Source organism: Salminus brasiliensis, chromosome 8 (genome assembly GCF_030463535.1).
Source record: "Salminus brasiliensis chromosome 8, fSalBra1.hap2, whole genome shotgun sequence".
In the NCBI taxonomy this organism is placed as follows: domain Eukaryota; kingdom Metazoa; phylum Chordata; class Actinopteri; order Characiformes; family Bryconidae; genus Salminus; species Salminus brasiliensis.
In genome coordinates this window covers 8484540-8628718 of record NC_132885.1, presented here as the reverse complement: position 1 = coordinate 8628718, position 144179 = coordinate 8484540, and the positions used below count along the sequence as shown (strand labels likewise).

The following is a 144179-nucleotide window of genomic DNA, read 5'->3' as shown; positions in this document are numbered from 1 at the left end:
AAAAACAAACATGCAAAAAACATGCAAGGTAGCTGCCCAGTTTTCAGGGCCTAAAACTTTTCTAAGAAAAATACAAACAAACAGACAGGAGGTTTAGGATTTTTATAAGTATGGAAATTGGTTTATCATAAGCCACAAAATAATGCCTTACGTGTTTCTATTTTCTAAAACTAATTCGCCAGGAAGCACAGAAAGCTTAACCCACTAAGATATTCAAACAAGTTGAACAGATTGAGACAAACTCTTGATGGAAAGTTCAGTTTCCTCTATTTTGGTTGTTTTATTCTGCTCTATACTGCCGAAGTCTGCCACTGCTGGGATCTGAGAGGACTCCTTAGTCCTTAAACTAGCTCCTTGAAGACACTATGGGTTGGTTTTCAAGACGTAGAATAGCGTCTTGGACTAAATCACTAGATATTGGAGGAAAAACCATTAGAAAATCTTTCTAGTCTAGGCAGGTGCTTAATCTAGGTCTGGGAAACTGGCCCTTTGAGTTTAGAGATGAAACTGAAAGCTCCCAGTGGCTGTTAACAATTAGTTTTATAAGAATATGCATTAAAATCTGCTGCCAGTTTTTACATTTGAAATGTTTTTAGTGACAAAAAAATGAGAAAAGTGTAAAGAAAAGGGATTGTAAAAACGTAAGGGTTTTCTCCACATGTGGTTTTATAGATTTGTAAGCAGAAAAGTTTTATTTCTCGGCAAAGGGAAGAATACTCAAAATCAGCAGACAACATATGAAATTCACACCTTCTTATTTATTTACATGGAGTGGATATACATGTTCTGGTTTGTAGCAGTTTAAGCTTAAAAATCTTGGAATGGGTCTTCCATGTCATCAATAACAACTCTTATTATTATCTTATTGTTATTCAAATGTAGTTTTGTTTGAAGTATCTTTCTGTTAAAAGACACAAGCATGACGTCTCTATCATGGCGCACCGTTTTTTCTATGGTTGGCAGTCCATTCTAAATTATGGCAGTCTGTGTATTAGATTAAAGAAGTTTTCTAATGAATAAAAAGTGCAGAAAACGTTTTAGAAAATGATTCTCTGTTTTTGTGCAAAGGGACGAAATGCAGCAGAATCCATCTGCAGCAATAACTATTCATTCTTTCTCACAGATTTGTGGATTAATGGAAAATAGCAGTAATTACTTTCATTCTAAATGGTGACATCTTTAGGATTGCGTTAATGCAGCGATTGTGGGCCGGTGCTGATATCCAGTGGTTTTGGCCCAAATGCTAGAGTGAGCATATTTTTATATCCACCTTAGCAAGGATGTCGTAGCTGAGGGGTTTCAAGTAGGTCTAAGTTGTAGAACCGTGTGTGTGTGTGTGTGTGTGTGTGTGTGTGTGTGTGTGAGCGAGAGAGGGTGCGAATACCTTTCAAACCATGCAGCTACAGCATGTTAATACTGTGTTCTTACACATTTACTCATTTAGCAAATGACCAACAAGTAGCCTTAATAGCCTATATGACCAAATCAATTCCTTAGGCCTGCTTGAAACTCCCCATCCGTGGCATCCTAACATTTTTTTTTGTTTTTTTTTAACAAAAATATGGTCACATTTAGATTTAGCATTTGGATCAAATGTTTGTAAGATGATGATCAGCACCTGGATCAGCAAAACAGAGAAATATAACACTGCTATTTTAGAGGATTACAGATGCAGTCAAATGAATACAATGCAGATATATATTTGTGTGTAGTGCATATTTTAAGTCTAGCATCAAACTAAACCTTCTCCCCTAGAGTTCAATAAATACATCATCAAATATTAGTTAAATATCAGAATTCCAAATATCTGCCTGATATTAGGCCTCATTCACCAAAATCAATTTTATTTTTAATTAGTTATTAAGAAAAGTCCTAACAGTAGGTCAGATTAATGCTGAGTTTCTGTTGGTACATACCTGAACTGCAGCAGGGGTGGTGGCTCAGTGGTTAGAGCTCCAGGCTAAGAGCTCTGAAGCTGTGTATGGTCTTCCAATGTTATTCTTTGACTAAACCAGTGTATAATGCATGGTTGGATGCCTGATTTGAGTCCATGACCCTGCAGGGCCCATTTACATTGAATCACTTCTAAGGCCTTAATGATGAGACAGGTGCTGTAAGTCGCTGGGAGATCCATGATGGAACTGGGTGGAACTGGGTGGAACTGGGTGGGCAGTTTGAAGAAAGCATTTGTTAGATCTGCCTGAAGAAAAGGGCTAACTGGTGTTCGCACCATTATCTCTCGTCCTTTCCAGAACGTCCACTGCTGTGTTGTTCCCTGGCCAGATAGGGCTGATGCTTTTTCTCTCTGAGCCGGGATACCTGTCAATGACTTGACAGCAGACTCTCCTACTGAGTGGGGTCCATGCAGAATGAAAGAAATCCAGTGCACTGAGGGAAACAGTGCTTGAATGGCAAATCAATAGCCTCCTAATTCTCTTGCACATGTAAGGTCATTAAGTCTTGCCTGCTGTCTAAGTTGTCTGAGCTGACAGGAGAGGGGTTCAGAGTTTCTTCTCTCTAAGGAGGAAATAAAGATGTGTTAAATGTGTAAATAATACTGAATATATTCTTCACTTTATGGCAGATAATGAAACGTATATTTCTATATTCTGGAAAGTATTAATAATCTGGTCTTTCTTCATAAAATATTACAGAATTATTTGCATATCTTTGATGTGGAGTATTAAGCCGTAATGAAAATAATTTTGTCATAGCCCTTTCCAACTGCCTGTTCCACAGGGGTGTGTTTTTATCCCCTCTTCTATTCTCTATATACACAAATAAGGTCAAATATAACAGCAAAGACATTTTGCTTAGAAAATATGCTGATACATTAACCATCTAGCCACCTGGTTTGAGGACAGCTTCCTTGATCTTAACCCCTTAAACAGGCTATGGCCTGCCAGTGGCCGAAGGTGTTATTACAAACTCCTATTACCAGAGAATAGCCCCACCAGTTTATACAGAAGTCCCTGAAGTTACTGAGTAATGCAGCTTAATGTGTAATAAGCCTAATGTAGCTAAGTAAGACCAAGGAGCTTTGTGTTGGAGGGAGGATGCTAGCCGGCAGCATAGGGTCTGTCTTTGAACCAATTCTGATTAAAGAGCAAGAAGTGGAACAAGCTGATCGATTTACATACTTGGGAACATTCATTGACAGTAGACTCACTTTTCAGAGTGAGTGGATCGCCTCTATAAAAAGGCAAGGCAGGAGTTTTAATACCAGCGACATCATGGTGTTCAGGTCACGTATTAAGAGTGTTGTCAGGTTTGACAGGGCAGGTCTTGCTAGGGGAAGCTCTCAGTTAAGTATAGGAACAAGCTGGTTAACCAGGCCAGTAAGATCATTGGAGACAAAAACAACGGTCACTAACTTATATATATCTAATCTATAACATATAGCAATTCAGGTCTATAATGACCCTGCACACCTCCTTCACCCACCATTTCAGTGGCTGCCAATGGGCAGGAGACTTAAGGTCCCACCAGCTAGGAAGAATGGGTACAAAAAAATCATTTGTGCCCTATGCTGTGAAGCCACCGCCCTACATAGCCTGAGTGTATGGTTGCTGTAAGCAGTGTTGGTGTTATAGTATTTGTGTATGTATGTATGAATTTAATTGTGTATTTGTGTGCCAGACTGCCAAAGACAAGTTTCCATTTTATGAACAATAAAAAATGGACAATAACATTTTCCTGACGGCAGTAACTGCACTGCTTTAGAAAAAACACAAACCTTTGACAATCTAAAATCTACAAAACATCCTAATAACATTTTGAACCACCAGAGGGCAGCGCCTGTTCTCAGCTACTGCATTCTAAAACCTCCCAGCCATGTGTGCCCCCTCGTCCCCCATCTACTGTACTACTACTGTACATCTACTTTTCTCACTGAAGGCAGTAGAACCTCTGCAAAGCCCTCTTGGCCTTGATATGTAACTGTCCACTCCTAAAAATAAATGTGCCTCAAATGGTTCCTTAAGGCATATCCTACAGTAAAATGACCACTGTTGCTTTTCCACACTGAAGAACCTTTACTTGATGTAAAGGCTCTTCTCCATTTTAAGGTTCTTCACACTCATACATCTCTTATACACACGTTATTTTGTAGAACCAAAAGCGGTTCGTCTATGGCATCTCTCACAGAACCACCTAAAGAGTGTAGCTCCAGCACCCCCTCATTTCTACTCCCATGCTATTGCATTGTTCTCACCTCCATTTGCTGGTGGATCCAGGTGAGGGCCTGTGTGATGCGTGTGTAAACCCCAGGTTTGTTTTTCTCAGCGCAGCCTTGACCCCAGCTTGTGGCCCCCACCAGCTTCCACACCGAAGAGTCCTCACAGGCCAGTGGACCACCGCTGTCCCCCTGTGACACATTTACTGCTTGGTAAATAAACATTTTTGGACTTTTGTATCAGTAGTGGTCAGAAATATGAACTATGAACATTTGAGGTGATCTTTTTTTAGATGTTAGCAGTCAGCTTGGATATTAGCATGACCCACAACAACCCTGTTCTCCTCATCAGAAGATTCGCTTCTGGATTTTTACTAGATACTAGAACATTGTGGTGTGGGTTTGATTGCTTTCAGCCACAACAGCATCAGTGAGATCAGGTACTGAGATTGATGATTTGTTCTGGGTCACAAACACCACTCCAGCTTGTCCCAAAGGTATTGGATGGAGCTTTATCACCCCAGATAACAAAGTAACTGCTCCACTGCCAAATGCTGGGGGGCTTTATACCCCTCTGGCCGATGCTTGGCTTTGGTCATGGTGACCTCCAGAGCATTCCATTCTATTGGTAATTCTTATCTATGGAGAATATACAAGCTGCATGTATGCACCTAAACACCAGTCTGAAAAATGGGAGCATCCTAAAGCAGCTTATTTTACTAATGAAATGGGGCATCTGAATACTTTTGGACACATAGGCATGTGCATATTAAAATATAAAAATGCTCTTAATGTTACAGTGTTTAAACCAATTGGAAGTGTTAACGTTACCTGGCAGGAGTCGGTTCCTCCCTCCAGGTATCCGGCGCAGATCATGCCTGGGGAAATGTAGCCCTGGTAGACTTCAGGCTGGCTGCAGGCTTTGGTGGAGATAAGGGGCACCTTTGCAGAGTGCAGTGACACACTGGCTTCACCTGGGGCGTCAAAAGAAGATCAGATCCGATCCTTCTGCTTTACAAGCTCACTTATTTACAAGCTCACTATATAAAATAATTTTCTCAGACTCACCCCCATCCTCAGTGGCCCCCCAGCCTGAAATCCAGCACATTTTGCCATCCTCAAATTCTTCTCCAAAGTTAGGCAGACAGATGGGCTCAACATAGCCTGAAGAAGGGAGGCAAAAAAGGGGTTGAGATGATTAACCAATCCAAAAGCCAAAAGCCCACATTTAAACCCCAAATCAGCCCAGACACCTCTGGTGTGCTGGAGCCCTGAGGCTGATTTTCTAATGAAAATCAATTAGCATAATGCAACTGCTCATGCTTTTTCATTAATGCATGCCTAATAGCAATCCAATAGAGATAAACTATTACCATTGAAGGTAAGAGGCTCCACCAGCTTCAGCAAAGCAATATCGTGGTCCAGGCCTTTAGGCCTGTAGCGGGCATGATAAATAATCTTCTCCACAGAAAGATACTTTGCCCCACTGACCGGCTGCTCTGTCAGTCCAACAAGCACTGTCCACAGCCGAGGGAATGCAAATCTGAAGAAAAAGGACAAAATAATTGCAGTAATTATTACAGTCCTTATTTATACAGCACATACACTAGCTGTCCAAATGTTTGTGGACACCCCTTCCAATACATGCATTTAGCCATTGCTGACACAGATGCAAACATGAACCTATTGGCACCATGCTGCCTAATGCCAGACATAGGCTAGAAGGGTATAAAGCCCCCCAGCATTGAGCTGTGAAGCAGTGGAACTATGTTCTCTGGAATGATGGATGGTGCTCCATCCAATACTTTGGGGTGGGGTTGGGTTGGGTAGTTGGGGGGGGGGGGGGATCCTGATACTCTCATCATTGAATGCCATCAAATCCTCACAGCAATGTTCTAAAATGTTGTAGAAAGCCTCAGTAAAACAGTAAAAACAGTTACTCTGACAAAAGCTGAATAAAGTATTTTAATATAATTGATTTCAGAAGAAACAATGAATAAGCAGGTGTCCCAATACTTTTGTCCATATATAAATCCAATTTTAGTCCATCCTGCTTAGTCAAAGAAGCTCAATTTTAAAGCGGACACCTATTTAAACAGCAGATTTCTATTTATTTTTAAAATCAATTCATCCATGACTGACAGGATTGAGTGTGTCAGTTGGAGTGCTGGAGTATACTCACCCATACACACAGTGGGCAGCCGTTAGTATCCAGCGTGTTGCCACAACAGAGCCTCCACACAGGTGCTCATTCTGGAACTGCAAGCTCACCTGCCAGGGAAACTGGCCCTCTCGAGACAGGTTACCCCCAACAATACGTGTGCTGAACTGAGGCCTGGAACCACACTCTACACACACACACACACACAAACAGAATTACATTATATGTTCAAATGTTTGTGGATACTCCTTCTAATGATTCATTTAATGCATTCAGCTACTTTAAGCTGCCTAATGCCTGGCTTGGACGAGAGGGGTATGAAGCCCCCTCAGCATTGAGCAGTTGAGCAGTGGAACTGTGTTCTCTGGAATGATGGTGGTGCTCCATCCACTACTTTTGGAATGAGCTGGGGAGTTTAGGACGAGTTGGGGTGGTGATCCGCTACTTTAAGGTGCACCTGTTTCTGACACAGGTGTACAGCTTGCATTTCCAGCAGAATAGTGGAACACTCTGGAGCAGCTGTCCATGACCCTAAGGTCAACATGCCATGTGTGTCAGCTAAAGGGGTGTAAAGCCCTTTATACAGTATATTGTGGAAGGAAGAACGGTGGTGCCATCATGTTTCTCCGCCACCTGGTGCTGGGAGTTCTCACCTGATCACATTCAAAAGTGCAACGAATTCCCAGCCCCTCTGAATGCCCCAGCTTACACCCGAAGAGAGAACTGGGAAAGCTCTGACAGAGAGCTGAGAGAGCTGGAGAGGTGAGAGAACCAGAGGGACTCAGCTAAAGTCTGTGTGAGCTATAGGCACTGTTTAAACCAGTAGGCTGTATGGTTTGTTATGGGTCAGGGGTTTGGGTGGCTTCACATTTACATTTACAGCATTTAGCTGACGCTCTTATCCAGAGGGACTTACAAGGTTACTCGTATTACAAAGGTGGGCCAATGCAGTGTTGGGAGTCTTGCCCAAGGACTCTTATTGGTATAGCGCAGCACAGTCACCCAGACTGGGAATCGAACCCCAGTCTCCCACATGGTGTGGTAGCTCCATGACAGACAGGTAGTGGTGTTATCTGCTGCGCCACACCAACCACATCATGGGTTATGTGTGTGTAAGGTGACGTGAGTTTTTCCAGTCATGTGAAATCACAAGTGGTGGAGAATGCAGGCATTTGAAGGGGCTGGGAGCTCCTCCCTAATCCCTTGCACATGAATGTGATCAGATAAGAGCTCCCTGCACACAATATAATATAATATACTGTCAACTTTCCTTTCATTTGCTCATCTTGAATTTTTTATTCAGTGCAAAAAGTAGATGACATTCTTGGCATCAGCAACAATATACTGCAAATGATTAAATTATATAATATTTAAATAATTATTTAATGTTTCAATTAGATCTGTGCTCACTTTTTGGAAAGGTGGTGCCTGGAAATGAAAGTCAAGAATGTCAAAAATAGAGTATGTGGAGAGATTATAGCCCCATGCTTACCCAAACACTTCAGCGTTATCACTTTGCCTGAACTGCACTCGGTTTTACTGTAGAGAGGAGGTTAGAGGTTTCTTTAATTAGACATTATTATAATGATAAAAAAACTTATATAAGAACTAATGCAGAAAGAAGTCAGTCAGTAAAAAGTCCTCCTCTTTTTGAGGTCAGGCAGGAGCTCTGAGGCTGTGAAATAACAAATTCCAAAGGAGAACAGAGGAGGCCACTTTAAAGGCCTAAAGCTGCTGGCTATAGAACAAAGCGTACACATAATCCTCCCTTATGCATGCTTCTGTATGTGTGTGTGTGTGTGTGTGTGTGTGTGTGTGTGTGTTTGGCTGCATAGCATTTGTGTGTATGTGCAGCTGGATAGCTGTCAAGATTAGTTTACATAGAGGGAAAGTGCTGCAGGATTAATTACATGGTGAAGCAATGATGCAAGTCTAGAGATAGGAAAGAGCCCTCAAGAGGGTCTTCAAGCCTAAAGATGGTCGTTATTTATATTATATGATCTAGTAAATGTTTTAAAATATACTATATGTGTATGAAATACATGCTGGAAATACAGGGCATATAAGACATTGTCAACCCCTTTGGATGTTTTCCCCTTTTATTGCTTTTATAAATGGAATCATGGTGAATGTAAAACATGGCTTTTTAATGTCAATGTAAAAAACAGATTTCCACAGTAATTCAATTGAATAAAAATATATAATGTAAAATAAGTAATTGCATAAATCGCATGGATGTCTTCGGGCCTCCCTCACTGGTCTCCTTTATGCACAAGCATTTACTATGTGAGGATGGCCTGCTCTAGGTAGAGTTACACATGTGCCAAATTCCCTCCATTTCTTAATGATGTTCAGTGTTAATTGACTTCATTTAGTTTTGTATCCATATCCTGGCTCTAACCTTTTCTCCACCAACCGTTCTTCACTAACCGTTTGTTCACTAGTGTGTATGTTTGCTCACTACTGTGTATGTTTGTTCACTATTGTGTATGTTTGTTCACTATTGTGTATGTGTGTGTGTGTTCACTGCCAGGATGGGTTAAAGGCGGAGGCCAAATTCCAACATCTGTGTCATGAGTTGTGTAGAGTGTTCATTTGTCTTCATGGTGTATTTGTAGCCAGGAAGAGTCAGACACATCAGGTGATCTCCATTCCACTATCTGTGAGACTACTAGCACCTTTTGCCTCTTTTGAATGAGGTCAGTCACTTTGAAGGGGTGAATATTTATGCGATCATTTATTTTACATCAGATATATATATTTTTGTTTTATTGGGCATCACTGTAGAAATCTGTTGATTAATTATATTGACCATGATTTCATTTTATGAATGCAATAAACATGAGAATATCCAAGGGTGTGAATATTTTTATATGCACTGTATATATCTTTCTTTATTTATTGTTTTAATAATTACATGACTTTGCATTTTGGTGCAACACTCTACCAGTTCCAGGATCACATTTAGCCTCTAACATCTCTGAAGTGTGCTGTCAGTACACTCCAGCTATAATATGAATACTATACTCTACAGCTATACTCACTCACACTTGTGTTTTACCATTCTGTGAATACACTTAAGTGGGCTTATAGTTAACCTGTACAAAGTGGTAACAGTTACGCTGAAGGTTGTAAATGAATTATTAATTGTGTTGTTAATGCTTCACTGATTTTCTATCAGTAAACTGTTCATTAAAGCAACATTGTGTTTCAACTGTGCCTTCCTGTGGCTTCTATATCATTACCACTTCAGGCCGAAATGCTGCTATTGCACTAAGGAACTTTGGAGGAGCTGCATGAGAACGTTTTCTTTACGTCTGTAGAAGTTAGTGATATAACTAGCAGCTTTGCTTCATCACATACTTAGCTACCTCATTGTACACAAAGTCTATTACTATACTAGTCTACACTTAAGGACACCACTGGAATAGATAGACTTGGGAAACTGCCACACTTTATATATACACACAGACACATATTTTTTTGGCCCTCAACCCTTGGAGGGTAAAAACTAGCATGTCTCCTTTAACACACTAGAAGCCAGCCACCAGTTCTTGTCAAGCTACCGCTGATGCAGCTTGGAAGAAAGCGCGGCTCCCCGGGTCTGATACAACAGCTAACAGATGCCTGTGGTACATGTAGTGTTGTAGGAGGAAGGGCCTTCAGCCCACCCCTGAGAAAGCAAGGCCAATTGTGCTTTCTCAGACTCTGGCTACGGACGGCATGCAGCAAGAACCGAACCGGCGATCCTCAGATCACAGTAGCAGGGCCTTAGTCCACTGAACCACTCAGAGCACTGACCTACACTGTGTCAATTTTGTAATGATTAATAAATCAATGGAAATGCTCCAAACATTAAACTGACTTCCATTAAAAATTAGATTTTTTCTTCTCCTATAAAGGTGCCAAACTTTCACCCTCATCATTGACAGTATCATCATCATTGGCATTTTAACCAGTAATACTATTTCACACCTGAGATTGGTTGTGTTGTGTATCTTGATGGCCTGCAGTGGACCTGGCTGGCTCAGATTGATTGACACCAGGTTATTCTGAAGTTCTTGTTCAATGTTGGAGAGAAGGAGAGATCCAGACTGCACATAGCTAAGAGGGGGATATAGGTGAAGAAAAACAGTTGGTTAGAGAACACAGCATGTCAGTTTACTTGTGGGAATATTGTTTTTATGAAGAAAGGCTAAAGAAAAGCAAACAAGATATCACCTCACTGATAAAGCAGAGTCATGTTTCTTATCTGGAATCTACATGGTGGGAAAGTAAGGTGGGACTCATGGTGTATCCTTCCCCAGTGGTCCAGGGGAGTTCACAGCAGTTCAACATCCACTCACTATCTACTTTATTACAAATACTTACCTTATGCCTCCACTTACTGACCCGTCATAAACTCTACCTTATACCTCCATCCTCTGTTGTCATATACTGTTGACCACGTAATGTGACGGTGGCACTGGCACCAATGTACACTGTAAAAAGTCAGGCCAACTTTAAATGACAGTTACTGATGATGACAGGGGTTTCTTTGAGATTTGAGTTTATTGAAATCTTGCCTTAACTCACATTTTTCAGTTCTGCGAAGAATACTGTTTGAGTTAAGCCTAAACTCCCCACCCTCAATTAGTCTACTGTTTATTCCCACCAGCATGTAAGGACTCCTTCTATCACATGGCGTCCCCAGACCTGGAGGCTTCTGACAATGGAGCACTGAGCCCTTGCTGAAAGTTTATGTTATAATGAACGTATAATCTCCACAGGCTTGATAAACAGCAGTTAGATTGGTGTGCCACTTCAGAGCTGTGAAGTTACACTGCATAAGAACACAGTTCTAAGTAAATCTACCTTTCCATCCTGTCTTGGACACAGAAATGTACATTGCTCCACAGCTCTAGAGTGGTGCAACTGGCTGCAACTGCATGAATGTCAAAAACAGAAGATCTTAAGTCCATGTCCTATCAGCACCACAGCCCTCCATGGTCAGTAGTCTGAGTAAAGGAAGGCCTCCCCCACCCCATGTGATTGGGGGAGTCCTAACCTGCATGGGAATAAACAGTAAGCAAAATATTTCAGCAGTATCCTGAGGCTCATTAAACTGTATAGTTGCCCAAACTGAGATGCAGAACTGAAAATGTAGTCTGTAGTTCTGACTAAACTAAAATCAGCTCCTGTAATCAGAAACTTTTTATTTTAAAGTGGCCTGAATTGAAACTCTCTATACTGCACAGTCTGAAATGCTGCAGTCTCATACGTTTACAACAGCAAGTGGTGTCCCGATCCTGGTACTATACACTTGGTCTGCTTATTCCTTGGTAAAAGTAGGTTTGGGTGTGTTAGAGAAGGATAAAGAACACTAAAAAAATGCAAGGCTGGGTTGAAAAATGTGCAAGCCAATGGCGTAATACAAAATACTACAGGAACTTCATCTAAATTCCTCCAACTTCAAAGGAATCTCCTCCTCAAAGCACACAGCCCTACAGAACCTGACCTGGAGTATCCAAGCTGCTTGCAGGCAGAGAATCCCAGCTCAGGATCCCAGTCCTCAGAACACACCGTGCTCCACACTCCCTCACTCAACACCTGCAGCACCGAGTTCTTGCCGCTCACACGCACTGCAGGGAGAGTGCACATTCACCAGCTTTACTCTCAACATACCAGAGCAGCACATTTGACAAAAACACACATTCAGAGATGTAATTTCCTTCAGTAGATTGCTGTGATATGATACATGACATGATGCATGATGAACAGATGAAGACAGTTGTACACACCACAGCTAAGCTCATCCTCGCCATGCTCACAGTCCACATGTCCATCACACTGCGCAGTGCTGCTGATACAGTGAGATGAGCCACAGCGGAACTTCCCCATACAGCTCAGGCCCACTGCAACGGGAGAAAAACACAGGTGTGTGAGCATGTGTTCATGTGTGTCTCTGTGTGCCAGCTATCTATTTGTACGTATATCTATCTGTCTGCCTGCCTATCTGCCTATCTGTCTATGTCTTTTTCTCTATCCTCTGCTAGTGCCACTCATACATCACTACTCAGACGGTATAGAAATCTGACACTGCAGAATTTAATCAGACTCTGCAACCGGAGTTCCAGACATCTCCCAGGTTTGGACCGGTGGGCCCCACTTTCTGCAATACAATCATGGTTGTTAATTATTCACGCCGGTTGGGGCCTCTACGTGCCATCATGAGTCTCCTCTAGCTCGTTGCACTTTACGGGCAGTGTGTCACCCACTCACCTCCCAACCCGATACCCAGCACGAGGATGACCATGAGTAAAGCACATGCGCCAATTAACAGCTCCATCCTTCTCGCAAACAAGCGGCCTCGGAGCGTCTTCTCCTCCACTAGATCATCTTGGGTGGAGGAGAGAGTTAATTAATAAAACATATGCACATTGTAAACACAGCAAAACACACCTATGGAGTAACCTAAACAAGTATGAATAATGAATTGAGCAAAAGTAGATTGTTTGTTTTGTTAAACAACTATGTCATATAAGGTGGAAGTGCCAGGGAATATGGGTTTGGTCTCGTTTATAATTAGACACTGAGACTAATACTTCATTTCTGACATTTTCTGAGATGTTTTATACAAACTTCATTAAGTAACATGTTTACAATGATGTTACAATGTTAACCTGATAGAAATGACCCTGATCTCCTAGTGAGGCCTGATCGCTGATGAAATATATAACATAATAATATATAACTATATAACTATAACATAGCACCAGTATCTTAGGTTCACATGCTACATTGTCTCAGATCTTTAAACCAGCTGCACAGCAAAATGGTGCTAAGCCAGTGCTAAGCTCTACCACAGATCATCATTTCTCTACAGAGTTTAAGAAGGAAACCAGTTCTTTCCAGTGTTTTCTAATCCCTAATCTTCCTTTTCTCCTACCTGATAGGAAAGGCTGGACTTTAGTGACAGGCATTGCTGGAGAGGGTTGTGCCTGGATATTACTGGGGGCTTCAGGTTGGCAATCTGTGCTTTCTGTGGTCTCAGAGGCTGGTTTACTGCCGCTGTTTTCTGCTGCCAGGACACCATTGTGGCTGTCAAGGGGGCTGACATTGAGGGTGGACGGTGTGTCAGGGGCTGGAAGGTCTTCTTCTCCAACAGAGACCACCTCTATTCTAGAAGGGCATGTCTGCTCCGTCCCTGCCGCCTGTGGAGGTGAAAGGATTGAGAATGAGCATGGCCTTAAACAGCTGATTACACCAGGTTGCAAGTTCATACCATGCACCTACACTCACTGGCCAGTTTGTTCTTTGAGTTGGTTCCATAGACAATCTTCACTTTCACACATCTCTATTACAAATAATGTTCTTTATGGAACCAAAAGTGTTTTTTTATGCCATCGCTCACAAATTCAATTGAAACCCTTTGATTTTGTCAGAGGAGGGGCACTTTGTAAAGTTACAGTTACTGGCTGTAGGCTTTCTGCTGCTGCACAGTTTATCAGCCACCTCATTTCCCATCTATCAATGGAAAGAGACCACCACTGATGACCACTGATGACCTGATATCACTGGGTGGTGGACCATTCTTAGCAAAGCAGTGGCACTTAAGACATGGTAATATGCACAGCAGTGACTGTGGAACTGAGAACAGCCCAACAGCCCAACAACCCACCAACAGTGGCTTTGTGGTCAGAAACCGAGCACTTTCTCCACCCTCAAAATGTGCCAACCAGGCAGGTGTGTGTAACACTGTAGCCACATATTTTCTTTATAGATAGATGAAGCTATAAAACACAGATTCACCACTTACTAACCTGTGTGTGTGTGGCTACGCTCTCTTCTCCTCCTGCTGTAGCCTCCACACCTCCATTCTTAAGCTCAGCTTCAGCAGGTACACCCACTGCAGTCTCCTGTCCATCAGGAATAGCCATAACCACCATCACACAGACATTATGGCTACATGTGATCAGGCAGAGAACAGGATGAGAGTCAAGTCAATGAGACATTTCAGTGCATGGAGGTTTACATCAGGGTTTTTCAAATCCAGTCCTGGAGGGCTCGTGTCCAGCACAGTTTGCTGATAATAACCCCACTACAGTAATTAACTGGTAATTAACAGACTGTAGAATGTACAGAATGTAACAGACCATTTGATCCAGGTGTGTTTAAGTGGGAAATTGGCAAGCCATGCTGGATACTGGACCTCCAGGACTGGATTTGAAGAACCCTGGTCTACATGTTAAATTAACTGTATTAATTACTACTTTTTAAATGTAATGGAACAGCCTGTGGATCCAGACTTGTACTCCTCACTTCTGTAACCTGAGACTTACGCAGCAGGTCTGCTTTGTTTTTCCATGTAATTACTGAGTAATAATCCTTAAGCTGTAACTAACATCTCAGAATTACCTCATAAGTTCTCAGAAATACACTTAGATCACTCTCACAGAAGCTATAGGAGACAGTTACATATACCTCCTATTGGCTTTTAGTATGTATTGCACTAATAATGCACTAATATATCATACAACAAATTAAACCTAGGGTTGAATGGGTTAATATAGTCTATGTTGTGTCCCTTACTTACCCAGAAGTGTTATAGTATCCTCATGCTTTGTTTATCCACAAGTGTGCAAGCGCTGTGGGCTCTGTGTCTTTTGCAATAACTGGACATCTCTCTCTCTCTATCTCTCTCTCTCTCTCTCCCTCTCTCTCTCTCTCTCTCTCTCTCTCTCAGGCACGATGGGATACCTGAGCTGGGGTTTACTGAGAAGTTGTGTCACTCTAAGAGAAGATCAGGTGACCACAGCGTCTCCCTGGATACTCGATCAGGTTACAGATGGACCTGCGTACCTTTTCGGCACTAGGCACTAAGGCATTGGGCATATTAAGACAGCTAGAAAATGCAGATGTACATCTTTAAACCACTTAGTTGAGTGATGTAGGAGAAAAGAGTATAGAGGGATAGGAGAGGATAGAGAGGTGATGGAGAGTAAAGATATAAGGGGTATAACAGGCCGTCTGTAATGATGTTAACTCATAGGGACGATACTGAATTGCTCCATGAAAAGCCTTTGAGTTGATGTACAGTTATGCTGACATTAGTTTCCTATTTTTTAAAGGAGCGTTTATCTGGACGAGACTCTCTATGAGACACAACGCCATTACTCCACCATATCTCTCCTCAAAACCCCATTACTCCACTCCATCTCTCCTCAAAACCCCAGTACTCCACTCCATCTCTCCTCAAAACCCCATTACTCCACCCCATCTCTCCTCAAAACCCCATTACTCCACTCCATCTCTCCTCAAAACCCCATTACTCCACTCCATCTCTCCTTAAAACCCCATTACTCCACCCCAGTCTCCTCAAAACCCCATTACTCCACTCCATCTCTCCTCAAAACTCCATTACTCCACCCCATCTCTCTCCTCAAAACCCCATTACTCCAGCACATCTCTCCTCAAAACCCCAGTACTCCACCCCTTCTCTCCTCAAAACCCCATTACTCCACCCCATCTCTCCTCAAAACTCCATTACTCCACCCCATCTCTCCTCAAAACCCCATTACTCCACCACATCTCTCCTCAAAACCCCATTACTCCACCCTATCTCTCCTCAAAACTCCATTACTCCACCCCATCTCTCCTCAAAACCCCAATGTCCCATTACTCCACCCCATCTCCTCAGTGCCCCAGCTTTCTTCATTCTTCATGTTTATTTGTGTGCTGCTAAATCACATTTTAATTAAGAGTGTTCAATCCCAGAAAGTGACATACACCATTGCAAATAAAATTAGATTTATATTACAGAATATATACAGAATTATATATAAATTAAATATATAAATATTCATATTATACAACATTAATATTACACAGTGTAAATAAGAGAACAACATTTACATTCAGTGTGCATATGCTTGTTTTTTCATGCCAGACTAAGCAGTCTTGGATCTGCAGGGCTTTTTTAGAAGAAGTCACATTATATGTCCAAAAGTTTTAGACATCTGATCATCTTCAATATTAATTAATAATAACTAGTGCTGGAACATTGCGAATTTGACTGCATTCAGCCACAAAGGCATTAGTGAGGTGTAGTGATGTATGATGATTAGTTCTGGAACACAAACACCACTCCAGCTCATACAATGCTCATACAAACAGCACTCCACTGCCCAGTGCTGGTGAGCTGTATACCCCTCTAGCCAACGCTTGGTATTGGTTCTGGTGTTCTTAGTGAACAACTGAAAGCTGGAGTGAGGAACTTTTGGACATACAGCCATTGTGCAGATGTGCTTTTATCTTCAGGCAACACTATACACTCTCAAATCTGCAGGGCACCAGCCTTATGTCCATCAGAGAAAGATATACGCCAGCTTCTTTTATGTTCATTGCTTTTCAAAATCAAAGCTTCAGTGGACATGCACTTCCATTATTGCTACATAAAGTGCTTTTGGTCTCAGTTTTCTGGGGCCTTGCGTGGCAGGAAGTGGGTACAGGCCTGCTGTGGGCCCACTGTATTTCCCTTCCTAAGCTGCCCTCGGTGGGACAGGGCCAGATACAGGCCTGGGTGTGCTGCAGATGAGTAGGTTGTGTAGTGGTTCTCCTCTAGGTGCTCTTTGAACAGGCAGTCAGGTGAGAACTGCTTCTGTGGATGAGAAATGTTCACTTTTCATTAAACAACAACAGCAGGAGTTAGAGCAGTGCACAATCTAAAGCAGACATCCTACCTCTACCAGGAAACACAGGACTCTCCTGCATATCCCCACTCTGTTTATAGTATTACTGTATTAGAGGCCACTGGTTTAAACGTGATTGTGAGTTCTAGTAATGCTGAACATGATCCATGTTTACAGACAAACTTCTGCCTTTTAAAATAAAGAACCAATCAGCTTGCTGGTTATGCTGGTGGGCGGAGGAGGGTCAAAATGCTAGTGGGTCAAAATGCTTCCTCGATGTGAAGATCTGTACATGCCCAGTATCCAGAACAAGCCACAAAAATCACATTTTTGTGCATTATTATTACTACTCATGGTTACTCATGAGGTTTTTGTCAGATTTTATAAGTGGTTTCAAATATGTTTTTAAACAGTAATTTGAGTATTCATAGAATATGGAAGCCTGTACTATTAAATTTACTAGGTAGCAGAGGAAACACAGATGAATTCAGACACTTCCTCATCATCAACGTCCGCCAGCACCAGTCACATAAACATAAAGTGTGTGATTGGTCGAGTCGTCTTTGAAGCTCTGTACACACACAAACTGAATTCTGAATGAAAGTAATTAATATTATTGTGCTGTTCATGGCATAATCTTTAACCTTTATGTTGTATAACAGCCTAAGCCTACTGTTATATATATATATTTCTACACATATCGTCACTGGGCAAGGTGGTGCCACTTCCCTGATTTTTTTTTTTTTGCAGGGTGAGATGTCTGCTAAAGGAAAGCACTGCCACCACTGCACAGGTAGAGTTAAGGGCAATGGAAGCGTGCATATGGCTCAAAGCGTTACTCACCATTCCTTGTGCAACTCCTTCTTCATTCATGCATAAATACAGTTCACTCTTGACACCACGTATGCCCACTACTCCACGTTTCATGGCAAACACCTTCAACCAACCTGAGAGTAAATGAGAGAGAGATAGAGAGAGAGAGAGAGAGAGAGAGAGAGAGAGAGAGAGAGAGAGAAGGATGGTTAGATATTAAATGTTGAAGGAAAACAAGACAACACAAAATCTGATCTACAAACAACTAGAATCAACTAGAATCTGTACTGTTGACAACCTGTAATTGACTAGATATTTGAACATTGCTTTGAGATTTGATTGCATTCAGCCACATGAGAATTAGCAAGACCAGGTCCTGATGTTAAATGATTGGTATTGAATGGAGCTCCACAGAACTTACTGCAGAGAACTCCACTGTTTCACAGCCCAGTACTGGGGGTGGGGGGGGGGGGTCTTTAAACCCTCTAGGCAATGCTTGAGATTGAGCATGATGACCTCAGACTCATGTTTGACCTACCAAAAAGTATCTAAATGAACTAATTAGAAGGTGTGTCTATATACTTTTGGACACATAGTGTATCACAGATCAATTTGTCTACCCAATTTTCTTAAAACAGACGTGAGGACTGTATGACTTACTGTGCTCAGTTGGCTCATGAACACCCCCTACACTCCCACTGGTCAGGATCTGTAGGTGGTAACCAATCCCAACACGGCAGTACAGGAGCTGGTGCATGCTGGTTGTTCTGTCTGGATGAGGTTGTGATAGAGCTGTTGAGAGACATTAAAGACACTCTTTTAATGTTATATAAAAAAGGGTTTCTCAAGGGTTCTCTAGTAAAGGCCATGGTTATAAATAGAAATGTTTGACAATGGTGAAGTTTACGGTATATTAGTATGAGTGGAGCTTCTACCCAGTACTTATCCCAAAAGTACTGGATGGAGCACTACCCATTATTCCAGAGAACACAGTTCTTCCACTGCTCCACAGCTCAATGCTGGGGGGCTTTATAGCCCTCTAGCCCATGCCTGGCATTAGGCAACATGGTGCCAATACGTTCATGCTCCAGAGAGTCCTATTCTATTGGCAGTACTTCTCTACAGAGACTAGACAAGCTGTGTGAGTGTGTACATTAGCAACATTAGCATGCTTCAGTTCAGTATTGCTTTTAATGTTTATTTTATACCATGACTCATTCTTTATCACTTTAGCCAAATACAAAGCTTAACAATCACGCAAGTCGGCTTTGACACTCTTCTGCTATCAGTGTTTGGTTTAAAGCAAACATCACGGGACTGTCCTTGCGTTTCTGATTATTAAGAGCAGAACTAGAGCAAATGCATTTGTCATAGTGAAGCTGTGTAGTGCTGCGATATTACAAAGACTACATGTCAGCCTGCTGGTTCTTCTATTGACCCAGAGCTGGTCACACAGGTCTGAGTGCAAGATTCAGAGTCTTTCAGCATCTTACCATATCATGCCATGTCGTGTACTTGCACACAAACAACATATGTTGTTAGACAGGAGTTACACTAGTTGTCTAGACCACTGTCAGTAGAATATAATGCAATAAATTATTGGTGAACTGAAAGTATTTGGATGTCTTTTTAAATTGCAGACAGAATTGCAGTAAGTTACACTAGGTTAACAGTATTAACAGGAGTAGTGGAAAAATGGAAAAGGCCATATTTTGGGTAATGATTTTTATAGCTATGGTACAATTAATAAATGAAATTATGCTTTTTACACCAATTTATCATTTACAAAAACCATGCAAAGCCTTATTGTATCTCCAAAATGTCCAAATTTAAAAGGAGACTCTTAACTTTTAATGGAGGTCAAAGTAAAAGGACTTTTCATTTTGAAGCATTTCTATTGGTCCCTTCTTCATGAACTTTTGACAATGTAAAGAACAACTGCCAGATTTGCATAAAAAATGCAAAAAGGACACAAGGTTTTTATGGGACAGCAACAATATGCTAGCTGCATGCCTTACAGTTTTACAGTTTATACATTGTATGCACCATAAGTTTACATTTCATATTACAGGTTCCTTGACTCACTCTAGAGCATCATTAAACTTGATGTTTTTTGTATACTGATGTAACGAGGACGTAAGCAAGGGGTTCAGATATGCAAAAGTTCTCACAGTAGTGGGTGTCTGACAAAAATTTACATTAACACAGAGGGGCTACAGCCCATAATCATACACTTTCATAATGCATCTGGTGGAAAGAGGAAAGCATACCTTGCTCTTTCAGCTTTGATTCCTTGATTGACAGCAGCCACTTGTGTCTCAGTCGGGTTGCCTGATCCAGAGTGAGGCCTGCATCTTTGTCCGCCCTGTTACAGCTCACAGACATACAGAGCAGCAGTGGCAAACACACAATTGTCCAGAGTAGATTCCTTGACAGCAGCATCAGTTCCATGTAAACTTCCAGGTGAGCCACCATGGCATGATTCCGACCAAACGTCTGGAAGGTCGCAAGTTAACAGGCCATGTGGCTTTCCTCTGTCAGAGAAGCAAAGCCACAGGGACCGTGGAGGGCCATGGAGAGCATCCCTGGTCCAAAGTAAAAACTAAGTGAACAATCTGTCCTTTGCTGATTATAAATAGGGTCAATATGCCATATCTCCCTCTCTCTCTCTCCCTCACTCTCTGTCTGAATGTCTCATTCTACCCTTCATCTGCTTTTATATCTTCTGTCACTCATCTCTGTTGAGTACATCCAGATCATGCACTGCACAAGCTTGCCCACACAGATAGACGTTTACGTCCGAGCGTACATCTCAGACTGTCCCATCGCCTTTTTTAGTTGCTATCTCTGCTGCAGTATCTCTGTAACAGCAGCACTCACACAAACAAACCATGACATGCTATCAGAATTATTACAGAAAGCACTGGGCCCTATTAGTAAAGTAAGTCACAGGTGGAAGGCCTGGCTGTAAATGACAGTGAGTAGAAGCATGGGGCACTTTTCCAGCAATTAGAGCTTGCATGCAGCTTGTTTTTATTAGTATCATATAGTATTATAGTATTACTAGTGCCCATTTGAAGTAGAGTTTATCTGAATTGAAATCACTGAACAAAATTAAATTGAACTGAATGGAACTGAAGAAAACATAACTAGACAGGACTTAACTGAACTGAATAGAAATGAACTCAATTCCATTTATAGAAATATAACTGAATTGAACTGAATAGAACTAAATAAAATTTAACTAAACATAACTGAATTGAAATGAATAGAACTAAACTGAATTAAATTAAGCTTAACATAACTAAACTAAACTGAATTGAACTAAACCGAATAAAATTTAACCAAACTGAACTGAACAGAACTGGATTAAATGTAACTAAACTGAGCAGAACTGAACTGAATTGAATTGCATTAGATTTAATTTAACAGAACTGCACTGATATGAAATATAACTGAATTAAATGTAACTGAATAAAACTAAATTGAACTGAATTGTCCAAAACTGTATATATATATATTTTTTTATCAGAATCTAAAGTTATTATTATTTTCAGGATGCTCACATGGACAATGTCTCGTTTCACTAAACTGTAAATAGTTCATAGCAGCTGGAAGAATGACGGACGCATCACTGACAGTACTGACGACCTACCGTCTGCCACAGCGTGAGATTACAGCTCACATGGATAAGTACAGTAAGGACAATTTCTTTATGAACTTGTGATCTCTGACAACAGAGAACCGCCATCTGTGTTTATTGTTCCTATAAAAGCACATAGTGTTTGGAATTTGATGAAAGAGAAATTGATATGATTCATGCAGTGGTGCAAAGGTAGGTGTATGATACCATGGAGAGACTCTCCACAGGATTAGATAAAAAGGTTTCAGCACACTGCTGGTAGAAGGCCTGCTCTAGGATTCTTTACATCAAGCCTGCAGTGCAAGACTCCTACGACACATTCAGTGTCTGTTAATTTTGCTTCTTTTACACAAGTTGGAGATTTTTGCACACATTCACGGTGTAAAAAATAATCTGTCAGCCTATGATAAAAACAAAACCTATATATATATATATATATATATATATATATATATATATATATATATATATATATATATATACATACAATGCAAATAAAATAAATATAGAACTGTGATAATGTGTTTTATGAATAATGAAACTTTGAATTTGCCCAGACTGCTGTTAGTCATGTGAGTTTGGACTTTAGACACTACAGAAGTAACACATTTAAATCTTGAGCGAAACTGTCATACATTCATGTCCTCCTTAATCACCATATTGCGTAAATTATTATTATTAACAATCATTTCTAACAATAATCAAACATTTCTGTGTAAGACCACCCTTTTGGGCTTGGGTGTGCATGGTGACTGCAGTGTCACATTCACATAGAAACCAAATTTTTAGTGTTTTTAACAACTCAGTTAACTTTAATATTTCACATATTTTTAAAAGTGGAAGTCGGCTTATAAGGCAAGTGGAGCTATGTGGGACTTTACCAGTTTTTAGTTGATTGAGATATGTTGATAGTTGATTTAGTTGATTTAGTCTAATTTTGACATATGCTTTGTTTTAAAGTCACGAAAGTCTTTTATTTCTTATTTGCATAACATGTCAGAAAATTAATGCATTGGAATTGGGTAATTACTGTACATCAGGATAACATTAAATGTACATAGATGGTGTATATAGGTCGATTTCATGCATTATAATATATGGGATTCCCTTATGCCCAACATGTTTGTTGTTTGTAAACATTTGTTGAACACACATGTTTAAGAATAGGTATAGACAAACGTGGATCTCATGCAAAAACCTTTACAGGTGAAGGAAAATCAACTTTCAATGGAAGTAAATGTAACGTCAAAAAGTGAAAATCAGAAGATTTCAAATATTACACATATTTATAATCATTTCTATTCACTTATGTTTACTACATATGACCAAGGCCTATGTATTTACATACATGTATAATCCATATATGCATAAATGCATATTCAAAAAATTATATTTATATGTACAAAATATAAACTTACATATATTTTGAAATGTATGCCCAATTCTTTATTATACATGTGCATATGTGGCCATATATCAGATTATGCATGTGTCCTGATGGGTGACCAGTTTTTTCCAAAATTAAAATCAAAAATCAAATCAAATCAAATTTTATTTGTCACATACATAGTAATACATAGTATAACTTGCAGTGAAATGCTTTTTTTTGACAGTCTGCCCACATCATTCAATAAAGATCTACATTTAAACTTAAACTAAACCTTAACTTAATGAAATAGTGCAAAAGTGCAAAAAAATTAAAATTAAATAAAATAAGTTACATTTAAGTTAAATTTAAGTTAGAAAATAAAATATAAAAATATGAAAATATGAAAATATAGAAATATAGAAATATAAGAAGCAAAAAATAAAATAAAATTAGAAAGTATTATAATAGAAATGTTGAGGGAGTGAGTGAAGAAGTGAATAAAAAAAGTAAGTTAGGTTTATGAGGGGCAGTAAATACATTTCTAAGTATGTAAGAAATCTGCCATGTCCCAAAACTGTAAGATAAGGGTAAGGTAAGGGTCCTACAGCACATAGACTGCAGTAGTAAACACGTGTCTTCGGTGCTAAACTGCTCGAAATTGATCATAAATGACCTAAATGTGGATAAATTCACCTAAAGGACATCTCCACGTTAGGCAGAGTGGTTAGATGTTGAATATTTGGGTGGACTTTCCCCCTGAGGACTTCTGGCCGGTGTTGTAACACAGTTGGTAAAGCATTATCCACATGCACTACATAGGTGTCCTCCCCAAGTGCCTGAGCAATAATCCGTCCCACACGCTGTTCCAGCAGAAGTTGGCGGCGGAGCCTCGCTGCCGAGTTTGTTTTTAGTCCAGTTTTGCTTCTTGCTCGGGTTTCTTGTCTCCTGCGTTTGTATGAGGTCCAGTCTGAGTCGGTTTGTGCAGTAAACTGGCGAAAGCCAAACGACCGGAGAGTTTTCGAGGCTGATCGTCAGCGCTAATCCCTCCAGCGGTATGGACTGCAGAGTGCTGTCCATTCAAAGCCATGTTGTGAGAGGATATGTGGGAAACAAGTCGGCCACGTTTCCTTTACAGGTAGGAAAAGTGTCCTTTAAGGAAGCCTAGGTCAGGAGTATAAGTGGTTAGCCCGCTGAAGTGCACTCGGGTCACGAGCACTTGCTGCCTTGCTGCCTTGCTGCCTTGCTGTGCCCTCACGTGCAGGAGGTGCTGCTCGGTGCTGCAGTCTCAGGTCATCTAGCGATGCATGGTTAACGTGATCTGTCCAAAAGTCTCTGGACACCCTTTCACCCAGTGATTTTCACTCTGCTCTTCTGTGCAGACTGGGAATACACACTAGATGGTTGAACATTGCAGTGAGGATTTTACTGCATTCAGCCAGGAGAGCGTTAGTGAGGTCAGGTACTGATGCTGAGGATTAGTTCTGCACATCTTCTGATCTTCCTAGAGTTATTTAAGGGAGCTCCATCACTCCTCTGCTCCACAGTCCAATGCTGGGGGGCTCTGTACACCTCGAGCCCACTCTTTGCATGGGGCATGGTGACCTGAGGGGTATCCTGTTATAGTGGCGATGGATGCTCTGCAGCCCAGTGCTGGGGTCTGGATACACCTCTGCTGCTGTGAGTGTGTAGAACCTTTAAACCTTAAACCAAGTCTTCAAAAGGTTCTCCAAACTCACAGAACCAAAAATGGTTCTTCTATGGTGTTCCTCAGAGCCTTTAGTAGCACCTTGGCATTGGGCATGGTGACCCTAGAGGCTCATGTGTGGCTCTAGTGCTTTTCTAAATGCCTGTGACAAGTGGAAGGAGTGTCCGGATACTTTTGGACAGTGTATATGACCGGATGACTCTGAGAGGTTGAACAGAACAGACGTTTGAGAGGTTAAAGCGGTAAATAGTTTTTGTATGTTAACAGGTGCTGGGATTTGAAGTGGACTCTATAAACTCAGTGCAGTTCTCCAATCACACAGGTATGTATAGTTAAACAGTGTGTTCTTTAAACACATGCGTCATTTTATTCCTAGATAAGATACCGTGTGACAGAAGTGAGCGCAATGCAAATAAGACACACACACACATGGTTTGTACGCCTGGTGTTTGTACACCAACCACCCTTTCCAAATTCTGCAGTCTGTATGGAATGTCAGTAAATGTGTATATACAGGCTTATACAGTCAAATTTAATGTTTTATTATTTTTTAATATGTTATTGTTAAAATACACAGTAAGTGAACCTTAAATATTCTCTGCAGAGGTGTGATCTTAGACTTTACCCTTATAAAATCAACAGAACTTGTAATTTTACTATTTTGTATACATGATAATGGTGCACTGTATAGATTTTCATAAATATGAACTTGGCAGATTAAGGTTCTGATGGCGATTGCTAACATTTGAATAAACTGTGACATACACTGATAAGGGTATATACACTGTAAGGACAAAAGTATTTAAATTGGGCTGCACAATATATACATTTACATTTATGGCATTTAGCAGATGCTCTTATCCAGATCGACTTACAGGGTTACTCGTATTACAGAGGAGGGCCAATGTAGTGTTAGGAGTCTGGCCCAAGGACTCTTATTGGTGTAGTGCAGCATATATAGTTTCAGCATTGCCATCACAATGTGTGCATGTACAATATCCCCATGCCAGGACGTGCAATGTGCAATTTCTTCCCTCCAAGATCTTCCAACATCAGCTGTGAGTGTCATTATTGAACAGTGGAAGTGTTTAGGCCACCAAGTGTCCGACCACGTAAAGGTACACACCGGGGTCGCTGAGTGCTGAGCTCAGAGCATAGTGCAGAAAAATCTCCAACGCTCTGCTGACTCAAAAATTGCAGAGCTCCAGACCTGCTGCTGTTAGAGCTGCAAAGGAGGACCAGCTCCATATTAATGCCTAAGGGTTTAGAATGGGATGTCATAAAAGCTTGTGTAGGTGTCCCAATACTTGTGTCCACATATTGTATAAAGGATTTTATTGTAGAAAATTAGATGCAAAAAGAGAAAGGACAGTAAAGTGGTTGTATTTGTAGTATCCGTGAACTCTGTGAGATGAAACAGCAGGTCATCACTCCTGAACCTGAATAATGTGACCTGACTGTGGGAAAAGGTGGTGCTTATCTGAAGTCCATTTCACATTCATGGGTCAAAGCTCAATCTTGTCTGTGTCACTAGCCTTTAGGCTTGAGCATGGAAAAACTGCATGTAATCCTGTAGTTCTGTTTGTAGGACAAGACAGGTTTATTTGTACAGCACATTTCACACACGGAGGCCAATCAGAGTGCTTTACAGAAGAGGGGGTAGTTTGGTTTTGGGTTGAGCAAAGAAGCATCTCTGACCTAACGATTCTAATTATAATTCAGAGGGTCATGAAATTTCAAATCTCGTATCTGTCAATACCAATATATCAATATTTATAAAAAATAGAATTTGCAACTGGATTCCCCTGGATTAGCATTATGGGAAATTCTAAACATGATAGAGTGACCAATGCAGTACACCAGTGACTGTAGAAAACATGGGCAGGGCAACAGCAGTCTCTTAAAAGTGAAGCCCACCACTGGTCAAGCGCCTCTGCTGGTTGGTTGCAGTATAATGTTACTCAGCTATATCGAAGGAAGGTGGGGTTACACCTAGGAATTGAGTGATTGACAGCCTTGGCTGGAAGAGACCTTTCCTCTGCAGGACCTACATACCTTTTCTGTTCATTAGCTGAGTTGTAGTGGCACTTACATGAGCTGCACTTTTACTATTGAAACTTGGAATCCAGGGGAAAATCCACTCTGCTTCCGCACTGTAAGCTCAATGAATGTGCAGGATGCAAATTTGACAATATGGCAGACAGGTTTGGCTTTCATTTCTACAGAATGGAAGGGAATGGAACTACAGTGTGCATACAGTGTTAAACAGCAACAAGTTTAATAAGAAATATGCAATAAATAAGTTGAATATTACTTCTAACTAATCTGTTTGATATTAATATCTGTATAAATAGTTACAGTTAAATGCAAAAGTTTGGGCACCCTTGGCCAAATGACACATTTGACGCCTTTATAATTAATCTTCTGACACATAAGAACCTGTGCTAACAGGTTTTGCACAGACCATATTGATGTATGTATGTATATATATATATATATATATGCCTAAACATTTACACAGCAAAGATCTGCTGTGTATCTTTAAAATGTCAATATGCTTTAGTTAATATTTGATCATATTTCAGATCAGTTGTAATACATTTGACTGTAAAATTCATTCAATTAAATTGTCTAATTCTTATCAATACAGTTTAAACCCCTACTCCTGATATGGCGAGACTCACTCATGTCTGTAGTGAAGTCCTCTAAACTTGTTCAGGGGCTTAAAGAGGGTGCGCAGTCTTCTGTTAGCGGTGCAGTGACCTGTGCCAGCACTGTGGCTGCACTGTGGGCCCCTAACACACAGCATGGGACTGTTTTCCTGTCCTCTGTGCATCTCATATTAACTACACAGAGTGTCCTCCTTTGACCTCACTAATCCTCCACTCCCTCTTTCTCTTCCTCTGTTTCCATCCCCATTTCTCAAGCTGTGTTCTGGGCCGTGTGCCAGGTGGGGTTCGAGCACTCTGAATCTTTTTCACTCTTCATACTGTCTCTGTTCTCCCTCACTCAGCCTTCCTCACTCATACCCCCTCCTGCTCTGTCAGCTCCTTCTGATGCTAATAAGAGCTGATTGAGTCCCATTGAGTCCCCTCATTTCCAAACTCACACACACATACTCACGTATGCATAATCAGCACGGATGAAGAACGGCCCATATTGAAAAGCCACACAGTTGGGTGCTCGGTTCATAATATGTGATGGCACAGGCATTAAAGCATTTACCTAGAATACATTGACATAAGTCAGTGTAGTCTTAGATGGGATAACCGTTAAATGTGTGTTTCGGTTCTAACACACATCAAATAAGTCAATATCCATTTATCTGCTAATAATCCCACTAAAAGCTCACTCCGTATAGACTAGTCTGTTTGAGGCCTGGCCGAATACAGTTTCTGTACAATTGAACAAGAGGTAAACCTGTAAATAATCCATTGAAAAGAAAAATAACAGTCATGTAAACGTCTGCATCCAATTAGCCACATGCATTACTATTGGATTAGAAGCTCTTCCGGTTGGTTGTGCAAGATAATCTCCCATCAGGACACATACAGTCATGAACGACTGCCGTGTCATACATGTCATCCACTCAGAATCTGTGAATTCCTTCAGTCTGACTCTCTCCCACTAGTCTTTGCTGCAGACTTGACTTTCGTCCAGAATTATCATGTCGTCAATGGTGGAACAGGAATAGACATAAACATACATATTTATATTTAGCTCCACTCTCTCTCAGACTATACCTGTCTCATAAATGTACATATCAAAGAATTTCTACAGATCCCTCTTGTCTTTGTATATTCTGTATTTAGTGTATATTTTGTGTATTTTGTATTTATTTAATATTTTTTTTTATTTATTATTTTTTGTATATTTTTTAATATGTTTAGTATGTATATAGTTTTGTCCTCCTGTAGAGTATCAACCTGAGCCTCACCACAAGCATTTCAATGCATAAATGTCCTGACATGTTATGCAAATGACAAATAAACCTGAAACTTGAAACTTGAACCATATCCAGCTCATGTGCCTCATAATGTTGCAGGGCGTGACCTCTTCCTCTCACCCCTTCTTTAATAAGTGAATGTCTGACTGTGTCTGACTGTGAATTCAGTCGGGTTGGATAAATTCTTTGCATGTAAACAGCCAGTTCTAATGTAACATTTAATCTGCGTGGAACCGAAATTCCCTTTTCCAGGGAACAGCAGTTTAATCTTCTATCCAAAGGGACAATTGTTTGTCTAATCTAGACATCTACTAGTGAACTGTTTCTTTGTCACTCATCAGGAGGAATGTCTTGCCTAAAGCATCTTTTTGTGCTGACTTGTTCACATCACAAGAGGTGTAACAGCTTTTTGGAAAAAATTCACTGTCTGGTTCACGTGTCCTCTTGCATCCGCAGGTCTTAACCTTCAACAGCTGCATCACAGTTGCCATCTGTGAATGATTTGCTGGTTCTTTCCGTTCCTCTTGAGATTGCAAAGTTTGTGTGTCTGACACACACAAAATCTCATTCCTCAGATTCTTTCCTCAAAGTCCTTAGAAACCAACTGCAACTTCACTCCAGGTTGTTCATTAAAACAAGTTTAATGTGAGCCGTTTAGCACATTACTCTAAATTCTCATGCCTGTAGGAATGGGCTGATCTCTCTTTGGAGTGCATGAGAGGATTAATTTATATGCTGCAATCACTGAACTTGTTTCTTCACATTTCCTTTTTGAGTCAGCGAGTGGATTGAGCAACAGCAATGCAATGTAGGAGAGCAGCAGAGCATCACAATCCCTTTAGTTGTTTACACATACAGGACGTTTTAGAGTGCACATGGTTATAACATGTAACATACCGGCTGCGTTCCAAAGCTTAGGCTGCAACCGAGGTAGGACAGGTCTTCGATATGACTGTCCTATGAAGGCTGTTTTATTAGTAGCCTATTGGTCAAACGAATGGAACAGTCTAAACAGGCCGGGTGATGTTACCGGAAAGGTCTGCTGCTGATTTCTTCATGGAAATGAATTATAATGATAAAAAGTAACATTTTTAAACTCTGCTCTACTTTTAGTTTATTATTATTATTATTATTATTATTATTATTTATTTAAGCTTTACAAGGTACTGTGTAAAGTGCATGGAGTCCACTGTGGGTAACGAGTGCCGCAGTTCTGAGGGAAAAGCTGTTGACGTGTCTAGTTGTGCTTGCTGTCATGGCCTTCAGTCTTCTACCAGAGAGAAGAGAGTAAAGGAGATGATGTCCTGAGAGGTTGGCTGTAATTTTGCTATGGCTCTGCTGTTGTATAGGTCCTGAAATATTGGCAGATCAGAGCCAGTGATCAAATTGTGTACAATACAATACATTTTTCACAGTATTTTGCTTAAAATCACAAATCACATGTCAGATTGGTTAAAATGGCTACTTCACATTTGTTTGAAGAGGATTCTGGTTAAAACTGCATAGCTGAGGCACTTTTCCTCTCCACCAGTAACCTAATTTCTCATACAGGATGAAATAATGAGATGCATGTGAACTAGGTTGGGAACCCCTCATATGTTGTAAATTTGAGAGAATATTTTAACTTAATGAATTAATTTAATCCAGTGGTTCAGCCCAGGCCTACTAACAATACCTGCCTTGAAATAAGTGCTGACCTCCAGCTGCCTGTTTACATGTCTGTCTGTCTGTCTGCTTGTTTGCTAGGTTATGAGCACTGGAAAGGCCAGGTGCTGACTGCTGATGAGCTACATGTCCTTTATGAGGGAATCAAGCTCAACAAAGTCAACCATTATGACTATGTGCTTACAGGTAAGCCTATAAGAACTAACAGACCGCCCAAGCTTAAACTTCAACCACTCAGTACAATCATATGGCCATTTACCTTAACGCATTATGATGCGGTTTCACACTATATGGCCAGATGTATCCAGACACCCCTTATAATTGGTGAATTCATCTACTTTAAGCTGCACCCATTGCCGACACGGTATTCAGCTGCTTACTCACAGCTTGTGGCGTCTCTAATGAAAAGCATGGGGCGTCCTGGTCTAGTGCAGCTGCACAAGGCTATGGTCATTATTTACAATGCCAAATAACAACTGCAGGGGTATAAAGACCCCAGCTTTGAGCAGTGGAACTGCATTTCTGGAGTGATTGGACTCTATTCAGTGCCTTTGGGATGAGCTGTAGTGGAGCTTGTGTTCCAGAACTAATCATGAGTACCTGAATTGCCTCGCCAATGCTCTTGTGGCTGAATGCAGTCACATACCTACTATACCAACCCTGCAGTTTGGGTGGTCCTCATCTCTTTAGTCTTTCCTTTTTTCATTAGGGTACACTAGGGATGTGTCTTTTTTGGAAATGGTGGTGGACATTGTGGAGGAGCTGAAGGGAGCCAATCCCAATCTGGTGTATGGTAGGTGTCTTGGTGTCAGTATTTTAGCCAAGTGTATCAGAAATATACATTTTACACAAAATAATCAAATGTACCTTTTATGTTTTTAAATAAACCTTTTTTAAAAACCTTTTAAATTACCTTTTATGTTTCTCTAATTGCAAATCTACAATCTTAGGACAAAATTTCTTGTCAGAATAGTAATTAACATAGGTTTTGTTGGTTGGAACCCCTTCTGCCTACACTGACTCACTAGGTTGGTAGGGAAAATCAGATAAGGTCTACAATTATTATGTTTTTTGTACTGCTTTTCCCTTTATCTAATCTAGTGTCCAAGCACAAGAGTAGCCTCTAAAAAATGTTTGACCATTGTGAAGGGAGGGGTAGAGGATGTTAATATTTGCATGTTTCTGTTGTTTGTTTCTAGTGTGTGATCCAGTAATGGGAGATAATGGGGCGATGGTGAGTAATTTAAAGGAGCCAGTTCCTGTTGAGTTGGATCTGTCTATAATCTATAATTCTGCCTAAACAGGTCGAAACTGTGAGTTTTTGGATGAAGAGCTTGTTTTACATACAACAATTTCATTACTTATATTAAACCTATTTAGCTGATGAGACGGATTCATGGCCAGTCTCCCCTCAATTCTGCAGTTCCTGATTTAGTTAAAGTCACAGGTAGATTAATAAAGACAACTGTTTTCATGTTTAACTTGACTTAAAATCACATGAAGAAGAACAGACAGGTATTGGACAGGCAAGACCCTCCACGTTGGGTTTACTGTCTCTTATGCCAGATTGTCTGTTCCCTGTGCACTGTTTGTAGTATGTTCCAGAAGCCTTGCTGCCTGTCTATAGGGATAAAGTGGTGCCAGTCGCAGACATCATTACACCCAACCAGTTTGAGGCAGAGTGAGTGCACTTACCTGATTTCCTGATTTAGAAACTTTCTCAGTCCAGTCCTGGAGCTTCCCAGGCCATTGAAAGTTCAGGTGTGTTGTTAGCTTGACTAAAACACAGTACTGACCTCCACTGTAGTTCAGCTAACATCTGGGTGTGAATAGTTATTATAGTTATAATGTAAATTTAAGAAGTTCAGTCTGAATACATCTGACATAGTCCTAAGAGTGTGTAAGTTGGAGTTACAGGTTGTAATATTAACACTTTCATATGGTTTAATTGTCTTAAAAAGATGCACTTCATTAACAAGTACTTTATTGTCTGGCGTCTAAAAGGCTGCTGACGGGTAGAAAGATCACTACAGCGAATGATGCAATTGAGGTGAGTCTCTGCATTGTTTTAGAGAGCTTTCTAAATGTAAATCCAACGCAGACAGTGGACACTAGTCCAGTTTTGATTCAGCATCCAGTTCATATTAAAATAGGCCTGAGGGAAAGGCATTTTTGTGGTTGATACAGATACTGATTTTAGGGGGCTAAAAATTTTGGACAACAAAAAATATTGGCTGAAATATAATATATTTATATATATTTCTTATTATTATTGTTATTATTATTCAAAGTGTTGTATTTATGTTAATAGGTCTTTGCTGACTGATATTATCAGTTCTCTGTTGTCACACAAACAGCAGAAAATTGCAAATGTAAAATATTGTAGCACTGGGAGAGTCATCTGTAATTCTTTGGGTTTGTGGTTTCTGTCCAATCTTGTCCTATCTGTTTTTCATTACTTCTCTTAAAGAAAAGAATTCTTATATCGATTACTTTTGACAAATAATTGCGATGTCAGCATTATTCCACTGTTGTAGAAATTTGTGGTCTTGTTCTGTTACAAGCATGTTGTTTTCTGCTCAGGCGATGGACCAGCTGCATGGGATGGGTCCTGACACAGTGGTCATCACCAGTTCTGACCTGCTCTCTCCTCTGGGGGATCAGTACCTAGTAGCCCTGGGGAGCCATGTCACTGGTAAAGACCACATATATTTATATTCAAGGCTGATTAAAAAACAAATTGCAGTGCTGGTGTGGCAGTGTGGCATCTTGCCCTGCTCCCATCTGCACAGTCTATTGAGGCTAATTTACATAAAAATCGATAAACAATTGCATTCATGATCATCAACTTAATTTAATTTCATCATCAATCATCATAGACATTTTATTTCCAGTGAACATGAACAAAAATTAAACCACAGAACATTTTTGCTAGGATTCACACAGCAGTTTATATTTGCCTGTTTTTAAGTGATTATCTTTTTATTCAGAAATAAAAGGGCTTTACTTTATTCAGTTTTTTTTCAGTTATTCACTCACTGATCTGTAGTCTGATTTGTCAGTAACTCAGTGTTTGCTTGTGTGTGTGCGTGTGCGTGTGCGCGTGTGTGTGTGTGCTGTTGTGTTTTAGTAAAAGCGGATGGCACTAAAGAAAAGCAGCTTATTCGGATGGACATTCCCAAGGTGGATGCTGTGTTTGTGGGCACAGGTGACCTGTTTGCTGCTATGCTGCTCGCCTGGACACACCACCACCCAAACGACCTTAAGGTATGGTAGGAAAGGAACACACCAGTGGAGTTAGATATGAGGTACTGCTGTTATTTATGGGATTAGGAAAGGATGAGTTGGAGATATTTATTATACTATATGTGGGGGTAAGCATCATCTGTTTACTTCTGGAGAGTTAGGGTCCAGAACAGCTGTTTGGACAGAAGAATTACAAATCTGACCTGGACAGCTGTCCTTCAAGACCTAACCTGATGATTATTGATTTGTTGGTTCTGTAAAAAACAATTGTATTTTTTAGGCTTTCTACCTGGGCTTGCAATGCCCCCTGGTGGCCATGAGTGGGCACTTCTTAGCAAGAGCATGTCCATCAGAATGGCAATTTAGTCTGGTTGGCAATTTAGGGACTGTAGACTGATAAGTCACAGTCTCTGTCTGCTTAGACCCACTTCACGTTTGCCTTTACTCGTAACTCACATTATGTGTATATTTGTGTGTGTGTATTATAACAGAAAGCCTGTGAGAAGACTGTTTCTGTGATGCAACATGTCATTAAGAGAACCATCAACTATGCCAAGGGTAAGAGGCAGTTTAAAAAGGGGCAGTGGGTAGAAACTGGGCTGCAGAAACTGTGTGAGTTTCATCAGCTCCTGCTTATTTAATAAATTAATAGATTAGAGGCTTTTTTGGTGATCTTTAAGTCTGTGTTCTTCACATTTATCACATTAGTTAAAAATCCAAGCAAATAAACAACCTCCACCCCACCCTCCCATTCCCTTCATCTGTATATTACACCACTGACAAGTGCATGAAAGAGATGCTGTCTTCTACAAAATGTATCATATCATTCATTCATTATCATTCATACAGATACAGTATATTGTATATTATTAAAATGTGATGTATAACATGATTTATATTTTAATAACCAGTTTAAACAAATAAAATTATGATAAATATGTCCTGTCTAGATCTATATATTCTCCCAAAGTGAGAGATTATGACGATTAGGATTATGACCGGCAATAATGTTGTGTTACTTATCGCTTGTCATCACTGATGCCCAATTTCATCGCCCAGCCCTGGTCTCAGATGCTGACAGAAGCTTCTCTGTTTGTTTCAGAGGCAGCTGGACCCGATCGCAGGCCGAGTCCAGCTCTCCTGGAGCTTCGAATGGTTCAGAGCAAGGGAGACATTGAGGACCCTGCCATAACTGTGGAGGCTATCCTGCTGTAGAAGCTCACCTCCGTCCTCCTGTGATCTGCCTGGATACTGGCCTCATACTGAACAGTAAAGCCTCTCCAGAGGACTAAATGGGCAGTCAGGTTCCACATGGTACCATCTAACCTTTTTAGTGCACTATTTTTACTGAGAAACTCATTTACATGTAGAACAGGTCTGACTGAACGGACCATGAGAATGGTCTTTAGAGTGCTGGTGCTCTGGGGCCATCAAAATATTAACCCAATGAGTTACTAAACCCACAGCTAGTGTTTGAATTAGGCTCACATTCCAGATGTACTGCGTTCACAAGTATCCGGCCATACTGTCTGTTTGTTTTTAATGTTTTAGGAGATGGATGTTTGTCTCTGTTGGTCCCAGTAAGAGTCACTGAAATTGGCTGATCAGTTGTGGGCACTGAATCAAAGATTTTGAATTTAGAACTACAGTCATACACATCTGATAAAGATGGTGGTTGTGGCAATATTTCCACCAATCCTGATTGGTGTTTTTAAAACATACATTTTTTTTTTGTTAAAACACAATAAAAATATATATATTCTGAATAGTCATACAAGTTCAGGTTTGTTCACCAGGTGTCGTATTGCGCACCGCCTCCACCTGCCTGAGGTAGTTGGTACATCTTGTGCTGTGTGTATAAACGTCTGATGTGAGCATGTTTCTGCACACACACACTCACACACCCTACAACTGTCTAACAGCACTGACACACCGTCCTCATCCAATCCGCCATGATTTAATGAGTTGAAATAAAATGGAAAACTGTCAGATTGGTGATGAAATACTTGTTTTTTTTTTTGTTTGTTTTTTTTTTTCGTTTCACTGCAAACAGAACAGCGAGAGATAAAGAAGGAAAAGAAATGTATGGGAGGCCGGAGTGTAGCGAGAGAGGGGGGGGGGGGGGGAGAAGGTGGGATATAGGCAATAGAACTACAGTTATTATAGCAGTTCTCCTAAATCCACTGCAATTCCCACAATACCACACAGATCCAAACGGCTGCCATCTAAAGGTTTTCAGGTGTACCATGATGGCTCGGTACGACTACATGTACCATTGCACCCCTTAATTTACTTAAGCAGACGCTGAAATGCACATAATGCATTTATGATGGTCTGCTTTTACATGGACTTTCTGTTTTTACATTCCATATCAGTGTTGAATTCTCACATTCAGTTCAATCAATCAGTGTCTCATCTCTCCTACAGTACTGTTTTAATTCCGAGATCCATTTCGGATCAATCTGCTGAATTTGCAAAATTTTGCAAGAATGACAACAGGAAACCTCAAGCTCTAAAGATCTGTTTTGGTGAGTTTAAAACGTCCCACCCTGACACATTTATCAGAAATCTCCCTTTTCAAATGCTGTTTAAAAAAATTTAATGATTTATATTTTGTCAAATTGGCCAAGAGCCTCTAAAGTAGTGCAGCAGTGCTGATCATTGCCACACATGCTGAGGTAAAACCACCAGAACTTTAGAGGCGCTTTCTAAGATAGTTAGAAAGCCTTACCAGAGTCATTCTTACTCTAACACAAACAACATGAATATTAATGACTTGTTTTCCTGCTACGAGCTGCTGATGCAGTAATGGCGTTTAATGCATTTATAATTTTACATGTTCTTGTGATGTCGTCTCCTAAAAAAACCCTTTACATTCCCAGACTGACAGAATGATTGTGTTTGAAGGTTTGAGAAAAAAAGATTGTCTTAATGCAAAGTGCCAATCCTGAAAATGCTGCTCTGTATTTAAATAAGCAATCAAATGAGGGCATTTAACCTTGTGTGATTAGCAATAATAACTTGTTGACATCATGTTGCATATAGTGTAGTAATAATTACATAAATAAAGCTGTATTATTAAACATATTTCCAGTTTCTTTGTGTTCAGTACTAGCGCCAGTATAGGCGGTATTGAACAGTAAAGGAGACAAACCTTTACTGTACTGTACCTTTCTGTTTATGGGCTGAGAAAAGACATGTAATCACCTTAAAGTCGACTAACTGTTGAATGATAGACACTTACAGGCTGTGTGAATATGAAATTGCCACTTTAATTAATCATACATTTCACTCAACGGTTTAGTTTACAAGAAAGAGTGAATAAAAGGGATCAATTAAATGAGACACATCCAGGCTTCATTCACCCAGGCTTGATGAAGGTCTCAGCATGTGTAAACTACCTCCATTTGGTAGAAGAATTGCAAACCTGGCATCCATATAGGGGCACAAACCAGTGTGTAAAACCGATATTCCTGCAGGCAAGCCTGTTCACTCTGTGGCCATCTCTGCAGTTATTTCCAGTCATGCGAGACCAGGCTCCCATCTCTATGAATGAGGAGAGACTGAAACATTGGAAATGAAAGGTCTGAAACCATTCTTTAAATCCACAATAAAGTCTGACAAAGACCTCATGGATAGGTTGTAGAGTTTGCCTCAAAAAGTTTTTTCTAACTTGTTCTGGATACTGTGCCTCCGCAGATTTCTGAGAAGTGTGACTTTATCCATAAACGGAGGCCATGTTGAGCATTACAACAACTCTCATTTATAACGTCTCTGGTAAAGCACATCACTGTTAGAGCAGCAGTGTTTGTTGATGCTGTAGCTACAGTGACGCTTAAACGCTCTGTTTTCTCACTGACGCTACCCGATTTTTAAGGGCAGTAGAGCAATTTGTATGGGGAAAGCGTACATGTAATTTTTATTGTATTAATCTGGATTTGGACTGTGCATGTTTTAGCATGAGTCATTCCACCCCACACTGAGAAGGGCAAGTGTTGTCATTTCCTTATACTCCATATATTGCTTGTTTAGAAGTATCCTGTTACTGCACTGAAAATTATATACACGTGAATTGACACTGAATGACCTGGTGACAGTCCATGCATTTCTAAGGGTAAGTGTGAGTAATGCACATTGTAATACAGTTGTAGCAGCTGGATCGTCCATAGAATTGACCATATTTCTAGATTTCGGTGTAATTTGACCTAGTAATATACAGCTGGAAGTCTACAGCTGGAACTATATAAGCATTTTAGTTGCTTTTGAGGCACCACTGTAAGCTGAATTTGTTCAAAAGTTCTCACTTTTTGTAAATATTTACTCATAACTATTGAGTTAACCACATGGAATTAATATGCATACAGAGCATACGCAAGCTATAACACAACAGAGGCTGCCACCACAAATACACAGAGTTTGCATGTGCACTGTCCACATTCAAGCCGGTTGCACAACTTAGGTAGCAACAAACAAAAACTACAGTTTCACTATTGCTGCAGTTTTCAGACTGTTCTAGCAGTTTCACCGCCTCAGTTTTAGTCCTGCTTGGCAATAGAACTACCCCCCCCCCCTAGTTTACATCGACGGCTCTTTTGCAGTCACGTCTAATAGGAAAGCTCTCTGGAAAAGTACTGCAAAGTGGGAGAGGAACAAAGCGTTAGTCCAATATGCTGCTGCCACTGCATATATCCTCACACTACTCCAGCTAATGAAGATGGCCCAAAGTGGGATACTTCAGAACTATGCCTACTACACATTATGGCCTGACAGTATCTAGAGCTTTTCAGTAAGCCTCAGGCTGCTCCTCTGTATGGTTTTGAAGAACCTCACAAACCTTCCTGTGGGTACTAGTCCAGTGTCTCTCACATGGAGCTGGGTGAGAGACCTCAGGCATCCTGTTCTTGTCATATGAAAAGGGGAGTGAGCTGATTTTAATACTAAATGATGCTTTACTACACCAACCATTTCCATCACTTTTCTTAAAGTTTTTATAGCACTTTAATATAGTGTTTAATTTTCAACAATAGTGTCAAATAATCACAATGTCAGCATTATTCTACTGATGTAGAGATGTTTGTTGTACTGTTAGAAGCCTGCTGCCAGTGGCCAGCAAATAAAGGAATCAAATGAGGGCACTAAACCTTGTAGACACCTTGTCTGCACTTGTATTGTGTTGTCTGTCTGCACTGAACTTGTATTGTGTTGCACTTGTGTTCTGTATGCACTGTGTCTATGTTGCACGATGGTCCTGGAGGAAAGTTGTTTCGTTTCACTGTGTACTCTGTATGTAGTTGAAATGACAATAAAACCCACTTCACTTGACTTGCATGATCAGCAGCACTAGCTCTTGTTGACCTGCCAACTTAGCGAGTCTCACAGTCAGAGGAGACCCCTGATTACAGAGCGGGATGTCAATATAAAAGTGTGACACCCAAATAAATCACTGCATTTAACTTCCACAGTTTCAGTCACTCACTCACCTCAACACAAAAAAAACTAAGAAAGAAAAGAAAAAAAAACTAAACAAAATAAGTAAGTCTTTTGATTAAATTTGATATCCTTCCTCTAGTGTTAGGGTCGTGAGGGACCCGTTTGTAAGTTTAAATGCATAAAAATACTAAATAAATGTGTTTATTGCATCAGTTTTTTGTTACTTTGTCTAGAACCTTTATTTAAACAAATAAATAAATAAAAATATATTTTACTAAATTACAAAATGCTCTTGATAAAATTATGACCTTTCTGTTGTTAGGGTCGATTTTGACTCTAGGTATAATTTAAGGTTAGAAAACAATAATAAATTCCAAAACTGAAATCATAAACACACTGTAAACCAACAACCCACAGCCAGCTCTACCTCCAAACACTTGAGGTTGAGTTAGGGGCTTCTGGATATGGATCGATAGGACTTCTGGACTGCAGGGTCACAACATTACTTGTGACAATTTTTTTTACCAGCTACGACCTTGGACAAAAACTTCTCAAAAGGAAACTCACCATGGTGGGCACTGTAAAAAAGAATAAACCTGAGCTGCCCCTGAAATGTTGCAGGTGAAGGACAGGGCTCCACTTTCCTCAAAGTTTGTTTTTACAGACACCACCACTGCAGTTTCATACTGTCCAAAAAACGACGGAATGTGATTCTGTTCACAAAGATGCAGCTGTGTCATCAGGAAGTGACAGAAAGCCCATAATTATCCTGGACTACCACAAAAACAAAGGAGGAGTGGACAACCTGGACAAGCTGACTGCCACCTACACTTGCCAGCAAATGACCAGGAGATGGCTAATGGTTGTATTTTACAACATCCTCGATGTGTCTGCATACAATGCATTTGTGTTGTGGAACCAAATTCACCAAGGGTGGAACTCAAACAAAAAAAACAAGCGAAGGATGTTTCTTGAGGAGCTAGGAAGATCCCTTGTCAAGGCACACATTGAGCAAAGGGAACGGGTGCCCCAAAACCCAGCCGCTGCAGCCTTGGTCAGACAGCTGCAGAGCTCACCAAGCACTCCATCCACACCCACAGCAACACGAAGAGCATCAGCACCAGCATCCTCCTCAACCATCCCTGCCTCAACATCAACCACAACAGCCACAACCCCAGTGAGACCATCTGATTCTAAAAGAATCAGATGGTGTCAGGTCTGCCCTAGCAATAAGGACAGAAAGACAAACACATTGTGCTTCACCTGCAAAAAATATCTCTGCAAAGAACACAAAAAGTGTCACTTTTTGCCACACATGCATCTAATATTGCACAAGTACACATGCATGTTCTTGCACAAAGATTATTTATAAAACTAGTACTTGGTTTTAGAGGGTTTGATTTGCTTGATTGGCTGTTTGTTTGTTTTGAAATCTACTTATTATTATTATTTTTATTATTTGTTATTATTTAATACTAATTATTTATTGTTTATTACTGGTGCTTTTCACTTTGTATTTGTATTAAAGTTATATTTAAATAAAATATCTCATGTTTTTTGCCTTATTCTTGAAGTAATTATATATGGGTCAAAATTGACCCGTAACACAATAGATGTTACTATAGTTAATAATAATAAAAAAAAAAATAAATAAAAAAAAAAATAAATATATATATATATATATATATATATTTTTTTTTTGTTTGTTTGTTTGTTTGTTTGTTTGTTTTTTGTTTTTTTGTTTTTACATTTAGGAAATGTGTTCCAATGCCCTTCAGTAATAGTCAGGTACTATAACAACCCTATTTTATTTATATTATTCTCTTGAGGTTCATTTGACTATATTTTTATATTGAAGCTGTGGGGTATTCTCTCAAAAGAAGGGCCCAGAGGGCCACAACAAAAAATATTTAAAACAATCATTTCATGGATGAGGAAGCCTAACAAGGTAACTAAGAGGTAAGAAACAAATTGAAGGATAAATAATTGTTTTTAGGCTATCTGAAGGGTGATTTAAGACACGGGTCAAAACCGACCCGTTAACATAAGAAAGAGTAACAGAAAGTTAACACAAGAGGAAGGTTAAGCTAACATTTAACAACACAGCACAAAACTGATTTATGTAATATATGTAAAGATTATTTTTGTAATTTGGGTCTAGACAAAGCATTAAAGTCATGACGTTATTTTGAGAAGAAGGCCAAAAAAGAATAAACAGAATAAGTTAATTTATTAACTCTATGAGTTCATAAGTAGTTCTAACATATTTAGGGTATTTGTACTCACTTTATCTTCAACAACAGCATTCCTTTATTCTACTTCTTATTTTTGAGAGTTTATAAGGTCTCTAAGGTGGTTTAAACCTAGTTTTTCTTCCTCCCTTACGCCATTGTCCTACACCTTAGGCCTACTTTTAGCCCCCCTGCCAGAGCCTAACCACATCAGATGCTAGCGTGTCCCTATTTAGTATTTAGAAGATGCTCTTTTTTTAGAGCAACTTACAAAAGTGCTCCACGGTTTCCTTGGTAAATATGCTTGGCTAGTCTGAACAGGCTAGGAGTCAGTATGGATGCCTAGATACACAATCTGTAATATCCTATTTCAACAGAACATCATATCAGGTAAAAAAAGGTGCACGTATTTGTCACTGTACAGTGTACAGCGAAATGTGTCCTCCGCATTTAACCCATCTGGTAGTGAACACACACTCACACACACACACACACGTGTTAGGGGCAGTGAGTACAGACACACACCCAGAGCGGTGGGCAGCCAACTCCAGCGCCCGGGGAGCAGAGAGGGTAAAGGGCCTTGCTCAAGGGCCCAACAGTGGCAGCTTGCCGAGCCCGGGAATCGAACCCACAACCCTGTTATCAATATCCCGGCGCTCTAACCGCTGAGCCATAAGACATGAGTACAATCATAAGCTAGTCTCAACCACATCGTTCTTTTAAAGAGAGTGGTGTGTAGGGCCCTAGTGGTAGAACCTGTTGAGACTGCTATAAGCAGTCTAGTGTACATTTATAGGTACAGTAGCTTAAATAACACTAGGTTTAAGGTCTTAAAGGCCTGTAGTCAGTGTACCATCCACACACTCTGCATCCTGCAGTTACGACTGGAAACCCTATGCACAGTCACACTGCACCCACAAATTTCCCCACTTCTTCCCCACCCACACTACAGGTGGTTTGTGACCAAAGTGCCACACACTACAGTGCAGGCTCTTTGGCTGAGGCTGAGGCCTGCAGTAACATTACATAACATTACAAAGTAAAGTCTGAATGACCATTTTGTTTCCCCCCAATCAAAACAGAGGTTAAATTCTCCCCACCACGACAAGGTATGGTCCAACTGGAAAGGGAAAAAAGTCCAAAATCACCCACTGATCTCATTTAGATGTACCTAGTAACACTGATCACCTGACCTGAGATAAAGAATAACATTAATGCTGACTTTAAACAGACTCTGCTCTCTTGTGTGTCCTACTGTTGCTTCTCTGGTCCTTAGCTCTCTTGCTCCTCTAGTCCCTTAAGCGAAGTCTCAGTGTTCGTGGTCATGTGCCTTGTCATCACATTATTTTCAGTTCTTCTGCTGATACGGTTCCTGTCCCAGGAAGGTGACTGGACTGGTATAGTTAGAGAATTTAGACGACCAGCTCACACAGCTTTATAAGTTCACGCTGCCACTGCTGTCCCTGTGGTTCCCTGTGGTATCAGGCACAGGAACATGTCCAGAAGGCCTAGAGAGGATGGGTTTAAATTAGCATTATATTCATTGTTGGTTGGGTCTTGCATCAGGAATAATTTTGGAGAATATTTTATTAACAATGACAAAACATTTTAGATGATGTTTGGGGTTATCAGGACTCAAAACATGAACTTACAACAACTTATGTCAACTTAAATGACTATAAATCATTTTAGACTTTTACAGATCTGTACATTAAATTAAAATGAATAAACTTACCTTTCTCTCAGTTGTGAAATACATTTGGAAAATCTCCAAGTAAAGACACATTTCAAAATAAAAAATATAGCAAGTCCAATGACAAGGGTGGAGAACAAACTCCAACAGGCAGTACAGGATCCTTAGAGGAAAGAGGAAAAAAAGGTTCTTTTTAACACCATGTGAAAGAACGACACTATAGCTCAAACAGGCTTCACTTGGCTTATCTGGATCAGATATTCAGATAATTCCAGGTTTCCCCACAAATGAGAGAGAGAGAGAAAGAGACAGAGATAGAGAGAGATACACTATATTGCTCACTCATCCATCCAAATCACTGAATTCAGGTGTTCCAAATCAATCCCATTGTCACAAGTGTATAAAACCAAGCACATATGTATGCAGACTGCTTCTACAAACATTTGTGAAGGAGTTCAGTGAATTCCAGTGTGGTATCGTGATAGGATCCCACCTGTGCAACAAGTCATGAAATTTTCTCACTACTAAATATTCCGCAGTCAACTGTCTTCCATCACCAAGCCCAATGCAAAGCGGCGGATGCAGTGGTGTAAAGCATGCCGCCACTGGACTATAGAGCAGTGGAGACGAATCACCCTTCTCTGCCTGGCAATCCAATGGACGATGGTACTTGTCTGACTGTGTGGTGCCAAGTGTAAAGTTTGGTGGAGGGGGATTATGGTGTGGGGTTGTTTTTCAGGAGTTGGGTTCGGCCCCTTAGTTCCCCTTAGTACCTTCCTATTCCAGCATGACATGGGGATGGGGAATGTGAATTCTCTGACCAACGAGATGGACAAACTGGCGGCGCTGGTTTGTAAACAGCGGCTGCATCGTGAATATAGTCTTTTATCCTTCACAAAAACGTGGCTGAACAGCAACATTTCCAATGCTAACATGGACATTTCCGGCTTCACTACCGTTAGAGCGGACAGGGACACCAAACGGACGGGCAAAACTAAAGGTGGGGGGGGCTCACACTCTTTGTAAACATCAGATGATGCAACCCAGGACATGTAACTGTGAAGGAGATCATCTGCTGTCGGGATACTGAACTGCTCTCTGACCCCATTACATGCCCAGAGAGCTCTCCCACGCCATTGTTGTGTGTATGTTCATGTTCCTCCTCGTGCAGATGCTGAGGCTGTGTGTGATTTCATTCATGCAACCACTGCGAGACTCCAAATCCAGCATCCTAAAGCTTTTATAGCCATCTCTGGAGATTTGAACAATATTACACTGGAATCAGTGCTAACTGCTTTTCATCAGTATGTGGACTGGCCCACCAGGAAGAACAGGACAATTGATCTAGCGAAGCACTTTTGTAGGTCACTCTGGATAAGAGCGTCTGCTAAATGCCGTAAAATGTGAATGTAAATCTCTGCCCCGCCCTCTTTGGGAAAATCTGACCACAACCTGGTCTACCTGCAGCCACAGTACAAGCCCCAGGTCCACAGGCAACCTGTAACTACACGCTCCTTCAGGAAATAGTCTTCTCATGCCGAAGCAGCTCAGGGACTGTTTTGAGTCAACTGAATGGAGCATACTGCAGGAGCCATACGGTGAGGACACTAAGGGGATTACACACTGCATGACGGACTACAGGAAGAAAGTAGAACAGACATTGAGGGACAATAACATGAGGGAGGTATGGAATGGAATGAAGAACATCACTGGCTGTACACAGAGGATGGACAGTGACACAGACAGTGATGTACGGAGAGACATTGAGTTCAACAGCTTCTACAACCGGTTTGACTGCCCTGTTCAAGTCTCTACAGCTCCAACAGACTGATACTTCCATTGTGGCTTGTGGGAGGGGAGGGCAGGAGGCGGGGTACAGATACCTTGTGGATGACTTTGTGGCATGGTGCCGTAGGAACAACCTGCTTCTGCCAAAACCACACTCCTGTCTCTATTTAGGGGGTTGATGTGGAGATGGTTAAGACCTACAGCTATCTTGGACTGCACCTGGATGATGGGTTGGACTGGTCAGCCAACACAGACAACCTGTATAGAAAGGGCCAGAGCCAGCTCTACTTTCTGAAGAGGCTGGGATCCTCCAACATCTGTAAGAAGCTCCTGCAGATGTTCAATCAGACTGTGGTGTCCAGCTGCATTTTTATGTTGTGATGTGCTGGGGAGAAAGAATAAAAAAAAAAAAAAAGACTAGATGCAACTTGACAGGCTGGTCAGACGTTCTAGGTCAGTGGTTGGTGTGGAACTGGACTCTGTGGTTTAGGTGGCAGAGAGGAGGACACAGCACAAACTGCTCTCCATCATGGAGGTCACCCACTCCACACTGTCATTATGGACTAAAGGAGCAAGTTCTGTGGCAGGTTGTCACAGAGCTGTTCTACAGACTCAGGAGAGCCTTTGTTCCGAGAGTCATCAGGCTCTTCAACTCTTCCCAGTGGGGCCAGAGGAGGGAGGAGGACAGATGAGGACTGAGTCTCTTATGTTTAATCATAGGTTTTATTTATTTGCACTATTAACACTACTGTACATATGCACTGCTGTACACTTTACTTAAATACCAATATATGCACATATTTACATATTTACGGTCATATTTGCTGACACTCATATTGCACATTATTTTTTCATTGTTATTTATCTGTATTTTTTATCTTTAATATTATTGTATTGTATTTACTATGCTGTTATTATTAAGATATATAAAAATCTTTAGGATCAGTAAAGTATCTCTCTATCAACCCGATAGAACACCTGTGGGATCAATTAGAGCGGAGACTGCGAGCCAGGCCTTCTTGTCCAACATTAGTGTCAGACCTCACAAATGTGCTTCTGGAAGAATGGTCAAAAGTTTCCATAAACACACTTCTAAACCTTGTGGAAAGCCCCCCCAGAAGAGTTGAAAATGTTATAAGGGTGGGCTGACATCATATTAAACCGTATGGATTAAGAATGGGGTGTCACTCAAGTTCATATGTGTGCTGATGGCATATAAAAAGGTGTCTCATTATCATAAGGATTTACCTTATGAGGTGGCCTCATAAGGATTTAAGACATTTATGTTTTATTATTTGTTTTATGTATTGTTATTTAAAAACTACAATACAATACAAACATATTGAGACACCTGATCATTCCTTGTTTTTTCCAAAATCAAGGATATTTAAAAAAAAAAAAGTTATCCTGCTTTTGTTGGATTAACTGTCATTGCTGTGAGAAAGAGTGTTCGTGAAATCAGGATGTTGGATGATCACCACCTCTCCTCATCCCAAACTAATCCAACATGTACTGAATGGCGCACAATAATTCCAAAGAACACAGTTCCACTGCTCCACAGCTCAATGCTGAGGTGGCTTTGTAGCATTCTAGCCCACGATTGGCATTAGGCATGATGCCAGTATCTGCTCTAGAGAGCACTATTCTATTGGCTTCTCTACAGGGATTTGATAAGTGCATTTACACAGCACTCAGCAATGGGTGCAACTTAAAGTTGCTGAATGCATTCATTAGATGCGTCCATAAACATGTGGACATAGAAGATCCTATTTTATCAATGTTTAGGTGTGCACCATGCAGCTTGATTTTGGGCACATCAGTGTGTCTTTGCTATCGTAATGACCAAAAAAAGCATCTCTCGATTCGCTTGAAGCACCTCTTAATTAATTAATCATGGGTGTGTTTTGGGCATAACATGCAATAAACCAATCAGTGTGTAACTTGCCATTCCCTTTTAGAGCCAGGTGCGGTCTGACTTTGGCAGACTGCTATTTCAATGGGGCATCGCGCACGCTTGTCTGCCTAGGTTGTTTTCAGTCAGTGGCGCACTTGTGTTTTCCATTGCCAAGATAGCAATACACCAGAAATTTCCCTGAACCCACCTCATTTCAAGCACCATTGCTATAGACTGTTGGCGGGGTGTAAGATAGCCATAAGCTAATTAGCTGGTAGAAGAACCTTTTGCTGTTAAAGAAGAACCTTTTGCTGTCTGTAGTAAGTTTCTATCAGCGGTGGGCCATTTTTTCAGATTTTTCAGATGTTTCTACACCAAACTCACTCATCCATGTCTTTATGGACCAGGAAGGGGCCATCCCCAAACTGTTCCTGCAAAGTTGGGAGCATAAAATCTCTTGGTATGCTGAAGCATTACGAGTTCCTTTCACTGGAACTAAGGGGCCAAACCCAACTCCAGAAAAACAACCCCACACCATAAGAATTTGCCGTTCTCCTGGCAACCGGCAAACCCAGACTTGTCCATCGGATTGCCAGCCTGAAGAAAGTGTGATTCATCACGCCAGAGAACACGTCTGCACCGCTCTAGAGTCTAGTTTTGGCATGCTTTTCACAACTGCATCCAATGCTTGGATAAAGCTGCTCAGCCATGGAAACCCATTCCATGAAGCTCTCTACACTCTGTTCTTAAGCTAATCTGAAGGCCACAGGAAGTTTGGAGGTCTGTAGCGACTGACTCTGCAAAAAAGGTTGGCGACCTCTGCGCACAATGAATCTCAGCATCCCCATCCCCAACACTTGTTAGAATACCACTGACAGTTGACTGAAATATTTAGTAGTGAGAAAATTTCACGACTGGACTGCACTGGTGGCATCCCATCACTGTACCACGCTGAAATTCACTGAACTCCTGAGAACTCCTGAGAGTTCTTTCACAAATGAGAAGCAGTCTGCATGCCTAGGTGGTTGTTTTTATACACCCGTAGCCATTGAATTGACTGGAACACCAGAATTCAATGATTAAGATGGGTGAATGGAAATTGGGCTTTCAGCGATTTCTTTGAACTGATCTTTTTCTGGGGCAGACTGAGAGACAACATATTAAATGTAAATGTGTCTTTCTCCCAAACATTATAGAGGACGCTGTATGCATAATATAGACTCACCTGGGTATGTATGAACGTACAGTAAACCTGTGGCACTTCCATATAGGTTTGAAGCCTTGCATAGATAGATGCCATCAGGATCAGGGGTCACTGGAATTACCAGCTTATCCATCCTGGATGAAACAGTCTTGTTCCCCCTGTTAATACAATAAATCATTACTTTATATTAACACATGGTAAAGTATTTTGTAAGAATTGACTCTTTGGAAATGTTTTTATCTTGGGATATGCTGTGGCAGCTGTTAAAAGAACAAGAAGAAATATGCAAAAACCTTAAGATTTCTACTGTTTGGGTGACAGCACAAGCACAAAATAAAGTGGGAACTGTGGCACTGCCTGAGGGTGTGGAAGATATGTCATTTGTATGTATGTGACCAAATCAGAGCCAATCAGAGAACTACCTTTATTCAGTTTAACAGTAGTAAGCACAAATGAAGCACCCAGTCAGATTTTGGAAATGGCAGATGAGTTTTAAAGTTACAAATGACTCATTCATTTAAGAAATAGCAAAATTATAATAAAACACTACTATTACTACTACCACTACTTCTGCTACTACTACTACTGCTGCTACTACTGCTACTACTGCTACTACTACTGCTACTACTGCTACTGCTATTACTACTACTGCTATTACTACTACTGCTATTACTACTACTGCTACTACTACTGCTACTGCTATTACTACTACTGCTACTACTACTGCTGCTACTACTACTGCTATTGCTACTGCTATTACTACTGCTACTACTACTGCTACTACTACTACTGCTACTACTACTGCTGCTACTACTACTGCTACTACTACTACTGCTACTACTACTACTACTACTGCTGCTATTACTACTACTGCTGCTATTACTACTACTGCTTCTACTACTACTACTACTACTACTGCTACTGCGTCATGCCACGTCAGGCGTTGCAGTTAAACAAGAAACACTTGCAGGGAATAGACTTTGCATGAACTTTAATAAAACAGCAGGGTAAACACAAAACAGGGTAATAAAAATACAGACGAACACAGGAGTGCAGCAAACTAAGGAACAGAACTACTAAACACAACTAACCTTGGACTAGGCAAAATAAACCAGGGAGCTGGGAGGAAAACGCTCAGGTAGCGCTCAGGAAAAATACAGGGAAAAATACAAACTGAAAACCGCAAACTGAGCTTGGGAGAAACAACTAGACCGGGCAGGTAGGGACAGTAATCAGAAAAGAAACGAAACGTGAAGCAGAGCTTCGGATCAGTAAGGGAGCAATAAACTAGACAAGGTACAGGAAGCGTAAATAAAACCTGAAGCCAAGCTTCGGACTAGTCAGGGGGTATAAACCAGACAGACTGGTACTACTACTACTACTACTACTTATTATAACCTGATATTGACATATAAAGCCTTTAGTGGCAATTACTTTTCTGACTTATATGCAAGACTTAAAAGATTAAGAACCATATCCATAATAAAACTGAACAAACCTTAGCCAAGGCTGGATAATTCCTTCTGCTGGAAAAAGTAACATGAACAAGTAACATTCAAGTCACTTGAATTTGGCTAGCCATACACACATAGTTTAGTTATTATATAATTTATTATATTTAAGTTATTACATTATTGGCAACATTATACATTATTATATTATTATACATTATATTTTTATGTTAGGTGTAGGTAATGTGCCAACTCTCACATTCATATCACAGCCAAAACAGAGCCATTTTCCTTATTTGTTGTGAAAAATAAAATCAGTTTTATTCAGTTAATAACTGACAAAAGGAATTGATTTAATTTATTTTTAGATTCAACAGATTTAAATAAGGTTGAATATAAGGTTGAATTCAACCTTATTTAAATCTATTGAATCTAAAACCAAATTAAATAATTTTTTTTTGTCAGTTATTACCTGAATAAAACTGATTTTATTTTTCACAACAAATAAGGAAAATGGCTCTGTTTTGGCTGTGATATGAATGTGAGAGTTGGCACATTACCTACACCTAACTTTTAAGTTGTGCTTAAAGTAAAGAAAGTAGAGCTTTGTATAATAGCAAGTCTGAGGAGTTGGTGGCGGCGTTTTTGGGGCAAAATAAGTTATTAAATATTCACACCACCAATATCGCATCCTGTTGCCAAACTCCTCCCAAGCAGTTACTCAGTCTTTTTTTTGACCACAAAAAGTGCAAAAGGATGTGAAAGGACTCCAAACACACAGAAAAGAACACCCTTATGCAACAAACACAAACACGCCTTTCACACCAAACGCGACTGGTCAGAAGGTGAATGAGCAACCAAGTTGTATTTACCCTCTGTTCTAAGATAGCATCGTTTGAGACATAAGCTCTTTTTCTGACATTGGCATGGTAACAGCCAGCCATGACTACTGATCACCAGAACGTTTAATTGAATTCCTCCTGTGGAAGGAGATGCGTCTCCAAGAACTGTCTGTGTGTGTACAGAGGAGCTTTGATACAGTCATTTTTTGGGACCAAGCTCTTGCCCTTCTTGATAAACTATTCTTCTTTTATAACAAAATGATAATTGTGAATGGTAACTGTGCTAGCTGCCATTTTAACGGTGTAAAAAAAAAAAAAAAAAGAGAGCTGAATTTACCTGCTCCACGTGAAGTTGGTTGGTTGTGGATTGGCATCGGCTATACACTGGAACTCTTTAGCTGTGGTTGAGACACCAACTGGTTTAATATCCACAACCTGAGGAGGATCTGACAAAAACAGCAAATATAAATACCTAATAACTCTTTCAGAAATATCAGCTGTACACAAATATTTGAGTACCCTGAAAAAAATCATATATATTTTTGAAGTGAAGAGACAAAGTTGACACAACCTCTGCAGTAAAGCTGAAATGTAGGGGGGAAAACAGGTTTTAGATTCCCAATCAGTGAATGTGACTGAATGTGATTTAAATGTAGAAAGTGGTTGCAAGTGAATAATAAGTGTGATATAAATACAGTTTTTGACTAGTGGGCATGAAGAAAGAAACTGTTAACTGATAACACATTTCATTAATTTTTAACCACTTGTTACAATTTAAGACTTTTCATTTTATAAATTAAAAGTTACATTTTTGTCAGTGTTCTCCCACCTTTAGGAAAATATTTCAGAGCTGCTGTTAAAGTGAATAAGAGGACCTGACCTGATCTTCTTTCAAAATTTAAATTAAATTATTTGTAAATAAAATTATTAAATCTTTTGAATTAAAGTTGACACATTGAAAGTTATCTGAAATAGTTCACTGCAGAGGCTCTAAATATCTTCACTTCAAAACTTTGTACAACACATGCTTAATATCTGGTTTCTAATAGTCAGCCTGCTGACAGCAACTTACAGTGGATGACTAGTGCATAGTCCAGTATGAGCTCCTCCTTCAGGGTAGGGTGATTCACCAAACACTGAACCTTCTGCTGGTTCAGCTCTCGGGATGCTACACCAATCAGGTGGCTTTTGACAGTGTAGAATCCATCAGGTTCTGCAGACACATTAGTTTCTACCTTCACAAGGTCACTCAGAGCACCGAGATTCCAGGAAATATTTGCCTTGGGTTGAGCTTTAGCGGTGCAGGTTACCAAGATCACTTCAGAATCACCAGCAACAGGAATCACATCAGCGTTCACACTGACGACAGGACGAACTGTAATAGAAGACAACCTTTTTAGTAGAGGATTGACTATTCATATTGTAATAAACATTTATGAGCATATTGTGGATTACATGAGTGCTTAAAGAACACTGATCAACAGCATGTATTCGACAGTACTACTGCTACATTTTGTCTGCATGACAAAAAATAGTAATAAAATATTTTGTATTATGAAAATGTCTGTGTACAAAATGTCTATATATTAAAAACAATGGATAAGTATTAAAAATGAGAATAGAGATGGGCAATCAATCAAAATGAATTGAACCTCAGATCAACATAATCTTGCCAGTTTCAGTTATTCTGTTGTTACTTTTCCCACTGTGTGTTCTTGTACTGTCATTTTCTTCTCTGCCATGACGCTCATAACTTAGAAAGAACCCACACACTCTGATTGGTCGCAGTAACTGTTGAACAGGAATTGTGGGTAATGGGGTGCTGCCGAGTCTGCTTTATAGCAGCCCTAACTGAAATCAAATAAAATAAATTTTTATAGCACTTTGTACAGCTGGTGTCACAAAGCAGCTTTACAGAATCAGTAAGAGTACAACAGATCAACAGAACTTAAAACATTGAAAGAAACCTTGGGAGAAACCAAGACTCACAAGGGGGACCCTCCTCTGGTCAGAACTATTTATTCAAGTTATTGATAAAAGTCACTGTTACCACGACAAAACTGTTCTACTGCCCAGATGTTCTGATACACACCACATTTAAACTCACACGTCACACAGCGTTTCACACACTTTATACAGTTCTCCCTTTTTGTCATCAGGTTTGGCTAATATACAGAGCTGAATCATCAGATTGTAATTTCCCACACATGTGATTCTCACAAAAGCAGAATTGGTATGCCACAGCTTTTCTAAGATCTTAGATATAAATGTCAAGTGTATGGGTCTGTATCTGTTATCTAATATTTTCTATTTTATTATTGAAAGAAAAAAGTATTTAGTCAGTCACCAATTGTGCAAGTTCTCCCACTTAAAAAGATGAGAGAGGCCTGTAATTGACATCATAGCTAGACCTCAACTATGAGAGACAAAATGAGAAAAGACATTGTCTGATTTTTAAAGAATTTATTTGCAAATAATGGTGGAAAATAAGTATTTGGTCACCTACAAACAAGCAAGATGTCTGGCTGTCACAGACCTGTAACTTCTTCTTTAAGAGGCTTCTCTGTCCTCCACTCATTACCTGTATTAATGGAACCTGTTTGAACTCGTTAACAGTATAAAAGACACCTGCCCACAACCTCAAACAGTCACACTCCAAACTCCACTATGGTGAAGACCAAAGAGCTGTCGAAGGACACCAGAAACAAAATTGTAGACCTGCACCAGGCTGGGAAGACTGAATCTGCAATAGGCAAGCAGCTTGGTGTGAAGAAATCTACTGTGGGAGCAATAATCAGAAAATGGGAGACCCACAAGACCACTGCTAATCTCCCTCCATCAGGGGCTCCACGCAAGATCTCAGCCCGTGGGGTCAAAACGATCACAAGAACGATGAGCAAAAATCCCAGAAACACACGGACGGACCTAGTGAATGACCTGCAGAAAGCTGGGACCAACGTTACAAAGACTACCCTCAGTAACACACTACGCCGCCAGGGACTCAGATCTTGCAGTGCCAGACGTGTTCCCCTGCTTAAGCCAGTACATATCCGGCCGCGTCTGAAGTTTACTAAAGAGCATTTGGATGTTCTGGAAGAGTTTTGGGAGAATGTTTTATGGTCAGATGAAACCAAAGTAGAACTGTTTGGTTTGGTGGAGGAGAGTAAATGCTGAGTTGCATCCAAAGAACATCATACCAACTGTGAAGCATGGGGGTGGCAACATCATGCTTTGGGGCTGTTTCTCTGCAAAGGGACTAGGACGACTGGTCTGTGTACATGAAAGAATGAATGGGGCCATGTATTGTGAGATTTTGAGTGCAAACCTCCTTCCATCAGCAAGGGCATTGAAGATGAAACGTGGCTGGGTCTTTCAGCATGACAATGATCCCAAGCACACTGCCAGGGCAACAAAGGAGTGGTTTCGTAAGAAGCATTTCAAGGTCCTGGAGTGGCCTAGCCAGTCTCCAGATCTCAACCTCATAGAAAACCTTTGGAGGGAGTTGAAAGTGCGTGTTGGCCACCGACAGCCCCAAAACATCACTGCTCTAGAGGAGATCTGCATGGAGGAATGGGCCAACATACCAGCAACGGTGTGTGCCAACCTTGTGAAGACTTACAGAAAACGTTTGACCTCTGTCATTGCCAACAAAGGATATATAACAAAGTATTGAGATGAACTTTTGTTATTGACCAAATACTTATTTTCCACCATTATTTGCAAATCAATTCTTTAAAAATCAGACAATTACAGGCCTCTCATCTTTATAAGTGGGAGAACTTGCACAATTGGTGACTGACTAAATACTTCTTTCCCCCCACTGTACAGACCCATCTCCAACTTAACATTTATATCCAAGATATTAGAAAAAGCTGTGGCCCAACAACTCTGCTTATATCTGAGTAAAAATGACACGTATGAGAAATTCCAATCTGGATTTAGACCCAATCACAGCACAGAGACAGCCCTAGTGAAGATTACGAATGATCTCCTTCTTGCCTCTGATCAAGGCTACGTATCTTTATTAGCCCTACTAGACCTTAGTGCAGCCTTTGATACAATAGATCATACTATATTACTAGAAAGATTAGAGAACATGGTTGGAATCACAGGGACAGCCCTATCGTGGTTCAAATCATATCTAAAGGGACGCTATCAGTTCGTAAAGATAAAAGATCTTCAAATGACACAGATGTAAGATATGGAGTTCCACAAGGCTCAATTTTAGGGCAGCTATTATTTACATTACACATGTTACCACTGGGCTCAGTTATAAGCAGATATGACGTTAATTTCCATTGTTATGCAGATGACACACAGCTCTATATATCAGCCAAACCTGACGATAAATTTAGACTACAGACAATGGAGGACTGTATAAAGGATATAAAACTCTGGATGTCATAATTTCCTTCTTCTTAACAGTGACAAAACCGAGGTTCTCCTTTTAGGTCCAAAAGACTCTAGAAATAAACTGTCCGACTTAATGTTAGACTTGGCTGATGCTTCCATTATTCAACAACATATACCCAATATTAGTAGGACAGCCTTTATGCAGCTTAGGAACATTGCCAAACTAAGAAACTCCTTATCACTACAAGACGCAGAAAAGCTAGCACACGCTTTTATTACCTCAAGGCCAGATTACTGTAACACACTACTGTCCAGCAGTCTCAATAAACTTCAACTAGTTCAAAATGCTGCAGCCAGGGTCCTTACTAAAACTAGAAAATTTGACCATATCAGTCCAGTTCTATCAGCACTTCATTGGCTCCCAGTTAAATCCTGTACTGATTACAAAATTCTTCTATTAACATATAAGGCCCTACATGGCCTCGCTCCAGAGTACCTGCAGGATCTTATTACATATTACAAACCATCAAGACTACTTAGATCTCTGCTGACCTCTTAATCGTTCCCAAAATTCTAAAAAACTTAAGCAAGGGGAAAGTGAAACTCTGGAATAACCGTCCAGATAATGTTCGGTAATGTTTTGGTAAGTAATGTTTCCCCTTAGATAAAGGCTACAGGTCCTTCTCCAAGTAAAATGGCCACCCAGCCTGACCTGCTGGAAGTTTGCCCGCTGAGGTCCCCTCTACCTGCGCCAGACCAGCTGCCACCTATCAATCTGACTATCAGACTCCCCACCCACAGCAGACCAATAGTTCTGACCAAAGGAGGACAGGTCGTGTCCCCCTTGTGAGTCTTGGTTCCTCCCAAGGTTTCTTCCTCCAGCTCTGAGGGAGTTTTTCCTTTCCACTGTCGCCGTTGGCTGCTCACTGGGGGTCTTTGATCCTTCATGTCTTACGTTATTTATTCTTTCTTCTCTGTCTTTGTCTTTTACTAATTACTAATTATGTAAAGCTGCTTTGTGACGACAAAAGTTGTAAAAAGCTACACAAATAAATCTGACCTGACTAATCCACTCTAGTCTGTGTATTAGTCTGTCCATATGTCTTCCAGGCCGCAGAGCTTGTGAAGCTTGTAAAATTAAATGCAGCGTTTAATTTTGCAGACAAAGATAAACTCCAGTTTCTGACAGTTTGCAAATGTAAATTAGTTTAGGACCACAAACTAAATTTTAAATAAAATTACCACATCACAAAGGAACAGGGAACAAACCAGACCATGTCACAGAAGTGACTTACACACCAGATTTTACAATTATATATTTTATATATATACACCAGAACTGCAAAACAGTTGTTTTTAGTTCCTGCTTGATGTGCTGTTCCTCTTTACTAAAAACGAGCCTAATGGACACTATCTGCCTTTTAATCCTTTAGTTTAATTATCGGAATGAGGGTTTTGTCCTGCCGTGTTTTGTGCTGCAAGTAAACCATTAAAACCTTTTTAAATTCCACATTCTTGAAAGTCATTAAAGGGTCCCTAGAATGGAAAGCTTTCTCTCTTGGTATAACTGAATAATAAAAGTTACATAAATCCAACAAACTGAACCTCAAACACTGTTCCCTTTGTTAAAAAGAAAATCCTGCTCTGCTAGCTCTAGTCAAACTCGATGAAGCCGTAAAATCTGACATCCACTTATATGATATATACATGTTTTCTGAGACCAAATTAGCAACAATTGTGCTTCAGTAGAACAAGCTGGAGAACAACACCTCACAAACCAACACCTCACAAACCAACACCTCACAAACCAGGTCTCTACCACAGCTTTGCCTGAAACTGGATGTATGGAAGGGGGATGGCTGGATGCAAAAGCTGGGGAAGTGGCATCTCGGGTATCTGTGCTAGACTAAAAGCTAATCCCAGTGTTTTCTCCATTTTTTTGGAGAAAACTCACTCACATGCATATGGTGCAAGAACAATTACCTTGCAATTTACCCTTCATTTCTACAGATGAGTTGTGAAACATGTTGAGAACAGACTCTTGTATCATGTTGTCTGCTTGCATGGCTCTGCATTGCTCAGTCCAAGTGTGAAACCTGTCTGCATTAAAAGTGAACTGGTCACAGAGTACCGTTGCCGTCTAGAATTACTCACAGCCTTAAGCAGCCTAATCGTCATAAAAAAAATTCAGTGAAATATTATAAAATGATTAAATAATATATTAATTGGACTCCCCATTATCCCTTTAAAACCACTGAAACCGCCTATAAGGGGCATATGAGCATCAGAATCAGACCATGGTGCAATGGTTCATAACCATGGTGCAATGGCCATCTGAGGAATCACATTTTCCTTTTGCATTATGGGAAGTACCACCTGGGAAGGTACTGTGGTATCTGGAATCAAGACGTAAGCAGCAGGCCCTTTAAGTCCTGCAAGTGGTAAGGCGTGTCCTCCATGGATCAACTGGTTGCTGAATAATGGCAGGGTGTATTATCCTAAATAGGGAATACTGTTGCCATGAAGGGATGTACTTGGTCTGCAACAGTGTTTAGGAAGGTGGTATGTCAAATAAATATACACATGAACAGCAGGACCTAAAGTTTCCAGAAGAACATTTGCAAGAGCACCACACTGCCCCAGTTTGTTTGCCTTCTTCCTGTAGTGCATCCTGCTCCCATATCTTCCTCAGGTACGTGACTCACACAGAAAACAAGAAAACAAGATTCCTCAGTTCTGGTGTTCAAATTTAGGCACATTCAGTGGTGGGCATCAGTATTTTGCCCGGTCTTCGACAATGCAGACCCTCAACCAACAAAACCTCTGCAGGATTAGACAAGACAGTCTAGTCTTAACACCCCACGCCTATAAATGAGCATACAATAGAGTTGAAGAAAAAAACCCAAAATCCTAAATGTATTGCTTACATTAACATGAAGGACATATCTTACCATGTACAGTAAGCGGTATCTCTCTCTCAAAGGGTCCACTTGGAAAGATGTTGAAAATGCACGTGTAGATTCCTTCATCTGCTAAGTTCACATTCTTCAGGCGAACTGAACCAATGTATTCTTGAATGTTTCCAATAAATTCAATTCTGTCTCCTAATCCATTGATGTTTTCTGTTTTGCCGTCTGGAGTGATGACAAAAATATTCTCATTCTTAGGGCTGTTCGGTGTCCTTTTTTGCCATATAATCCGTGTAAGTTGCTCACTTGTGTCGACCAGCTGACAGAACAAGGTGCCTTCCTCTCCTGCTGTGAAGGTGACCCTTTGACCAATGACCTTTATGGCTGTTCAAAAAGAAACAAACAAAAATGAAGTAAGGTTAAAAGAATGCCTAATAATGTTGCCATCAATAAATAATAAAAATAACTAAATAACTAACTAACTAAATAAATAGGAAAAAAGAAAGGAAGCAGTCACCAGGCTTCTCCCAGCTTCCCAGCCCCTGGTCTACAAGCCCACCTGCTAGGCCCTGCTACCCTCGGTCACCCCTCTCACATGCGCTGCTGCCTTAAGACCTCCCCTTCCCTAGAACATACCACCCTAAAGGGTTACAAACTACAGAAGCATTAAAACCAGTATATAATATACATTAGTTAACTCAATTTAGATTTCAATACACACACAGCACAAATCTACAGCATAACCCAATAATTCATTTCTCTATTCACACTCTACATGAGATATTGACAGAGAAGATCCTCCACCTTGAGGAGATTAACCAGGTAAGTACCATTATGCCTAACAATATAATTTCAATATAATTATTATATATTTATAATTTCAGGTATAAAAAGATGCTAAGAAAATTAGCTGGATCGGGTATCAGATAATTAGTCTAATCCAAGGGAATCCATTTTTATAGAACCGCCAGTATTCAAGGCTTCATAACTCAGAATCAGAGCAACCTACAGGCATCATACACATACAGTGGGGCAAAAAAAAGTATTTAGTCAATCACCAATTGTGCAAGTTCTCCCACTTAAAAAGATGAGAGAGGCCTGTAATTGACATCATAGGTAGACTCAACTATGAGAGACAAAATGAGAAAAAAAATTCTGAAATTTCTGATTTTTAAAGAATTTATTTGCAAATAATGGTGGAAAATAACTATTTGGACAAAAGTTCATCTCAATACTTTGTTATATATCCTTTGTTGGCAATGACAGAGGTCAAATGTTTTCTGTAAGTCTTCACAAGGTTGGCACACATCATTGCTGGTATGTTGGCCCATTCCTCCATGCAGATCTCCTCTAGGGCAGTGATGTTTTGGGGCTGTCGGCGGGCAACACAGACTTTCAACTCCCTCCAAAGGTTTTCTATGGGGTTGAGATCTGGAGACTGGCTAGGCCACTCCAGGACCTTGAAATGCTTCTTACGAAGCCACTCCTTTGTTGCCCTGGCAGTGTGCTTGGGATCATTGTCATGCTGAAAGACCCAGCCACGTTTCATCTTCAATGCCCTTGCTGATGGAAGGAGGTGTCGAGTTGTGTTTACACCAAACAGTTCTACTTTGGTTTCATCTGACCATAAAACATTCTCCCAAAACTCTTCCAGAACATCCAAATGCTCTTTAGTAAACTTCAGACGCGCCCGGATATGTACTGGCTTAAGCAGGGGAACACGTCTGGCACTGCAAGATCTGAGTCCCTGGCGGCGTAGTGTGTTACTGACGGTAGCCTTTGTAACGTTGGTCCCAGCTTTCTGCAGGTCATTCACTAGGTCCCCTCGTGTGGTTCTGGGATTTTTGCTCACCGTTCTTGTGATCATTTTGACCCCACGGGCTGAGATCTTGCGTGGAGCCCCTGATGGAGGGAGATTAGCAGTGGTCTTGTGGGTCTCCCATTTTCTGATTATTGCTCCCACAGTAGATTTCTTCACACCAAGCTGCTTGCCTATTGCAGATTCAGTCTTCCCAGCCTGGTGCAGGTCTACAGTTTAGTTTCTGGTGTCCTTCGACAGCTCTTTGGTCTTCACCATAGTGGAGTTTGTAGTGAGACTGTTTGAGGTTGTGGGCAGGTGTCTTTTATACTGTTAACGAGTTCAAACAGGTTCCATTAATACAGGTAATGAGTGGAGGACAGAGAAGCCTCTTAAAGAAGAAGTTACAGGTCTGTGACAGCCAGACATCTTGCTTGTTTGTAGGTGACCAAATACTTATTTTCCACCATTATTTGCAAATAAATTCTTTAAAAATCAGACAATGTCTTTTCTCATTTTGTCTCTCATAGTTGAGGTCTAGCTATGATGTCAATTACAGCCTCTCTCATCTTTTTAAGTGGGAGAAATTGTACAATTGGTGACTGACTACTTAAGGTCAGTGGTAAGTGTGTAGCTGAAGGGAATAATACGGTGCTTGAGACTGCTGGATTAAACTACTGCCACATAAGTAAAAATACTGAAATACGCGTTAACATATTTTGTAATACCACATTACTATTATTATTATTATTATTATTATTATTCTCTGGATATGGAAGCAGCAGAGAACTGCTAACCTAGCTACTGAACAAAACACAGGTTTTAAAAAGCAGTTTTTAGTGTTTCTGTACAGGTTCAAACTTCTTCCTCCTCTAATTCAGTGTAGTTCAGCTGGAGCTAGCCCCCCAGCTCTGCTACATGAAAGACCACCGCGCAGCCATGAGCCCCTACCTGTACTTGTGCTGCAGAGCTGAATGGATACAAGACAGACCATCAGACGATGAGCAAGAAGGTTCATGATGTTCAGGTCAAATTAATCCAGCAGAAAAACTAAAACTGCATCATATTTTAGAGAAGCCAGGTCAGACCACCTGGACCAAGCAGCTCTTTGCTCCTCCTCTACTCATGACGCAACTTAATAATCAACCATAACCATTGATGATTATCATTTATCATATTTAATTAAACGATGGAGGAACAGAGGAACAAACCATCGTTATATTTTGTCTCAATTCCTGATCTTTCTATTTTACCGAGTTCATTTAATCAAAATAGGCGGAGTCGCTGCGTCAGACGCAGAAGAAACAAGGGACCGTCTAAAAAGTGCGGACATTGTTTAAAAACGTAGATCACCAGGTCACAAGTTTATATATCATTGACTCCACAAGACCTCTGAAGGGGGACCGTATTTTCTGGCACCAATGTTAGCAGCAGATCCTTTCCTAGTCCTTTACGTTGTGAGGTGAGATCTTCTAAAACATAAATGACATATAGATATATTTGACATATAGATATCAAATCACTTGTGGTCTACAGAGACACGTCTGATACACATACTACAACCTTTAGTTTAATATTAATATTCCTCAGGTGAATGTCAATGATTTTATTATTAAATTGCTCCTGTGAAACATCCATATGACATATAGATCTAAAATCACTTACAGTCACGTACAGACACATGTCTGATACACATACTACAACCTTTAGTGTGGGAAAATATTCCTTAGTTAAAAATTAAATTAATTTTAGATCCATGTGACTTGTTCTCTGTTCCTGCTCCAGCAATGTACCGGCAGAGCCCACCACTCCCACGCCACACTTTTGCCGGTTCTGGGCCAAACCCTGTGTTTGTTCTTTTGTTCTTCTGGTCCCCGTGTCAGTGGATGTTTCTGGAGCTGTTAGTGGTTCCCGTTCCTGTCACTGTGTTTGTTTCCCTGTCCCTGATAACCTGTTGGTCTCTTTCCTTCTGTCCTTTCTCCTGTCATGTCCCCAGTCCCGACAATCTCCCCTCCAGTCTTCTGTCCACTCTCCCATTCAGCTTCCTGTGTCTGCTTCTGTCTCCTCCCGTGTTTGTCCCAGTCAGTTGTTTGTCCAGTCTCCAGTGCGTTCCCCAATCCACTTCCAATATCTGTCCGGTTTCCAGTCACCCGTTTGTCTCCTTTTAGTCTTTCCTGTCCGCAGTTTGTCCAGTACCCTGTCCAGTTTTTATAGCACTTTAATATAGTGTTTAATTTTTAACAATAGTGTCAAATAATCACAATATCAGCATTATTCTACTGATGTAGAGATGTTTGTGGTACTGTTATACTGCTGCCTGCTGCCAGTGTGTGTCTGCTTAGATGTTGGAGCAGCAAATACAGGAATCAAATGAGGGCACTGAACCTTGTATGATCAGCAGCACTAGCTCTTGTTGACCTCTGCAGAGCCAGTAGAGCGCAGTGTTGTACAGTGAAGGGGACTTTTGGTAGAGGGTGTGGCTGTAAGGTTAATATTTCCTGGTTAAGTGAACATACACGACAAAAGACAAGAAGGAGTTTCATATGCTGGAGAGGTTTCACCTTCCCAGTGCCTGGTTTATGAGGATGATTCAGTACAGAAATGTTCATTGGGTTTTGTATGGGGTTTATATATATATCACTATTTTAAACCGACGCATTGTTTCAACATCATTTTATTTATTTGTATGATTTTTTGATGGTTTTCCCTCATTACCACCAGCTACATAACTGCTCCATGAGGGCAGTCGTTTCTGGCTCCGGATCGGTTCCGCCGTTCCGTGCTACCCATCAGTATATCACCACATTGTGTGCTTCATACAGCCTGAGCTTACTGTTAATACTTGCCTGAGTGTCCTTGTTTAAACCTAGTTCTTTACTTAATAAGTAAACTTTTATTTACAGTTTTGTCAAAATAAAAGGTTTTGGATTGCTCAATTTAACTTTTTTTAAGGAAAATTTGATTAATCATTTAGCTCTAGAACAGCAGTCACTAGTGGCAGCCCTAATCTATTAATGTTCATTAACAGAGCTGCTTATTCTGGGAGGTGTTTTAACTTCCTCTCACATAAGGCCTACTTTTAGACCCCCAGCCACAGCCTAACCACATCAGATGCTAGCGTGTCCCTATTTAGTATTTAGCAGATGCTCTTTTACATTAGAGCAACTTACAAAAGGGCTGCACTGTTTCTTTGGTAAATACGCGTGGCTAGTTTGAACGGGTTAAACTGGTTAAACTGTATGAACTGAAAAACATGCTTTTACAATAGAAACACAATCAGACAATGTTGTGGGTAACAACACTACATTCCCCCAGGGTCAAGCAAACACACATGTCTACATCCAAAACAACATTAATCTACCCGTGTCACATGATTCATGTATAATGTATGATGCATCAGCACAGTGCATATGTGCAAACAGGGTCTAGAAGATGCAATGAAATTCCTGATCAGCCTCCTGAATGACTGGTTTTAATGGGAGCATTGCAGGACAACCTGAAATGATTTTTAGGGCAGAATTGAGTAAATATTCAAACCTACATCCTCCACAAAGATGCCATAACACTGGAACTGACCACATTTCAATTATCACACAAGACAACGTTAGGAAAACTTATCTTACGCTTATAAAAGCTTGTGTTTGTACTCATGTCTTACCTGATATGATGTTCTGTTGAAATAGTATATTACAGATTATGTATCCAGGTATCCATACTGACACCTAGCCTGTTCAGACTGGTTTTACTTGCAGTTCAGTTTAGTTAAACTGTGGAAATGTTGCTGAAGACTTTTCAGTTTAAATCATTTGCATCTTGTCAACCACACATCTCTTTAAGTGGATGGTGTGCTGGGCGCAAACTGCTGATTTTAAGACATTAAAAAAACAAAGCAGTGGTGGCTCAGCGGTTAGAGCGTCGGGCTATCGATAACAGGGTTGTGGGTTCGATTCCCGGGCTTGGCAAGCTGCCACTGTTGGGCCCTTGCGCAAGGCCCTTTACCCTCTCTGCTCCCCGGAAGCTGGAGTTGGCTGCCCACCGCTCTGGGTGTGTGTGTACTCACTGCCCCTAGTCCATTAGTGTGTGTGTGTTCACTACCACAGATGGGTTAAATGCAGAGGACACATTTCGCTGTACAGTGACAAATACGTGCACCTTTACCTTTAAGTGGGAAAAAGTGCCGGTACTCCCCTTATTTAGATGTTGACCCTCTAATGACCCTTCATCCCAACCCCCCTAGAAATCAGAACCATGTTTCTGGTACCAGACAAACCTTCTTATTTAGTGATCATGAACCAGGAATAGGGAACAAGTGCTTTTATGGTTTTTCAAAGAGGACACTGAATCACATGGTGTCCACTGTGGTGGTAACATCAGTTCCCCATTAGACACAGTTCGGTCCTCCTGGTGTGCCGACAGGTTTCAGTGCTGTGTTCTTGGCCCTTAATACTTGGATGATGTTTTCTTTGGGAAGCAGTTTCACCAATGGTTGATGCAGAAAACCATAGGGTCAATATAGATCACCCACAACCTGATCTGGAGAGGGCAGAAAAAAAAGTACGGTACGGACAAGAGTAACATGTAGAATCACAGGCACTGCGTACTGGTTGAGTACCAGCCCATTTTGAGCACTGGTATGTAATATAATAAACCAGTTTGATTTGCACATTTGTGTAATGTACATGAAGAAATGCAAGAAATGGCTGCTCATTCCAGAGCTGTCATGGGAAAAGCTCCTGAGTTGCAGTTAGGAAACATTTCTCAGAACTGTGTTAGGTTTTGTGCAAAATCTCACATTCACCACCTGATCTTGTGGGGGAACCAGTTTTAACTGCTGAAACCACCCTGACATTAATATCTGTACTGTTTCCTCAAATGCAGTGAAACTGAATGTGCTCTTAGTTTTATGAAGCTATATGAAGTCTGTTTATTCTCTGGGTGTCCTGATCTGCACTGCAGGAAACACTGGCAGTTACAAAAAAGTGACTGTTACTGGCATCATCAAAGATGGCAACATGCCACCAACTGCTCAATAATTAATGAGTTGCTGCTGATGTGGGTTCTGGGCTTATAAAGAGGCATTCATGATCAGTCCAACAAATGAAAGCTTGTTTTAGACCGGTGTAGTCCACTACTGTACGCTAGGGGTCGAGTCAGAATCCTGAGCCGTGCCACTTTGCAAAGAGAGCACTATTGGCTGTGCATTCTCCTGTTGTGTTGGTCTCCTAATGTCAAGAACATTGCTAATGCTAGGGAAGCTACGGATAGGTGGGTTAATCGGCAGCACCAACTTGGAAAAAAAGGGGGAAAAATGTAAAATAAAAAGATAGATAGATAAAGCTGAAGTGAACACGGTTTTGCAATAAACTCGGACCCTCTTCCAACTCCCCTGTAAAACCCTCACAACAACCCTGTCCTTTATATTTTGCCTTGAGACCCCACCATAATTCAGGTTTACATAACCATGTTGTCCAGTCATTATAGGCTGTTTTTGTCACTGTTTTACTGAACATCTGTTTTTCGTGACATTTATTTCCTTCCTTCTTCATGCTGTTCTGTCCTGGTGTTGCCCCAAACCAGCTCTCAATTTCCCTGCTGCCCCTGCCTCTGGTTTCTACACTCATCTGTTTCACTTCTCCTTTTACAGTAGCACTGAGCCTGTGTCCTGACCATCTCATAACTCTCGACTTGGCATGGTAAAATATTACATTCTGAAAAGTTCTTAATTCTACCAGTATAAAGTCTGAAGTAAATTTTAACATATTAACCTTCATTTAAACTCAGAAGTACCTCATTTCAGCGTGGACCTCAAGTGTAGCTGTGACTTTACAAAACACAAGCAATAAACGATAAAACATTAAAACCAGTAAAAAATAAATAAAAATAAAAACAAAGTAACGTTTAAAAATGTATAATACAATACAAATTATATAATGTGTTAAACTAAACATGAGTGTTAACATATCAATAGCACACAGAAACCAACTAAGATCAGGGAGGGAGGAAATCAATCAGGGAGGGAGGAAATCAATCAGGGAGGGAGGAAATGAGGGAGGGAGGAGGGAGGGAGAATATACAGTTTACAAGTCTGTGGCTTAAAGTCGTTATTTCCAGAAACACCTGACAGGCAACAGATGTCTAACTGATTTAAAAGTCAGTTGAAACCGTTGAAACAGTGGGAAGTACTTTAAACAGAAGTGGGCTGCGGTGTCAGATGAAGAAAGAGAAAGATAATGAGCAAGAGGGAGGGAAGAAGAGCTATAGAGAAAGAATGAAGGGAGGGTAGAGGAGAGTCTTCTCAGGCTTATATTCAGGTTAATTACAAATAAAATAAACAATAAAGTAAATAAATGAGAGCCTGAAGCTTGAAGAGGCCTTGAGGTCTGACAGCAAAAAACTGAAGAGAAGAATGAGGTCTGGGGTCCGGAGACCATGGCCAAAAGAATGAAATGGCAAAATGTCACTTCATGGTTTATAAAGGGGAAGAAGTTGGGTACTGTTACAGCTTGGAAACAAAAACCCTTCCCTAATGACTGCATGAACATTAAATATTTAAAAAGACATTAAACATTTATCAGTTAGGAGAACAATACTAAGAACTAGTATATACTGAATGTCCCTAAATTGGCTCGATCCGCCATCCCTCAAAACCCGCGGAAGACAAGCGTCCAGACTTATTTCTGTCATGGCACCAAAGTGGTGGAACGAGCTTCCCCTGGGTGTCCGAACGGCCGAGTCACTTGCTGTCTTCAAATTCATCAAATTTCCCCAATTATTCTCCACCTGCAGACTACCCGTCTACTCATACTGCATTATTCAGGAGTGTTTCCACAAGGCAGCCAATTAGTAAATGAGCTCATTCATTTTATATTAGCAAATCAATCAGCCCTTATCAAAACGAAGGGATGAAGAGAGGATGGAGAACGCCTACAAATATCCTCAAAGAAGAATAACAACAAAAATACATCCCCACAATGTGAACACAACAACCAGACAGTCTTTGTTTATTCTAGACAGAAAGGAAATTAAAATGGAGAATGTAGCAGCTGTTTTAGCAGGACAGGACATGTTCAGCATTGGAAGCTGGTCCCAGCTGGCATCACCCACTGCTGAAGGGGCAGAAAATCAAAAAAGCCTCTTCAGCACTTAATAGAGACTCAAAATAGAGACCAAAGAGTTGGTGTTGCCTAAATGCGTGTTCAGATCTTTCCGAGTACAGTAAGCTATATCAAGTCAAATTCACTACTGAGTGTATGATGTGGTCATAAACCAGCCAAAGCAGTGAGCTGCCACCTCAGCATCCTGGGAGCAACTGGAGAATTAGGTGTGTTGGTGAAGGGTACCCCAGCCATGTAAACCAGTCCTTTAAATGATCTGGTCTCAGGCACCAATTCAATTCAATTCTTAGTCCTCAGCTGTTTGGAGCAGTAATTCATGTCATTCTTCTCACCAGTTGTGTTAAATGAATGTACATATGCTGACTCCTCTCCCTCATGCCACCCATACCCCTTCCCAGAATACCCTCTATTCTGGGTGTGGCTAGCAGCTGTGTTTGGTAGTGTGTGTTTAGTGGTGAGGTAATATGCAATTTAAGACTTGGTGGGATTGAAGAAGAGCATGAAATGCTTTATTACACAGCTGCATGAAACGCAAAACCCATCGTTAAGAGCTGTAGACCGTAAATATAGACACACCCTTTGTACATATTTAAAAGAACTGTCAGCCCAGCGGCGCCTGCTGGAGTACAAAGGGAGCAAATGCAGATGCCTCGGCGCCGAGAATTACTCTTGCGATGCCAAGCTGTGAGGTTGGCTTCACGTTCAGGAGACTTCTAGGGAGGTCTACGAGTTCAGTAGTATATGCTCTATCGGAGCGGTTTCATGTTCAGAAGTTCACTGTCTGGTTCACCGGTTGGTCGCCAGGGAGATTTGGCGTCCGGTTCCCTTGCACCCTAGGCGAGTAAGTTCATCAGCGCCTGACGAGCGGGGTTTTGGGGTGAGGCTTTTGTTTGCTAGTTTCATTGGTTCCTTTGCGTTCTAGCCTTCCTCCCCCCGTTTGATTTGTCCCCTCTCGCTTTGCTCCCGGACTACTTTCCAGCCTCAGGTGGTCTTCCAGGTTAAGCCCCATTTCAGTTGTCACCTGTTTGTTTTCTGTTTCTGTTTATTGGACCCTGTACTTTGCTGCCTCGTTTTGGTTGTGTTTGTTTGTTTTGTTTGGTCATTAAAGACTATTTGCTTGCATTGCTCTGTCCCTGCGAGTGTTCCCTTGTCTCGCCTAGCCAGCATGACAAGAACAAAGAAGTGAGATAAGAAGAGTAAAAAAAAAAAGCACTATATCTCACTCCACTGCGCTCCAACTTCAGAAATAAGAAATAAAAGACAGAATATGAGTTATGTTTAATGTGAAGATAAAAAGACACATCTATTCTATACCTCTAACACTGTTCATTATTGAGTAAATTCAGGTATTTTATCTGAATAAAAGCATAAATGTTGCGAACACCAGCCCGTTCTCATGACCCATTTCCTGACACCCAAAACCTGTTTTTTTTAATCATCCAGGCCTGCAGCTCTAAAGCATTCAAAGGTACAATATCACTCACACATGAGCCTGTAGTTTTATGGGAACTGTACAGGTTCCTCTGCAGATAAGATTAAGATCTAGTTTTTGACCTCACAAATGCAAATCCATTGCATCAGCAGTACAACAGACCTTACACGATCGGTTGCTACACCAGTCCTGGATTCAGTCTTACTCAGTTTCCGCTTACACTGAATTCTTTACTGTTTGATTAGTTAAACAGGTGTTACTAGACCCTAAACACTGCAGACACTCTTTTCCCTACTTCACATTTCAACTATCAAAATGAGCCTTACTGCTTTCACTGCCTTGTTCCATTACAAATACATCAGTCCACAGGCACCAGCACTCTAAGTAAAGATGCTACATTATTTGGTTCTATAAAGAGCCATTACTGCAAAAGAGATTATTTTTTAAGAGTGAACTTGGTCTATAAACTGTTTTTGATAAAAAGAGCTAGACCATTCACTTATCCAGAGTGACTTTCCTCTCCTTTAGACACATATATGCATTAGAGGTCAGCTGCAGTTAACAATGTTAACACTAACACAGGTAGTGACTGATAAACCCATGTGAGCTCATTACAAATAAATATCCTTAACAGAGACTGACCAGAGTTTGTGTTTCCTAAATCTTGACTAACACTACTTTAATGCTTGTAATAAGGGTTTCTCAGGTCAGTCAGAAGTTACTTCATGTGATGAACAGTTTAAATCTAATAAATACTTAACAATACAAAGCTAAATCAAATAGAAGAACAAAAGCAACTATTTTTAAATCAATTAAAGCCACAACACTTCAGTTCAACTTCATGTCCAATAGTACTTCAATAGTGGGATTATTTTCAGCATGTTTAATTTATTAATAAATTAATATGAATACATATTCATTAATAAATGAAAATGAAAAGCAGAGACAGCAACTCCTGTTGGCTCCTCTATTAGGTTGTCCTACAGTAAGTATGCCAATTTCAGGCAGAGCACAAAAACACCTTTAACAAGACATTTGAACAGCTTTTCAGAGATCATTAGTATTAGTAATGCTTTGTGGTGCTTTAGACGTCATTCTCCCTACAACTTTGTTCTGCTCTGTGAAATGTTGACACTGAAACATGCAGACACACAAACATGGATAGGCTGTTAAAAAAACAGAATTGAAAAAGTCTCAAGGATTCTCCAACAATAACATGACATCAGCAGCGTCAGCCTCTCCTTTTCTGAAGGACACCAATAGAAACAGGCGCAGGTGCTATTTGTAGTCAGCCCTGTGAGTCATCACCTTAAGTATCTTCAAATTCCATTAGCAAACCAAAATAAGGCCTTAATGGCCTGCAGTCATTGTAACATGCTTTAAAAGGCTATCTGGCCAGACTGTCTGGCTTCCTTCTGCGTGCACCAGCTAGCTGTGTATCTGTCTCAGCAATGGGTACAACTTAAAGTAGCTGAATGCATGGACTTCATGGGATGTCCTAATTCATTTACATGACTGTATGGTCACCTAAATGGCTCAGTGGAACTTTTTTTTTTTAATGGTGAGACACACCCTCTATAAATTTCTTTGATGGTTTGATTGGCTCTGGGTGCTGCTGTTACAAGTCATCTCAAATGTATTAATAGAAGCAGGTTGAGCTGTTCATGAATTTAGATATCAATACGAGCTTTGCTGATAAGTTATTTCCATTAGATCAGATTGCTGGTTGTTGTCAGGGTTTGATACAAAAACATTAGTGCAGTGATGCAGACACATTTGAGCTGGACCACAAAAAAACAACAAAAAATTAAGAACCTACCCTGTGTAATAGGAAACAGCTGAAATGAACATAAAACACTGACCATACAGCACAACAGCACACCTGCACCACAAGGACGGTTTTGGCTTTTAGTGTAAAATTAAGTGAGAATAAAATTAAACAATGAACCCCAGTCTAAAACAGTATATTATTATTATTATTATTATTATTATTATTATTATCATCATTATTTTTTTTTTTGACGCTGTGTTTAATTCTTAGTATAAACTTAGAATTTATTATTGGGAGTATTTAGCATAATTAATTTGTATAATCAACCATGCTTAATATTTATAATCATATGATTGTAATTATTGTTAAATATAAATAATATAAATGTAATATTTTAAATATTAAACATATATATACACACACATTATATATATATTTGTTTTTTTTTATATAATCTTTATTTATTTCTAATGTATTCCTAACAGAACAGGCCCAAACAGCATTTCACAGGCTCTTTGGTGTTTCTGAACGAGTAGTCATATATTTATTCTCAAAAACACAATCATACACTAAATGTCCAAATATTTGTGGACATCCCTTCTAATTAATATATTCAGCTACTTTAATATGCACCTATTGCTGACACAGATGTGCAAAGGCACACATACAGCTTGTCTAAACCCTGTGGAGAAATACTGCCAACAGAATATGACTCTCTGGAGCAGATAAACATGAGCAGAGGGATACAATGTATCCCAGCATTAATCTGTGGTGCAGTGGATCTGTGGTCTCTGAAATGATGATTCAGTACTTTAGGCGTCAGTTGGGTTGGTGGTGCACTTGTTGCTTAATGCTGCATCCGTAAAGCCACCAGCATTTCAGTTATCCCCGCCCATCCCTTAGTCAGCCCCCTTTTCAGTGATGTGGTCTGGCAGAATCCAGTATCCAGGCCAACACTGCCAGACTCTGGAAAACTTCTTCCCCAGACCATTAGACACACAGGGCCTGAACTGACCCTAGCGCACACACACACACACACACACACACACACACACACACACACACACACACACACACACACACACACACACACACACACACACACACACACACACACACACCTCAATTGTATGCACCCTCACTCAACCTCATTACAGTACTCCTACTGTTAGTTCAGGACTTGAAGTGAGCAATCTTGTGCCCCAGTAACTGCTGTGTTCATATATGATATATGCTGACCATAAACTACCTGTGTGTTTGCATTACATAAACTATATGGACAAAAATATGATTATTCATGGACACAAGATTATGCTATATGGACACATGTTTATTCATTGTTTCTTCTGAAATCACTTTTGTTGGAGTGACTGTCCAGGGAAGGCTTTCTACTAAACTTTGGAGCATTGCTGTGAAGATTTGATTGCATTCAGTGATGAGTTTTAGTGAGGTCAGGATGTTGGATGATCACCACCCCACCTCATCCCCAACTTATCCCATAAGTACTGTATGGAGCACCAGCTTTCTAAAGAACAGTTCATCCCCAACTCCCAGACTCATCTGCACACCTGTGTCAGCAAGGGCTACAACATTTACATTTACATTTACATTTATGGCATTTAGCAGACGCTCTTATCCAGAGCGACTTACAAAGTGCTTTGCTATTTACCCAAGAAAACCTCAGCTAGTTAGAATAGACTAATACAAAAGATACCTCCAAGCTTAGACATTACTAAACACAATACAATAAGGCAACCATACAACCTAAAGTAGCTGGATGTATTCCTTACAACTGGTGTCTGTTCACAAACAGTCAGACATTTTTTGGTTACACTATAAGAAATACTGCATATTATAACTTTAAGTCCTGTGTAGTGCTGTGTTGCTCTATGTAGCACCATGGTCCTAGAGGAAGGGGGGATAGCTTTGTAGGTGTTGCAGATTAATTTACCTAGCCTAATTAAAGATAGAAGTTAGTTCTGGGACTAACTTGGTTTCCTAAATATCAAGCTCCACTGTCCAGTTGGTCGTTAAAATGCCTGGTTAAGTCTCACTCTAAAAGCATTCCTTTTATTAGCATACATAAAGTGATGCTCTGTCATTGTGTCTCTGTCACACACTGGGGTTTTCACACAGCTTTCAGTACATGGTGTGACCTATCTGCATTAGAGCAGATACCAGAGTATGTAAATAAAAGACTAATATTAGAACTTTACTATGAGTGTAAGGAGGTGTTTAAAATAGGCCTAGAGAGGCCCATCGTTGTTTTCAGACCTCTACAGCCGCTGGTGCTAGACAGGGCGGTCTCATTTGTCTTGCGTGCAAAGCGATTGTGGGAACTGTGCCTAATACTTTATTTTAATGAGAAGCTAGTTTGTCTTCCCCAAAGCTGAAATGAAATCTACACCACATCTAAACTGGTGACTGACAATCCTGTGGATCAAATCACTAGAGAACAGGACCATACAGCCATGTGACAAACATTTAGACACCCCATGAATACTTCAAATCTTCATCTGAACACTACTGAGAGATGGAGGTAATTTACCTAACACATACAACCAAAGAAATATCTTCAGCATCAGCAATGGTTACAACTGAAAGAATCTGAATGCATTCAGTAGAAGAGTGTCTAAAATATTTGGACATATAGTATATGTTTAAAACAAATGTGATGTGATGAAAATACATGAGGAGGCTTGATTTCTGGGTGCTGGTCAGTGTTAGAAGTCATCTAAAACGAAGGGACACAGAAAGAGCATTTACTGAGATATGCAGGACGTCTTACAAAACAACTTCAATCAGCTGCTTTACTGGGTTAGAGTTGTCTATTTAAGCCTGAGATAATGCAATTGCCTAATGCAAGCAGCAGTACGTGGCCACTAAATGCACCAGTAAGTGAACTTGATTGCTGAGGGTGTAGTGCAATCATACAGTCATAGCTCCAGGTCATTGTCATGGGATGATCACGCTCATCTCATTAGAAAAACAGACACATGGGATTCTGCTGGAGAGATTAGTCAGATGATAGTCATGAGATTTCTGATCAGCATGCAACACTAGGCTTCTTTCATTTCACAGAGCAGATGACTGATGCTTTTAAATAAATAATAAAAAAACCCACTATGTAGCATGTTCACTAGAGATTCACAACACTACGATCAAATATTGGTCCCCATACTAACAAAAAAAGATGGATTGGGTATTGGATAATTAGACCGATCCATGGGACAAATTCTTTCACTAAACTTGATTTATAACTCAGGTTTAGAGTTACCTACAGACACAGATTACAGCAAAACAGCAAGACCTACCCTATCTAACCAGCACTAACCTGCCCTCGACCTGTCCTCAACTACCAGGTTATCCACTCTAGTCTGTGTATTAGTTTGTCCATATGTCCTCCAGGCAGCAGAGCTTGTGAAACGTGTAAAAATGAAACAATCTGTTGTTTACTTGCACAATATACAATATGACCCCTGTAAGGACATTTATGATATTAGGCATATAGGACATATAGGAATTCTGAACAGACCGAACATGAACATTGTGAAGAGTCTGTTTACAAACAAAAGATTTGGTGCTACCTTCCTTTCTGTGGGCCAACTGGCCCCTCGTTTCATCAAAGTATTTGATGTCCACTGGTCTTTTATTTTCTGCTCATCACTTTTAGCTGTCTGATCTGTTTACTAAGGAGCAGTACAGGGAAGAGGGGCAAGCAGGGCGGATCTCACACACCCAGGCATATCTGTAGGCAGATACAGTGGAACACTGTTTTGTGTTCCAAAAGTGTCCAAAATCAACAGATTACTGTTACTACTATTGCTGCTACTATTAGATTTGGTTTTTTTTCACTAAATATCTGTAAATTCCAGATCCGCTGTCACAATTTTTGTTTCTGCTGTTTTTTAGCGTTAGAGAGACGACAGCTAAAACTGAACATAGGCGTGGCATGTAATGGAGGACAGATAAGAGCAGTGGGGAGGGTGGCTGGGGGGCTTGTGGCCAAAGTATCACACACCACAGTATAGGCTCATTTCCAGAAAATGTGAAAATGAATAAGCTGTGGGAGACCGTATTGGAGTTGGCGTTAGCTCCAGAAAACCCAGGGTCTCCCTAAAACTGGCCTAGTGACACTCCTGGTGCTGAGGCCTGCAGTAACATAACATTAAGTAAAGTCTGATGGACCATTTTGTTCCCCTAGTCAAGAGGTTTAAGCCTCCCCACCGCGTCAAGGTATGGTCCAATCGGAGAGGGAAAAAAAAAAAAAAAAGACACCTACTGATCTCACTGACCACCTGACCTGATATAAAGAATAACGGTGATGCCGACTTTCTTTTCGTTCTTTTAAACAGACCTCCGCTCTCTTGTGTGTCCTATTGTTGCTCCTCTAGTCGCTCAAGCGAAGTCTCAGTGTTCGTGGTCATGTGCCTTGTCGTCACATCGTCGTCGGTTCTTCTGCTGCTACAGTTCCTGTCCCAGGAAGGTGACTGGACTGGTATAGTTAGAGAATTTAGACGACCAGCTCACACAGCTTTATAAGTTCACGCTGCCACTGCTGTCCCTGTGGTTCCCTGTGGTATCAGGCACAGGAACATGTCCAGAAGGCCTAGAGAGGATGGGTTTAAATTAGCATTACATTCATTGTTGGTTGGGTCTGGAATCAGGAATAATTTTGGAGGATATTTTATTAACAATGAGAAAATATTTTAGATGATGTTTGGGGTTATCAGGACTCAAAACATGAACTTGCAACAACTTTATACAAACCGGATTCCAAAAAAGTTGGGACACTAAACAAATTGTAAATAAAAACTGAATGCAATGATGTGGAGATAGTAAATGTCAATATTTTATTTGTGATAATTTAATCTGAGTAAATGTAACATTTTAAAGGAGAAATATGTTGATTCAAAATTTCACAGTGTCAACAAATCCCAAAAAAGTTGGGACAAGTAGCAATAAGTGGAAAAGGAAAAAGAAAAAGGAGAAAATTGAGCATATAACGAACAGCTGGAAGACCAATTAAGACTAATTAGGTTAATTGACAACATGATTAGGTATAAAAAGAGCTTCTCAGAGTGTCAGTGTCTCTCTGAAGTCAAGATGGTAAGAGAATCACCAATTCCACCATTGTTGCGCAGAAATATAGTGCAGCAATACCAGAATGGTGTTACCCAGCGTAAAATAGCAAAGACTTATTTGCTATTTTAGTTAAGTTATCATCATCATCAACCATGCATAACATCATCAAAAGATTTAGAGAATCTGGAACAATCGCTGTGCGTAAGGGTCAAGGCCGTAAAACTCTACTGGATGCTTGTGATCTCCAGGCCCTTAAACGTCACTGCACCTCAAACAGGAATGCCACTGTCAAGGAAACAACAGAATGGGCTCAGGAATACTTCCAGAAATCATTGTCAGTGAACACAATCCACCGTGCCATCCGCCATTGCCAGCTGAAACTCTACAGTGCAAAGAGGAAACCATTTCTAATCAACCTCCACAAGCTCAGACGTTTGCACTGGGCCAGGGGTCTTTTAAAATGGAGTGTGGCAAAATGGAAGACTGTTCTGTGGTCAGATGAGTCACGAATTTAAGTTCTTTATGGAACACTGGGACGCCATGTCATCCGGACCAGAGAGGACAAGGATAACCCAAGTTGTTATCAGCGCTCCGTTCAGAAGCCTGCATCACTGATGGTATGGGGTTGCATGAGTGCTTGTGGCATGGGCAGCTTGCATGTCTGGAGAGGCACCATTAATGCAGAGAACTATGTTCAGGTTCTAGAACAACATATGCTCCCATCTAGACGTCATCTCTTTCAGGGAAGACCCTGCATTTTTCAACAAGATAATGCCAGACCACATTCTGCAGCAATCACAACATCATGGCTACGTAAGAGAAGGATCCGGGTACTGAAATGGCCAGCCTGCAGTCCAGATCTTTCACCCATAAAGAACATTTGGCACATCATAAAGAGGAAGGTGCGACAATGAAGGCCCAAGACGATTGAACAGTTAAAGGCCTGTATTAGACATGAATGGGAGAGCATTCCTATTTCTAAACTTGAGAAACTGGTCTCCTCTGTCCCCAGACGTCTGCTGAGTGTTGTAAGAAGAAGGGGTGATGCCACACAGTGGTAAAAATGGCCTTGTCCCAACTTTTTTGGGATTTATTGATGCCATGAAATTTTGAAACAACATATTTTTCCCTTAAAATGATACATTCTCTCAGTTTAAACTTTTGATCTGTCATCTATGTTCTATTACGAATAAAATATTGACATTTGCCATCTTCACATCATTGCATTCAGATTTTTACAGATCTTTTACAGATCTGTACATTAAATTAAAATGAATAAACTTACCTTTCTCTCAGTTGTGAAATACATTTGGAAAATCTCTGAGTAAAGATACATTTCGAAATAAAAAATATAGCAAGTCCAATGACAAGGGTGGAGAACAAACTCCAACAGGCAGTACTGGATCCTTAGAGGAAAGAGGAGAAAAGGTTCTTTTTAACACCATGTGAAAGAACGGCACTACAGTCAGCTCAAACAGGCTTCACACGGCTTATAAGAACACTGTTTAAATTACGGAGACCCATGGGACCCACATAATTGGATCAGATAATTCCATGTTTCCCCAGAAAAATAATGTATATTAATCAAAATTAAATCAAAATTAATCAAATGAATACTATGAATATTTTACTACAAAAGCAACCAACACACCCTTGCAACACATGAAACCGTACATTTAGTTTCTAACAGTTTGTGAGCATTTTCAGCTGACAGGAATAGAACTTAACAGCCACAGACTGAGGCGTTAGTTTAACATGCAGTAAAAGTCTGGTAAACTGCTGCAACTGCAGTTTAATATAGTTACTCACATGCTTGAGTGCTGATTGTGTCTGTGACAGCATGTTCACGTACAGAGTGCTGGTCGGTAAGTGCTTATTATTATTGTTAAATTAGAGTAATGAAACCGCGCCAGTGAAGCGCACTGCTGTTTATGTATTGCATTTTTACAGCAGCACTCTGCAAAACCAATAAGGATAGCTGAAGGGTTCATATTGTTCGATCATGTTTCTTGAATATCAGACGTGGCGGCGGCAGAGGAGGCGGAGGCGGGAGTTGGCAGTGGGAATGACACCCTACACCACCCAGATGCTGCTCACCTGTGGCCGTGCAGGCAAATGAGCCAGATGAATGGCATAGAAGGACAGGCTCAGTCACACACAGGGAGAGGCACTGTACAAATGTCTAGTGACCCTTTACAGCTCCACTCGGGCTGATCTGTTCTGTAAAGTTTTCGTTTGGGTGTGGTGGAGGGAGGTTAAATAAAGGTATGTGTGTCAGTTGAGCCCTGGGTTTGTGTCATCAATATTGTACATACAGCCTTATACACACACACACACACACACACACACACACACACACACACACACACACACACACACAAAACAAAACCTCACTCACCTGCGGAAATATGCATGTACATAGTGGCTGTTCCATTTCCATACTGGTTTGAAGCTATACACATATACAGGCCATTATTGTTAGAGTCCAGTAAGATTTCCAGCTTCTCATTATCAACTCTGCCAGAAAGCGTCTTGTTTACCCTGTAAAAAAACACAAAAAACTAAATGTTACTATTCTGTAATACCCTTAAACAGCACAAACCAGTAAAACCAATAAAAGATCAGTCCAATCCTTCACTTTAAGGTTTCAACCCTATTCCTGGGTTCTATGGTGACTGTTTCACACTCTGCTAACTACCTAGTGTGCTTGCTTATTTATACGTACAGCAAACCCAATCATGTGGCATCTGTGACCTCCTGGGTCGAGTTCGTTCCAAACCAGGGATGGTCATAATATTCCGATATTCTGATGACCGTATGCTTAACACCCCCCCCCCCCTCTCTCCTCGTTGCAGGTTTAAATCTACCCCTACACCCATAATGAATGTGTGTCTAGCTGCCTAAAGAATGTGAATGCTGCGAACACAAAAATAAGAACGAGCTGTTGCATGATTGACTGTACAGATTCAGCAGGAGCTCTCCTTCTACAAAGTGCTGAAAGCTAAAGAAAAGAGAAACTGATGGATTGCTGCAATTCTGGAATCCAGGCACTGAACCGTGTGGCAGCTCACTGAATGATGAAGGCATGCTGTGAAAACAGGTGGGCAAAAAACAAGCTTACTGTAGATGCCAATTTAGTGACATGCTAAGGTCGATTACAAGTGAAAGCAATCTAAACCTGGAAGAGCCAGTCTACTAAATGAGCCTGAAAACAGTGGAAACCACTCCTAGAACCCTTCACTCGACTCTGTGCTCTCAGATATGATGCTTTATTCACTAAATGGGTGTGGTTTGAGCAACAGTTAGCTGGACATTCCTGTCTACACATCACTGTACATGGACCATTGGCTTTTTGATAATTTGAATGGATCACTGTAGAGTCCAACTGTCTTTAACTTCAGCAGATAATCGCTTGCATCATTCCCAGCTTGGTCGTTTTCCCTAATAAACACAGCGGCTGTGTCGCAGACTAAAGGGTTGTGTTTCAATGGGAGTGTGATGTCAATGCATAACCCTCTATAGAAGCAGGTAGGAAACGTTCTTACTGTAATGTTTCCTGGGTTTTTGTTTATCTAACTTCAACACAGGAAGATCTAATAAATTTTAAAAGGACATAATTTTGAATTTGTAGTTAAATAGTTGAGTTCAATTTAAGCTGAGTTCCACTGAAACAGAGTTCCTCTACTGTAATACACTGTAAATGCTGATAATACCAAGCGAAAGCACAAAATGTCTGTGAAACATTAAAAGCACTGATATTTTACCAATGTCTGTTGTGAGCAGTGCAGCTGCACCCAGCCATTGTTCAGCGCTCCATTACCTGCTCCAGGTGAACGTGGTTGGTTGAGGATTGGCATCAGCAACACATCTAAATTCTTGGGAGGCTGTCGGAACATTAACTGAAACTATATACACAATCTGCGGAGGATCTGAGAGAAAAAAGCAAACACACCCACACACACACACACACACACACACACACACACACACACACACACACACAGTAACAGACAAAATAGCAAACCAACCAGACCAAATTTCACTTGATTTAGATGATTTAGAACTTTTGATAAAATGTAGAAGTTGACCGAACACTAAACAGAGCGGTCAGTTTGCCTGAATGAAGGGCAGTGGAGTGCTTCTAGTGAGGGGATCCATGCCTTTGCTGGTGCTTTTCAAGCCTAGCTTGAAGACCTAGCTTCAAGTCATGTTTCTTGGTACAAACATACTTATGAACCTATCTTAATTTGACCTTCTTCTGCATATTTTTGCTGAAAATGCCAAAAAAAAAAAAGAAGAAAAAACTATGTGTCCAAATGTTTGTGGACACTCATCTATTGAATGCGCTTAGCTACTTTAAGTTGCAGCCATTGCTGACACAGATGTGCAAATGCACCCACACAGCTTCTCGAGTCCCTGTAGAAAAGTACTGCCAAAAGAATAGGACTCTCTGGAGCAGATAAACATGAACCTATTGTCTAAAGCCAGGCGTGGGCTAGAGGGGTATTTAAGCCCCCCCAGCATTGAGCTGTGGAGCAGTGGAACTGTGTTGGAATGATGGATGATGGTGCTCCATCCAATACTTTTGGGATGAGTTGGAGAGTGTGGGGTTGTGATAATCCAAAATCCTGACCTCACTGCTGATGAATTTAATCAAATCCTCACAGCAATGCTCCAGAGACAGTTACTTCCAACAAAAGTTGGTGCAGTTAGTCCTTTTTTATACCACTGATGTCCGAAAAACAATAATGAACAATGGAGGAAAATGGAAGTGGGAAGCACTTAAAGATCTTATTCTTTTGTCTCCAACAACAGGAACTGTGTTATCCTATGAGGGAAACTTGCAAACAGCACAGCGACACCATTGTTTCAGTTTGTGTCGATATGAATAAAATGCTGGGGGTGAATGCGGTGGTGTTGTTCATACAGCCTCATATTGTCTAAATACAATGATTGATTGTTTGCAATGGACCACTAGGGTATTAAGGACAGTCACCTGGCTGACAGCAACTTACAGTGGATGACTAGTGCATAGTCCAGTATGAGCTCCTCCTTCAGGGTAGGGTGATTCACCAAACACTGAACCTTCTGCTGGTTCAGCTCTCGGGATGCTACACCAATCAGGCGGCTTTTGACAGTGTATAATCCATCAGGTTCTGCAGACACAGTAGTTTCTACCTTCACAAAGTCACTCAGAGCACCGAGATTCCAGGAAACATGTGCCTCAGGCTGAGCTTTAGCGGTGCAGGTTACCAAGATCACTTCAGAATCACCAGCAACAGGAATCACATCAGAGTTCACACTGACGACAGGACGAACTGTAATAGAAGACAGATACATCAGTACACAGCAGAATGAAAATGAAAAGCAAATAAATGCAGCGTTTAATTTTGCATACAAAGATAAACTACAGTTTCTGCCAATTTGCAAATGTAAATTAGTTTAAAAAAGGCACAACCACAAACTAAATTTAAAATAAAATTAACCACACCACAAAGGAACAGGGAACAAACCAGACCATGTCACAGAAGTGACTTACACACCAGATTTAAAAATATATATTTTATATATATACACCAGAACTGCAAAACAGTTGTTTTTAGTTCCTGCTTGATGTGCTGTTCCTCTTTACTAAAAACAAGCCTAACGGACACTATCTGTCTTTTTAGTCCTTTAATTTCATTATCGGAATGAGGGTTTTGTCCTGCCGTGTTTTGTGCTGCAAGTAAACCATTAAAACCTTTTTAAATTCCACATTCTTGAAAGTCATTAAAGGGTCCCTAGAATGGAAAGCTTTCTCTCTTGGTATAATTGAATAATAAAAGTTACATGAATCTAACAAACTGAACCTCAAACACTGTTACCTTCGTTAAAAAGAAAGCCCTGCTCTGCTAGCTCCAGTCAAACTCGATGAAGCTGTTGTTTTCTGAAATCCACTTATACAATATACTTCTATGGAAGAACACAGTGTTTTTGTTACTCACTGTTTTCTGAGACCAAATTAGCCACAATTGTGCTTCAGTAGAACAAGCTGGAGAACAACACCTCACAAACCAACACCTCACAAACCAACACCTCACAAACCAGGTCTCTACTACAGCTTTGCCTGAAACTGATGTATGGAAGGAGGAGGGCTGGGTGCAAAAGCTGGGGAAGTGGCATCTCAGGTATCTGTGCTAGACTAAAAGCTAATCCCAGCGTTTTCTTCATTTTTTGTTTGGTTTGCAGCAGCAGCAGACCCAAACTCACCCACACGCATATGGTGCATTTCTACATAAGAATTGTGAAACTCTTGTGAAAGGGTTGTGAGACTTTCATCATGTTGTCTGCTTGCATGGCTCTGCATCGCTCCATCCAATTGTGAAACCTGTCTGTGTTACAAGTGACCTGGTCACAGAGTACAGCTCCCTCCAGAATTTCTCACAGCCTTAAAATATTATAAAATGAAAAAATTATATATTAATTGGACCCCCCCTTATCCCTTCAAAACAGTCCATCACTAAAAGTGCCTACAAGGGGCATGTGAGCATCAGAACTAGACCATGGGGCAATAGTTCCTCATCTGAGGAATCACATTTTCCTTTGCATTATTCAGACGCCCTGGTGTGTGTGAGTCACTTAACTGGGGAAAACATTGGACCAGGACGCACTGTAGGAAAAAGGCAAGCCAGCAGAGGCATTGAGATGCTTTGGCCAATGTTGGGCAACCTTGGGTCCTGGTATTCTTGTGGATGACTCTTTTGAAAGCACTGACTCCAGTAGACCTTGGAAGGTACTGTGGTATCTGGCATCAAGACGTAAGCAGCAGATCCTTTAAGTCCTGCAAGTGGTAAGGTGTGTCCTCCATGGATCAACTGGTTGCTGAATAATGGCAGGGTGTATTATCCTAAATAGAGAATACTGTTGCCATGAAGGGATGTACTTGGTCTGCAACAGTTTTTAGGGAGGTGGCATGTCAAATAAATATCCACATGAACAGCAGGACCTAAAGTTTCCAGAAGAACATTTGGAAGAGCACCACACTGCCCCAGTTTGTTTGCCTTCTTCCTGTAGTGCATCCTGCTCCCATATCTTCCTCAGGTACGTGACTCACACAGAAAACAAGAAAACAAGATTCCTCAGTTCTGGTGTTCAAATTTAGGCACATTCAGTGGTGGGCATCAGTATTCTGGCTGGTCTTCGGCTATGCAGACCCTCAAACAACAAGACATTAGACAAGGGATTAGACAAGACAGTCTAGTCTTAACACCCCACGCCTATAAATGAACATTCAATAGAGTTGAAGAAAAAAACCCAAAATCCTAAATGTATTGCTTACATTAACATGAAGGACATCTCTTACCATGTACAGTAAGCGGTATCTCTCTCTCAAAGGGTCCACTTGGAAAGATGTTGAAAATGCACGTGTAGATTCCTTCATCTGCTAAGTTCACATTCTTCAGACGAACTGAACCAATGTATTCTTGAATGTTTCCAATAAATTCAATTCTGTCTCCTAATCCATTGATGTTTTCTGTTTTGCCGTCTGGAGTGATGGCAAAAATATTCTCATTCTTAGGGCTATTCGGTGTCCTTTTTTGCCATGTAATCCGTGTAAGTTGCTCACTTGTGTTGACCAGCTGACAGAACAAGGTGCCTTCCTCTCCTGCTGTGAAGGTGACCCTTTGACCAATGACCTTTATGGCTGTTCAAAAAGAAACAAACAAAAATGAAGTAAGGTTAAAACAATAGATCAATTATACCTAATAAATGTTGCCATTAATGAATAATAAAAATAAATAAATAAATTAATTAATAAATAAATAGAAAAAAAGGATAGGAAGCCGTAATCAGGCTTCTCCCAGCTTCCCAGCCCCTAGTCTACAAGCCCACCTGCCCACCTACAAGATGCTGCTTTAAGACCTCCCCTTCCCTAGAACATACCATCCTAAAGGGTTACAATCTAGAGATGCATTAAAATCAGTATATAATATACATTAGTTAACTCAGAGACAATTAATTTAGAATCCAATATATATACATAGCACAAATCTACAGCATAACACAATAATTCATTTCTCCATTCACTTTCTACATAAGATATTGACAGAGGACCCCCCCCCACCCCGCTTTGAGGAGATTAACCAGGTAAGTATCATTATGCCCAACAATATAATTTCAATATTGTTAGAAATCCGGCGTCCAGGAGACAGATTCAGGAGTCAGGAGACTGGATCTTCAGTGTTGATGAGTTTATTGATACACACAGAGATGTACAACTCGATCGGTCACGGTCAACCCAGTCTGATTAGGGGTATTTTGAGAGGGCCTTATATACATTGGAAATTGTGGGAGGAGAAAGGTTGATGAAGAGGAGTTTAAGGAGGGGTAGGAGGGGGATGAAGGATAGGTCACTTGGAGTATCAACAATAGGGGGTCATAGTTATCACTTTAAAGAGGGGTAGGAGGTGAGTGAAGTTGAGGGGGGGTTGATGGTATACAAAGAGAGAGAGTGACCACTTTAGGCCGGCAGACGAAGGGTAACAAAAGGTGAGACAAAGGATTAAGATAACCATTTGATAACAAGTTAAAACCACATGAAAGTAATGTTAGAAAAGACCATATTTCTCTCAATATAATTATTATATTTATAAGATACTAAGAAAATTAGCTGGATCGGGTATGGGATAATTAGTCTGATCCAAGGGAATCCATTTTTACAGAATCACTGGTATTCCAGGCTTCATAACTCAGAATTAGAGCAACCTACAGGCATCATACACATATACCATCATATCATAGCAAACAGTGTAGTAATCCAGCTCGTTTTCCATATAAGAAGAACCGAGAAGGGAGGAGCTGCTCGCTCCTCTTTAGTCTCATAGACTTAGAACTTCATAATAAAAGCCTGAGCCCAGTGTAATGGGTGAAAACGCGGGTGGTGGAGGAGCTAGCAGAGGAAATACACTTAATCCTGGCTTCCCTCGAGGCACACACACAGGACACACTCCATGCGGGGTAGAAGACGGGTTTAATAGTACATAAGCACCAACGCATCTCCCCATTACTGTCCAGATAGCTTAGAGTAGGTACATCAGACCGGAGGCCATGCTACAGCTAGCTCACCGTCTTCATAGAGAGGCACAACTCTGGCGCACATGCGCAGTAGTACAATACACGTAAAACCACCGTTACACCAGACAACACTGTGTATATAAGCACAAGTATTATATATAGGTGACAACTTAACAGAAATTGGGTTCATTTATATCTGTAAAATCGGTATCAGGTCTTGGCCGACACACAAAGTTGTGTAAAAGTGTGAAAAGGATGGATCGGTGCATGCCTAATAAACAGTACCACCTTTTAGACATGGCACCACATTTGAGGAAGATGAATAGAAGGAATGCAGCATGTTGCTGTAGAAAGGTGGCAGTGGTAATGGTGATGCATTGCTTTGTTAGTACTGTGCACACCTAGTTCACCCCAGAGTTCAAATGTATTATAATTATACATTTAAAAAAGTTGGATAAAAAGGGGTTAACTCTTCACACTTGCCTGTTTGAGCTACGCAGCAGTAAAGATGCAAACTTGCACAGACTAGTCAATCTTTACTGTATACTCTGTGCCTTGGAGTGAAATTACACCCAGGACAGCACTTTGCTCAGCAGCTGCATCAGCAGTGCTATTCACCACTATCCTTAAGATTAAAATCTGCAGACTTAAACGGACATTTAAACTCCTCCACGAAGACAACAACATTTTCTCTCAAATCGAGCAACAAAACTAGGTGAGAAATGTATGGATTAAAATTAATTTCCTGCAAGATTGTATGGTTTGGGTTCATTAACCTTAAAACACAGACCTCATGTGTGTATATCACTTACATCTAAAATGTCTTTTCAGATGTCACCAAAAGGGGTTCAGTACCCAGGAGCAGAAAATACTTGAGACAGTACTTTGCTGCTATACTAGTATTATTTCGGACTTATATAAACTTATATTTGAGTATTATTTATATTGAATAATTATCTTTTTACTCAATTACACATTTCAGTAAAACAAGCTTCTTAAAACAAGCTTCTTAATTCTTACATGTCCATTTTGTCCTTAAAGATATAGACTACAAGTCTCAAAGGCCTGTTGTTTTTTCTCTGTTCTTATCTGTAGTGTTGGTGAGCTTTAAGATTTATTGTTATTGTTATTTTTACTAAAACATCCAACAATATTCATTCAAAATCAGTGTAACAATGGGAATTTGTGTTGGGACCAGTACCACACATTCATCACTGCACCATACAGCAAGAAATAAAATGCAATATTCTTGTTGGGTCAAAACCCTTTAAACTTTTTGAGTACTTCACAGAGTTTCAATACTGTGACACTTTTATAATTTTGCCACATTATTTTCTCTTCTAACTGAGTATGAATTTGACACATATCCATACCTCCACAAGTTTTAGGAGCCCTAGAATGTCAAACTGCAATTTGGCATGATTTACAATGTTAAAAAAATCCAGCAGAATCAAAACAGAGCTGTAAAACAGGCCGATTCCAAAACCCCCAAACTGTTACATCACAGTCTTGACTGGTTATATTTTCAACCTGATTTCTAGCATCTCTTTGGGGTTTTCTGGGATGGCAAATTCTACTTTTCAGTTTGTCTCACTTTCGGTTGTAAAAGTAGTCCAAAGATTTTCGATACCCTCGCTGAAGCCCTCTGTTGGATACTGCTTAACGTACAAAGGTTGCCTTTCGTTCTCCACCTTCTTGATGAGTCTCGCAGCCCTTTCCGACACCTTTCGTCGCCTGGGGATTCCCCTCTCTGATGAGAAAACCATGGGCCCTTCAACCTTTCTCGAATTTCCTTGGCATCACCTTGGACTTTTTTCCAAACCTCCCTTCCTAGGAGAAGCATGACCGCATTACTCAGTCTCTCTCTGCTTTTCTCAGTTCTCCTACCTGTACCAAACAGCAGCTCCTCTCCCTTCTGGGCCACCTTAACTACGCGACCTTATGATTCTCTTGATAACCAACATGTGCACACACAAGTAACTAGGCAGACGCCTATCCACATTACCATAGTTACTTTAGCTGGAGTGAATGAAAGCTAAGGTGTGAGCTAAACTAAAGCAGCTGATAAACGCCTTAAATGTAAATGTAATGTGAGTACAATACATTTACATTTAAGGTGTGTATCAGACGCTCTTATCCAGAGCGACTTCACTGTTTACTCAGAAAATATCCCTAGATAGTCTGTGTTGGCTAGGATCCAAAATATCCCTCTAAGCTTAGATGCTCCTAAATCTAAAAGTCAGTATGGAGACCACAGTACTCTTGTTGTCCTCCATGGATCACATCAGTGAGCTTTTTAGAGTGTTCTGACCCAGTCTTGGCTTCAGCTACACTACAGTTACTGATAATGAGAGATGAACAGAGGTCTTATGGGCATTTTTCCCCACTGGTTGGTTGAGCAGAGGGTGATGGCAGATGGACTACTGTTGATAAGCTACGGTTACAGACACCTGATAATGTAGCCAGTGAGCTTATGCATATATATCTTATAACCAGTAGTCCATCTGCCATCACCCTCTACTTATCAGGAACACTGGCATGGTAGTAGTCTCGTGTTAACATATATTGTAATACCATATTATTATTATTATTATTATTATTATTATATTATTCTCTGGATATGGAAGCAGCAGAGAACTGCTAACCTAGCTACTGAACAAAACACAGGTTTTAAAAAGCAGTTTTTAGTGTTTCTGTACAGGTTCAAACGTCTTCCTCCTCTAATTCAGTGTAGTTCAGCTGGAGCTAGCCCCCCAGCTCTGCTACATGAAAGACCACCGCGCAGCCATGAGCCCCTACCTGTACTTGTGCTGCAGAGCTGAATGGATACAAGACAGACCATCAAACGATGAGCAAGAAGGTTCATAATGTTCAGGTCAAATTAATCCAGCAGAAAAACAAAAACTGCGTCATACAGACTGTCTGGACCAGGCAGCTCTTTGTTCCTCCTCTATTCATGACGCAGCTTAATAATCAACCATAACCATTGATGATTATTATTTATTATATTTAATTAAACGATGGAGGAACAGAGGAACAAACCATCGTTATATTTTGTCTCAATTCCTGATCTTTCTATTTTACCGAGTTCATTTAATCAAATAGGCGGAGTCTCTGCATCAGACGCAGAAGAAACAAGGGACCGTCTAAAAAGTGCGGACATTGTTTAAAAACGTAGCTTCATTTATTTTAAAAGGTGGGTATTTTTTTTTTAGCACTTTCACATTTAAAACATGTAGTGAAATTCTAAAACATAAATGAGTTTGACATATAGATGTCAAATCACTTGTGGTCTACAGATACACGTCTGATACACCTACTACAACCTTTAGTTTGGGAAAGTATTATTTAATGATTTTATTATTAAGTTATTAAATTGCTTCTGTGAAACATCCATATGATACATAGATCTAGATAGATCACTTACAGTCACGTACAGACACATGTCTGATACAAATATTCCTTCCAGTGGCCAGTGTGGCATGAAGTTTCTCCTTGAGTGATGCCTTAGAAGACCTACTATGGCTCCATAAGTAACAATATCTGTATGTTTGAAGTATGAAGAACCTTTAAATTCAAGAAGAACATTAGTTCTTTTAACCTAAAAGAACTTTTCTTAAAAGTGTTCTTCATGTGTTTATCTAGTAAACAAAAACAGCACTTTCAGTGTCTGCTGTATCTCGAACATGCTATATGCTGTTGTGGTCAGTACAAACCTGCCCTTTAGCGTTTATTATGGAGTATGTTTTCAGTTTTTATTCATTTCTGAATATTGGAAACACACCCAAAACCTGCCTGCAGTAATCTACACCACGCTTCTTATGTGAGATCAAATTAATAACACTGGAAAATCCCTCAGAGAATCAGATATCAGCCCATTCTTCTTTTCCTGGGCCAGCTTTCCAGATCCAGGTGTTTCAAAGTTGATGGGCTTATTTCTAATGTTCTGATGAACTAAAATAAATAAAATATCTATACTGCATGTGAAAAAAACCAAAACAAAACATAAACATTGTCAAGATGAGGGTAGAGCTAGATGAGAGGGTCTGTTTGGTAAAAATCAAACACCTGGAGAACTGGTGCAAGTCATCTGGTACCATTCAATTCAATTCAAAAGGTATTTATATAGCGTCTGTCACAAAGCGCTTTACAGAGATCCAGCTAACAGCCCTACTAACAGAAGACTACAACTGTTGACTGTTGATGGTGTGTCTCAGTCTGTTAACTGCAGCATATTAAAATGGACAGAAATAAGGTGGAATTGGTCCTGTTAGACTGTTTAGTAGCTAGCAGTGTTTACACTGACTGGAGGAGGTAAGTGTGGAGCTGAAGGGAATAATACAGTGCTGGAGACTGCTGGATTAAACTACTGCCACACAGTCAGCCTGGCTGTAGGTTACTGCAATGTGTCCTTTAGAGTCAGAGAGAACATCTATGCTTTTCTGCTCAAGTAAAAATACTGAAATACATGTTAACATATTTTATAATCCCACATTATTATAATAGTAATACTGAACAAAACACAGGTTTTAAAAGCAGTTTTTAGTGTTTCTGTACAGGTTCAAACTTCTTCCTCCTCTAATTCAGTGTAGTTCAGCTGGAGCTAGCCCCCCAGCTCTGCTACATGAAAGACCACCGCGCAGCCATGAGCCCCTACCTGTACTTGTGCTGCAGATCTGAATGGATACAAGACAGACCATCAGACGATGAGCAAGAAGGTTCATGATCTTCAGGTCAAATTAATCCAGCAGAAAAACTAAAACCCCACTGACTTGGAGAGAAGCCAGGTCAGACCATCTGGACCAGGCAGCTCTTTGTTCCTCCTCTACTCATGACGCAACTTAATAATTAACCATAACCATTGATGATTATTATTTATTATTTTAAATTAAACGATGGAGGAACAGAGGAACAAACCATCGTTATATTTTGTCTCAATTCCTGATCTTTCTATTTTACCGAGTTCATTTAATCAAATAGGCGGAGTCTCTGCATCAGACGCGGAAGAAACAAGGGACCGTCTAAAAAGTGCGGACATTGTTTAAAAACGTAGCTTCATTTATTTTAAAAGGTGGGTATTTTTTATTTTTTTTAGCACTTTCACATTTAAAACATGTAGTGAAATTCTAAAACATAAATGAGTTTGACATATAGATGTCAAATCACTTGTGGTCTACAGAGACACGTCTGATACACCTACTACAACCTTTAGTTTGGGAAAGTATTATTTAATGATTTTATTATTAAGTTATTAAATTGCTTCTGTGAAACATCCATATGATACATAGATCTAGACAGATCACTTACAATCACGTACAGACACATGTCTGATACAAATATTCCTTCCAGTGGCCAGTGTGGCATGAAGTTTCTCCTTGAGTGATGCCTTAGAAGACCTACTATGGCTCCATAAGTAACAATATCTGTATGTTTGAAGTATGAAGAACCTTTAAATTCAAGAAGAACATTAGTTCTTTTAACCTAAAAGAACTTTTCTTAAAAGTGTTCTTCATGTGTTTATCTAGTAAACAAAAACAGCACTTTCAGTGTCTGCTGTATCTCGAACATGCTATATGCTGTTGTGGTCAGTACAAACCTGCCCTTTAGCGTTTATTATGGAGTATGTTTTCAGTTTTTATTCATTTCTGAATATTGGAAACACACCAATTCCTGTGTCCAATGTCTCAATTCCTGATCTTTCTAGTCGCTGCAACAGACGCGGAAGAAGCAAGGGACCGTCTAAAAAGAGCAGACATTGTTTAAAAACGTAGCTTCATTCATTTTAAAGGATGGGTATTTTTTTTAGCACTCCTAAAACTTCTAAAACGTACATGAGTTTGACATATAGCTAGATGTCAAATCACTTGTGGTCTACAGAGACATGTCTGATACATATACTACAACCTTTAGTTTGGGAAAATATTCTTTAGGCGAACTTTTTAATGGTTTTATTATTAAGTTATTAAATTGCTTCTGTGAAACATCCATATGACATATAGATCTAAAATCACTTACAGTCACGTACAGACACATGTCTGATACACATACTACAACCTTTAGTGTGGGAAAATATTCCTTAATTAGAAATGTAATTAATTGCGACTGTGTTGCGACAGTGTGTCAGCAGTGCCCACCACTCCCAGAACTTTTGCCAGTTCTGGGCCAAACCCTGTGTTTGTTCTTTTTCCCTTGTCTGTCTCAGTTCTGGTCCCTGTGTCAGTGGATGTTTCTGTAGCTGTTTGTTGCCCCAGTCTGTGTGCTTCTGTCATGTTCCCAGTCCAGTGTGGCATGAAGTTTCTCCTTGAGTGATGCCTTAGAAGACCCACTTTCGGCTCCATAAGTAACCATATCTGTATGTATGAAGTATGAAGAACCTTTAAATTCAAGAAGAACATTAGTTCTTTTAACCTAAAAGAACTTTTCTTAAAAGTGTTCTTCATGTGTTTATCTAGTAAACATGGCTCTTTATGGAACTAAAAGTGGTTCCTCAATACCTTTGTAGTACCTTTATTTTTAAAGGGTGCTTGTGGACGGCAGGACTGCACAAATAATGAAACAGCATACCAATATATTCACACCCTTTCCATAAAATATGAGTGACCGTCACAGCTGCAGTGTAACCTCATAGGAACAGACACACTCTAAAGAGTGTTAGTAGGAGACGTCGGATTGAGAGAGATTCTTTTTTTGGCTTCAATCAACAACTCCCAAATTCCAAATTCAGCTGAACCGACAAGATCCTGGTCAGTTTATAAATATCGACCCCTGTGCTTATTCTCCTCAATCCTGGACAAGCCAAATTCCTCATATCCTGTGTTTAGTAAAGATCCTTCCTCCACCATATGGTGGACAGGTGTCCAGTCACAGTTTACCTCCATCCAGGCTCCATTCAACCCCTAGCTATCAAACCCAATGTCCCAGTCAATCAGCTCTGGTGGACTATATCTGGAGCTGCTCAGTGGATAATATTAAATATGATGCCATGTTTTCCATCCTCTCCTTCCTTCCATCCTCAGATACATGACTATCGGGCCTCTCTCAAAAATACCACTTCTCTCAGAAAGTCACATTTTAAAGAAGTAGTTAATCAGATTGCCTCTTCTCGAATTAACCTTTCCAAAATAACAATAACAATAAAAAGATAACATTAATAAAATTATACATGAAAGCAAAGGAGTGATCAAAGATTGCTTATGATCCTCAGCCGATATCATGTGATATATATGTATAGGGAATACAAGTAGAGACCTGAAAGAACATCCGACCCGCCACGTCCACTTTGTTAGCTTAGTTACATTCTCTAAAAACTCGTGTCTTTGGGAAACAGTGGAGGGCTTTGTGTTTTAAGCTACCTTTACTCCTGATTCTCCAGCAGAGAGCTGCTAGCGTAATGTGGTGTATTCTGGTGTCTGTTGTTTCAGGGTTAGTTAGTGTGCTCAGACAAAGGACATCTAGGTGTTCTGGGCACTGGGGCTTCCACTGTGTGCCTTGCCGTTGCTGCCCTCTGCTGGGAGACAGCAGCACAGACCGACCCCTTACAGATACCTGTTCACCCCATATTTCTAAGTCTAATTCCCTACACTGCCTGACAATAACTTGACTGGTTCAAACACCTTTACAATGTCTATTATTTGGCCTCACAGAGAGTCTAGGGAGAGAGCCCACTCTCGTTTTCTGTGGTGTTGTGTGTGCTTTGAGTTATGATGTGGTGCAGGAATCAGATTCAGTGATCCCATAATTATCCCATACTCGATCCAGCTAATTTTGTTAGTATCAGGAGCGATATATAATATAAAATAACTAATATATTATAATAGTGCAGGTGAGAATAATGAGACTAATGATGGATAAAGGTGGTAACAATAATAATAGTGGCAGATGGTTCGAGTCCATGTAAAGCAATGATTACGCAGATATTCCTCTGTGGCTGAAACTCCAGTAAAATTCGGAGACACTGTGTGTTCTGTAGGAAACCAGCCTGAATTATCAGTGCTACTTGATGCAGAGTTAATGAATGCCTGGCCAATAATGCTATTAGAGGCTACTAAAAACAAGACTGCAAATCAAACACTAGTATTTTATATTGAGTGTGTTCTTGTTTTATCAGCAGCTCTGCTTCAACATGTCCTACTATGATAAGATGTGAACATGTTCCCTAGTTTTTATATTACACACACATACATTGTCATGTCTGCCTTTGTTTGGCTCTGTTTGTGTCTTGTCCGCTCTAGCCACACCTGTCCATTAGTGTTCCACCAGTGTCTCCTTTGTAGCCACACCTGTCCATTAGTGTTCCACCAGTGTCTCCTTTGTAGCCACGCCCCCTTGTTAGTCCCAGGTGTTCCTCGTGGGTCTCTTGTTAGTGTCTGTATAAGTACCCCTTTGTTTCAGTTGTCCCTTGTCTGGTCTTGTGCATGTATGTGTGCAAATGGGTTTGGGTTCGGGTTCGGGTTCGGGTTCATGCCAGTTTATGGTTTGTAGATTTGGCCTGTTTATGGGATTTTTGGTGTTTTTTGGTAAGCTTTGCTTGTCTGGTTTCAGTTTTCTTGTCTAGCATTAGAATATAGCATCCTGTGAGTATGTCTGCCTCTGTCTCATGATAAACTGTGACATACATACTTTTGTTTGTGTTTGTTTTTTTCCCCTCTTTCTCATTTGTGTGTGTGTGTGTGTGTATAACTAAAATTACACTTGGCCCCAGCTACATTTTTAGGATCTGTTCTGGGCCTATTTTAGTTAGTAGGAGGAGGGGGGGCTGGTCCATTTTTGGCTAGGTTTTTTAATCTGATATGAGCAGCTACGGGAAGCCAGTGAAAGAAACAAGGATTTTCACTCACTCCAGTTCTTTGGGCCTGTTGTGCTATAAAGTCTGAGATCAGACAAAGTGAAGGGGTTTTAAGATTTTTTTCAGTTGGTGAATAAAGGCCCAATGCTCATGAAAGTGTGTGTGTGTGTGTGTGTGTGTGTGTGTGTGTGTGTGTGTGTGTGTGTGTGTGTGTGTGGCACAAAACAACTGTGTGCATTGTTTTTATGCAAATAATATCTAAAGGGTTACATATCCTCTACCAACTCAAGTTACTTACTGATTTTTACTGGATCTTATACTTGCTGATCTTTCTGGCATAAGTATCTGTGTAACCCATTTGATGTGACTGAAGCCTGCTTTAGCTTCTGTGTTGTGTAAAGAGGGTCCTGGTTTCTCTTGGAGCTGAGCTCCACTCTTATAAATCTGAATGTTCTTGCACTTCAGACTATAATCTGTGCAACACAAATTAAGTAAAATGGAAATGTGGGTTTTGTGTTTTTTTTATTTATTTGTAATTTTTGGCCACAGTCATGCTAGGGTTACGTAATGCTCTACTCGATGCTCTTGGGGAAACTAGGCCTTCAGGTATCATCCGTTGCATCTAATGCATGTTTAGAATTGCTGTATTCCCCCACTGCTCACTTGCTGAGCATCAGTGCTTTAACTTTCCATAATTTGAGATGAATCTCGTGTCTCCTAAACTCCACTGTAGTCAAGTCTGAGAAGTGTCTTCTTATACCATTGCAACATAGCACCTTGGTAAATCTGTTACTTTGGTAGCAAAAAGGAGTCTATATAATAATGACTCGCAGATCTTTTTTTTTTTTTTTGGTGCTATATAAATCAAACTGCAGTAAAGAGCTCTTTCACCTATGCGAAGAACCAATTACCTATCCCAGTGGTCCTGGATTCTATACAAGACAGATCATCAGACGATGAGCAAGAAAGGTCATGATGTTCAGGTCAAATTAATCCAGCACTTAAACCTGCATCATATTTTAGAGAAGCCAGGTCAGACTGTCTGGACCAGGCAGCTCTTTGCTCCTCCTCTACTCATGACGCAACTTAATAATCAACCATAAACATTGATGATTATTATTAATACATTTAGTTAAACGATGGAGGAACAGAGGAACAAACAATCGTGTCTCTATTCCCGAACTTTCTAGACGCAGAAGCAAGCGACCGTCTAAAAAGAGCGGACATTGTTAAAAAACGTAGCTTCATACATTTTAAAGGATGGGTATTTTTTTTTAGCACTTTCACATTTAAATTATGCATGTAGTGAACTTCTAAAACATAAATAACATATAGATATATTTGACATAGATATCAAATCACTTGTGGTCTACAGATGCACGTCTGATACACATACTACAACCTTTAGTTTAATATTAATATTCCTCAGGCAAAGTTCAATGAATCTCTTTCCTCTCTCCTTCCCCCTCCTCTCTCTCTCCTTCCACCGTATCCTCCTCTTCCCTCTTTTCCCGCTTTGGCCCGGTTCCGGAGGAACCAGAAGAGAAGAGAATCATCTCAGTACAGAGCAGAATGAACTGGAAACTGAGAGAACTGAAAATTGAGTATTTTGAAGTGATGTCCATAAAAATGATATAGGATATAGGACAAAGGGTAGTGAATAGGGGAGAAGTTTTGGACTCAGCGTGTGTGAACCCTTGGCTAAATCTTAGAGGTATGTGGACAGTGGTAAGGATGGTGGCATGACCTGGGCTTGGGCACCAGAATATATATATATAAGTCATAGTACAGAATATTTTCATGCAATATTTTTAATACTTTTTCATCTTTTGATCAATAAATTTTTATTTTTTTCATTTTTACTTACATTAATTATCATGTGGTTTTCCAGCTTCACTTCATGACACAGTACATTATTGGCTGCAACTGTTTATTGGCTGCTGTCTGAAAGGCTCAGTACAGAGAAAGATGCAGCTGAGGCGAGTCTCTGCTCCTCTGTATGGTTTTTAGGAACCTCTCAAACCTTCCTGTGGGTACTAGTCCAGTGTCTCTCACATGGAGCTGGGTGAGGGACCTCAGGCATCCTGTTCTTGTCATATGAAAAGGGGAGTGAGCTGATTTTAATACTAAACGATGCTTTACTACACCAACCATTTCCATCACTTTTCTTAAAGTTTTTATAGCACTTTAATATAGTGTTTAATTTTTAACAATAGTGTCAAATAATCACAATATCAGCATTATTCTACTGATGTAGAGATGTTTGTGGTACTGTTATACTGCTGCCTGCTGCCAGTGTGTGTCTGCTTACCAGCAAATACAGGAATCAAATGAGGGCACTGAACCTTGTATGATCAGCAGCACTAGCTCTTGTTGACCTCTGAAGAGCCAGTAGAGCGCAGTGTTGTACAGTGAAGGGGACTTTTGGTAGAGGGTGTGGCTGTAAGGTTAATATTTCCTGGTTAAGTGAACATGCACGACAAAAGACATATGAAGGAGTTTCATATGCTGGAGAGGTTTCACTTTCCCAGTGCCTGGTTTATGAAGATGATTCAGTACAGAAACGATCATTGGGTTTTGTATGGGGTTCATATATACAGAGTCCCCTCTGTCCGGCTGGGGTTTTCCCTCTTGGGTTTCAGGACAGCGTCTAAGCTTTTACAAAACACTATGAATAGTGTTATATAATTCTATAATGTGTTAAAATAAACACGAGTGTTAACATACCAGTAGTACACAGACACTAACTAAGATCACCTGAAACAGGTACAGAGTGAGTGAGGGAGGGAATGAGGGAGGGAGGGAATGAGAGAGGGAGGGAATGAGAGAGGGAGGGAATGAGAGAGGGAGGGAATGAGGGAAAAAACACAGAAGTGAGATAAGGAAAGGAAAAAAAAACATATCTCACTCCACTGTGCTCCAACTTCTCCATCATCTAGACACAGAAATAAAAGACTATGAATATGAGTTATGTTTAATGTGAAGATAAAAAGACACATCTATTCTATACCTCTAACACTGTTCATTATTGAGTAAATTCAGGTATTTTATCTGAATAAAAGCATAAATGTTGCGAACACCAGCCAGTTCTCATGACCCATTTCCTGACACCCAAATTTTCATCATCCAGGCCTACAGCTCTAAAACATTCAAAGGTACAATATCACTCATACATGAGCCTGTAGTTTTATGGGAACTGTACAGGTTCCTCTGCAGATAAGATTAAGATCTAATTTTTGACCTCACAAATACAAATCCATTGCATCAGCAGTACAACAGACCTTACACGGTCGGTTGCTACACCAGTCCTACTGAATTCAGTCTTACTCAGTTTCTGCTTACACTGAATTCTTTACTGTTTGATTAGTTAAACAGGTGTTACTAGACCTTAAACACTGCAGACACTCTTTTACCTACTTCACATTTCAACTATCAAAATGAGCCTTACTGCTTTCACTGCCTTGTTCCATTACAAATACATCAGTCCACAGGCACCAGCACTCTAAGTAAAGATGCTACATTATTTGGTTCTATAAAGAGCCATTACTGCAAAAGAGATTATTTTTTAAGAGTGAACTTGGTCTGTAAACTGTTTTTGATAAAAAGAGCTAGACCATTCACTTATCCAGAGTGACTTTCCTTTCCTTTAGACACATAAATGCATTAGAGGTCAGCTGCAGTTAACAATGTTAACACTAACACAGGTAGTGACTGATAAACCCATGTGAGCTCATTACAAATAAATATCCTTAACAGAGACTGACCAGAGTTTGTGTTTCCTAAATCTTGACTAAGACTACTTTAATGCTTGTAATAAGGGTTTCTCAGGTCAGTCAGAAGTTACTTCATGTGATGAACAGTTTAAATCTAATAAATACTTAACAATGCAAAGCTAAATCAAATAGAAGAACAAAAGCAACTATTTTTAAATCAATTAAAGCCACAACACTTTAGTTCAACTCCATGTCCAATAGTACTTCAATAGTGGCATTATTTTCAGCATGTTTAATTTATTAATAAATTAATATGAATACATATTCATTAATAAATGAAAATGAAAAGCAGAGACAACAACTCCTGTTAGCTCCTCTATTAGGTCGTCCTACAGTAAGTATGCCAATTTCAGGCTGAGCACAAAAACACCTTTAACAAGACATTTGAACAGCTTTTCAGAGATCATTAGTATTAGTAATGCTTTGTGATGCTTTAGACGTCATTCTCCCTACAACTTTGTTCTGCTCTGTGAAATGTTGCTACTGAAACATGCAGCGTCAGCCTCTCCTTTTCTGAAGGACACCAATAGAAACAGACGCAGGTGCCATTATTAGTCAGCCCTGTGAGTCATCACCAAAATAAGGCCTTAATGGCCTGCAGTCATTGTAACATGCTTTAAAAGGCTATCTGGCCAGACTGTCTGGCTTCCTTCTGCATGCACCAGCTAGCTGTGAAGTGACAAACACACAATGAAAAGTGTTAGCACTTTCTGCAACTCCTTGAAAAAGGTGTTGTACTGTTCTGTACTGTACAGCTTCTCTCACTTCCTCTCACAAGGATGGCCTAGTCATTCCACCCACCCCAAAAAAACCCGAATCATGTGCAGAGTGCTCATCCTCATCAAGGATACATGCAAGGACTAAGGGGGCAGCATGAACAGCCAAAAAAAAAAAAAAAAAACGTCCCCTAGCCACTGAGAACAGAGCCCCAAAATTGGCCTAATTAAATGCTAAATATTTAAATAAGACATAATATTGTATAAATAAAACACATTTCACACCTGCACTAACCTGTTTCTATCTAAGGATATCAGTTGTATCCTTTGGTTTCCCATCAAGCTCTTCCAAGGCTGAAACTGCAATATTTACTTCAGGCAGTAATAATAAGGTTTGATATTTAGCAAATGCTGCAACTCTCAGGCATAGGCGGCGAGGCTCATGCAATCAGCTCTAATCTCTTGCCATTCACCAACAGAACATTCCTCTCAGTACATTCTGAGCTGAATCCCACTCCAAGAACCTCACAAAATACATTATATGGACAAAGTATTGTTGGGAGTAACTGTCTCTGGAGCATTGCTGTGAGAATTTGAATGCATTCAGCAACAAGCGCGTTAGTGAGGTCAGATTGTGGGATGATCCCCATCCCAGTCAATCCCCAACTCCACAAATCATCCTAAACGTATTGGGTAGAGCAATATCCATCCATCATTCCAGAGAGCGCAGTTCCACAGCTCAATGCTGGGGGGCTTTTTACCCCTCTAGACCATGCCTGGCATTAGGCAGCATGGCACCAACAGGGTCATGTTTATCTGCTCCAGAGAGTCTTACTTTATTGGCAGTGCTTCTCTACAGGGACTAGACGAGCTGTGTGTGTGTGTGTGTGCACGCATTTGCACATCTGTCTCAGCAATGGGGACAACTTAAAGTAGCTGAATGCATGGACTTCATGGGATGTCCTAATTCATTTACATGACTGTATGGTCACCTAAATGGCTCAGTGGAACTTTTTTTTTTTTAATGGTGAGACACACCCTCTATAAATTTCTTTGATGGTTTGATTGGCTCTGGGTGTTGCTGTTACAAGTCATCTTAAATGTATTAATAGGAGCATGTTGAGCTGTTCATGAATTTAGATATCAATACGAGCTTTGCTGAGAAGTTATTTCCATTAGATTAGATTGCTGGTTGTTGTCAGGGTTTGATACAAAAACATTAGTGCAGTGATGCAGACAAATTTGAGCTGGACCACAAAAAAACAACAAAAAATTAAGAACCCACCCTGTGTAATAGGAAACAGCTGAAATGAACATAAAACACTGACCATACAGCACAACAGCACACCTGCACCACAAGGACGGTTTTGGCTTTTAGTGTAAAATTAAGTGAGAATAAAATTAAACAATGAACCCCAGTCTAAAACAGTATATTATTATTATTATTATTATTATTATTATTATTATCATTATTTTTCTTTTGACGCTGTGTTTAATTCTTAGTATAAACTTAGAATTTATTATTGGGAGTATTTAGCATAATTAATTTGTATAATCAACCATGCTTAATATTTATAATCATATGATTGTAATTATTGTTAAATACAAATAATATAAATGTAATATTTTAAATATTAAACATATACACACACACACATATATATATATATATTATATTTTATATATATATATATAATCTTTATTTATTCCTAATGTATTCCTAACAGAACAGGCCCAAACAGCATTTCACAGGCTCTTTGGTGTTTCTGAACGAGTAGTCATATATTTATTCTCAAAAACACAATCATACACTAAATGTCCAAATATTTGTGGACATCCCTTCTAATTAATATATTCAGCTACTTTAATATGCACCTATTGCTGACACAGATGTGCAAAGGCACACATACAGCTTCTCTAAACCCTGTGGAGAAATCCTGCCAACAGAATATGACTCTCTGGAGCAGATAAACATGAGCAGAGGGATACAATGTATCCCAGCATTAATCTGTGGTTCAGTGGATCTGTGGTCTCTGGAATGATGATTCAGTACTTTAGGCGTCAGTTGGGTTGGTGGTGCACTTTTTGCTTAATGCTGCATCCGTAAAGCCACCAGCATTTCAGTTATCCTCGCCCATCCCTTAGTCAGCCCCCTTTTCAGTGATGTGGTCTGGCAGAATCCAGTATCCAGGCCAACACTGCCAGACTCTGGAAAACTTCTTCCCCAGACCATTAGACACAGGGCCTGAACTGACCCTAGCACACACACACACACACACACACACACACACACACACACACCTCAATTGTATGCACCCTCACTCAACCTCATTACAGTACTCCTACTGTTAGTTCAGGACTTGAAGTGAGCAATCTTGTGCCCCAGTAACTGCTGTGTTCACATATGATATAAGCTGACCATAAACTACCTGTGTGTTTGCATTACATAAACTATATGGACAAAAATATGATTATTCATGGACACAAGATTATGCTATATGGACACATGCTTATTCATTGTTTCTTCTGAAATCACTTTTGTTGGAGTGACTGTCCAGGGAAGGCTTTCTACTAAACTTTGGAGCATTGCTGTGAAGATTTGATTGCATTCAGTGATGAGTGTTAGTGAGGTCAGGATGTTGGATGATCACCACCCCACCTCATCCCCAACTTATCCCATAAGTACTGTATGGAGCGCCAGCTTTCTAAAGAACAGTTCATCCCCAACTTCCAGACTCATCTACACACCTGTGTCAGCAAGGGCTACAACCTAAAGTAGCTGGATGCATTCCTTACAACTGGTGTCTGTTCACAAACAGTCAGACATTATTTTGTTACACTATAAGAAATACTGCATATTATAACTTTAAGTCCTGTGTAGTGCTGTGTTGCTCTATGTAGCACCATGGTCCTAGAGGAAGGGGAGATAGCTTTGTAGGTAGATTTATTTCTTTGTGCAGATTAATTTACCTAGCCTAATTAAAGATAGAAGTTAGTTCTGGGACTAACTTGGTTTCCTAAATATCAAGCTCCACTGTCCAGTTGGTCGTTAAAATGCCTGGTTAAGTCTCACTCTAAAAACATTCCTTTTATTAGCATAAAGTGATGCTCTGTCATTGTGTCTCTGTCACACACTGGGGTTTTCACACAGCTTTCAGTACATGGTGTGACCTATCTGCATTAGAGCACATACCAGGGTATGTAAATGAAAGACTAATATTAGAACTTTACTATAAGTGTAAGGAGGTGTTTAAAATAGGCCTAGAGAGGCCCATCGTTGTTTTCAAAGCTCTACAGCCTTTGGTGCTAGACAGGGCGGCCTCATTTGTCTTGCATGCAAAGCGATCGTGGGAACTGTGCCTAATACTTTATTTTAATGAGAAGCTAGTTTGTCTTCCCCAAAGCTGAAATGAAATCTACACCACATCTAAACTGGTGACTGACAATCCTGTTGATCAAATCACTAGAGAACAGGACCATACAGCCATGTGACAAAAATTTAGACACCCCATGAATACTTCAAATTTTCATCTGAACACTACTGAGAGATGGAGGTAATTTAACCTAACACATACATCAAAGAAATATCTTCAGCATCAGCAATGGTTACAACTGAAAGAATCTGAATGCATTCAGTAGAAGAGTGTCCATAAATATTTGGACATATAGTATATGTTTAAAACAAATGTGATGTGATAAAAATACATGACTGTATGGCCACCTGAAACAGCTCAGTGGTACTTTTATTTTTGGATCAACATCACCCTGAAGGCCTATTTACAATGTTGGAGGCTTGATGTCTGGGTGTTGGTCAGTGTTAGAAGTCATCTAAAACGAAGGGACACAGAAAGAGCATTTACTGAGATATGCAGGACGTCTTACAAAACAACTTCAATCAGCTGCTTTACTGGGTTAGAGTTGTCTATTTAAGCCTGAGATAATGCAATTACCTAATGGAAGCAGCAGTACGTGGCCACTAAATGCACCAGTAAGTGAACTTGATTGCTGAGGGTGTAGTGCAATCATACAGTCATAGCTCCAGGTCATTGTCATGGGATGATCACGCTCGTCTCATTAGAAAAACAGACACGTGGGATTCTGCTGGAGAGATTAGTCAGATGATAATTAGACCGATCCATGGGACAAATTCTTTCACTAAACTTGATTCATAACTCAGGTTTAGAGTTACCTACAAACACAGATTATAGCAAAACAGCAAGACCTACCCTATCTAACCAGCACTAACCTGCCCTCGACCTGTCCTCAACTACCAGGTAATCCACTCCAGTCTGTGTATTAGTTTGTCCATATGTCCTCCAGGCAGCAGAGCTTGTGAAACGTGTAAAAATTAAACACTCTGTTGTTTACTTGCACAATATACAATATGACCCCTGTAAGGACATTTATGATATTTAGGAATTCTGAACAGACCGAACAAACTCTCTCTCCAGCAGAATCCCATGTGTCTGGTTTTCTGAAGGACCATTTTGTTCCCCTACTCAAGAGGATAAAGCCTCCCCACCACAACAAGGTATGGTCCAATCGGAGAGGGAAAAAAAAAAAAGACACCTACTGATCTCACTGATCACCTGACCTGAGATAAAGAAGAACGGTGATGCCGACTTTCTTTTCGTTCTTTTAAACAGACTCTGCTCTCTTGTGTGTCCTATTGTTGCTTCTCTGGTCCTTAGCTCTCCTGCTCTTGCTCCTCTAGTCCCTTAAGCGAAGTCTCAGTGTTCGTGGTCCTGTGCCTTGTCCTCACATTATTTTCAGTTCTTCTGCTGCTACAGTTCCTGTCCCAGGAAGGTGACTGGACTGGTATAGTTGGAGAATTTAGACGATCAGCTCACACAGCTTAATAAGTTCATGCTGCCACTGCTGTCCCTGTGGTTCCCTGTGGTATCAGACACAGGAACATGTCCAGAAGGCCTAGAGAGGATGGGTTTAAATTAGTATTACATTCATTGTTGGTTGGGTCTTGCATCAGGAATAATTTTGGAGAATATTTTATTAACAATGAGAAAATATTTTAGATGATGTTTGGGGTTATCAGGACTCAAAACATGAACTTAAAACTTTATAAATCATTTTAGACTTTTACAGATCTGTACATTACATTAAAATGAATAAACTTACCAATGTCTTTCTTTCAGTTGAGTATAGTATATATGAGTATATATTCATTTCGAAATAAAAAATATAGCAAGTCCAATGACAAGGGTGGAGAACAAACTCCAACAGGCAGTACTGGATCCTTAGAGGAAAGAGGAGAAAAGGTTCTTTTTAACACCATGTGAAAAAACGGCACTACAATCAGCTCAAACAGGCTTCACTTGGCTTATAAGAACACTGTTTGAATTACGGAGACCCATGGGACCCACATAATTGGATCAGATAATTCCAGGTTTCCCCCTGAAAAATAATGTATATTTATGAATTAATTAATTTATAAAATTAATCAAATGAATACTATGAATACTTTACTACAAAAGCAACCAACACACCCTTGCTACACATGAAACCGTACATTTAGTTTCTAACAGTTGGCTTAACAGCCACAGACTGAGGGGTTAGTTTAACGTGCAGTAAAAGTCTGGTAAACTGCTGCAACTGCAGTTTAATATAGTTACTCACATGCTTGAGTGCTGATTGTGTCTGTGACAGCATGTTCACGTACAGAGTGCTGGTCGGTAAGTGCTTATTATTATTGTTAAATTAGAGTAATGAAACTGAGCCAGTGAAGCGCACTGCTGTTTATGTATTGCATTTTTACAGCAGCACTCTGCTAAACCAATAAGGATAGCTGAAGGGTTCATATTGTTCGATCACGTTTCTTGAATATCAGACGTGGCGGCAGCAGAGGAGGCGGAGGAGGGAGTTGGCAGTGGGAATGCCACCCTACACCACCCAGATGCTGCTCACCTGTGGCCGTGCAGGCAAATGAGCCAGATGAATGGCATAGAAGGACGTGCTTAGTCACACACATGGAGTGGCACTGTACACATGTCTAGTGACCCTTTACAGCTCCACTCGGGCTGATCTATTTTTGTTTTTGTTTGGGTGTGGTGGAGGGAGGTTAAATAAAGGTATGTGTGTCAGTTGAGTCCTGGGTTTGTGTCGTCAATATTGTACATACAGCCATATATATACACATACACATTATATATATATATACACACACACACACACACACACACACCTCACTCACCTGCGGGAATATGCATGTACATAGTGGCTGTTCCATTTCCATACTGGTTTGAAGCTATACACATATACAGGCCATTATTGTTAGAGTCCAGTAAGATTTCCAGCTTCTCATTATCAACTCTGCCAGAAAGCGTCTTGTTTACCCTGTAAAAAAACCCCCAAAAAACTAAATGTTACTATTCTGTAATACCCAGTATAAACCAGTAAAACCACTAAAAGATCAGTCCAATCTTTCACTTTAAGGTTTCAACCCTATTCCTGGGTCCCATGGTGACTGTTTTGCACTCTGCTAACTACCTAGTGTGCTTGCCTATTTATACGTGCAGCAAACCCCATCATGTGGCATCTGTGACCTCCTGGGTCGAGTTCGGTCCAAACCAGGGATGGTCATAATTTTCCGATATTCTGATGACCGTATGCTTAACCCCCCCCCCCCCCCCTCTCCTCGTTGCAGGTTTAAATCTACCCCTACACCCAAAACGAATGTGTGTCTAGCTGCCTAAAGAATGTGAATGCTGCGAACACAAAAATAAGAACGAGCTGTTGCATAATTGACTGCACAGATTCAGCAGGAGCTCTCCTTCTACAAAGTGCTGAAAGCTAAAGAAAAGAGAAACTGATGGATTGCTGCAATTCTGGAATCCAGGCACTGAACCGTGTGGAAGCTCACTGAATGATGAACGCATGCTGTGAAAACAGGTGGGCAAAAAACAAGCTTACTGTAGATGCCAATTTAGTGACATGCTAAGGTCGATTACAAGTGAAAGCAATCTAAACCTGGAAGAGCCAGTCTACTAAATGAGCCTGAAAACAGTGGAAACCACTCCTAAGACCCTTCACTCAACTGATATGATGCTTTATTCTCTAAATGGGTATGGTTTGAGCAACAGTTAGCTGGACATTCCTGTCTACACATCACTGTACATGGACCATTGGCTTTTTGATAATTTGAATGGATCACTGTAGAGTCCAACTGCCTTTAACTTCAGCAGATAATCGCTTGCATCATTCACAGCTTGGTTGTTTTCCCTAATAAACACAGCGGCTGTGTCGCAGACTAAAGGGTTGTGCTTCAATGGGAATGTGATGTCAATGCATAACCCTCTATAGAAGCAGGTAGGAAACGTTCTTACTGTAATGTTTCCTGGGTTTTTGTTTATCTAACTTCAACACAGAAAGATCTAATACATTTTAACAGGACGTAGTTTTGAATTTGTAGTTAAATAGCTGAGTTCAATTTAAGCTGAGTTCCACTGAAACAGAGTTCCTCTACTGTAATACACTGTAAATCTGTCTGTGAAACATTAAAAGCAAAACCTGAAAGTAGTCCTTCTATATTAACCACTAGAGAGAAACTAGAGGTTTCTGGCAGCTGAGCTGGTTCTAGACCAGGTTCTAGATAAACTGATATTTTACCAATGTCTGTTGTGAGCAGTGCAGCTGCACCCAGTCATTGTTCAGCGCTCCATTACCTGCTCCAGATGAACACCGTTGGTTGAGGATTGGCATCAGCTACACACCTCAATTCTTGAGATGCTTTAACATTAACTGAAACTATATACACAATCTGCGGAGGATCTGAGAGAAAAAAGCAAACACACACACACACACACAAACAGTCTTTTAACAAAATAAATAATAAATAATAATAAATAATAAATAAATAATAACAAAATAATAAAAATTGAAATGATTTAGAACTTTTGATAAAATTTAATAGTAGACTGAACGCAAAACTAGGAAATCTTAGTTTGACCTTCTAAACAAAAAAATGCAAAAAATGCAACAAAACATGCTGTTGCCTACACTATGTGTCCAAATATTTGTGGACACACCTTTTATTAAATGTGTTCAGTACTTTAAGTTTCAGCCATTGCTGACACAGCTTGTCAAATCCCTGTAGAGAAGTACTGCCCAAAGAATAGGACTCTCTGGAGCAGATAAACATGAACCTGTTGTCTAAAGCCAGGCGTGGGCTAGAGGGGTATTTAAACCCCCCAGCACTGAGCTGTGGAGCAGTGGAACTGTGTTCTCTGTAATGATGGATGATGGTGCTTCATCCAGTACTTTTGGGATGAGTTGGAGAGTGTGGGGTTGTGATAATCCAAAATCCTGACCTCACTGCTGATGAATTTAATCGAATCCTCACAGCAATGCTCAAGAGACAGTTACTCCCAACAAAAGTTGGTGCAGTTAGTTCTTTTTTGGACATCAGTGGTATAAAAAAAACAACGAGCAGGTCTCCCAATACTGTTTTCCCCCTATATAGCATATTTATGATACTTCTTCTGTCAGACAATGAACAATGGAGGAAAATGAAGGTGGGAAGCACTTAAAGATCTTATTCTCTTGTCTCCAACAACAGAAACTGTGTTATTCTATGAGGGAAACTTGCAAACAGCACAGTGACACCATTGTTTCAGTTTGTGTTGATATGAATAGAATGCTGGAGGTGAATACGGTGGTGTTGTTCATACAGCCTCATATTGTCTAAATACAATGATTGATTGTTGGCAATGGACCATGAGGGTATTAAGGACAGTCACCTGGCTGCCAGCAACTTACAGTGGATTACTAGTGCATAGTCCAGTATGAGCTCCTCCTTCAGGGTAGGGTGATTCACCAAACACTGAACCTTCTGCTGGTTCAGCTCTCGGGATGCTACACCAATCAGGCGGCTTTTGACAGTGTAGAATCCATCAGGTTCTGCAGACACATTAGTTTCTACTTTCACAAGGTCACTCAGAGCACCGAGATTCCAGGAAATATGCGCCTCAGGTTGAGCTTTAGCCGCGATGCAGGTTACCAAGATCACTTCAGAATCACCAGCAACAGGAATCACATCAGCGTTCACACTGACGACAGGACGAACTGTAATAGAAGACAGATACATCAGTACACAGCAGAATGAAAATGAAAAGCAAATAAATGCAGCGTTTAATTTTGCATACAAAGATAAACTACAGTGTCTGCCAGTTTGCAAATGTAAATTAGTTTAAGACCACAAACTAAATTTAAAATAAAATTAACCACATCACAAAGGAACAGGGAACAAACCAGACCATGTCACAGAAGTGAATTACAAACACCAGATTTAAAAATATTTTATATATATTATACCAGAACTGCAAAACAGTTGTTTTTAGTTCCTGCTTGATGTGCTGTTCCTCTTTACTAAAAACGAGCCTAATGGACACTATCTGCCTTTTAATCCTTTAGTTTAATTATCGGAATGAGGTTTCTGTCCTGCCGTGTTTTGTGCTGCAAGTAAACCATTAAAACCTTTTTAAATTCCACATTCTTGAAAGTCATTAAAGGGTCCCTAGAATTGAAAGCTTTCTCTCTTGGTATAACTGAATAATAAAAGTTACATGAACCTAACAAACTGAACCTCAAACACTGTTCCCTTTGTTAAAAAGAAAATCCTGCTCTGCTAGTCAAACTCAAAGAAGCTGTAAAATCTGACATCCACTTATATGATATAATTCTATGGGAGAACACAGTGTTTTTATTACTCACTGTTTTCAGAGACCAAATTAGCCACAATCGTGCTTCAGTAGAACAAGCTGGAGAACAACACCTCACAAACAAACACCTCAAAAACCAACACCTCAAAAACCAACACCTCAAAAACCAACACCTCAAAAACCAACACCTCACAAACCAACACCTCAAAAACCAACACCTCACAAACCAACACCTCACAAACCAACACCTCACAAACCAACACCTCACAAACCAACACCTCACAAACCAGGTCTCTACTACAGCTTTGCCTGAAACTTGATGTATGGATGGCGGAGGGCTGGACGCAAAAACTGGAGAAGTGGCATCTCAGGTATCTGTGCTAGACTAAAAGCTAATCCCAGCGTTTTCTTCATTTCTTTTTGGTTTGCAGCAGCAGCAGACCCAAACTCACCCACACGCATATGGTGCAAGAATATTTGCTTTGCAATTCACCCTTCATTTCTACAGAAGAGTGTGAAACGCTTGTGAAAGGGTTGTGAGACTTTCATCATGTTGTCTGCTTGCATGGCTCTGCATCGCTCTATTTAAAAGTGTAAAACCTGTCTGTGTTAAAAGTGACCTGGTCACAGAGTACAGCTCCCTCCAGAATTTCTCACAGCCTTAAGCAGCCTAATCTTCAATAAAAACTTTTAGTGAAATATTATAAAATGAATATTAATTATATATTAATTGGACCCCCCCTTATCCCTTCAAAACAGTCCATCACTAAAAGCGCCTATAAGGGGCATGTGAGCATCAGAACTAGACCATGGGGAAATAGTTCCTCCGGGTGTGTGCGAGTCACTTAACTGGGGAAAACATTGGACCAGGACGCACTGTAGGAAAAAGGCAAGGCTGCAGAGGCATCGAGATGCTTTGGCCAATGTTGGGCAACCTTGGGTCCTGGCATTCTTGTGGATGACTCTTTTGAAAGCACTGACTCCAGTAGACCTTGGAAGGTACTGTGGTATCTGGCATCAAGACTTAAGTAGCAGATCCTTTAAGTCCTGCAAGTGGTGAGGCGTGTCCTCCATGGATCAACTGGTTTCTGAATAATGGCAGGGTGTATTATCCTAAATAGGGAATACTGTTGCCATGAAGGGATGTACTTGGTCTGCAACAGTGTTTAGGAAGGTGGCATGTCGAATAAATATCCACATGAACAGCAGGGCCTAAAGTTTCCAGAAGAACATTTGGAAGAGCACCACACTGCCCCAGTTTGTTTGCCTTCTTCCTGTAGTGCATCCTGCTCCCATATCTTCCTCAGGTACGTGACTCACACAGAAAACAAGAAAACAAGATTCCTCAGTTCTGGTGTTCAAATTTAGGCACATTCAGTGGTGGGCATCAGTATTCTGGCTGGTCTTCGGCTATGCAGACCCTCAAACAACAAGACATTAGACAAGGGATTAGACAAGACAGTCTAGTCTTAACACCCCACGCCTATAAATGAGCATTCAATAGAGTTGAAGAAAAAAACCCAAAATCCTAAATGTATTGCTTACATTAACATGAAGGACATCTCTTACCATGTACAGTAAGCGGTATCTCTCTCTCAAAGGGTCCACTTGGAAAGATGTTGAAAATGCACGTGTAGATTCCTTCATCTGCTAAGTTCACATTCTTCAGACGAACTGAACCAATGTATTCTTGAATGTTTCCAATAAATTCAATTCTGTCTCCTAATCCATTGATGTTTTCTGTTTTGCCGTCTGGAGTAATGACAAAAATATTCTCATTCTTAGGGCTGTTCGGTGTCCTTTTTTGCCATGTAATCCGTGTAAGTTGCTCACTTGTGTCGACCAGCTGACAGAACAAGGTGCCTTCCTCTCCTGCTGTGAAGGTGACCCTTTGACCAATGACCTTTATGGCTGTTCAAAAAGAAACAAACAAAAATGAAGTAAGGTTAAAACAATAGATCAATTATACCTAATAAATGTTGCCATTAATGAATAATAAAAATAAATAAATTAATTAATTAATAAATAAATCGAAAAAAAGGATAGGAAGCCAGCAGCTGCATCAGCAGTGCTATTCACCACTATCCTTAAGATTAAAATCTGCAGACTTAAACGGACATTTAAACTCCTCCACGAAGACAACAACATTTTCTCTCAAATCGAGCCACAAAACTAGGTGAGAAATGGATGGATTAAAATTAATTTCTTGCATATTTGCACAAGCATGCAGTAAAGATTGTATGGTTAGGGTTCATTAACCTTAAAACACCGACCTCATGTGTGTATATCACTTACATCTAAAATGTCTTTTCAGATGTCACCAAAAGGGGTTCAGTACCGAGGAGCAGAAAATACTTGAGACAGTACTTTGCTGCTATACTAGTATTATTTCGGACTTATATTTGAGTATTATTTATATTGAATAATTATCTTTTTACTCAATTACACATTTCAGTAAAACAAGCTTCTTAATTCTTACATGTCCATTTTGTCCTTAAAGATATAGACTACAAGTCTCAAAGGCCTGTTGTTTTTTCTCTGTTCTTATCAGTAGTGTTGGTGAGCTTTAAGATTTATTGTTATTGTTATTTTTACTAAAACATCCAACAAAATTCATTCAAAATCAGTGTAACAATGGGAATTTGTGTTGGGGCCAGTACCACACATTCATCACTGCACCATACAGCAAGAAATAAAATGCAATATTCTTGTTGGGTCAAAACCCTTTAAACTTTTTGAGTACTTCACAGAGTTTCAATACTGTGACACTTTCATAATTTTGCCACATTATTTTCTCTTCTAACTGAGTATGAATTTGACACCTATCTATACCTCCACAAGTTTTAGGAGCCCTAGAATGTCAAACTGCAATTCGGCATGATTTACAATGTTAAAAAAATCCAGCAGAATCAAAACAGAGCTGTAAAACAGGCCGATTCCCCCAAACTGTTACATCACAGTCTTGACTGGTTATATTTAAACCCTCAAATTTTACATAAGCCCAGCCCACTAGCGAAAGCCCTTGTCCAAAGCTGGTGAATGGGTAAAACACAATGGCGACTTCAGGAGAATATAATGTTGTTGGTACTGGAGAGCAGCTCCTCACCCTCAGACTCTTTACTCTGGGACTTAAGAAAAATGGGTTGCTACGTAAACCATATCTCGAGAATGTGGCTTTTCCATGAGGAGGACTAAAACCTGGCACAAGACGAAGTGAAAGCCAATACAAGCAGATGTACCTTTTGCCATCGATTTCCTCCCCCCGACATCCGCTTCCTCAAAAACAATCTGCACTACCTCAGCTGAACCATGCTGGAGGTAAACACACATTAGAAGGGAAAGCATCAGCCAATTTTTTTATCTTGAGAAAATCAAACCCTGGGGATGCAAGTGGAGACCACGCCAAAAGCAAACTGGCTACAATCTCTTCAGGTTGCTAACAGCAGATGAAATTAAGGACAGGAAAGGAACAGCAACATTATCCGGTCAGACTTTGGAATGATTACAGTACAAGGCAAAATAACAGGGTTGTAAATAGGTTTGTTAAACAAACTGGAAATACATCAGAAGGTAAAGCACCACTTTATTATTTAAACCGTTTCTCTATTTATATGTCAAAGAACTAAAACATCCAATAAATGCATAGTTTAGGTGTGAATGCAAATGTAAGTTTGTTGAACAAACAAATCAAGTTTAAGGTACTTAAGATATTAAACCCTAAACTCTTTTTTGTACTGTCTCGAACCTGGACCTGAATAATTAAATTCAATGTGACATTATTATATTTCGTTTTATTTTAGCTTTTACGTGAAAACAGTGTGCAGCGCTTTACTTGATCTTTCTTGATTATATTGGATTGGATTGGTTAGTCATTTGAACTATGTTAAGATAATTTGTGGACGTTAGGGTCAAGTCAAAAAAAAAAAGGAATCAGTCGTGAGTAAAGTAAAAAGTAAAGTCATAAGAACTTTAACTGACTGTCCAGTCCACATCTTTTGACCTCTTAATGATGCCTTATAAACACATTCTAAAACAGACACAACTGAAAAGAAACTTTTGTTGGAAACAATTTGCTGTATTTTTGATGCTACCTCACATTGTTTGCACAGATTTGACATTGTTCAGTATAAAATGTATTAGTTACTTTTACTAAACATTTGTGCCTAGCTATGGAGCAGTAAATTGGAATTAGACATGTGTAGCTGAACATTACTGAACATTATTTATCAAGTACCGAACAAAAATACATAAACTGAAACCAAGAAAATGACCTTAATAACTAATCCTGGGATTTTGAAACGAACTCCGTGTTTGCTCAGCTATTCAGGTTTGGAGTTATAGCACAATTGCCCTGGGGAAGAAGATACAAAAGACATTAACTAGTGAGATGGAATTGATACGCTTAAAATGTATGTATTATTTCTAAGTGAAAACCAGTAAAAATGAGGACAACATCATGAAACGGTAATGTCTTTACATTAATATATAAGAATCTGGCTAATCATTTGGTTACTGAAATAACAAGATTTGTTGGATAATGAGTACCCTGGTTGCTACAACAGTTCATGCCCATTGAATCTGTGGATGGCATTGCCATGTAGCTAGCTTTTACCTGATGACATTTGCACACACAAGTAACTAGGCAGAAGCCTATCCACATTACCATAATTACTTTAGCTGGAGTGAATAAAAGCTAAGGTGTGAGCTAAACTAAAGCGTCTGATAAACGCCTTAAATGTAAATGTAATATGAGTACATTACATTTACATTTAAGGTGTGTATCACACGCTCTTATCCAGAGCGACTTCACTGTTTACTCAGAAAATATCCCTAGCTACTTTGTGTTGGCTTGGATCCAAAATATCCCTCTTAGATGCTACTAAATCTTAGATGCTACTAAATCTTAAAGTCAATATGGAGACCACAGTACTCTGCACTACACTTCGCCAAAGTACTCTTGCAGGAGCTGGGTCTTCAGTCTGAGTTTGAAGATAGTGAGCAACTCTGCCTCGAGGAGGGCATGGCCCAAATTTACATTTACATTTATGGCATTTAGCTGACGCTCTTATCCAGAGCGACTTACAAGGTTACTTGTATTACAGAGGTGGGTCAGTGTAGTACAGCGCAGCATAGTCACCCAGACCGGGAATCGAACCCCAGTCTCCCACATGATGTGGTAGCTCAGTAGCAGGTAATGATGTTATCTGTTGCGCTACACCAACCAAATGAATAATTAATGAATCAGGATGAGTACTGACTTTGTCCATAAGTTAATGTGTTACTGTAGCATACTCAGCTAACTTGCAGGGGCAGTGTGGTCTCATGGTTATTAAACATGTTTTGCTGTCGGGGATGCAGCAAGGCTTTGGTGTTCACACTACAATACTAATGGCCATATGCATCTCTGACCACCTCCGATTGAGGTTTGGATGATCAGATTACAGTGCCTTCTTGTCCTCACAATAGGTTGGAGGGTCTTGCGGTCAGAGGCTGTGCAGGCCCCAAACCAGTCAGTGATGCAGCTGCTCAGGATGCTCTCTATGGTCCCTCTAAAGAGGATGGGTGGAGGGAGACGGGCCTTTCTCAGCTTCCAGAGGAAGTAGAGACGTTGCTGGGCTTTCTTGGCTGTAGAGCTGGTGTTCAGGGACCAGGTGAGGTTCTCTGCTAAGTGGACACCAAGGAACTTGGTGCTCTTAACGATCTCCACAGAGGAGCCGCTGATGCTGAGCGGAGAGTGGTCATGTCTTCTTTTCTGAAGTCTTTCGGAACAGCATTCTAACATAGGTGTCCTTCTCCAGGTGGGTAAGGGAGAGATAAAGGGTGGTGGTGATGGCATCGTCCGTGGAGCAGTTGGGACGATATGCAAACTGCAGGGGGTCCAATGAAGAGGGCAGTTGGGTCTTGATGTTCCTTATGACTAGCCTCTCGAAGCATTTCATGATGATGGTCGTGAGAACAACGGGACGGTAGTCATTAAGGCAGGCCACCGTGGACTTCTTTGGACAGGGACGATGGTGGTGGTCTTGAGGCACGTTGGGACAAGGGAGCTGCACAGGGAGACGTTGAAGAGGTCCGTGAGAACATCCGTCAACTGGTCTGCACACTCTCTGAGCACTCTGCTGGGGATGCTGTCTGGTCCTGCAGCTTTCCGTGGATTGACTCTGCGCAGAGTTTTCCTCACATCCACTGTAGTCAGGCACAACACCTGCTTGTCCGGCTTGGGCATGATCTTCCTCACCGACGTGTTGTTTTGTGCCTCAAACCGTGCATAGAAGTCATTCAGGGCATCATGAAGGAAGGCATCACTGTCACAGGACGGTGGCAGTGTCCTGTAGTTTGTGATTGCCTGGATGCCCAGCCACATGCGCAACATTCCCTTGTTTGAGTTTAATATCATTTTATTAGTTTGTTCAATCAATCATTCATACTGTTGGCTAGGTCAGAGTGAACTAGCATGCTGGTGCACATGATGGCAGACTAATGCTAATATTGTCTAACCTGATTTGATAGTTATGAGGAGAAAGAATTAAACAGCAGGGCATGATGAGAGCAGTGAATCATCCAACAAGGGGAATTACAGAGAATTCCCAGAAACATTATCTACACATGACTCTGTCCTGGACACTCAATTGCAGACATTAAGCTGTGTTTCCTGGTATTGTATATATTTTCTAAGCTGTCTAGATCTGCTGACCATTGGGAGAGCACTGGTCAAGTCCACCATGGATCACATCAGTGAGCCTTGGCATCTCATGACCTTGTTGCTGATTCACTAGTTGTACAAGGTTGTACCTAGGATCAGTTTTGGTAGGTACTGACCACTGCATATCAGAAACCATACAAGGCCTTGCCTTTTTAGAGTGTTCTGACCCAGTCTTGGCTTCAACTACACTTACCGCCCTGTTATATCAAACAAAACATTCGATCATCATCATTAAAACAACAGAAAGTCATTTGGGAACATCAACAATGTATAATCTTGTAGGAGGCGGCTTAGATATTAGTGCACGGTGAAGCAATAATTGATATTCTAGCATAAGCAAAAGACTACTATGCCACTGTTACTGATAATGAGAGGTGAACAGAGGTCTTATGGGCGTTTTTCCCCACTGGTTGGTTGAGTGATGGCAAATGGACTACTGTTGATAGTAGTCTTAGATAGTAGTCTGACTACTGTAGTCCATCTGCCATCACCCTCTACTTATCAGGAACACTGGCATGGTAGTAGTCTCGTGTTAACATATTTTGTAATACCACATTATTATTATTATTATTAATATTAATATTATTATTATATTATTCTCTGGATATGGAAGCAGCAGAGAACTGCTAACCTAGCTACTGAACAAAACACAGGTTTTAAAAAGCAGTTTTTAGTGTTTCTGTACAGGTTCAAACTTCTTCCTCCTCTAATTCAGTGTAGTTCAGCTGGAGCTAGCCCCCCAGCTCTGCTACATGAAAGACCACCGCGCAGCCATGAGCCCCTACCTGTACTTGTGCTGCAGAGCTGAATGGATACAAGACAGACCATCAGACGATGAGCAAGAAGGTTCATAATGTTCAGGTCAAATTAATTCAGCAGAAAAACAAAAACCCCACTGACTTGGAGAGAAACCAGTTCAGACCACCTGGACCAAGCAGCTCTTTGTTCCTCCTCTACTCATGACGCAACTCCAACAACCATAACCATTGATGATTATTATTTATTATATTTAATTAAACGATGGAGGAACAGAGGAACAAACCATCGTTATATTTTGTCTCAATTCCTGATCTTTCTATTTTACCGAGTTCATTTAATCAAAATAGGCGGAGTCGCTGCGTCAGAAAAAGCGTAGCTTCATTTATTTTAAAAGATGTGTATTTTTTAGCACTTTTACATTTAAAACATGCATGTAGTTAAAATTTTTTTTTAAAAAACAAACATAAATAAGTTTGACATATAGATGTCAAATCACTTGTGGTCTACAGAGACACGTCTTATACACCTACCTTACTCCTCAGGCGAATTTCAATGATTATTATTATATATTATTAAGTTATTAAATTGCTTCTCATGTCTTTGGGAAACAGTGGAGGGCTTTTTGTTTTAAGCTACCTTTACTCCTGATTCGCCAGCAGAGAGCTGCTAGCGTAATGTGGTGTATTCTGGTGTCTGTTATTTCAGGGTTAGTTAGTGTGCTCAGACAAAGGACATCTAGGTGTTCTGGGCACTGGGGCTTCCACTGGGTGCCTTGCCGTTGCTGCCCTCTGCTGGGAGACAGCAGCACAGACCGACCCCTTACAGATACCTGTTCACCCCATATTTCTAAGTCTAATTCCCTACACTGCCTGACAATAACTTGACTGGTTCAAACACCTTTACAATGTCTATTATTTGGTCTGACAGAGAGTCTAGGGAGAGAGCCCACTCTCGTTTTCTGTGGTGTTGTGTGTGCTTTGAGTTATGATGTGGTGCAGGAATCAGATTCAGTGATCCCATAATTATCCCATACTCGATCCAGCTAATTTTGCTAGTATCAGGAGCGATATATAACATAATATAACTAATATATTATAGTAATGCAGGTGATAATAATGAGAGTAATGATGGATAAAGGTGGTAACAATAATAATAGTGGCAGATAGTTCGAGTCCATGTAAAGCAATGATTACGCAGATATTCCTCTGTGGCTGAAACTCCAGTAAAATTCGGAGACACTGTGTGTTCTGTAGGAACCCAGCCTGAATTATCAGTGCTACTTGATGCAGAGTTAATGAATGCCTGGCCAATAATGCTACTAAAAACAAGACTGCAAATCAAACACTAGTATTTTATATTGAGTGTGTTCTTGTTTTATCAGCAGCTCTGCTTCAACATGTCCTACTATGATAAGATGTGAACATGTTCCCTAGTTTTTATATGACACACACATACATTGTCATGTCTGCCTTTGTTTGGCTCTGTTTGTGTCTTGTCCGCTCTAGCCACACCTGTCCATTAGTGTTCCACCAGTGTCTCCTTTGTAGCCACACCTGTCCATTAGTGTTCCACCAGTGTCTCCTTTGTAGCCACGCCCCCTTGTTAGTCCCAGGTGTTCCTCGTGGGTCTCTTGTTAGTGTCTGTATAAGTACCCCTTTGTTTCAGTTGTCCCTTGTCTGGTCTTGTGCATAAAATAAATAAATAAAGGTGCACGTATTTGTCATGCATGTATGTGTGCAAATGGTCTTGGTCTTGGGTTCATGCCAGTTAATGCTTTGTAGATTTGGTGTGTTTATGGGATTTTGGTGTTTATTCGGTAAGCTTTGCTTGTCTGGTTTCTGTTTTCTTGTCTAGCATTAGAATATATTATATAATAGAATATATATTAAGCAGCTGTAGTATATTCATTGGCTATGCAGATGTTCATAGGCCTGAAGGAATGGTATGGAGTTGAGGAGTGATATGGTAAGCCACACAGGGTAGATGTAGAAAAGAAAGGGGCCCCCGTTTCTTGACCAAATATACACAAATTGAACAGACATAAGATGCTGTTTAGATTTGGACATCCCTTTGGGCGGACATGCCAGTGATTTAAACGCTGTCCAGATGTGGCTGTGGACCACATATGTAATGGTGGAGCTAAGGACTGTTCCTTATGGATGAAATGCAAACATTCCATATATGGCAACAATTCAACAGAATATGAGGTGAAGTAGGGTATAAAAACTCAAGGTATTCCTAAATCGGGGAGAGAGAGGCCGAGGGGCACTCAGAATTGGCAGACTCTCTCCACACTGTTCTTTCGATTACAGACTCTCCTTTTTAAATAAGAAGGCCATCTCCAGAGGAAGACGAACCGAGACGACACAGCTCTTTGCTCCTCCTCTACTCATGACGCAACTTAATCAACAACCATAACCATTGATGATTATTATTAATACATTTAATTAAACGATGGAGGAACAGAGGAACAACCCATCGTGTCTCTATTCCCGAACTTTCTAGACGCAGAAGATGCAAGGGACCGTCTAAAAAGTGCGAACATTATTTAAAAACGTAGCTCCATTCATTTTAAAGGATGTTTTTTTTTTAGCACTTTCACATTTAAATTATGCATGTAGTGAACTTCTAAAACATAAATAACATATAGATATATTTGACATAGATATCAAATCACTTGTGGTCTACAGATGCACGTCTGATACACATACTACAACCTTTAGTTTAATATTAATATTCCTCAGGCAAAGTTCAATGATTCTCTTTCCTCTCTCCTTCCACCTCCTTTCTCTCTCCTTCCACCGTATCCTCCTCTTCCCTCTTTTCTGAGCATATGCAGCTTTGGCCTGCTTTGGCCCGCTTTGGCCCGGTTCCGGAGGAACCAGAAGAGAAGAGAATCATCTCAGTACAGAGCAGAATGAACTGGAAACTGAGAGAACTGAAAATTGAGTATTTTGAAGTGGTGTCCATAAAAAATGGTATAGGATAAAGGGTAGTGAATAGGGGAGAAGTTTTGGACTCAGCGTGTGTGAACCCTTGGCTAAATCTTAGAGGTATGTGGACAATGGTATGGATGGTGGCATGACCTGGGCTTGGGCACCAGAATATTTCCAGAATTTTTCCCTCTAGGTCATATTGAAAAAAATAGTCATAGTACAGAATATTTTCATGCAATATTTTTAATACTTTTTCATCTTTTGATCAATACATTTTTATTTTTTTCATTTTTACTTACATTAATTATCATGTGGTTTTCCAGCTTCACCTCATGACACAGTACATTATTGGCTGCAACTGTTTATTGGCTGCTGTCTGAAAGGCTCGGTACAGAGAAAGATGCAGCTGGGGCGAGTCTCTGCTCCTCTGTATGGTTTTTAGGAACCTCTCAAACCTTCCTGTGGGTACTAGTCCAGTGTCTCTCACATGGAGCTGGGTGAGGGACCTCAGGCATCCTGTTCTTGTCATATGAAAAGGGGAGTGAGCTGATTTTAATACTAAACGATGCTTTACTACACCAACCATTTCCATCACTTTTCTTAAAGTTTTTATAGCACTTTAATATAGTGTTTAATTTTCAACAATAATGTCATATAATCACAATATCAGCATTATTCTACTGATGTAGAGATGTTTGTGGTACTGTTATACTGCTGCCTGCTGCCAGTGTGTGTCTGCTTACCAGCAAATACAGGAATCAAATGAGGGCACTGAACCTTGTATGATCAGCAGCACTAGCTCTTGTTGACCTCTGCAGAGCCAGTAGAGCGCAGTGTTGTACAGTGAAGAGGACTTTTGGTAGAGGGTGTGGCGGTTAATATTTCCTGGTTAGGTGAACATACATGACAAAAGACATGAAGGAGTTTCATATGCTGAATGAATGAGTGAGTGAGTGAGAGAGAGTGAGTGAGAGAGAATGAAGGGAGGGTAGTAATTTTCATATGCTGGAGAGGTTTCACTTTTGTTTACAAAACACTATGAATAGTGTTATATAATTATATAATGTTTTAAAATAAACACGAGTGTTAACATACCAGTAATACACAGAAACTAACTAAGATCACCTGAAACGGGTACAGAGTGAGTGAGGGAGGGAGGGAGGGAATGAAGGGAAAGAAAACAGAAGTGAGATAAGGAAAGGAAAAAAAGCACTATATCTCACTCCACTGCGCTCCAACTTCTCCATCATCTAGACACAGAAATAAAAGACAGAATATGAGTTATGTTTAATGTGAAGATAAAAAAGACACATCTATTCTATACCTCTAACACTGTTTATTATTGAGTAAATTCAGGTATTTTATCTGAATAAAAGCATAAATGTTGCGAACACCAGCCAGTTCTCATGACCCATTTCCTGACACCCAAAACCTGTTTTTTTCATCCAGGCCTGCAGCTCTAAAACATTCAAAGACACATATATGCAACTGCAAGGTCAGCTGCAGTTAACAATGTTAACACTAACACAGGTAGTGACTGATAAACCCATGTGAGCTCATTACAAATAAATATCCTTAACAGAGACTGACCAGAGTTTGTGTTTCCTAAATCTTGACTAACACTACTTTAATGCTTGTAATAAGGGTTTCTCAGGTCAGTCAGAAGTTACTTCATGTGATGAACAGTTTAAATCTAATAAATACTTAACAATACAAAGCTAAATCAAATAGAAGAACAAAAGCAACTATTTTTAAATCAATCAAAGCCACAACACTTCAGTTCAACTTCATGTCCAATAGTACTTCAATAGTGGGATTATTTTCAGCATGTTTAATTCATTAGTAAATTAATATGAATACATATTCATTAATACATGAAAATGAAAAGCAGAGACAGCAGCTCCTGTTGGCTCCTCTATTAGGTCGTCCTCCAGTAAGTATGCCAATTTCAGGCTGAGCACAAAAACACCTTTAACAAGACATTTGAACAGCTTTTCAGAGATCATTAGTATTAGTAATGCTTTGTGATGCTTTAGAGGTCATTCTCCCTACAACTTTGTTCTGCTCTGTGAAATGTTGATACTGAAACATGCAGACACACAAACATGGATAGGCTGTTATAAAAACAGAATTGCATTTCAGTCTAAAGGATTCTCCAACAATAACATGACATCAGCAGCATCAGCCTCTCCTTTTCTGAAGGACACCAATAGAAACAGGTGCAGGTGCTATTATTAGTCAGCCCTGTGAGTCATCACCTTAAGTATCTTCAAATTCCATTAGCAAACCAAAATAAAGGTTTAATGGCCTGCAGTCATTGTAACATGGTTTAAAAGACTGTCTGGCCAGACTGTCTGGCTTCCTTCTGCGTGCACCAGCTAGCTGTGAAGTGACAAACACACAATGAAAAGTGTTAGCACTTTCTGCAACTCCTTGAAAAAGCTGTTGTACTGTTCTGTACTGTACAGCTTCTCTCACTTCCTCTCACAAGGATGGCCTAGTCATTCCACCCACCCCAAAAAAACCCAGAATCATGTGCAGATTGCTCATCCTCATCAAGGATACCTGCAAGGACTAAGGAGGCAGCATGAACAGCCAAAAAAAAAAAAAAAAACGTCCCCTAGCCACTGAGAACAGAGCCCCAAAATTGGCCTAATTAAATGCTAAATATTTAAATGAGACATAATATCGTATAAATAAAACACATTTCACACCTGCACTAACGTGCGTGTTTCTAATTGTATCCTTTGGTTTCCCATCAAGCTCTTTCAAGGCTGACATTGCAATATTTACTTCAGGCAGTAATAAGATATTTTGCAAATGCTGCAACAGCTTAAGCAAATGCTGCAACTCTCAGGCATAGGCGGTGAGGCTCATGCAATCAGCTCTAATCTCTTGCCATTCACCAACAGAACATTCCTCTCAGTACATTCTGAGCTGAATCCCACTCCAAGAACCTCACAAAATACATTATATGGACAAAGTATTGTTGGGAGTAACTGTCTCTGGAGCATTGCTGTAAGAATTTGAATGCATTCAGCAACAAGCGCGTTAGTGAGGTCAGATTGTGGGATGATCTCCATCCCAGTCAATCCCCAACTCCACAAATCATCCTAAACGTATTGGGTGGAGCAATATCCATCCATCATTCCAGAGAGCGCAATTCCACAGCTCAATGCTGGGGGGCTTTTTACCCCTCTAGACCATGCCTGGCATTAGGCAGCATGGCGCCAACAGGGTCATGTTTATCTGCTCCAGAGTCCTACTTTATTGGCAGTGCTTCTCTACAGGGACTAGACGAGCTGTGTGTGTGTGTGTGTGTGTGCGCACGCATTTGCACATCTGTCTCAGCAATGGGGACAACTTAGTAGCTGAATGCATGGACTTCATGGGATGTCCTAATTCATTTACATGACTGTATGGTCACCTAAAATGGCTCAGTGGTACATTTTCTTTTTTTAATCGGTGAGACATGCCCTCTATAATTTTTTTGAAGGTTTGACCTCTGGGTGCTGCTGTTACAAGTCATCTTAAATGTATTAATGGGAGCATGTTGAGCTTTACATGAATTTAGATATCAAAAGTCATTTTCATTAGATTAGATTGCTGGTAACTCATATTACAGAGGCCAGTGTAGTGTTAGGAGTCTTGCCCAAGGACTCTTATTGGTGTAGCACAGCATAGTCACCCAGACTGGGAATTGAACCCCAGTCTCCCACGTGGTATGGTAGTTCACTGGCAGGTAGTGGTGTTATCTGTTGCGCCACACATACCACGCCATTAGAGTACTCCTACTGTTAGTTCAGGACTTGGAAGTGAGCAATCTTGTGCCCCAGTAACTGCTGTGTTCATATATGATATATGCTGACCATAAACTACCTGTGTGTTTGCATTACATAAACTATATGGACAAAAATATGATTATTCATGGACACAAGATTATGCTATATGGACACATGTTTATTCATTGTTTCTTCTGAAATCACTTTTGTTGGAGTGACTGTCCAGGGAAGGCTCTCTACTAAACTTTGGAGCATTGCTGTGAAGATTTGATTGCATTCAGTGATGAGTGTTAGTGAGGTCAGGATGTTGGATGATCACCACCCCACCTCATTCCCAACTAATCCCATAAGTACTGTATGGAGCACCAGCTTTCTAAAGAACAGTTCATCCCCAACTCCCAGACTCATCTGCACACCTGTGTCAGCAAGGGCTACAACCTAAAGTAGCTGGATGCATTCCTTACAACTGGTGTCTGTTCACAAACAGTCGGACATTATTTTGTTACACTATAAGAAATACTGCATATTATAACTTCATGAAGTCCTGTGTAGTGCTGTGTTGCTCTATGTAGCACCATGGTCCTAGAGGAAGGGGAGATAGCTTTGTAAGTGTTGCAGATTAATTTACCTAGCCTAATTAAAGCTAGAAGTTAGTTCTGTGACTAACTTGGTTTCCTAAATATCAAGCTCCACTGTCCAGTTGGTCGTTAAAATGCCTGGTTAAGTCTCACTCTAAAAGCATTCCTTTTATTAGCATACATAAAGTGATGCTCTGTCATTGTGTCTCTGTCACACACTGGGGTTTTCACACAGCTTTCAGTACATGGTGTGACCTATCTGCATTAGATCATATACCAGGGTATGTAAATGAAAGACTAATATTAGAACTTTACTATAAGTGTAAGGAGGTGTTTAAAATAGGCCTAGAGAGGCCCATCGTTGTTTTCACCCAGACCTCTACAGCCGCTGGTGCTAGACAGGGCGGCCTCATTTGTCTTGCGTGCAAAGCGATCGTGGGAACTGTGCTTAATACTTTATTTTAATGAGAAGCTAGTTTGTCTTCCCCAAAGCTGAAATGAAATCTACACCACATCTAAACTGGTGACTGACAATCCTGTGGATCAAATCACTAGAGAACAGGACTATACTGCCATGTGACAAAAATGTAGACACCCCATGAATACTTCAAATCTTCATCTGAACACTACTGAGAGATGGAGGTAATTTACCTAACACATACAACCAAAGAAATATCTTCAGCATCAGCAATGGTTACAACTGAAAGAATCTGAATGCATTCAGTAGAAGAGTGTCCATAAATATTTGGACATATAATATATGTTTAAAACAAATGTGATGTGATGAAAATACATGACTGTATGGCCACCTGAAACAGCTCAGTGGTACTTTTATTTTTGGATCAACACAACCCTGAAGGCCTATTTACAATGTTGGAGGCTTGATGTCTGGGTGCTGGTCAGTGTTAGAAGTCATCTAAAACGAAGGGACACAGAAAGAGCATTTACTGAGATATGCAGGACGTCTTACAAAACAACTTCAACCAGCTGCTTTACAGGGTTAGAGTTGTCTATTTAAGCCTGAGATAATGCAATTACCTAATGCAAGCAGCAGTACGTGGCCACTAAATGCACCAGTAAGTGAACTTGATTGCTGAGGGTGTAGTGCAATCATACAGTCATAGCTCCAGGTCATTGTCATGGGATGATCACGCTCGTCTCATTAGAAAAACAGACACGTGGGATTCTGCTGGAGAGATTAGTCAGATGATAATTAGACCGACCCATGGGACAAATTCTTTCACTAAACTTGATTCATAACTCAGGTTTAGAGTTACCTACAAACACAGATTATAGCAAAACAGCAAGACCTACCCTATCTAACCATCACTAACCTGCCCTCGACCTGTCCTCAACTACCAGGTAATCCACTCCAGTCTGTGTATTAGTTTGTCCATATGTCCTCCAGGCAGCAGAGCTTGTGAAACGTGTAAAAATTAAACACTCTGTTGTTTACTTGCACAATATACAATATGACCCCTGTAAGGACATTTATGATATTTAGGAATTCTGAACAGACCGAACAAACTCTCTCTCCAGCAGAATCCCATGTGTCTGGTTTTCTGAAGGACCATTTTGTTCCCCTACTCAAGATGATAAAGCCTCCCCACCACGACAAGGTATGGTCCAATCGGAGAGGGGAAAAAAAAAAGACACCTACTGATCTCACTGATCACCTGACCTGAGATAAAGAAGAACGGTGATGCCGACTTTCTTTTCGTTCTTTTAAACAGACCTCCGCTCTCTTGTGTGTCCTATTGTTGCTTCTCTGGTCCTTAGCTCTCCTGCTCTTGCTCCTCTAATCCCTTAAGCGAAGTCTCAGTGTTCGTGGTCCTGTGCCTTGTCCTCACATTATTTTCAGTTCTTCTGCTGCTACAGTTCCTGTCCCAGGAAGGTGACTGGACTGGTATAGTTGGAGAATTTAGACGACCAGCTCACACAGCTTTATAAGTTCATTCTGCCACTGCTGTCCCTGTGGATACCTGTGGTATTAGGCACAGGAACATGCTCAGAAGGCCTAGAGAGGATGGGTTTAAATTAGCATTACATTCATTGTTGGTTGGGTCTTGCATCAGGAATAATTTTGGAGGATATTTTATTAACAATGAGAAAATATTTTAGATGATGTTTGGGGTTATCAGGACTCAAAACATGAACTTACAACAACTTTATAAATCATTTTAGACTTTTACAGATCTGTACATTACATTAAAATGAATAAACTTACCTTTCTCTCAGTTGTGAAATACATTTGGAAAATCTCCAAGTAAAGACACATTTTGAAATAAAAAATATAGCAAGTCCAATGACAAGGGTGGAGAACAAACTCCAACAGGCAGTACTGGATCCTTAGAGGAAAGAGGAGGAAAGGTTCTTTTTAACACCATGTGAAAGAACGGCACTACAGTCAGCTCAAACAGGCTTCACTTGGCTTATAAGAACACTGTTTGAATTACGGAGACCCATGGGACCCACATAATTGGATCAAATAATTCCAGGTTTTCCCAGAAAGATAATGTATATTTATAAATTAATTAATTTATAAAATTAATCAAATGAATACTATGAATACTTTACTACAAAAGCAACCAACACACCCTTGCTACACATGAAACCGTACATTTAGTTTCTAACAGTTTGTGACCACTTAACAGCCACAGACTGAGGCGTTAGTTTAACATGCAGTAAAAGTCTGGTAAACTGCTGCAACTGCAGTTTAATATAGTTACTCACATGCTTGAGTGCTGATTGTGTTTGTGACAGCATGTTCACGTACAGAGTGCTGATCGGTAAGTGCTTATTATTATTGTTAAATTAGAGTAATGAAACCGCGCCAGTGAAGCGCACTGCTGTTTATGTATTGCATTTTTACAGCAGCACTCTGCTAAACCAATAAGGATAGCTGAAGGGTTCATATTGTTCGATCATGTTTCTTGAATATCAGACGTGGCGGCAGCAGAGGAGGCGGAGGCGGGAGTTGGCAGTGGGAATGACACCCTACACCACCCAGATGCTGCTCACCTGTGGCTGTGCAGGCAAATGAGCCAGATAAATGGCATAGAAGGACGTGCTTAGTCACACACAGGGAGTGGCACTGTACACATGTGTAGTGACCCTTTACAGCTCCACTCGGGCTGATCTGTTTTGTAAAGTTTTTGTTTGGGTGTGGTGGAGGGAGGTTAAATAAAGGTATGTGTTTCAGTTGAGCCCTGGGTTTGTGTCGTCAATATTGTACATACAGCCATATATATATATATATATATATATATATATATATATATATATATACACAAATTATATATATATATATATATATATATATATATATATATATATATATATATATATATATATATACATACACACACACATACATACATATACACATACATACACACACACACACACACACACACACACACACCTTACTCACCTGTGGAAATATGCATGTACATAGTGGCTGTTCCATTTCCATACTGGTTTGAAGCTTTACACATATACAGGCCATTATTGTTAGAGTCCAGTAAGATTTCCAGCTTCTCATTATCAACTCTGCCAGAAAGCGTCTTGTTTACCCTGTAAAAAAAACCAAAAAACTAAATGTTACTATTCTGTAAACCCTCAAACAGCACAAACCAGTAAAACCACTAAAATATCTGTCCAATCCTTCACTTTAAGGTTTCAACCCTATTCCTGGGTTCCATGGTGACTGTTTCGCACTCTGCTAACTACCTAGTGTGCTTGCTTATTTATACGTGCAGCAAACCCCATCATGTGGCATCTGTGACCTCCTGGGTCGAGTTCGTTTCAAACCAGGGATGGTCATAATATTCCGATATTCTGATGACCGTATGCTTAAAACTCTCCCCCCCTCTCTCTCCTCGTTGCAGGTTTAAATCTACCCCTACACCCAAAACGAATGTGTGTCTAGCTGCCTAAAGAATGTGAATGCTGCGAACACAAAAACAAGAACGAGCTGTTGCATGATTGACTGTACAGATTCAGCAGGAGCTCTCCTTCTACAAAACTGCTAAAAGGTAAAGAAAAGAGAAACTGATGGATTGCTGCAATTCTGGAATCCAGGCACTGAACCGTGTGGGAGCTCACTGAATGATGAAGGCATGCTGTGAAAACAGGTGGGCAAAAAACAAGCTTACTGTAGATGCCAATTTAGCTACATGCTAAGGTCAATTACAAGTGAAAGCAATCTAAACCTGGAAGAGCCAGTCTACTAAATGAGCCTGAATGCAGTGGAAACCACTCCTAGGACCATTCACTCGACTCTGTGCTCTCAGATATGATGCTTTATCCTCTAAATGGGTGTGGTTTGAGCAACAGTTAGCTGGACATTCCTGTCTACACATCACTGTACATGGACCATTGGCTTTTTGATAATCTGAATGGATCACTGTAGAGTCCAACTGTCTTTAACTTCAGCAGATAATCGCTTGCATCATTTCCAGCTTGGTTGTTTTCCCTAATAAACACAGCGGCTGTGTCCAAGGCTAAAGTGTTGTGTTTCAATGGGAGTGTGATGTCAATGCATAACCCTCTATAGAAGCAGGTAGGAAACGTTCTTACTGTAATGTTTCCTGGGTTTTTGTTTATCTAACTTCAACACAGGAAGATCTAATAAATTTTAACAGGACGTAGTTTTGAATTTGTAGTTAAATAGCTGAGTTCAATTTAAGCTGAGTTCCACTGAAACAGAGTTCCTCTACTGTAATACACTGTAAATCTGTCTGTGAAACATTAAAAGCAAAACCTGAAAGTAGTCCTTCTATATTAACCACTAGAGAGAAACTAGAGGTTTCTGGCAGCTGAGCTGGTTCTAGACCAGGTTCTAGATAAACTGATATTTTACCAATGTCTGTTGTGAGCAGTGCAGCTGCACCCAGCCATTGTTCAGCGCTCCATTACCTGCTCCAGGTGAACGTTGTTGGTTGAGGATTGGCATCAGCTACACATCTAAATTCTTGAGATGCTTTAACATTAACTGAAACTATATACACAATCTGCGGAGGATCTGAGAGAAAAAAGCAAAACACACACACACACACACAAAAACATACAAAATGATAAAAATAAAAATGATTTTGAACTTTTGATAAAATTTAGAAGTTGACCGAACGCAAAACTAGGAAATCTTAGTTTGACCTTCCAAAAAAAAAAAATGCAAAAAATGCAACAAAACATGCCGTTGCCTGTTGCTGACACAGATTGTCGAGTCCCTGTAGAGAAGTACTGCCAAAAGAATAAGACTCTCTGGAGCAGATAAACATGAACCTGTTGTCTAAAGCCAGGCGTGGGCTAGAGGGGTATTTAAGCCCCCCCAGCATTGAGCTGTGGAGCAATGAAACTGTGTTCTCTGTAATGATGGATGATGGTGCCTCATCCAGTACTTTTGGGATGAGTTGGAGAGTGTGGGGTTGTGATAATCCAAAATCCTGACCTCACTGCTGATGAATTTAATCGAATCCTCACAGCAATGCTCCAGAGACAGTTACTCCCAACAAAAGTTGGTGCAGTTAGTCCTTTTTATACCACTGATGTCCGAAAAAACAATGAATGAGCAGGTCTCCCAATACTTTTTCCCCATATAGTGTATTTATGATACTTCTTCTGTCAGATAATGAACAATGGAGGAAAATGGAAGTGGGAAGCACTTAAAGATCTTATTCTTTTGTCTCCAACAACAGGAACTGTGTAATCCTATGAGGGAAACTTGCAAACAGCACAGCGACACCATTGTTTCAGTTTGTGTTGATATGAATAGAATGCTGGAGGTGAATACAGTGGTGTTGTTCATACAGCCTCATATTGTCTAAATACAATGATTGATTGTTTGCAATGGACCACTAGGGTATTAAGGACAGTCACCTGGCTGACAGCAACTTACAGTGGATGACTAGTGCATAGTCCAGTATGAGCTCCTCCTTCAGGGTAGGGTGATTCACCAAACACTGAACCTTCTGCTGGTTTAGCTCTCTGGATGCTACACCAATCAGGTGGCTTTTGACAGTGTAGAATCCATCAGGTTCTGCAGACAGATCAGTCTTTACTTTCACAAGGTCACTCAGAGCACCGAGATTCCAGGAAACATTTGCCTCAGGCTGAGCTTTAGCGATGCAGGTTACCAAGATCACTTCAGAATCACCAGCAACAGGAATCACATCAGCGTTCACACTGACGACAGGAGGAACTGTAATAGAAGACAGATACATCAGTACACAGCAGAATGAAAATGAAAAGCAAATAAATGCAGTATTTAATTTTGCATACAAAGATAAACTAATTTACATTTGCAAATTGGCAGAAACTGTAGTTTAAGACCACAAACTAAATGTAAACTAAAATTAACCAAACCACAAAGGAACAGGGAACAAACCAGACCATGTCACAGAAGTGAATTACAAACACCAGATTTCAAAAATATTTTATTTATATATATATATATATCAGAACTGCAAAACAGTTGTTTTTAGTTCCTGTTTGATCTGCAGTTCCTCTTTACTAAAAACGAGCCTAACGGACACTATCTGTCTTTTTAGTCCTTTAGTTTAATTATTGGAATGAGGTTTCTGTCCTGCCGTGTTTTGTGCTGCAAGTAAACCATTAAAACCTTTTTAAATTCCACATTCTTGAAAGTCATTAAAGGGTCCCTAGAATGGAAAGCTTTCTCTCTTGGTATAATTGAATAATAAAAGTTACATGAATCCAACAAACTGAACCTCAAACACTCATCTGAGGAATCACATTTTCCTTTTGCATTATTCAGACGCCCTGGTGTGTGTGCGTCACTTAACTGAGGAAAACATTGGACCAGGACGCACTGTAGGAAAAAGGCAAGCCAGCAGAGGCATTGAGATGCTTTGGCCAATGTTGGGCAACCTTGGGTCCTGGTATTCTTGTGGATGACTCTTTTGAAAGCACTGACTCCAGTAGACCTTGGAAGGTACTGTGGTATCTGGCATCAAGACGTAAGCAGCAGATCCTTTAAGTCCTGCAAGTGGTGAGGTGTGTCCTCCATGGATCAACTGGTTGCTGAATAATGGCAGGGTGTATTATCCTAAATAGGGAATACTGTTGCCATGAAGGGATGTACTTGGTCTGCAACAGTGTTTAGGGAGGTGGCATGTCAAAGAAATATCCACATGAAAAGCAGGACCTAAAGTTTCCAGAAGAACATTTGGAAGAGCACCACACTGCCCCAGTTTGTTTGCCTTCTTCCTGTAGTGCATCCTGCTCCCATATCTTCCTCAGGTACGTGACTCACACAGAAAAACAAGAAAACAAGATTCCTCAGTTCTGGTGTTCAAATTTAGGCACATTCAGTGGTGGGCATCAGTATTCTGGCTGGTCTTCGGCTATGCAGACCCTCAAACAACAAGACATTAGACAAGGGATTAGACAAGACAGTCTAGTATTACCACCCCACGCCTACAAATGAGCATTCAATAGAGTTGAAGAAAAAACCCCAAAATCCTAAATGTATTGCTTACATTAACATGAAGGACATCTCTTACCATGTACAGTAAGCGGTATCTCTCTCTCAAAGATCTCTCTTGGAAAGATGTTGAAAATGCACGTGTAGATTCCTTCATCTGCTAAGTTCATATTCTTCAGACGAACTGAACCAATGTATTCTTGAATTTTTCCAATAAATTCAATTCTGTCTCCTAATCCATTGATGTTTTCTGTTTTGCCGTCTGGAGTGATGACAAAAATATTCTCATTCTTAGGGCTGTTCGGTGTCCTTTTTTGCCATGTAATCCGTGTAAGTTGCTCACTTGTGTCGACCAGCTGACAGAACAAGGTGCCTTCCTCTCCTGCTGTGAAGGTGACCCTTTGACCAATGACCTTTATGGCTGTTCAAAAAGAAACAAACAAAAATGAAGTAAGGTTAAAACAATAGATCAATTATACCTAATAAATGTTGCCATTAATGAATAATAAAAATAAATAAATAAATTAATTAATAAATAAATAGAAAAAAAGGATAGGAAGCCGTAATCAGGCTTCTCCCAGCTTCCCAGCCCCTAGTCTACAAGCCCACCTGCCCACCTACAAGATGCTGCTTTAAGACCTCCCCTTCCCTAGAACATACCATCCTAAAGGGTTACAATCTAGAGATGCATTAAAATCAGTATATAATATACATTAGTTAACTCAGAGACAATTAATTTAGATTCCAATATATATATACATAGCACAAATCTACAGCATAACACAATAATTCATTTCTCCAATCATGAGATATTGACAGAGGACCCCCCCACCCCGCTTTGAGGAGATTAACCAGGTAAGTACCATTATGCCCAACTATATAATTTCAATATAATTATTATATTTATATAATTTCAGGTATAAAAAGATACTAAGATACTAAGAAAATTAGCTGGATCGGGTATGGGATAATTAGTCTCATTTTTACAGAATCACCGGTATTCCAGGCTTCATAACTCAGAATCAGAGCAACCTACAGGCATCATACACATATATCATCATATCATAGCAAACAGTGTAGTAATTCAGCTCGTTTTCCATATAAGAAGAACCGAGAAGGGAGGAGCTGCTCGCTCCTCTTTAGTCTCATAGACTTGGAACTTCATAATGAAAGCCTGAGCCCAGACAACACTGTGTATATAAGCACAAGTATTATATATAGGTGAATACTTAACAGAAATTGGGTTCATTTATATCTGTAAAATCGGTATCAGGTCTTGGCCGACACAAGTTGTGTAAAAGTGTGAAAAAGATGGATCGGTGCATGCCTAATAAACAGTACCACCTTTTAGACATGGCACCACATTTGAGGAAGATGAATAGACGGAATGCAGCATGTTGCTGTAGAAAGGTGGCAGTGGTAATGGTGATGCATTGCTTTGTTAGTACTGTGCACACCTAGTTCACCCCAGAGTTCAAATGTATTATAATTATACATTTAAAAAAGTTGGATAAAAAGGGGTTAACTCTTCACACTTGCCCGTTTGAGCTACGCAGCAGTAAAAATGCAAACTTGCACAGACTAGTACATTTTTACTGTATACTCTGTGCCTTGGAGTGAAATTACACCCAGGACAGCACTTTGCTCAGCAGCTGCATCAGCAGTGCTATTCACCACTATCCTTAAGATTAAAATCTGCAGACTTAAACGGACATTTAAACTCCTCCACGAAGACAACAACATTTTCTCTCAAATCGAGCAACAAAACTAGGTGAGAAATGGATGGATTAAAATAAATTTCTTGCACATTTGCACAAGCATGCAGTAAAGATTGTATGGTTAGGGTTCATTAACCTTAAAACACAGACCTCATGTGTGTATATCACTTACATCTAAAATGTCTTTTCAGATGTCACCAAAAGGGGTTCAGTACCCAGGAGCAGAAAATACTTGAGACAGTACTTTGCTGCTATACTAGTATTATTTCAGACTTATATAAACTTATATTTGAGTATTATTTATATTGAATAATTATCTTTTTACTCAATTACACATTTCAGTAAAACAAGCTTCTTAAAACAAGCTTCTTAATTCTTACATGTCCATTTTGTCCTTAAAGATATAGACTACAAGTCTCAAAGGCCTGTTGTTTTTTCTCTGTTCTTATCTGTAGTGTTGGTGAGCTTTAAGATTTATTGTTATTGTTATTTTTACTAAAACATCCAACAAAATTCATTCAAAATCAGTGTAACAATGGGAATTTGTGTTGGGACCAGTACCACACATTCATCACTGCACCATACAGCAAGAAATAAAATGCAATATTCTTGTTGGGTCAAAACCCTTTAAACTTTTTGAGTACTTCACAGAGTTTCAATACTGTGACACTTTCATAATTTTGCCACATTATTTTCTTTTTTAACTGAGTATGAATTTGACACCTATCCATACCTCCACAAGTTTTAGGAGCCCTAGAATGTCAAACTGCAATTTGGCATGATTTACAATGTTAAAAAAATCCAGCAGAATCAAAACAGAGCTGTAAAACAGGCTGATTCCAAAACCCCCAAACTGTTACATCACAGTCTTGACTCCGTGTTTGCTCAGCTATTCAGGTTTGGAGTTATAGCACAATTGCCCTGGGGAAGAAGATACAAAAGACATTAACTAGTGAGATGGAATTGATACGCTTAAAATGTATGTATTATTTCTAAGTGAAAACCAGTAAAATGAGGACAATATAACGAAAAGGTAATGTCTTTACATTAATATATAAGAATCTGGCTAATCATTTGGTTACTGAAATAACAAGATTTGTTGGATAATGAGTACCCTGGTTGCTACAACAGTTCATGCCCATTGAATCTGTGGATGGCATTGCCATGTAGCTAGCTTTTACCTGATGACGTGCACACACAAGTAACTAGGCAGAAGCCTATCCACATTACCATAATTACTTTAGCTTGAGTGAATGAAAGCTAAGGTGTGAGCTAAACTAAAGCGTCTGATAAACGCCTTAAATATAAATGTAATATGAGTACATTACATTTACATTTAAGGCGTGTATCAGACGCTCTTATCCAGAGCGACTTCACTGTTTACTCAGAAAATATCCCTAGCTAGTTTGTGTTGGCTTGGAGCCAAAATATCCCTCTAAGCTTAGATGCTACTAAATCTTAAAGTCAATATGGAGACCACAGTACTCTGCACTACACTTCGCCAAAGTACTCTTTTAAGAGCTGGGTCTTCAGTCTGAGTTTGAAGATAGTGAGCAACTCTGCCTCAAGGAGGGCATGGCCCAAATTTACATTTACATTTACATTTATGGCATTTAGCAGACGCTCTTATCCAGAGCGACTTACAAGGTTACTGTAAGTTACAATGTGTTACTGTAGCATACTCAGCTTGCATGGTCAGTGTGGTCTCATGGTTATTAAACATGTTTTGCTGTCGGGGATGCAGCAAGGCTTTGGTGTTCACACTACAAAACTAATGGCCATATGCATCTCTGACCACCTCCGATTGAGGTTTGAGTGATCAGATTACAGTGCCTTCTTGTCCAATAGGTTGGAGGGTCTTGCAGTCAGAGGCTGTGCAGGTCCCAAACCAGTCAGTGATGCAGCTGCTCAGGATGCTCTCTATGATCCCTCTATAGAAGAGGGTGAGGATGGGTGGAGGGAGACGGGCCTTTCTCAGCTTCCGGAAGAAGTAGAGACGCTGCTGGGCTTTCTTGGCTGTAGAGCTGGTGTTCAGAGACCAGGTGAGGTTCTCCGCTAAGTGGACACCAAGGAACTTGGTGCTCTTAATGATCTCCACAGAGGAGCCGTTGATGCTGAGCGGAGAGTAATCGTGTCTTGTTTTCCTGAAGTCAACAACATTTTCCTTGGTCTTGTCTACATTTAAGTGTAGGTTGTTGACTGTACACCAGTCTGTCAGCTGCTGCGCCTCCTCTCTGTATGCTGACTCGTCGCCTTTGCTGATGAGACCCAGCACAGATATATCATCAACAAACTTTATGATGCTGTGTTTCGCAACACAGTCATGAGTCAGCAGGGTGAACAGCAGAGGACTCAGTATACTGCCCTGGGGTGCCCCACTGTTCAGTGTGATGGTGCTGAGATGCTGTCCCTGAACCGGACTAACTAGGGCCTTTTCATCAGGAAGTCCAGGATCCAGTTGCAGAGGGGGGTGTTGAGGACCAGCAAGCTTAACTTCCTGATGAGATTCTGTGGAACGATGGTGTTGAATGCTGAACTGAAGTCTATGAACAGCATTTTGACATAGGTGTCCTTCTTCTCCAGGTGGGTAAGGGAAAGATGAAGGGTGGTGGTGATGGCATCGTCTGTGGAGCGGTTGGGATAATATGCAAACTGCAGGGGGTCCAATGAAGAGGGCAGTTGGGTCTTGATGTTCCTCATGACTAGCCTCTTGAAGCACTTCATGATGATAGGCGTGAGAGCAACGGGACAGTAGTCATTGAGGCAGGATACTGTGGACTTCTTCGGCACGGGGACAATGGTGGTGATCTTGAGGCACGTTGGGACAGTGGAGCTGCACAGGGAGACATTAAAGATGTCTGTGAGAACATCCGTCAACTGATCTGCACACTCTCTGAGCACTTTGCCGAGGATGTTGTCTGGTCCTGCAGCTTTCCGTGGGTTCCGTGGCTACCCGCAGAGTTTTTCTCACATCCACTGTAGTCAGGCACAACACCTGCTTGTCCGGCTTGGGCGTGGTCTTCCTCACCGACGTGTTGTTTTGTGCCTCAAACCATGCATAGAAGTCATTCAAGGCATTAGGGAGGAAGGCATCACTGTCACAAGACGGTGGCATTGTCCTGTAGTTTGTGATTGCCTGGATGCCCTGCCACATGCACCGAGTGTCACCCGTGTCCTTGAAGTGGCTGTGGATTCTCTGGGCATGTGTGCGCTCTCGGATGGCTCGTGACAATTTGGCTCTTGCTTTCCTCAGGGCCGCCTTGTAACCCATTCTGAGTTGCGGGTCCTCAGTAGCGCACGCATCTGAGGTCAGTCATTCACGGCATATGGTTTGGGCGTGTGGTGATGGTCTTAGAGACAGTGACTTGGAGTTATCAGTACACTTGCTGATGTAGCCAGTGACTGATGCTGTATACTCCTCCAAGTTAACAGAGTCGCCTTCAGTTAGCCTCCCTGAACATGTCCCATGCAGTGCACTCAAAACAGTCCTGAAGGGCAGAGATGGCTCCTGTCGGCCAGGTTTTCACCTGCTTCTGAACTGGTCTGGAGCGTCTGATGAGTGGTGTGTATGCTGGAGTCAGCCACACAGACATGTGGTCCAAGAATGCGAGGTGGGTGCGGGGCTCCGCCTGGTACGCGCTGGAGATGTTTGTGTAAACATGTTGATGGAATTTAGGGAGGACTGACTTGAGATCAGTGTGGTTGAAATCTCCTGCGGCAATTCACTGAGTTAGAGTTAAAGTACAAAGATAATGAGCTCTATGTCCCTTAAATCAATGCAGCAATTATCTGGTGAGCCACACAGACGTTGACAAAATCTCTCTTCATTCCTTTGATCACATCTGTGAAGCAGATGCTAAATCACTGGTATCCCACAGGAACTGCATTCACTAGCACCCTTATTTCTATATCTACATTTTATGTTGTAATAAAACTACTTGTATACACCATACACTGATCAGCCATAACATTTAAACCTTTAAACATTTAATCTTGAATAGGTCCCCCTTGTGCCTCAAAAACTGCTCTGACTCAATGAGGCATGGATTCTACACAGTGGTGATTTCGAAGAAGACTGCAAGGGACACTCAGCTTCCTCTAAAATGTCAAAAATGAAATGGTCAAATACGTACAGTTGTGTAAACATTTCACTGACTACAGTACCTATGCTTTCTGGCTGATGTTTTGATCACTTTTGAATGTTTGTGCTGCTTTCACACTCGTGGTAGCATGAGACAGACTCTACAACCCACACAAGTGGCCCAGGTAGTGCAGCTCATCCAGGATGGCACATCAATGCGAGCTAGTGTCCAGAGGCTGGAGGTAATACCAGGAGACAGGCCAGTACACCAGGGTACGTGGAGGAGGCCGTAGGAGAGCAACAACCCAGCAGGGCCGCTACCTCCGCCTTTGTGCAAGGAGGAACAGGAGGAGCACTGCCAGAGCCCTGCAAAATAACTTCCAGCAGGCCACAAATGTTCATGTGTCTGCACAAACGGTTAAAAACTGACTCCATGAGGATGGTATGAGGGCCCGACGTCCACAGATGGGGGTTGTGCTTACAGCCCAACACCGTGCAGGATGCTTGGCATTTGCTAGAGAACACCAGGATTGGCAAATTCGCCACTGGTAAATCTTCACAGATGAAAGCAGGTTCATACTGAGCACATGTGACAGACGTGACAGAGTCTGGAGACGCCGTGGAGAGCGATTTGCTGCCTGCAACATCCTTCAGCATGATGGCTTTGGCAGTGGGTCAGTAATGGTGTGGGGTGGCATTTTTTTTGGAGGGCCACACAGCCCTCAACGTGCTCGCCAGAGGTAGCCTGACTGCCATTAGGTACCGAGATGAGATCCTCAGACCCCTTGTGAGACCATATACTGGTGTGGTTGGCCCTGGGTTCCTCCTAATGCAGGACAATGCTAGACCTCATGTGGCTGGAGTGTGTCAGCAGTTCCTGCAAGATGAAGGCATTGAAGCTATGGACTGGCCCGCCCGTTCCCCAGACCTGAATCCGATTGAGTACATCTGGGACATCATGTCTCGCTCCATTCACCAACGTCACGTTGCACCACAGACTGTCCAGGAGTTGGCAGATGCTTTAGTCCAGGTCGGGGAGGAGATCCTCATCAGGAGCATGCCCAGGCGTTGTAGGGAGGTCATACAGGCACGTGGAGGCCACACACAATACTCAATACAGTGTGCTTTACAGTGTTATTCACAGAATTGCAGTATGCAACACTATACAGATTAAACATTGGACACATGTATGAAATGAATAATGGTGCAGTAATGCAGTAACTCTAGAATAAGAGTTTATCAGTAACATCTCTGGCCTGCAGCTGATAATGGTGATGAGCTGTTGATGAAGGTGATGGCCCTTACAACATTCCCTTGTTTGAGTTTAATATCGTTTTATTAGTTTTTTCAATCAATCATTCATACTGTTGACTAGGTCAGAGTGAACTAGCAAGCTGGTGCACATGATGGCAGACTAATGCTAATATTGTCTAACCTGATTTGATAGTTTTCCCTACGAGGAGAAAGAATTAAACAAGCAGTTTAATCCAACAAGGGGAATTACAGGGAATTCACCAAAACATTATCTACACATGACTCTGTCCTGGCCACTCAATTGCAGACATGAGCTGTGTTTCCTGGTATTGTATATAATTTCTAAGCAGGCCATTTTCTTGAGAAGGACAATGAGCTTCCCCTCTCTGAAAGACCAGCAGCCACCACTAATTCTACAAGACCTCTGAAGGTGTCCTGTGGCACCAGGACATTATGTGCAGAGCATTTACATCTTGTAAGTTTTGCAGAAGGGGGGGGGGGGTTGTTGCTGATTCACTAGTTGTACAAGGTTGTACCTAGGAGCGGTTTTGGTAGGTACTGACCACTGCATATCAGAAACCAAACAAGGCCTTGCCTTTTTAGAGTGTTCTGACCCAGTCTTGGCTTCAACTACACTTACCGCCCTGTTATATCAAACAAAACATCATCATCAAAACGATCATCATCATTAAAACAACAGAAAGTCATTTGGGAACTTCAACAATGTATAATCTTGTAGGAGGCGGCTTAGATATTAGTGCACGGTGAAGCAATAATTGGATAAAAAGGATAAAGGATAAAGGTGCACGTATTCGTCACTGTACAGTGTGGACTGTACAGCGAAATGTGTCCTCCGCATTTAACCCATCTGGTAGTGAACACACTCACACACACACACGTGTTAGGGGCAGTGAGTACACACACACACCCAGAGCGGTGGGCAGCCAACTCCAGCGCCCGGGGAGCAGAGAGGGTAAAGGGCCTTGCTCAAGGGCCCAACAGTGGCAGCTTGCCGAGCCCGGGAATCGAACCCACAACCCTGTTATCGATATAATTGATATTCTAGCATAAGCAAAAGACTACTATGCCACTGTTAATGATAATGAGAGGTGAACAGAGGTCTTATGGGCGTTTTTCCCCACTGGTTGGTTGAGCAGAGGGTGATGGCAGATGGACTACTGTTGATAAGCTACGGTTCACCATGTGACAGACACTTGATAATGTAGCCAGTGAGCTTATGCATATATATCTTATAACCAGTAGTCCATCTGCCATCACCCTCTACTTATCAGGAACACTGGCATGGTAGTGGCATAGTAGTCTTGTTCTTATGAAAGGATATACATTATTGCTTCACCATGAACACCCTACCAGACACAATATATCTAGGGCATCCACTAGACCAGAAGTATTGCGTTTCAGCAACTGACTGACTGACGACCTTTGTCTAGCACCATCTGGTCATTTCCCTATGCAAACTTGCTTAACTGCATGCAACAGATGTGAAGACCCTCTGTGAAGACTGACAGTGTTGAATATTGCAGCACCATCACCAGCCTCCTCTGATGGCTCACATTCCATGGGCTCTGATTTTTGAGAGCTTGATCCTGATCTCTCAATGTTCCCGTTGGTCTTACCCGTCATTTCATCGTCCCCATGAATGTCAGTAAGTGACATCTACTCATGACGCAACTTAATCAACAATCATAAACTTAAACTTAAACTTAAAACATAAACTTAATAATCAACCATAACCATTGATGATTATTATTTATTATATTTAATTAAACGATGGAGGAACAGAGGAACAAACCATCGTTATATTTTGTCTCAATTCCTGATCTTTCTATTTTACCGAGTTTATTTAATCAAAATAGGCGGAGTCGCTGCATCAGACGCAGAAGAAGCAAGGGACCGTCTAAAAAGTGCGGACATTGTTTAAAAACGAAGCTTCATTTATTTTAAAAGATGAGTATTTTGTTTTACTTCTAAAACATAAATGAGTTTGACATATAGATGTCAAATCACTTGTGGTCTACAGAGACACGTCTGATACACCTACCTTACTCCTCAGGCGAATTTCAATGATTATTATTATTAAGTTATTAAATTGCTTCTCATATCTTTGAGAAACAGTGGAGGGCTTTTTGTTTTAAGCTACCTTTACTCCTGATTTGCCAGCAGAGAGCTGCTAGCGTAATGTGGTGTATTCTGGTGTCTGTTGTTTCAGGGTTAGTTAGTGAGTTCAGACAAAGGACAAAGGACAAAGGGGTACTGGGTACCCCTAGGTGTTCTGGGCACTGGGGCTTCCACTGGGTGCCTTGCCGTTGCTGCCCTCTGCTGGGAGACAGCAGCACAGACCGACCCCTTACAGATACCTGTTCACCCCATATTTCTAAGTCTAATTCCCTACACTGCCTGACAATAACTTGACTGGTTCAAACACCTTTACAATGTCTATTATTTGGTCTGACAGAGGGTCTAGGGAGAGAGCCCACTCTCATTTTCTGTGGTGTTGCGTGTGCTTTGAGTTATGATGTGGTGCAGGAATCAGATTCAGTGATCCCATAATTATCCCATACTCGATCCAGCTAATTTTGTTAGTATCAGGAGCGATATATAATATAATATAACTAATATATTATAATAGTGCAGGTGAGAATAATGAGAGTAATGATGGATAAAGGTGGTAACAATAATAATAGTGGCAGATAGTTCGAGTCCATGTAAAGCAATGATTACGCAGATATTCCTCTGTGGCTGAAACTCCAGTAAAATTCGGAGACACTGTGTGTTCTGTAGAAAACCAGCCTGAATTATCAGTGCTACTTGATGCAGAGTTAATGAATGCCTGGCCAATAATGCTATTAGAGGCTACTAAAAACAAGACTGCAAATCAAACACTAGTATTTTATATTGAAGACCAGACCTAAGAAGATGGATGTAGCGGATAATCCCTGGGCCAGATGTGCCCTGAGAAAGACCCCCCCTTATGGGACCCCCCTTTGGGTATGTATGGAAGGAAAAGGAGCCTTCCTCCACCTGATGCTGCAGGAGACGTTGATGGTGGGGTTTCTGGGTCTCTCTCTCTCTCTCTCACATGAAGGTTTTCCTCTATGGAATGGGGAGGATTCTGAGGGAGAGATAGGGCTTGTTGCGGTTAGCCTTTCTAAAGGACAACAAAAGCAAGGCTGACCAGGGCGCCGGGCATGAGTATCCTAGTTCGTGGGACATTCTGGACTTTCTCATGCAGGCGCCCCTTGCACCAGAGGAGTCCGTCCTGGCTCCAGTGTCTGGGCCCAGGCCTCTGTTTCTGTCTCGGCGGCCCCGCCCGCCTCTGTTCCTGTTAAGGCAGTGCCAGCTGCCCCTGTGTCTAGTTCTGTTCCAGCAGTGGTGTCTGTGACCGCCCCAAGGCAAGCAGTGCCAGCTGTTCCTGTGACGGTGCCCCAGAAGCAACTAAAAAAGAAACATTGTGCTTTTTATTTGCTTTTTTTTTATACCATTCATATACTTTTGCTGTAAAAAACAACTATTAGGAGCTTTCGTACCCCTTCATATCGCTGCTGTCCAATGAAAAACATGTATCTCCAAAATGGTGACTTTACAGAATAAAGCAAAACTGATCTGAACTCTGAATGGAAGTCAATGTAAAATAAAGAGTTTATCCCAAGTAATTAATTATTCTATTGGTCCATTCCTGCAGAATTATTGACACAGTGTACAGAGCAGCTGCAGGGTTCAAACCATGGAGAAAACTAAAAACGGTGAAAAATGGAGATACATGTTTTTCATTGGACAGCAGCAATATGGTCATTTCCCTATGCAAACTCGCTTAACTACAACATGCAACAGATGTGAAGACCCTCTGTGAAGACTGACAGTGTTGAATATCTGCCATTATTTCTTCTCTAGAACGTTTCCATCTCCTCGCTCTAATAACAGGGCTAATTTTTGGTATCTCCAGTAAGCATCACACCAGGAGAAGTTGTGTCTACATACAAAAATCAACCATAACATTAGTACTCCCTGCCTAATATAAAGTACCCCCCTCTTGTGCTGCCACAACAGATCTGACCATTTAAGGCATTGACTCCACAAGACCTCTGAAGGTGTCCCGTGGTATCTGGCACCAATATGTTCCAATATGATCCTTTCCTAGTCCTTTACATTGGCACATATTATCATTTGTCCTGCATCATCACCTTAATGTGTGTCTCAGTCTGTTAACTGCAGCATATTAAAATGGACAGAAATAAGGTGGAATTGGTCCTGTTAGACTGTTTAGTAGCTAGCAGTGTTTACACTGACTGGAGGAGGTAAGTGTGGAGCTGAAGGGAATAATACAGTGCTGGAGACTGCTGGATTAAACTACTGCCACACAGTCAGCCTGGCTGTAGGTTACTGCAATGTGTCCTTTAGAGTCAGAGAGAACATCTATGCTTTTCTGCTCAAGTAAAAATACTGAAATACATGTTAACATATTTTATAATACCACATTATTATAATAGTAATACTGAACAAAACACAGGTTTTAAAAAGCAGTTTTTAGTGTTTCTGTACAGGTTCAAACTTCTTCCTCCTCTAATTCAGTGTAGTTCAGCTGGAGCTAGCCCCCCAGCTCTGCTACATGAAAGACCACCGCGCAGCCATGAGCCCCTACCTGTACTTGTGCTGCAGAGCTGAATGGATACAAGACAGACCATCAGACGATGAGCAAGAAGGTTCATGATCTTCAGGTCAAATTAATCCAGCACTTATTTTAGAGAATCATATTTTAGAGAAGCCAGGTCAGACCACCTGGACCAAGCAGCTCTTTGCTCCTCCTCTACTCATGACGCAACTTAATCAACAACCATAAACATTGATGATTATTATTTATTATATTTAATTAAACGATGGAGGAACAGAGGAACAAACCATCGTTATATTTTGTTTCAATTCCTGATCTTTCTATTTCCCCGAGTTCATTTCATCAAAATAGCCGGAGTCTCTGCATCAGACGCAGAAGAAGCAAGGGACCGTCTAAAAGGTGCTGACATTGTTTAAAAACGTAGCTTCATTTATTTTAAAATATGAGTATTTTGTTTTACTTCTAAAACATAAATGAGTTTGACATATAGATGTCAAATCACTTGTGGTCTACAGGGACACGTAGATACACCTACCTTACTCCTCAGGCGAATTTCAATGATTATTATTATATATTATTAAGTTATTAAATTGCTTCTCATGTCTTTGGGAAACAGTGGAGGGCTTTTTGTTTTAAGCTACCTTTACTCCTGATTCTCCAGCAGAGAGCTGCTAGCGTAATGTGGTGTATTCTGGTGTCTGTTGTTTCAGGGTTAGTTAGTGTGCTCAGACAAAGGACATCTAGGTGTTCTGGGCACTGGGGCTTCCACTGGGTGCCTTGCCGTTGCTGCCCTCTGCTGGGAGACAGCAGCACAGACCGACCCCTTACAGATACCTGCTCACCCCATATTTCTAAGTCTAATTCCCTACACTGTCTGACAATAACTTGACTGGTTCAAACACCTTTACAATGTCTATTATTTGGTCTGACAGAGGGTCTAGGGAGAGAGCCCACTCTCGTTTTCTGTGGTGTTGTGTGTGCTTTGAGTTATGATGTGGTGCAGGAATCAGATTCAGTGATCCCATAATTATCCCATACTCAATCCAGCTAATTTTGTTAGTTCAGGAGCGATATATAATATAATATAACTAATATATTATAATAGTGCAGGTGAGAATAATGAGAGTAATGATGGATAAAGGTGGTAACAATAATAATAGTGGCAGATGGTTCGAGTCCATGTAAAGCAATGATTACGCAGATATTCCTCTGTGGCTGAAACTCCAGTAAAATTCGGAGACACTGTGTGTTCTGTAGAAAACCAGCCTGAATTATCAGTGCTACTTGATGCAGAGTTAATGAATGCCTGGCCAATAATGCTATTAGAGGCTACTAAAAACAAGACTGCAAATCAAACACTAGTATTTTATATTGAAGACCAGACCTAAGAAGATGGATGTAGCGGATAATCCCTGGGCCAGATGTGCCCTGAGAAAGACCCCCCCTTATGGGACCCCCCTTTGGGTATGTATGGAAGGTAAAGGAGCCTTCCTCCACCTGATGCTGCAGGAGACGTTGATGGTGGGGTTTCTGGGTCTCTCTCTCTCTCACATGAAGGTTTTCCTCTATGGAATGGGGAGGATTCTGAGGGAGAGATAGGGCTTGGTGCGGTTAGCCTTTCTAAAGGACAACAAAAGCAAGGCTGACCAGGGCGCCGGGCATGAGTATCCTAGTTCGTGGGACATTCTGGACTTTCTCATGCAGGCGCCCCTTGCACCAGAGGAGTCCGTCCTGGCTCCAGTGTCTGGGCCCAGGCCTCTGTTTCTGTCTCGGCGGCCCCGCCCGCCTCTGTTCCTGTTAAGGCAGTGCCAGCTGCCCCTGTGTCTAGTTCTGTTCCAGCAGTGGTGTCTGTGACCGCCCCAAGGCAAGCAGTGCCAGCTGTTCCTGTGACGGTGCCCCAGAAGCAACTAAAAAAGAAACATTGTGCTTTTTTTTTGCTTTTTTTTTATACCATTCATATACTTTTGCTGTAAAAAACAACTATTAGGAGCTTTCGTACCCCTTCATATCGCTGCTGTCCAATGAAAAACATGTATCTCCAAAATGGTGACTTTACAGAATAAAGCAAAACTGATCTGAACTCTGAATGGAAGTCAATGTAAAATAAAGAGTTTATCCCAAGTAATTAATTATTCTATTGGTCCATTCCTGCAGAATTATTGACACAGTGTACAGAGCAGCTGCAGGGTTCAAACCATGGGGAAAACTAAAAACGGTGAAAAATGGAGATACATGTTTTTCATTGGATAGCAGCAATATGGTCATTTCCCTATGCAAACTCGCTTAACTACAACATGCAACAGATGTGAAGACCCTCTGTGAAGACTGACAGTGTTGAATATCTGCCATTATTTCTTCTCTAGAACGTTTCCATCTCCTCGCTCTAATAACAGGGCTCATTCTTGGTATCTCCAGTAAGCATCACACCAGGAGAAGTTGTGTCTACATACAAAAATCCACCATAACATTAGTACTCCCTGCCTAATATAAAGTGCCCCCCTCTTGTGCTGCCACAACAGATCTGACCATTTAAGGCATTGACTCCACAAGACCTCTGAAGGTGTCCCGTGGTATCTGGCACCAATATGTTCCAATATGATCCTTTCCTAGTCCTTTACATTGGCACATATTATCATTTGTCCTGCATCATCACCTTAATGTGTGTCTCAGTCTGTTAACTGCAGCATATTAAAATGGACAGAAATAAGGTGGAATTGGTCCTGTTAGACTGTTTAGTAGCTAGCAGTGTTTACACTGACTGGAGGAGGTAAGTGTGGAGCTGAAGGGAATAATACAGTGCTGGAGACTGCTGGATTAAACTACTGCCACACAGTCAGCCTGGCTGTAGGTTACTGCAATGTGTCCTTTGGAGTCAGAGAGAACATCTATGCTTTTCTGCTCAAGTAAAAATACTGAAATACATGTTAACATATTTTATAATACCACATTATTATAATAGTAATACTGAACAAAACACAGGTTTTAAAAAGCAGTTTTTAGTGTTTCTGTACAGGTTCAAACTTCTTCCTCCTCTAATTCAGTGTAGTTCAGCTGGAGCTAGCCCCCCAGCTCTGCTACATGAAAGACCACCGCGCAGCCATGAGCCCCTACCTGTACTTGTACTGCAGAGCTGAATGGATACAAGACAGACCATCAGACGATGAGCAAGAAGGTTCATGATCTTCAGGTCAAATTAATCCAGCACTTATTTTAGAGAATCATATTTTAGAGAAGCTAGGTCAGACCACCTGGACCAAGCAGCTCTTTGCTCCTCCTCTACTCATGACGCAACTTAATCAACAACCATAAACATTGATGATTATTATTTATTATATTTAATTAAACGATGGAGGAACAGAGGAACAAACCATCGTTATATTTTGTTTCAATTCCTGAACTTTCTATTTTACCGAGTTCATTTCATCAAAATAGCCGGAGTCTCTGCATCAGACGCAGAAGAAGCAAGGGACCGTCTAAAAAGTGCTGACATTGTTTAAAAACGTAGCTTCATTTATTTTAAAATATGAGTATTTTGTTTTACTTCTAAAACATAAATGAGTTTGACATATAGATGTCAAATCACTTGTGGTCTACAGGGACACGTAGATACACCTACCTTACTCCTCAGGCGAATTTCAATGATTATTATTATATATTATTAAGTTATTAAATTGCTTCTCATGTCTTTGGGAAACAGTGGAGGGCTTTTTGTTTTAAGCTACCTTTACTCCTGATTCTCCAGCAGAGAGCTGCTAGCGTAATGTGGTGTATTCTGGTGTCTGTTATTTCAGGGTTAGTTAGTGTGCTCAGACAAAGGACATCTAGGTGTTCTGGGCACTGGGGCTTCCACTGGGTGCCTTGCCGTTGCTGCCCTCTGCTGGGAGACAGCAGCACAGACCGA

The 144179-nt window shown here is 40.5% G+C and overlaps 8 protein-coding genes across 19 annotated transcripts in view; 2 read left to right on the top strand and 6 right to left on the bottom strand.

Moving 5' to 3' along the window:
• pknox1.1 (pbx/knotted 1 homeobox 1.1) overlaps positions 1–1025 on the top strand; it is a 12666-nt gene extending 11641 nt beyond the window's left edge. Inside the window, exon 11 of the mRNA XM_072685511.1 lies at positions 1–1025. This exon is cut by the window's left edge and continues 828 nt beyond it. The gene's annotated coding sequence lies outside the window, so the exon portion shown is untranslated.
• Positions 1026–2291: 1266 nt separating this feature from the next.
• tmprss3a (transmembrane serine protease 3a) lies at positions 2292–14254 on the bottom strand. Its single transcript, XM_072686277.1, has 13 exons — positions 14138–14254; positions 13264–13528; positions 12597–12704; positions 12116–12229; positions 11833–11956; positions 10311–10439; positions 7828–7874; positions 6357–6522; positions 5548–5717; positions 5243–5338; positions 5006–5148; positions 4214–4366; positions 2292–2517 (listed from the first exon to the last, which is right to left on the bottom strand). The coding sequence occupies exons 1-13, from the start codon at positions 14252–14254 to the stop codon at positions 2428–2430; spliced, it is 1722 nt and encodes a 573-aa protein (XP_072542378.1). The 3' UTR covers positions 2292–2427.
• A 2487-nt stretch (positions 14255–16741) lies between these two features.
• Positions 16742–18575, bottom strand: fgf9 (fibroblast growth factor 9). Its single transcript, XM_072686276.1, has 3 exons — positions 18479–18575; positions 17849–17952; positions 16742–16974 (listed from the first exon to the last, which is right to left on the bottom strand). Exons 1-3 carry the CDS (start codon positions 18573–18575, stop codon positions 16786–16788), a joined length of 390 nt encoding a protein of 129 aa, XP_072542377.1. The 3' UTR covers positions 16742–16785.
• Positions 18576–23636: 5061 nt separating this feature from the next.
• pdxka (pyridoxal (pyridoxine, vitamin B6) kinase a) lies at positions 23637–36479 on the top strand. Its single transcript, XM_072685509.1, has 11 exons — positions 23637–23965; positions 24803–24857; positions 30228–30332; positions 30856–30939; positions 31346–31380; positions 31742–31827; positions 32151–32196; positions 32730–32841; positions 33277–33413; positions 33884–33950; positions 34495–36479. The coding sequence occupies exons 1-11, from the start codon at positions 23885–23887 to the stop codon at positions 34605–34607; spliced, it is 921 nt and encodes a 306-aa protein (XP_072541610.1). The 5' UTR covers positions 23637–23884; the 3' UTR covers positions 34608–36479.
• Positions 36480–40486: 4007 nt separating this feature from the next.
• Positions 40487–60334, bottom strand: LOC140560880 (nectin-1-like). The gene is made up of 7 exons (XM_072685508.1): positions 59937–60334; positions 57230–57571; positions 50998–51300; positions 50263–50371; positions 47654–47790; positions 42789–42909; positions 40487–42561 (listed from the first exon to the last, which is right to left on the bottom strand). The coding sequence occupies exons 1-7, from the start codon at positions 60001–60003 to the stop codon at positions 42489–42491; spliced, it is 1152 nt and encodes a 383-aa protein (XP_072541609.1). The 5' UTR covers positions 60004–60334; the 3' UTR covers positions 40487–42488.
• A 7029-nt stretch (positions 60335–67363) lies between these two features.
• LOC140560879 (nectin-1-like) lies at positions 67364–88323 on the bottom strand. 4 transcript variants are annotated; one of them, XR_011980010.1, is made up of 8 exons: positions 86242–86495; positions 81731–82072; positions 79404–79706; positions 78209–78317; positions 76787–76929; positions 75674–75794; positions 73661–73912; positions 67364–72037 (listed from the first exon to the last, which is right to left on the bottom strand). XR_011980010.1 is itself a non-coding variant. In XM_072685507.1 (7 exons), exons 1-7 carry the CDS (start codon positions 88164–88166, stop codon positions 73840–73842), a joined length of 1158 nt encoding a protein of 385 aa, XP_072541608.1. In that variant the 5' UTR covers positions 88167–88323; the 3' UTR covers positions 67364–73839. The 4 variants fall into 4 exon arrangements, 2 of the variants coding, with proteins under 2 accessions (XP_072541608.1, XP_072541607.1); XM_072685507.1 differs by lacking the exon at positions 86242–86495 and adding an exon at positions 88100–88323 and having other exon boundaries at positions 67364–73912; XM_072685506.1 differs by having other exon boundaries at positions 67364–73912.
• A 13238-nt stretch (positions 88324–101561) lies between these two features.
• LOC140560878 (nectin-1-like) lies at positions 101562–114002 on the bottom strand. 2 transcript variants are annotated; one of them, XM_072685504.1, is made up of 7 exons: positions 113879–114002; positions 107960–108301; positions 105489–105794; positions 104396–104501; positions 102925–103067; positions 101853–101970; positions 101562–101645 (listed from the first exon to the last, which is right to left on the bottom strand). In XM_072685504.1, exons 1-6 carry the CDS (start codon positions 113943–113945, stop codon positions 101897–101899), a joined length of 1038 nt encoding a protein of 345 aa, XP_072541605.1. In that variant the 5' UTR covers positions 113946–114002; the 3' UTR covers positions 101562–101645; positions 101853–101896. The 2 variants fall into 2 exon arrangements, with proteins under 2 accessions (XP_072541605.1, XP_072541606.1); XM_072685505.1 differs by lacking the exon at positions 113879–114002 and adding an exon at positions 109630–109709.
• A 3013-nt stretch (positions 114003–117015) lies between these two features.
• Positions 117016–140463, bottom strand: LOC140560877 (nectin-4-like). 8 transcript variants are annotated; one of them, XR_011980005.1, is made up of 8 exons: positions 140309–140463; positions 128675–129016; positions 127048–127350; positions 126069–126174; positions 124582–124724; positions 123376–123496; positions 122187–123165; positions 117016–122064 (listed from the first exon to the last, which is right to left on the bottom strand). XR_011980005.1 is itself a non-coding variant. In XM_072685501.1 (7 exons), exons 1-7 carry the CDS (start codon positions 140373–140375, stop codon positions 123093–123095), a joined length of 1155 nt encoding a protein of 384 aa, XP_072541602.1. In that variant the 5' UTR covers positions 140376–140463; the 3' UTR covers positions 117016–123092. The 8 variants fall into 8 exon arrangements, 2 of the variants coding, with proteins under 2 accessions (XP_072541602.1, XP_072541603.1); XR_011980004.1 differs by having other exon boundaries at positions 117016–122337; positions 122483–123165; XR_011980007.1 differs by having other exon boundaries at positions 117016–118038; positions 122830–123165.
• Positions 140464–144179: the final 3716 nt, after the last annotated feature.

Coding starts and splice junctions, on each gene's coding strand:
- LOC140560879 (XM_072685507.1), bottom strand. CDS start 88,166: ATGAACCTTCTTGCTCATCGTCTGATGGTCTGTCTTGTATCCATTCAG. Junction 76,930..78,208: donor ACCACGTTCACCTGGAGCAG/GTAATGGAGCGC, acceptor GTTTTTTTACAG/GGTAAACAAGACGCTTTCTG. Junction 73,913..75,673: donor ATTTCACAACTGAGAGAAAG/GTAAGTTTATTC, acceptor CATCCTCTCTAG/GCCTTCTGGACATGTTCCTG.
- pdxka (XM_072685509.1), top strand. CDS start 23,885: ATGGACTGCAGAGTGCTGTCCATTCAAAGCCATGTTGTGAGAGGATAT. Junction 30,333..30,855: donor TTATGACTATGTGCTTACAG/GTAAGCCTATAA, acceptor TTTTTTCATTAG/GGTACACTAGGGATGTGTCT. Junction 33,951..34,494: donor AACCATCAACTATGCCAAGG/GTAAGAGGCAGT, acceptor TGTTTGTTTCAG/AGGCAGCTGGACCCGATCGC.
- LOC140560880 (XM_072685508.1), bottom strand. CDS start 60,003: ATGAACCTTCTTGCTCATCGTCTGATGGTCTGTCTTGTATCCATTCAG. Junction 51,301..57,229: donor GATACCGCTTACTGTACATG/GTAAGATATGTC, acceptor CTTCTATTACAG/TTCGTCCTGTCGTCAGTGTG. Junction 50,372..50,997: donor CTATGCACTAGTCATCCACT/GTAAGTTGCTGT, acceptor TGTTTTTGTCAG/ATCCTCCTCAGGTTGTGGAT.
- fgf9 (XM_072686276.1), bottom strand. CDS start 18,575: ATGCACCAGCTCCTGTACTGCCGTGTTGGGATTGGTTACCACCTACAG. Junction 17,953..18,478: donor TCATGAGCCAACTGAGCACA/GTAAGTCATACA, acceptor ATTTACTCTCAG/GTTGGTTGAAGGTGTTTGCC. Junction 16,975..17,848: donor AAGGAGTTGCACAAGGAATG/GTGAGTAACGCT, acceptor TCTCATCCACAG/AAGCAGTTCTCACCTGACTG.
- LOC140560878 (XM_072685504.1), bottom strand. CDS start 113,945: ATGAACCTTCTTGCTCATCGTCTGATGGTCTGTCTTGTATCCATTCAG. Junction 104,502..105,488: donor CTATGCACTAGTAATCCACT/GTAAGTTGCTGG, acceptor TTTTTCTCTCAG/ATCCTCCGCAGATTGTGTAT. Junction 101,971..102,924: donor GTACATGCATATTCCCGCAG/GTGAGTGAGGTG, acceptor CTTTCCTCTAAG/GATCCAGTACTGCCTGTTGG.
- tmprss3a (XM_072686277.1), bottom strand. CDS start 14,254: ATGGCTATTCCTGATGGACAGGAGACTGCAGTGGGTGTACCTGCTGAA. Junction 4,367..5,005: donor GAGGAACCGACTCCTGCCAG/GTAACGTTAACA, acceptor AATGTGTCACAG/GGGGACAGCGGTGGTCCACT. Junction 2,518..4,213: donor GGATCCACCAGCAAATGGAG/GTGAGAACAATG, acceptor TTTCCTCCTTAG/AGAGAAGAAACTCTGAACCC.
- LOC140560877 (XM_072685501.1), bottom strand. CDS start 140,375: ATGAACCTTCTTGCTCATCGTCTGATGGTCTGTCTTGTATCCATTCAG. Junction 129,017..140,308: donor GCTCTGCAGCACAAGTACAG/GTAGGGGCTCAT, acceptor CTTTTTGAACAG/CCATAAAGGTCATTGGTCAA. Junction 126,175..127,047: donor CTATGCACTAGTCATCCACT/GTAAGTTGCTGT, acceptor TTTTTCTCTCAG/ATCCTCCGCAGATTGTGTAT.